The sequence below is a fragment of the Nyctibius grandis genome, chromosome 1 (genome assembly GCF_013368605.1).
Source record: "Nyctibius grandis isolate bNycGra1 chromosome 1, bNycGra1.pri, whole genome shotgun sequence".
Classification (NCBI taxonomy): domain Eukaryota; kingdom Metazoa; phylum Chordata; class Aves; order Nyctibiiformes; family Nyctibiidae; genus Nyctibius; species Nyctibius grandis.
This window is the reverse complement of record NC_090658.1, coordinates 103,760,454-103,903,658: the sequence shown is the minus strand read 5'-3', so window position 1 is coordinate 103,903,658 and position 143,205 is coordinate 103,760,454. Positions and strand designations below refer to the sequence as shown.

Sequence of the window (143,205 nt, the reverse complement as noted above, 5' to 3'; positions counted from 1 at the left end):
AATTGAGGAAGAGCTTTGGAATAAAAGAGCAGGCACTTTGAGTATTAACCAAGCATGACTTCTAATCTATCATCACTCACCTCTGACAGCCAATAAAGACATACGAGTAGGGATAGTTAAGATGCCGCTAGATTACGAAATACTGACCAGAGCTCAAGCCTGGAATTTCCTAGCTGGTATTTCACTTCTGTGCTCTTAGAGTTGACGGGAGAATGTCACCGATAGTAATGCTTTGGGGCAGCACAACTTATTGAAAGATACAAGGTAGCTTATGCCACCTTATAAAAAGAGTAAGATGCCTCCTCTTATAAACTTTCACATCAGGTTATCAGTGGGTTTGTTTGAACAAGTCCAATTTGAAAGTACATTAGTTGCACATGGGAAGTATGTGTGATATTTTTTCAGCCTTTTAGGAAAAGGGTATTTCACTGCTTGGGCTGTTACATAGAGCAAGTGCACAGTTTTTGCACCTGAGCACAGATTTGTATGTGGTCAAACTTTCCCTAATGATGTTGCCTTCCCATAAACGTCTTTAGACAAAATAAGTGAATACGTCACTGGTCTTCAACCTTTTTAATTTGGGAGCTGTTGTGTTGTGTTGAATTACCCAAGCCAGATCAGAATGAGTACGGCCAAGTGTTGAACTCTACAGAGCCATGCTGACTTGTTTCTCCTCCCAGGCTACTTAATGCTTCTAAGAGTTTGGATATATTAACTTGCGTGGAAAGAGCTTTCATGTGACTATTCATATTCCTGCAGCTTAGGTATCTCATCCAGTTCAATAAATAAGCTGATTTTTGTTGGTCTGTATATTAATACATTTTGTTGAGCATGGCATTTGCGAATAAGCAAATCAAAGTGGGTATTAGATTTCCATCTGTCAGCTGTGAAATAGCTATTTAATAAAGATACTAATCTGTGATGTAGAATTAAGATAACTTCCTGCATCTTGTTATTTGGCATCTTGTTATCTTTATGGGGATCTTTCTCTGAGTGTGGGATTAAAATACAATAAATAAATGCATGTGGTTTGTAGGCATGTGAGGTATCTAAGCTCCTGTTTAAACTCAGTTCAAACATTGGGGCCCAGAGAACAATTCGCTTCCCTAAATGTATGTGTTTAGTGCCATTTGAGGTGCCTGGAGTTAGTACCCACCCTCGTGAGCCTGGAAGAGGGTCTAGGCCCTATATGAGATATGTGCCCATCAGAAGAGGCAGTTGGAGGCCGGGTGTAGTAATTTATGGTATCTAAGATTGCACCATGCATTTATTTTTAGGCACCTGAATTGCACCCTAGAGCATTTGAAATAAGCTGAATTGCTCTCCAGGGAGCTTTAATTGTGTTCAATAGGGGCTTGACTCTTACGACTGTTGGAGTTGCTCAAGGCTGAGACATCTCCAAAGGGATGGCAGTTGTGATAAAAGACCTGTGGGGGATTTGCACTTCTGGAGTATCAGCTGAAGGCCAAGCAGAATACCAGAGGACGCTGGTGCTAGACACTTACGTTTAGGAAGCCAAATCGATCCCTAGATGTCCAGTGATTACAGAGGTAACTTAGATACCTGGTGCACCAATGACACCTGAATGTACACATCTAGAATTGAATCCTGTCCTGAAAGCCCAATAATGATACCAGGTTGCTACCTTGAAATTTGTTAAAACGAGGGCCATGTTTCACTGTTAGTTGAATAAATTGTTAGAACAAAATTTTAGTACTTCTAGACATACTAAATATACCTATTTAATAACTTCATCATTCATCCTTTCCTATCACTCATTAGTACAAATAAAATTAATGGTTCGATGCAAAAATCAGAGCTTTTCCAATAAACTTCTTCAAGCTTTTGATTTAAGCCACAGTCCTACAAAGGGCTTTGGCATATTTGGGTATTAATGTTATTCTATAGAACTTCTAGGTTGCTAAAACTCACGGCATGGAGGGCACTACTGTGAAAAATAATAATGGCTTCATTATCCCTTGGGCCGCTCAAATGGATTTTAGCATGTGGGACAAGGTACGGGCCAAATTCTGCATATAATCCTGTGGACTGTAAATGCTGCTGAGGCTTTGAAGTCAACAAGACAATCTGCATAAGTAACGCCAGAAGATGTTCCTTTACCATGAATAGCATCGCTTCTTAGAAAAGTATCTCAAATTATTTCATAGTTAGTCACACCAGGATAGCGATCTACAGTCAGGATGTGAGCTGTTGGATATAAATAATAAAAATAATGTAGTTTTATCCTTCTTGTGGAAGACAAATGGGATTGTTTCTGTGCATTTATAGTCTTGAAAGTTGCAGTAATGTTCTGATAGATGCTCCCCCAGATTTCCATCTGAATTTGGAACACAACGATACTGATGCTTCTGGAAAATCTGTACGCTGTATTTCTCAGCTGAGAGCAGCAGATTTGTGCTTCTAAGTCATATTTTCCCATAAAATGACTAAGATATCACACTGTAAATCTTTTGAGCAGTGCAGCACTTCTGCATTCTTCTGACAGTGCCTAATTCCACTGAAATAATTAGTAAATCTTACACTGGTTTCAGGGGAATAAGATTAGAACCCACAACAAGGCGTGTAACGTATTTAATTATGGTCATGTTTTCCATCATAAATTTGTTACAGAGAACTGGAAATTTCGAGATTTCATTGTAGCCCAAGAGTTTTACACCAACAGTGTATTTAATGTCCTGACGAGTTCAATGTAAAACACCCTAGTCAAAGTATCACAAACCAAATCTGTGACTACCGCTCATTATGCTGATTTGGAAATAAATAGTTTGAGTGAGAGAGATTAATTTGTAGCTCAGTAAAGGTGGGTTTTTTTCCCAAGGAAAACTGGGGTTATTGAAGGCTGAACATAGAGGCTAGACAATATAAAATGTTAGTACTTTATTATAGATCTGTGTTGCACGGTTATAGTACAGTTTCTTGTCTTGCTGAAATCGGTGGCAAAGCCCTATTTTGAGCCACGGCAGAATCAGACCCATTGAGTGGGCCTGCAATTTCATGTTGTAAATTTGTAATACTCTACACTGCGTCTTCGGAAAGGAAAGAAATAATGATCTGAGCATGCCATCTGCCAGCTCTCCTGCTGAATGGAATAGACTATTCAGTCAAAGGGTGAGATATGCTTTAAATGACTTCAGTGTTTTGTGGGGTTTTTTGTTGTTCTGGCTTTTTGAGTTGCCTAGCAACAATACTCTGTGTGCAAATTTGTAGCATCTGTGCAGAATGTGAGGTGTTAACATGTTTGTAAAAATTAAGAGTCCAATTAGTGTTTCCTCTGCAGAGCTTTAAAATTAAATGGCTCCTTTTTTTTTACCCCCTTCTACAGATTATCCACTTTTAGAATCATAGAATCATAGAGTTGTTTTGGTTGGAAAAGACCTTTAAGATCATCAAGTCCAACCGTTAACCTGACAAGTCCACCACTAAACCATGTACCTACGCACCACATCTACACATCTTTTAAATATCTCCAGGGATGGTGACTCCACCACTTCCCTGGGCAGCCTGTTCCAATGCTTGATAACCCTTTTGTGAAGAAATTTTTCCTGATATCCAATCTAAACTTCCCCTGGCACAAATTGAGGCCGTTTCCTCTCGTTCTGTTGCTTGTTACCTGGGAGAAGAGACCAACACTTGCCTTGCTAAAACCTCCTTTCAGGTAGTTGTAGGTCTCCCCTGAGCCTCCTTTTCTCCAGACTAAACAACCCCAGTTCCCTCAGCCGCTCCTCATAACACTTGTGCTCTAGACCCTTCACCAGCTCCGTTGCCCTTCTTTGGACTCGCTCCAGCACCTCAATGTCTTTCTTGTAGCGAGGGGCCCAAAACTGAACACAGTATTTGAGGTGCAGCCTCATCAGGGCCGAGTACAGGGGGGCAATCACTTCCCTAGTCCTGCTGGCCACACTATTTTTGATACAAGCCAGGATGCTGTTGGCCTTCTTGGCCACCTGGGCACACTGCTGGCTCATATTCAGCTGGCTATCCATCAACATCCCCAGGTCTTTTCCACCAGGAAGCTTTCCAGCCACTCTTCCCCAAGCCTGTATTGTTGCATGGAGTTGTTGTGCCCCAAGTGCAGGACCCTTGTTGAACCTCATACAGTTGGCCTCAGCCCATCCATCCAACCTGTCCAGATGCCTCTGCAGAGCCTTCCTACCCTCCAGCAGATCAACACTCCTGCCCAACTTGGTGTCATCTGTGAACTTACTGAGGGTGCACTCGATCCCCTCATCCAAACCGTTGATAAAGACATTAAAGGCCCTAATACTGAGGCCTGGGGAACACCACTTGTGACCGCTGCCAACTGGATTTAACTCCATTCACCACAACTCTTTGGGCTTGGCCATCCAGCCAGTTTTTTACCCAGCAAAGAGTACGCCCATCCAAGCCATGAGCAGTCAGTTTCTCCAGGAGAATGCTGCGGGAAATGGGAAGGGCTTTACTAAAGTCTAGGTAGACAACATCCACAGCCTTTCCCTCATCCAGGAAGAGGGTCATCTTGTCACAGAATCACAGAATGTTAGGGACTGGAAGGGACCTCGAAAGATCATCTAGTCCAATCCCCCTGCCGGAGCAGGATTACCTAGATCATGTCACACAGGAACACGTCCAGGTGGGTTTTGAATGTCTCCAGAGAAGGAGACTCCGCAACCTCTCTGGGCAGCCTATTCCAGTGTTCAGTTACCCTCACTGTAAAGTTTTTCCTCATATTTATGTGGAACCTCCTGTGTTCCAGCTTGCACCCGTTGCCCCTTGTCCTGTCAAGGAATGTCACTGAGAAGAGCCTGGCTCCATCCTCATGACACTTGCCCTTTACATATTTATAAACATTAATGAGGTCACCCCTCAGTCTCCTCTTCTCCAAGCTAAAGAGACCCAGCTCCCTCAGCCTCTCCTCATAAGGGAGATGTTCCACCCCCTTAATCATCTTCGTGGCTCTGCGCTGGACTCTCTCTAGCAGTTCCCTGTCCTTGAACTGAGGGGCCCAGAACTGGACACAATATTCCAGATGCGGCCTCACCAGGGCAGAGTAGAGGGGGAGGAGAACCTCTCTCGACCTGCTGACCACACCCCTTCTAATACACCCCAGGATGCCATTGGCCTTCTTGGCCACAAGGGCACACTGCTGGCTCATGGTCATCCTGCTGTCCACTAGGACCCCCAGGTCCCTTTCCCCTACGTTGGTCTCCAACAGGTCTGTCCCCAACTTGTACTCATACATGGGGTTGTTCTTGCCCAGATGCAGTCCGAAGGACCTCACTAGCACACCGTCCCTCAAACATTGGTATGCTGCCTCCAGGCTTATCTCTAATGAGCCTGGTTTTATCCCTTTCCCCCTTCAAATCTAAAGCTCTTTCGAGCACAAAGATCCTTTCCCCCCTTTGAGACAGGTGTACTCTGTCTGTCGCCAGCAGGCCTGGTGTCGTGTAGGCTGGCCCATGATCAAAAAGCCCTAAATTCTGCCGGTGACACTTTGAGAAAAAGTAAAGACAGATTTGTGTCTTACAACAGTTATAAATCATAAACTTGCATAAGTAGCTAGTGTTCTCCAGTGGAGAACATAGCAGAATTAAGTAACTGGCAAAACATAAGTGGCTTTCAAAGGTCATATAATTCTGTCTCTGTGGTTAGTAGCTGCATACAGTGTAATGTCTGTGAATGATTATATATCTTCCAATTAAACCACTGAACAAAGCACTCAGTGACAGAAATCTTACTTGATGATTTGCAGAGCTGTGTAAGAAAGATTTGAAACAGAGAACCAGATACAGACTTCATGCTCCATCCTCTTGGCTCCCTATAGCAGAAGGTCTATTGGAATCTATCCTACAGCTTCAAGAATAGAAGAAGCTAACATAGGATGGGTTGGACCAAGCCAGCTTCTGTAAGGAGACATACCTACCCCTGTATAGTCACTGAATAGTCCGTAGAGAGAAATAGGCTCTCCCAGACAGTAAGTCATCTGCTCTCTTTTAGGTGCATGTCTTAGCGTGAGATGAATCACCTCTGTCTCTGTGGTGACTGAACCAAACATGGCTAGACAACCTCTCCCTTTTAAGGCAGTAGAAGTTTGGTAAGATTAATCCTACTCCCCAAGATTTTGTTTTTCCTGATGATACAGTATATTTTGCCTTTGATCTATTTTGGCAAATAAAACATTTTAGAGGGAGGCATCTGCAGCAGTCCTGACTCAGTCAAGGTTCACATTGACTCCGGTGGGAGAACAGGGTGAGGAAACACTGCAGGACTTCTCTTCCAGTAAGTGAAGTATTTTACTGTTCCTTTTCCTCATTAGAGACATTTTATTCTACCTTTCCGTTCCCTTTAATCACTGGCTAGAGATGACGCCAGCAGACAGCTGGGTATTATCCCCAGGGCCCATGGCTTGTCACAATGAATTCTGTGAAAAGACGTAGTTTGATGAATGTCTACTGGAGGAGCTGAAGCCATAGCTCCAGAACAGAAAAATACTAACAATCATCTACTGCACTGTGTTCCTTTTATTTGGCAACGTAATAGTTTCATCATTTTATCTGTAATGCAAGCAGTTGAGCTGATGCCCAGCAGAGCCACAGCAGAACAGAAGAGGGGACCTGGCCAGTCTCTGTTGCTGCCCCACAACTGCTTTCCTGCCTTGGTCCCTTCAAAAGGAGCAGGAGCAACAGGACTGAGCACAAGCCTTGGAAAGCTGCCAGGAGGCTTTCAGATCAGCTCCATCCCTCCTCCCATGACTATTTGTGAAATCCATTCCTTATTTCTCTCAGCATCCTATGTAGGTTATGTTTTAACTTGGCAGCTGTTAAGACTCTTGGTGAAATCAGTGTAGCTGTTTACTAGTACACCCTCCCACTGCAGGCAAGAATTTTGACAGCTCAAAAAAGCTTTATAGATAATGTAGACAAACTGCTGAGCTCTGAGTCCTGCCATGACCATGGTAGAAATTGCCCCTAGCTTTGAGTGGCGGGATGGATTTTTGTGGATCCAGGTGTTTGTCTGGTGTAAAGATTCTTTGAGGGATCTTGTTGGCCACGTGCTTCACAGAGTCTACCAGTGGCACCAGGCTGCTGTCGTGGGCTCTGAACATCGAGAAGTCCGCATGTCCATTGACTTCATTAAGCTGTATAACACCTACGCAAGTCTCATACCTTCCAAAAACTGTTGGACTTGCTACTGATGTGCTCGGTCGGCACAGTGTGTATGTGAGTAGCCCCAGTGCCATGGGGAATCACCACTTACCCTCTGTGCTGTGAACAGCCTGTGTATTTGGTGCATTCCGGGAAATCCTGGGCTGGCTTGCTAACCCTGTGCAAGCGCAGACCACAAGCTCAGAGAGTATTATTTGTCTCAATACAAAATGAGAGACAACATATAAACTGTTAGAGGACTACAGGGAAACATTAAAAAAAATACAGAAGTCAGTCAATAAACTGTTAATCTTAGCACACTGGCCATTCCAACTTTGCTGCAATTCTGCTGACCTTATGTGGGCTGTTAGGAGCGTAATGAAGTTGCTCGCAACTGCCAAGGGCCCAGGAGGGGAAAGCTCAAAGTACTTCATTTGAGAATTGAAGAACTCGGTGATGGGGATTGTTGTCCCGGGTTGATCGGGGGTAGAAGTTAACGTCTTCGTGCTGGATGAGAAATGTTAAGCTGACTGGGGTATATGCTCAAAAGCAGTTTGAAAAAGAAGGAAAAACACTGATGATGAATGTGATTGCATGCCTGGGCTGTTTTAAAACGTAGAATGATCCCATCCTGTGGTGTGAGGATCCACTCAGCACGGATCAGCGGCAGAATGAGGCCTCCAGTGATTCATGCCAGGCATAGACATTCAGGCGGCTTCCTCTCCAGAATTTACATGGGATGGATGTTTCCTGGTCTTTCTAACTTGCTTTAAAGATAATTAATGTGAATTCTTGCAAACACAGTCTCCTTTCTTCAGCAGGGCACTACTTAACGAACCTACTGCTATCACACTCAACACATTCTGCATAAAAGCATGATTTAATACGCTTTTTAATGGCGATTTCTTACGCCTCTTGCCTCATTGTATCAGTAAACATGTTGACAAGAGCACAGCTGTCTTTCGCAAATTAACAAGCTCACCCCTGTATGAAAAAACAGCTCTTTTGAGGCATAGCACAGACATGGTGAATAGTGGGGAGCTGGGCTTCTGCAAACGAATTGGCATTGCTTCTTAGAGCACTGCAGCCAGATTTTCTCACTTTGACATAAAAGCTCCACATAATTCTCCTTTCCTAGCTCTGAGTTACCTTTTTGACAGCCTCTGCGTGAGGCACTAGATTTGCTTCTGACTGACTGAGGCCAAGTAAATCACAAATCATGCTGTCACATCTGGGAATTCGTGAGTTTGCAGCTCTGTAAAATTACTTCACATCTATGAACTGACAGGCCAAACCATATGTTTGTTGGAAAGAAGACGAAGGTTTGACAAAATCAGATTTTCTGTGTATTGGTTTTATCTGATTTAATATTTTTAAAGTAGAAAATATCTTCTCTGAGTATAATGGAAGCACTTAAATGAATCAGTTACATTTCCAGTAGAGTTTAATAATGTATGTTACCTTTCATACATTCAGGTAAGGCGTATCAGCTTAATTAGAAAAATAAAGCACAAAGTATGACTTTTTCCCTTCTCCCAGTGGGGAGTGTCAGTGCTTTAAAAAGCCCAGAGATGGTCCTTTGCTTTAAAAATGTTGTTTTATGTAAGCAAAAGATTTAGCTGTATATTTGGGTCTGGGTTCTCCGTGTTGCTGTTATTCTTCATGAAGCAGCCCAGCTCTCTTCCAGTCCTCAGCCTGTCGTTTCTTTTGTACATCAAATTTTCCATTGCCAGAATGTGTCATACCTCATCCAGTCAGTTGTCCTGGGTTGTTCTGGGTTGGTTTTTCGTGGCTGCAATTGTACATCTTGCTGCCCGTGAGATGATTAATACAGCCCTGGAAGTCATACATCCCTTTTAATAGCACGTAGAGCTAGTACCTTCCATCGTTCTAGGGAAAGTTATCACACCTGTATTTTTTCAGTCAGAGGCTGGACTGAAAAGTTTTGTTGGGGCAAATGTAATAGTAATAGAGATCCTGGGCAGGAGATAGATTAGCCATGGTAGTGATATGGAAGCAAGGGCTCTTGTAAGTGAAAGCTGTTTTCTGTGCATGGTTTTGGAGGCAACTGTCTGATGTACATGCATTGAGCAGACCATCTCCCGTCTTTCAGGGGAGTTGTAACATGCTGCTTGGCTAGTTTTCACTTCCTTATCCAGGATATTTTCATACAAGGTAATTCCTAAAATCCAGGAATAGGAGGGTTGTTTGGGGCTTTTTGAAGTATTCTTGTAACATTCCTGTGGCATGACATGGTAACAGCTTCTTTTCCTATTATGTCCTACAGGCAGTGTCTGTGTGACAAGAAAACCACTTAACAATGAAAAAATTCACACTGTTTGATTTTGTAAATAATAATTCACTGCAAATTGGAGAGACTTCATGGATACAGGACCTTCCCACTGATGACAATGAACTAGAAAGGCTTCTGAAACCAAACAAGCACGTGCTAGTAAGCTGGCCTGTGGGAGAAAGAAAGACAGAAAAGCACCTGGTGAAAGTTGTGTACATGAGTGGTGAGTGCAGTTCCAGAGCATTTGTCTGATATGAAATTTTAATCTAGTTGTAAAGTATTGCTACCTGATTTTCTGTGCTTTGTCCTTTTTTCCCATCACTTCAGATGACCCCCAAGAGCTGGTAGAAATGATGCAAAAGATATTACGAGCAGATGAAATTACAAAAATACAAGTCCTTGGAAAAGGCAAGAGGAAGAGGATAGAAATGATATTCTCAGAGAGTGAAGACAGTGACCTGGATAAAGAACAGGTGAGTTTCTGTCTTTATGTACCTGATATTGGTAGGCCCGTAATGGAATGAAATGGACCGTAAGTATTGATTCTTGACAATATAACACACAAAATATGTAAAGATAGGCATGCAGACAATCTTCACATGGTACCGCAGCACAATAACCTGTCAGAGTAATTAGTTAGGCAAATAGATTTTGTCATTTGCTATTTAAAGAGAGAAGTGTTATTCAAGACTTGGATGCTCTGTAGCTCCATTACATTTTGTCCCATAAGACAGAAATCTGACCACTGCATAAGGACGGGAAGGGACCAGGTTTTCTGAGCTTTGCATTTTGCTGAGGTCTGCAGTGAAAAAATGCGGGGAAAGAAAACATAAATCTTAAAAACAAGTTATAAACATATTTTTCAAAAATACTAACCAAGAATGTCAAGTGCAGAGTAATAAAAGTTTATGGTATACCATGAGATACTGTAATGAAAGGCTCTATAGGAATGCAAAGTCACTATTATGCTCTTGTTTACAGGGGAGGATGAGGAAGCATATAAAAAGAAAGAAATCATTACAGGCATCTGCTCCTGCCAACATCCTGAATCAACTTGAAACATCTTTAATTAACAAACAGGTAAACATCTCATCTTCAGCAATTTTAATGCATTAAGCAAAAGCAAACTGAAATATATTTGTTTGGGGGGCTGTAAGACTTTCGTTTTAGTGAAGTTAATGGTTCTAAAAGACACTACCTTAGAAAATTGGTGAATGGAGAACAGAGAGAGAAGTACCTAATGGCTATGTATTACCCTGACATTTCATTTTGAATTTTAATAGGAATGGTAATATCTACTTTCAGTAACAGCTATTATTAAAATGCATCAAGTCTGTTTATACATTCTGTGTACAAAGAGAATATTCCAATTTAGCCAGATATTTTGTTAGTTTTAATGCTTTAATTTTATGTTGTTGTTGCTCTAGATAGCACGTTTTGTTTGTTGGGGGTTTTTTTTTTCCAGAGAGGAACATATTCAGGAAGCAATTTTCTGTACAGTGAAAGTAGCAGTGATGATGAAGAGCCTTTATTTCAACTATCCAAGGTAGAACTGTGTGCCAAAATAAAAAGTCTCAAGAGGAAGTTGACAGACACCACGAGAGAAAACTGCCGCCTAAGGCAGTCCCTGGTGATGCTTCAAGGTAAAGTCAGGGGAGGTATTTTGTTGAAGAGGAAGGCCTGAAGGTCATGAAAAGCTTGATTTATAAGAGGCCATTTGGATGGGAATTATGGATGCTCAAGCACCTGACACGATCAAGGCCTACCATTAGCATCAAAGTCTTTGATACATGGCAACATTTAATTCCAGCAGCACTTAGAAAAAACTGTCTTACATGGAGGCCATGCAATCATAGTGTTAGAAATGGAAAAATCTGTCTAAATCCTGTCAGTTGTTCCCAGGAGAACCTTTCTGCATGCTGTATATAACCATCAGCTAAGCTCAAACACTCCACTGACCAGTCCAGCTAATCTTATTTATTAACAGTTATTCTTGATCTACTGAAATTTTCTTTATTCTGGAATGATCTCCTTTCTAATTACTTTAGTAATTCCTCATTATTGATAATCTGAATTAGTTCCAGGTACAACAAATGTAGCCCTTTCCCAGAGCTGAACCATTTTGTCCTTTTATAAATGAATCCTTCATAATTTAGTGATCATCTCTGAAGCCCTTCTTACTTGTCCCTGTCCCTTACTCTGGGGCAGCCAAGACTGAATCCAAAAATTTCAAAACATTAGTGAATGAATAAGGTTTAAAGAGGATTTGCTACTTCTTGCCAGCTACGTCATACCATGCCTAGACAGCCTAGTATCTCTCTTTTTATTGTCATATGATTTTGCAAGTGCTTATCAGTTTCCTTGCCCACCTGATTCTGTTCCATATATTATTCATCTTGTTTTGACTCATTCATCTCCACTTTTCTGAATATTGTTTTTAAACCTTTTGTTAGTGTCTCACAACTTTTCTTACACATTTAGGTCCACTTGCCTTACATCTTAAGCACTTGTATTAGTCTTCGACAGTATTTTCTGATAATTCAGTGATTCTTTATCTTGCTGATTCTTCAATTTGCTCTGCTGAATTGATTCTTTTTAATGGGCTCAATAAAAGTTTATGTTTGAAAATACATATTACTTGGAGAAAGGGCCATTTAAAAGATATTCTTTATAGAGTAAAAAAGGGAAAAAAGTCTATGCAGTCTATGCAACTTCTTTGAAGGAAAAAAAAATCAGACATAACATTACTCAGCACATATTCAATAGCTTTACAGACTTGTAGAGATCTTGAGATAGCAAAAAGAAAAAAGAGAAATAGCCAATTTAGTGCCATGATGAGCATAAACTAATGGTTCCTCTTAGCCTTGCAGAGATCTCATCTATCCTGTTCTAGAAACAGAGGCCAGATCTTCATGGGTGGGGACAGTAGAACGGCAGGAAAAGCTGAGAGAATAGGAAAAAGTATGTTAAAGCGTTTTTGCTGACTACTTGGACTCTTTGGCAGTACGACGGGAATCTAACTACAAAAATATACATCCTTATGTAATCAGAGTCTGAAAGCTTCAATTACTTTTACCTGTCACTTTCCATTTGATTTCAGTGTTGCCACAGGCAGTCACCCATTTTGAGGAACTGGTAGGGATGGCTGAAGCACTGCTCAAAGGGGGAGTGACATCATCTCCATCCAGTCTGCATTCACATGCTGTTTGGAAGGCATCTAACAATCCATTAGCAGATTCATATGCAGCTATGCATAGTAACTCCAGCTCACCAATAACTCTGAATGTGGAAGACGAGGAGCCACAGACCAAAAAACAGGTCAGTTAAAAGGCAATTTCAGGCATAAAAAGTAAACCTTTATACAGTACAAACTTTGCTGTTATAGAGTAACAAATATAAAAAATGAGCATTAGTAAAAATCATTTTATCATCATTCAATTGATGACGTGACTAATGAGCTTCTTTTGTGCAGAAGGCTCTTTCCATGAGAAACACTAGACTGAATTCAGTGTGCTGGTACGCTCTCAAACTCGCTTTGATTTCGGTGGCTTTGCACAGCTGTGACTAAGGGCACAGTGAGAATGCATGAAGAAAATACTGAGATCCAGGGATAATTTCCAGCCTAATGCTTTAGATGCCAAAGGGGAATGGTAGTGTTTCAGAGATAATGTAAGAAAGATACCAGCAGTCTGTTTAAACTGTTAATGAGTAAATGGAGAATGGTATGTTTCTGCTCTTGTTGCAGACACTGGCCAGCAGTTAAGCAGAAATACATATATATAGATACTGAGTAAAGATGTTCCCCTGTTCTCTGTAATTATAACAGAGAATAATTGAGTAATCTCAGGCACAGATGCTGTATATGAAAAATGTAAAGACCCAACCAAAAGAAAAATTCTGCATTCACAATTTACATAAACATTCTCATGCACCGAGTCATGCCAGTCAATGGAAATCATTCTCATGTGTTGTCGTGGGGTCCTGTCCTGGTTTCATTGGGATTTTGTTACAGTTTGTGGCCAGCCATGGTGATCAAGGCCATTAGCAGTTAAATCCAGGGCAGCTGACCCAGGCTGGCCCACAGATGTATTCTATATCGTTAACATCAGGTTCTAGCATGTCCTGTCCCCCCTGTCCGTGTGTCCGTCCCCGCCCCCCCCCATTGTCAGTGACTGGTATTCCTGGAACCTGCTGCAACTCTGTAGCTAAGTATACTTTTTGTGTGTTTTTGTGCTATTGCTGATACTGATTATTTTATTAAAATCTGTTAAATTTTAACCTATGAGTCTCCCTCTTTTTCCCAGTTTCCTTCCTTGGTTGGGGAAGGAACATGGGGTGAGAAATTTAATGAAATATAACAAGGGCAAGTGTAGAGTCCTGCATCTGGGCAAGAACAACCCCATGTACCAGTACAAGTTGGGGACAGAGCTGTTGGAGACCAGCGTAGGGGAAAGGGACCTGGGGGTCCTAGTGGACAAAAGGATGACCATGAGCCAGCAGTGTGCCCTTGTGGCCAAGAAGGCCAATGGCATCCTGGGGTGTATTAGAAGGGGTGTGGTCAGCAGGTCGAGAGAGGTTCTCCTCCCCCTCTACTCTGCCCTGGTGAGGCCGCATCTGGAATATTGTGTCCAGTTCTGGGCCCCTCAGTTCAAGAAGGACAGGGAACTGCTAGAGAGAGTCCAGCGCAGAGCCACGAAGATGATTAAGGGAGTGGAACATCTCCCTTATGAGGAGAGGCTGAGGGAGCTGGGTCTCTTTAGCTTAGAGAAGAGGAGACTGAGGGGTGACCTCATTAATGTTTATAAATATGTAAAGGGCAAGTGTCATGAGGATGGAGCCAGGCTCTTCTCAGTGACATCCCTTGACAGGACAAGGGGCAATGGGTGCAAGTTGGAACACAGGAGGTTCCACATAAATATGAGGAAAAACTTCTTTACGGTGAGGGTGACCGAACACTGGAACAGGCTGCCCAGAGAGGTTGTGGAGTCTCCTTCTCTGGAGACATTCCAAACCCGCCTGGACGCCTTCCTGTGTGATACGATCTAGGCAATCCTGCTTCGGCAGGGGGATTGGACTAGATGATCTTTCGAGGTCCCTTCCAATCCCTAACATTCTGTGATTCTGTGATTCTGTGAGAGAAAAACTGCTATTGTTTAGCCCTGGGTGTGGGCTAAACGAAGACAGGTCCTAAAACTCAAAGAAATCTATTAAGATTTATCAAGGTATGATGTTTTGACTGAATATTGCAATACACAAATTTGACCTAACATCTCCAGAGAAATAAAAAGACCTAATTTTCTAAGCAACCTAGCCTTACTGAATAGAGGTAGCTCAAAATTGCCCATTAGGAGAGTTCAAATACATAGGGTGCACTACTGCTGTGTGTAGAAGTCCCTCTCAAATCCCAGGACCACATGTCACAGTCCTTAAGGCATGTCTGCTCGGAGGCAGGAATATTACCTTGGGCATAGTGCCATGCTCCCACGGCTGTACAGAGTCCCTGCCAGAACTAGACTGCAGCCAGCCTGCATGGAGTGCAAGCAGAAGGATTTAGATATGTCTGAACATGTCCTGTCTCCACCAGTGAGTAATAAGGATCGCTTGGTGAAGTGTTTGCTAGGATGAATGGGGTCCGTAGTCTGCCCTGCACTTGCTCCTGAAAAAAACTCAGCCTGCATGTACAGTTGCAAATGTTGAGTGGTACACAAGTTTAATGTTGATCTCAAGCACACAGTTTGCAGAGATTAATTTTGAAATTGTGGTTTAAAGAAAAAATTAAAAAAACATATTTCAGAGGTAATACTATGTAATATTTCTAGAGAACTGCAATAGTTATGCCTATGACCAATTTTGTTTTCCAGTTCAAGATCGAAAAGTGGCAGATTGCACTTTGTAACAAGAGCAAACCTCAAAAGTTTATAAATGACTTGATGCAAGCACTTTATACACATGAATACATGGCTACACACAGCCTGACAGGTGCAAAGTCCTCCTCTTCAAAGGATAAAGCAGCGAAGCCAGCTATGAATCAGAATGAAGTTCAGGAAATCATAGGTGATGACTTTTTAACATTACTCAATGTGGCACTGACTTGACAGAGGGCTTTCTCTGAGAGAGGGGCTGTAATGCTTAACAGCTGGTCTACTCAGGTGATGTGCTGTTTCATATTTCCTTCTTCAGCTACATACTTTTTTAACCCATCTGTTAGAAATACTGTCAGTGAAATGCTAAGTGGTAGTATTTCTATTGTGTGACTATTTTGTGGGTTTTACTTAAATGGCTACTCAGCATGGTGATATTATAAATTTTTTTAGCCTTTGAAAGGTGAATCTACAACAGTCAAACTTGGAGCACGACAATTAACAGATAAGGGAAGGGAGAGAAAGGACACAGATAAAATTTAAAATAATATCTCCTGTATTCTGAAGTTAGTGAATGTTATGAATTCTGACATTTTAAATGGTGCTGGAGGCAAAATGAGACAGTAAGTATAGAAGACGGGAACAGTGATCAGAGAAGCAAACAAAATTTGTTTTATGCTGAGGTTTAAGGCAGAAAATGTTTGGTGCATAGGAAAGAGAATAATTTCAGATGGCAGCAGCAGCAGCTTTAAAGAAAACAGTATTTTGTGAGCACATGAAGCCTGATTTTTATTGGATTCGCACCTATAGCTTAATACTTGAACAACATAGCCTAAATTCCTGTACTAGAATCCCTCACCCATTGCCATGCCCTTGGTCTTCCCCAGTTCTCTCTGTTCCCTTCCCAGCTTAGCTCCAGTTCCTGTACCTTGGTCCAGTTTTGTTGCAGTTGGCCAGCACTTTCAAAAGTTATCAGTTGCAGAAACCTCTTTTCCTTAAGAACGTAGCTAGAGAAAAAGACGCAAAGTCAAGAGAGAGAAAAGGAAAGAGTAAGATGGTGAAAATATATTTAGAGGCGATGAGACAATTTCAGAATGATGTATGAGAAAAATTAAGATTTCATGGGATTAGAAGAACAGTTGGACTCAATGATCTTAAGGGTCTTTTCCAACCTAAATGATTCTAGGATTCTAAGAGCAACTAGTGACTTTTCTAGAGGTGGATTCTGGGGAAGGGTCTAGGCAAAACTGAAAAGGGAAGCAGAGAAGATAATCAGGACACTGAATACAGCATGCTATGGAGAATTCAGTGGCAAAGGGGAGCCTATAGAGAAGTCAAAGTAGTTTGTTAAGGGAAATGAGAACACTCCTGAATTCAAATAGAAAAGTGTCAACATTATACAAGAGAAGAAGAAAAATAAGAAGGAAGCCTAGGAGTTCTAGAACTGTAGAAAATGAGTTAGATTATTTGAAGAAGGTGGAAACTATAAGACTTCAAAATGAAATGAAAGAGGAAAAAAATCAAAGGAAGGGAAGATGATGGAGAGGAGGAGAGCAGGAGATGCATTCCTGATGTTGAGTCCTGTTAGGTTTTTTGCATTCAAAGAAAGTTAGCTAGGCAAGACAGAAGGGAAATGTTTAGGGAAGGAGACTTCACTGCAAATGAAAATTAATGAACAAAACCTGTAAGACTCAGAGGCATGAGGACTGATGAGGATAGGAATAGGACTCTCTGATCAAGAACAAAGGAAGAGAGGATGAGCAAACACAAATCACTTACAGGAAGCCCTGGCGACCCTGGAGTTCCCTTTGACTTTGCCAAGAGCAGGCACAGCAATATGGAAGGCACAGAGAAAAGCAAAAGCTGGCACATGCAAAATCTATGAAGTAGTGAGTGAAGACAGCAAAGTAACTAGAGCTGAAGGTGAAGTACCTGGAAATTTCAAAGATGCCATAAATGCATTTTAGATCATACATCCTGTGGCTTCCCTGATTTGGAGACCTCATATATATCATATCTTTATTTTGCAGGAATCACAAAACAGTTGTTTCCAAACACAGATGATGCTTTAATTAGGCGAATGATGGGACAAAAACTGAACAATTGCACCAAGAAGCCAATTTTAAGCAAAGATCTTAACTCAGGTGCTTTTCAGAAGCATAGCTTTTGGTAAGTCTTAAAAAAAATTGTAGCCTGCAATGTGTAATTCCATATATTACCCTGTGGTAACAAAATCTAAAAGCAATCTTAAAATTACCACGAAGAAATGTGTTCATATATGCATTGCCAAGTAGGTACATATTTTCGAACCTCGTACAAAAAGTACGTAATAGAGAAGCAGTCCAGCTTAACATTAACAGCACAAAAAAAAAGTTGTTCGTTCTAGACAAAGCAGCACAAGGCTATTAAATCACAAGAAGAGAAGACAGAAGTAAACACACGGAGTTACTTTGTCTATAGTAGACATATAAAATATGTCTATTTTAGATTTGGCATTATTTACTTCTCTTACTATTTTCAGTAGGCTCTCCAGAGACCAGTCAATTCCATTTTCATGTCACCTGTTGTGCCTCAATTAACCCACAAGTAAAAATGAGGAAAATCACACCTCTTTCATACCTACTGATAAAAGCACTGTAGGAGAACTAAATTAGCATTCTTTTACTGCCAGAAGAGTCTAAATTATTGGGGCAGAGGAATTATTAAATAACATCTTGCTTATTATGGGCATTCTTACCTTGCTAACAAGACTAGTCTAAAATTGCTGAACTCATCCCTATCGTCGGTGAAGTCAGCTATTTGCATAGTCCTGTTTCCATATATACCAAATGTAGGTATCACAGAATAGTTGAGGTTGGGAGGGACCTCTGGAGATTGGCTAGACCAAGCCCTGCTGCTCTAAGCAGGGTCACCTAGACCAGGTTGCTCAGAGCCATGTACAGTTGCGTTGAGTATCTCCAAGGATGGAGACTCCACAACCTCTCTAGACAACCTGTGACAGTGCTCGGTCACCTTCACAGTGGAAAAGGGTTTCCTGATGTTCAGAGGGAACCTCCTGTGTTTCAGTTTCTGCCCGTTGCCTCTGGTCCTGCCACTGGGCACCACTGAGAAGAGGCTCCATCTTCTTTACACCCTCCCATCAGATATTAATACACATAGATAAGATCCCCTTGAGCCTTCTTGAGGCTAAAGAGTCCCAGCTCTCTCAGCCTGTCCTCAGGAACAGGATAAGAGATTAACAAGGAACAGGATAAGAGATTAAAATCAGTGAGACGGGGAGAACAGATTTGTCCTTACTTAGACTTTCCATACTGAAGTAATATTTTACTTCTTCCTAGTTCAGTTATCTTGTCCATGTTTTAAAATCCATATTTGCAACTGTAAGACACTTCATAACAAAAAAAACACCCCAAAAACTAACAAATAAAACCACCCTAAGGTATTTGACTATGTTATGACACAATTGTTTGAAAAGTAGCAGTGCTTTGCTACTAAAATTCCTCTCCAAGCCACCTGGAAGTACTCCGTGGACCACCAGTGGTCTATCAATTACTACTTGAGAAATACTCAGATAATACCCACAGAAGAATCCACATACACAGGTTTTCCCATCTGGAAACAATAAACACATGCACCATCCTGGCTAAAATACAGTTTACTATGTTAATGCTTTTCTCCTAGAGATGAGAAGGCTTCATAAAACAAAGGTCCTCTGTATTTGTAACATAGACTGTGCATTGATTCACTGTAGTATTCTGCCTTGTCCTTGACACAGGTGGTAAAAATAACAGCACAGAAACACAGACTCTGTCTTCTTTGAAAGTATTAAATCTTAAATATTTTGTATTCTAAATTTTTATCTTCATCAGAGGAATCCATAAATTTTGCTAATTCCTGAGTCGTCTTACCTACAGACACGGTATTCCTGAAGCCTTGATGGGAGGATCTTGAGCTAGCACTATAACAATTCTGGGTTGTGTTTTAATGCTGCCTATAGACATTTCAGTTTAAACTTGATATCTTAAAAATGTTTTTATGTCTGTTATTGATAACTGTTTATGTCAAATTTAGTCCAATATCCATTGAAACCAATGCAAATATTGCCTGCATAGTCTCTCTTGAATGGGTGATTATTAGAATACATTTATAATTTGGATTCATTTTACAACTGTTGAGAATTTCCTCACTGTAAAAGCATTTAAGAACCTTGTAAGTAATTGAGAAAATGGTGGTGATTTCTTTAACTCAGATGACAACAAGTTTTCTCAGTAAGAAAACTAGGAGAATTTAAAAGTGCTCATAATCTCACTGCTATTTCTTCAGTTCACCTTCCAGTGATGAAGTACAGAGCGGGGTCAAGAGAAAATCCTGTTGCGTAATACCTTTAGTAACAACTTACACACAAGTCACTAACTTTTAAAACTGGTGATACTGCAGTTTTGATCTCCTCCCTTGCTGCTCCTCCTTCCTTGCCCACCTCCTCCGCCTTTCCCCAGAATACGATTATGATTCAAGAGTAGGAATTTGGAGTCAAATCCAATGAGACAGACAAGTCACCATCTCAGATCCATTAGGCTGAGGTGAAACAGAGAAAAAGGGAATGTGTCAATGAAGAAAACTAGTTAACTGGCTAATAAACTCTGCTGCTCAGAAACTAAGAACAGTAGTAATTGCACATTTAATATTAATATTAATATTAAGCTTAAATTGTCCCAACAGTGGTTCAACAGCTGCTCCTCAGGGCATCATCTCTTCGTCTGTTCCTCCCAGCACACAAGACCAGCAAGATGATGATTCACCAGCTGCTAATGCACAAATTCAGGAAAGTGACAGCCGTCTGACTCCTCCACCTCCCACCACGCAAGGTCAGCAGGAGTGTTTCAAATGCATTTCTTCTAAGGTGGAGTCTCCTCTCGCCAGAAGCTCACCAGCGCCCCCTCCCACCCAGGGTTGCGGACAATATCTCAGGAATTCAGACAAGGAATAACAGAAGGTATTTCATACCAGTTCAAATTCTCCATGGATATTAAGGTGTAGTATAAAATAAAAAAGAAGTAATATCTAAATGGGTCTAGCAACAGTGGACAGATACTGCAAGCAGAATAGAAGCCTGAAAACCATTTTCTCAAACAAATGAAAATCCCACAGCCTAGAAAAAAATGAAGGCATATTAATATCTTCGGCTTTAAGATATTATTAAATATATGCATGTTATGCGGTAATTCAAAAAACATAAACTTGTTCTGAAGAATATAAGAAGAGTTCCCCTTAGTTAGAAAAAACCCATTATTTAAAGTAATACCAAAAGAATGTGTAAGAGGAACCTTAATCCCCTTGCTTTCACCTTGACAGCTGATGGAAACCGCTTTACCGATCAGAGAAAGCTACTGCATATTAATACAAAAAAGATATAGAGGTATGAAAAGAGAATAGAAAAATTTCCTAGTGAAATGAAGAGTATGGCCAGCACAGGGTTAGAAAGCACAGGGCCACATGAGCAGAGAAGAAGAAATAAAACAGACATTTAAGGGTCCTGTTAACTTGGAAAGAAGAAAACATTCTTAGGGCAATGAAACTGCAGCTCTTAAGATGTCTGCAGGAAAGAAGCAGCTCATTTTTAGCCTCTGAAAGTTGGAGAGACAATGAAAGAAGCCATGTTCCCTCCTAGCTCAGGGAAGAGTCCTCCAGGATAGCCTGTTTGGTTGTGGAGGCCATGGCTTCTCTCACAGGCCTTCTCCAGCTGGTGGTCTGCTGGTTTGGCAGCTCTCACTCTCCGTTCTTCCTTGAACATCAGGTCCATAGGGTAAGGGTGCCTGATCCCTCCAGATGGGAAATGGAGGACAATCTCTTGGAAGCGACTAGTAAAGGGCAGAGTTGCCAGCCTGTACTCCCTGTGTTTCGATTTTGGTATGCTACCCCTTGCTTAGAGAGAGAGTGGACAGGTAGAGCATTCCTCATGGGACTGGGACCAGAAAAATCCCAGTAAGTGGACAGTTCCTCTTGAGATCTGACACCACTTGTCCCAGGGAGCTGCTGGCAGTCACACACCCTGTAATTGCCTGAGGAGGAGGGAAGGTACATTTTTTTCCTTGCTGACTGATTCCAGGTTTACAGTGTGCTGGTAGCATGGGAAGGAGAGAACCCTCGGATTATAGTTTTTGTGCTTGAGTGTACTTCTTCCAGAACAGAGAGTACTAATAGTTAAATCTATTTCATACGTGGCGAACAAGCAACTAAGGAATCAAGATGAAAAAAAAACAACATAAAGCTGACGAAATCTAGCTTGATTTGAGGAGGATTTCTATAACTCAGGAGATCTGAGATATACAAATAAATTAGAAATAGTATTAGGGTGAATGCCGGGAAAAAAATCTGAAGATTAGCAGCCAAATAATACCTCTAAAGGGAAGTGCTGCAAACCTTACTGTACTAGAACAACACACTAATAAAATGCACTGTGGAGAAGACTTTTGTGTGGGCTGGGGTATGAATTAAGTGATCCGCTAGCCTTTTTCATCTCTCATGTCTATCGATTCCTTGTAGATAGGATCAGGATGAAAGCAGGTATGACAGACTATGTAAGTTCTCTCTCATGTTATTAACTACCATCCATAAAATGTAACAGAAAGCTGTTTGCTATTATGTACATTTTGTATATGTAATTTATGTACAGCATATAAGAATGTATATAGTTAATCATATTTTTGAAGCAACTTTCTATCAAATAAAATGAAACATTACTATCTCTTAGTTCTATTTTATTGCCCTTACTGTCTTCTGGGCATTTTCTTCCATCAGCCTCTGCTGTACACTCTAACATGTAAGGTTGGCGTTTTTTTCTCTCACTTGCTTTTTTTTCTCTTTCATAACTATTCTGAAGCCAGCTTCTGTAAAGCTCATAAGTTTTAGCTGGGGAAGGGGTTGGCCCACCTTACAAGGGCTCTCTAACCTTAAAGTTGTCACAGCTGATACTGCACAGCTGCAGCTGTTCTGCGGTTCGGGAGGTGTAGAAGCACCCGGGCAGGTACACGGAGCCAAACGCGAGCGGCTGCTCTCCCTGTCCCTGGTGCAGCGCTGCAGATCACGCTGTGCTATGTGCTTTTCTATTCGCCTGACTTGGGAAGCTGTCAAAGGAAAGACAGTGGGGCTGGCAGCTCACCACAGAGAGCGAAGGAGGATTTTCATGGCAGGGTGAAGGGCTTACTGCCAGGCAGGGGCCAGGGAGAGAGATGGGTGTTCTGGGCAAAAAGAACAACATAAGGAAGGAGACATTTTAATGTTTTACCAAAGGGTGAAGAGGGAGCAAGCTGCAAAGAGCCAGTTCCTTCCTCTCTCCTGAAGTGTAGGACTGATGTTATCCCACTGGATAAAAGAAGATAAATAGCTTTTACACAACTACACAGTTAACAGAAAAGCCATACTCCTTGCAGTATGACCAAAAAGGAAGAAAATACAACTGGTTTTCCAAAGCGACCCTGACAAGAGGAGAACACAAAATTGAAAACTAGATAATCACAGATTAGAAACTTCAGAAGTACCAGAAAGGGAGAGGAGGGTGGAACAGTCTAGTGCTGCTTCTCCCAAAATTTGCACTAAAATCAAAATTAATTGGTGATGTGTAAATGTGTGGTGTCACGAAATGTAAAATTCTTCTGATGTGAGTGACAGAGGACACATTATTTGCATTACTCAGAACTGGAGAAGGCTGACGGCTACTGCAGAAAACCCTCACAGCTATATGCCTGTACAGCATTTAGTAACTGGAGATTTAGTACTGAAAAGGTAAGCAATATTAAAACTAATAATTTGAACTGCTTGTTTCTATTACTGCATTTTAGATTGAATTTGAAGATTACCAAGGAAAATATTTTGGTCATTGTTTATTATGAACTGCTCAGTCCCTAATAAACACTCGCTTTCTAAGGAGGGAAGAATATTGAGATATGTGAAGAAAGGAATAAAAAAAGTTCCTGAAAAAGTATGCTGTTGAATAAATCAGGGTTTTTAATGCATGTCAAGTTCATGTCCTCTCTTATTATGGCATATAGATAGGAGTCAAAATAACCCAAACGACAACACATCTAAATTTTCTAGATCAAGAGTAAGTGGCAGTACGCAATGTTGACACGAGGGAAAACAATGGTTAAAAAGGCAACGTTTCACTCACTTTAAGGAGCCAGGAGAGAAACAAGGATGTTGAAATATGTTTAAATTCTATAAAATAAAATAATTAAAGGCACATAATGAATATGTGCAATTAGTTGCTAGAGAGTGTTACTGAGTTTAGAAAGACTGTCTACTCAGAAACAGCTCCCACATCCTATGTGATACCCAGACTTCGTTTGGAGTTGGAGATCTCAGCTCCTGAAGAGCAGACCATGAGTACCCCTGGCTCTCCTGGGTGTGTCTGCTCCTACCTTCAGCAATCTACTCTCTGTGTTTAAAAAAAAATTGCCTGCTCTTTTACCGAGTTAGACAGTGAACGTGCCTTGCAGGCGGCTAACCAGCCAAGAAGTCCAGCAGGCTACATCTTTTCTCTTCTCTATGAAACAAACTCTGCATAAGAACTTTCCTAAGCTGACCCAAACCGCGAAGTCTGTGCTTCCCAGGAATTAGCTGAAATACACAAATTTTGGAATTCTGAGTTTTGTTAGCATATTGGAAATGCTGACGTGAGTGCATGGCAATTCCTGTACTATTTTTTTTCCTTAACTGTATTGTTTAAATATGAGGAGGATGTTTGGATGGGTCATTGCAAGAGTAAACATTTACATGAGTTACTGCTGAAAAGTTCATATTCAAATGAGTGTCATTTTCATAGGGTATCAGAGTTTGGAAAAATAATCCCACCTTGCTGTTCTAGTAACTTGTTACTATTGCATCTCATCTGTTCTCAAGAATCAAAAGTAATTAAGTGCAAATGCAAGCTGCAACTAGAACGGCCGCTATCAACGTTCTGTTAGCAAATTTAAGTTATAAGTGCAAAATATGAAAGTTTAGGCAGCAACAATGACTTTCATTTTCCAAGTGGTAGTCAGGTTTCTGTTATTTTAATAATGAAAATAAAACTGCTCAAATCAGTGTTGTTTATACAGTCCAACAATAGTGATGAAGTTGTACAAATTTGTTAACGAGTATATTATTAGTACATATAACTAGCATCTCAGTATGTCTGTCTTCTATCATAAAGCTATTTTTTCATTCATATATGGAAGGAGGCTTAAAACTAACATTAGTAATAGTAACTGTGTTTACAAGAAAAATAAGTGCACTAAATCAATGCTGACATTAAATACCACATGATATGTTATTTCTCATAGCTGTTTATTCACAAAGCTCCCATAACATCAAAATTTAACACGCAACCCTGAATTCTTTCTCTCCAGCGTATATAGGATTTGATCAGCACACACCAGTGTTGTGCTTTGTGTGCAAGCAGCTCTTTTGTATAGAGACACAACTCAAAGGTGACATTTACACTGTTTACCCCACTCAAAGCCAATGCATTGAGTAAAGATGATTCATACCAACTTTTCCTTTGGGTGGCTCAAAGTAACTATATGATGAAACAGGAGAGCAGAAGCAGATAAATAGCAAGAATCATGGGCATGGGGGCCCAAGTGAGGTTTCCTCAATCCTGCCAGTGAGGGGAAATGAGGAGAAGGGCACTAATAGGACAAGTCAATAATTGGTTGCAGAACTGGTGTTGGTGACAAGGTTTTGAGCTGTATGACCGTGAGACCCTGCTTGCAGATCACTGTCTGCTTGAGAGAGATGAGATCCACCTCACTAAGCATGGCAAAGCTATTTTTGCCAGTAGGATGGCTGACCACATGAGGAGGGCTCTAAACTAAGAATGGAGAGAGAGAGAGAGTAGCCAGCAGCCCTGTGAGAGTAATGGACGTGGTCTAAGAGCAAAGGGCATGGAGTGATGTGACAGGAACGGAACACAAAATCAATAAGATAGGGCTTAAGCAGGGTCACCTCCAGCACTTGCATGTAAGCAAGAAAATGCCTACAAGGCACCATGATGGAGAAATCCCCCACTCCCTTTCTAGGCAGCCAATATGCTGGGGTGCCTCTCTGAAGTGCCTGTATACTAATGCACGCAGTATGGGGAATAAACATGATGAGTTTGTCCGTGTGCAGTTGCAGGGCTACGATCTTGCTGGGATGACAGAGATGTGGTGGGATGGCACCCATGACTGGACTGTTACAATGAAGGGAGACCAGCTCTTTAGGAAGGACAGGCAAGGGAAAACAAGGAGGGGAAATTGCCCTTTATGTGAAAGAGCAGTTGGAGTGCATCAAGCTCTGCCTGGGGATGGATGAGGATCCAAATGAGAGTTTATGGGGGATGATTAAAGAGAGGACAGGTAAAGGTGACATTATAGTGGGTGCCTGCTATAGGCCGCCTGACAGAAAGAGCAAGTGGATGAGGTAGACAGATAGCAGCCTCATGTTTGCAAGCCCTGGTCCTCATGGGGGACTTCAACCACCCAGATATTTGCTGGAGGGACAACACAATCCAGGAGGTTCCTGGAGTGCACTGATAATTTCCTCTTCCAAGTCATAAAGGAGCCAACAAGGATCAATGAAGAGCAGTGCTTTGCTGGACCTTATACCAACGAGGGGCTTGTTGGGAACGTGAAGCTCATAAGCAGCCTTGGCTTCAGTGACCATGAGATGGTGGAGCTCAGGATCCTGAGGGGAGGGAGGAGTGTAAAAACCAGGCTCACAACCCTGGCCTCCAGGAGAGTGAACTTTGGCCTCTTCAAAGATTTGCTTGGAAGAGTCCCATGAGATAAGGCCCTGGAGGGAAGAGGGGCCCAAGAAATCTGGTTAATATTTAAGGATCACCTCCTCTAAGCTCAAGAGCAGTTCATTCCAGCGAATAGGAAGTCAGGCAAAAATGCCAGGAGGCCTGTGTAGATGAACAAGGAGCTCCTGGTCAAACTCAAACACAAAAAAGGAAGCATACAAAGGGTGGAAGCAAGGATGGGTAACCTGTGAGGAATACAGAAACATTGTTCAAGGGTATAGGGATGAAGTTAGGAAAGCTAAAGCCCAACTGGAATTGGATCTAGCTAGGGATGTCAAAGACAAGAATGGCTTCTGTAAGTACGTAAGTGACAAAAGGAAGACTAGGAAAAATGTGGGCCCATTGCTAAATGAGATGGGTGACCTGGTGACACAGGACACATAAAAGGCTGAGTTACTGAATGCCTTCTTTGCCTCAGTCTTTACTAGCAAGACCGGCCTTCAGGAATCCCAGGTCCCAGAGATCAGGGGGAAAGGCTGGACCAAGGAAGATGTACCCTTGGTGGCAGAGGATCAGGTCAGGGGATGCTTAAGCAAACCAGTCATGCATGTCCATGGGCCCTGATGGGATGCACCCACGAGTGCTGAGGGAGATGGCAGACGTGGCAAGGCCACTTTTGATAATCTTTGATCAATGATGGTGACTAGGAGAGGTGCCCAAGGACTGGAAGAAAGCAAATGTCACCTCTGTCTTCAAGAAGGAGGACACACGTAACTACAGGCCGGTCAGCCTCACCCCGATCCCTGGGGAGGTGATGATGGGTCTGCTAATCCTGGAAACCATTTCCAGGCACTTCAGTGACAAGAAAATCATCAGGAGTCATCAGTACGGCGGTACCAAGGGGAAGCCACGCTTCACCAACTTGATAAACTCCTACGATAAAAGTGATTGGCCTGGCGGATGAGGGGAGAGCAGTGGCCATTGTCTATCCGGACGTCACTAAGGCCTTTGGTGCCGTCTCCCATAAGATCCTCACAGACAAGCTGTCGATGTCTGGGCAGGATGAGCAGCCAGTGAGGTGGCCTGAAATCCGGCTCCCTGAGAACGCACAGGGACACGGGGCACCACCCAGCCGGAGCCGCTCCCCGGCCGCGGCCGCCCCGCCGCCTCAGCGCGGCGCTGCCGGCCCCTCGCGCCCGCCTCCCGCAGCAGCTTTCCCGCCTTCCCTCCGCCAGCCCCAATGGCCGCCCCCCTCCTCCGCCCCCGGAAGCGGCGTGTGCGTTTTCCTCCCGCGAGCGGGGACTCTGTGCAACCCAACTGACGGCGGAAGAGGGGAAGCAGGAAGCTATTGAAGGAAGAAGCCCCGAAACGCCGCCGCGGGGGGGTTGCGCCATGGCGTTGTCGCGGTAGCGCCGTCACCTGCCATGGGGGAAGAAGGCGAGGGAGCGAGGCGAAGCAGGTGGCAACTACAAATCCCGGCAAGCCGTGCCGCGCTCCCGCCCCCCCCTCCCCTCCCCGCCGCCCCCGGGGTGAAGAGGAAGCGGAGGCGCGCGGGCTCCGGGCGTTGGTGTGCCCTCGGGTGCTGGCGGCGCGGTGAGCGGGGCCGGGGCCAGGGCGTTGTGAGGGGCGCGGGGCCGTCGCTGTCGCTTAGCAGCCCAAGCCCCGCGGGGCGGCCGGGCGAGGAACGGGCGCCGGGCTGAGGCCGCCGCTTCCTTACCCGCCGCCCGCCCCGAGCTGTGCGGCGGCGGGGCGGCCCGGCGGCGGTGTGTGGTGGGCCGGGGGTGTCGGTGCAGATGAAGAAACGTGAGTCAGCAAAGCCGCCCGCCGCCTCCGTGCTGCCGGGCCGGCCTCGGGCGGGCCGCGGTGCCGCGCCGCGCACGGAGACCTGCCGTTGGGCAGGGCGGCGCTTGTTTTGCAGGAAGCAGCTCAGCCTTCTGGCTCCGCTGTGCTCCTCAAGTGGCCAAAGGCATCAAAAATACCCGTAGCTGCTAATGACGCCTGAACTCGCCCCGCGTCTGTTACTAAACCGTCCCCTGTGTGTGGCTGTGTGTGTTTCAGGCGTAGTGCAGCGCCGTGAGGCTGGAGCTGCGGCCTGTCTCTGGCGAAGGTTTTCAGGCTTAAGCATGTTATTGGACTCTGGCGGTACACTATAGCTGTGGCTGCTGGAGGATTGTAAGTGTTGGGATGCTTTGTAGATTAGGCCACGTTTTGTGTATTTGAAAAAACGTAGTAACGCGATTCGAGTCAAAATTGTTACCACTTATTCTGTTCTTGCTGATAATTGCCAGTGAATGATATAGAGAGTCTTGTTAGAATCATAGCATTGTTTTGGTTGGAAAGGACCTTTAAGATCATCGAGTCCAACTGTTAACTTAGCACTACCAAGTCCACCATTAAACCGTATCCCTAAATTGTTGAGCACACAGGCTGTAAAATTTCCTATTTATAGACATAAAATGGAAAATGCTGTGTAGTTAAAGAAAATTACAAAATAAAATGATGAAGCATGTTTTGGTTTGTTTCTGTTTAGATAATGGAGTCTCGTAGCTCTGCCAACGCCCACGAGAGTAAATCACCAGCTTCTGAAAGTGAAGATGAGATTGACTTTGTTGGAGTAAGTAGATCTTGAACTGGAAACATACTGCTTGTAAATATGCTCTCCGTAGCCTGATGAAGTAGGAGGAGGTCTTTGTGTACTGTGTTGATGATCTCGATTCTGTTTCGATGGAAAGCATTACTTTTAGATTTAAATTAAAGGTTTATCTGCCCTTTCTTTGGAAAGATATAAGATTATGTCAGTTGGTCCTACAGAGAGAATATAGACTTGAGTGTATATTCTCAGCAGGTGAGTGGGCGATGAGAGTGATCGATGAGGCACGTGAGAAGTCACTGTAGATAACTTTTCTGGTAGTCATATTGCATAGCATTTTGCTTCCTGAATAGTCCCACTGAAGTTAATGGAATAAAGCACTGTTCACTCTGCAAAACAGTGTGAAAATTACTATACTTTGTTTAGAACAAGAGGAAGGAAATAAAGTCCTAGAGGCCTTAAACAGTCTTCTCAAATTGTGAAGCACTGTATAATAGCTACAGTACAACACCTAGTTTAATGCTGACATGTGGCTTGCGTGAATATAACTTTAAGACACTTAGATCTGTTGAATATCCAAGGAAAGCAGACTGTGTTCCTGCCTCAATCTGTCATCAGTGAAGTGGTGCTGGATGGCAGGGATACATTCGAGAACAGAACAATGATTTTCCTTAAGGAACAAGTAGTGCGAATAAGATGAAGTGGTTAATTGATGCCAGGACTAATAATGACTGGTTTCCTATGGATTTGTCTCATTTTTAATGCTGAACAATAGCTAGATGTTTGTTTGTTTGTTTTTCTGTTTTGTGTGGTGTTTGATTAAAGCCTAAGTTCAATGTACAGACTTTTTCTGCAGGGCTATTTAGGAGCTCAAGTATGAGGGTATGTATATTTTTGCGAAAATTATAAGGAGTTGATTATCTCTGAGACTTCTTGATCTTTTAGTTGATTTGGTCAAAGTTCATTATATACACACACAAGCATTCGTGTGTAGCATGATTGTATAAGCTTCTTTTTATTGAAACACTGTGCAAAGAATGAGGAAGCTAGTGTAGCTTTGAATGTGTAATGATTGAAGGGCTGCTAGAGCACCAGGACCTACTCCCATAGGCCCTGGCCTATTCAATAATGAGCTCTAAATTGATTTCAATTTGAGATCCAGGAAAACCAAACGTACTCCATATACTTTGCAGCTTTTCCTTTTTACGGTGTTTTGGCTGCACGTCATCACAAAAGGTACAGCCCCTTTCTGCCCTGGAAGAGTTGGAGCAACCACTTACTTTCTTGCAAATTAATGTTTGTTTTGGTTTCAAACCTGAAGAGGACTTCTGGCCCATTTTGGGAACCAATGGTATTAGAAAAGTTGATTCATCAAAAACAATTGCAGTTCTTTGAGTTCCTACAGAGGTCTTAAGGAACGGGTAAAGTTTTTTGTTTTCCTTGTAATTGTTTTCCAATAAAAATGATATCTGAAGAACACTTGGACCTGGGATATACCAAAATCAAGTGATTTGCTGAAACATGGTAGTTACGATTTAAATGTTTTGTTTCCTTTCCCCCTGAAGTGTTAAATATTAGATACACAAACTCTCTGGCTTTCAGTTGCATCAGAGCAGGAACAGAATAAAATTGTAGAGGTGTTATGAAGCATCGCTGAAGCAGGACTTTTATTTTTTGCTCCCAACCCAAGTCAGACAAGGACTTGGATTTTTTATTTGCTAGGTTACAGAAATCAAAACTTTCTAAGTGCATGTTGGTTCACAGCATTGGTCAGTTACTCTGCAGTCTCAAAGTTGGAAATGTGCTGGGACAAAGATTTAGAGCACAAATAGAGCACTTGTGTCAGATTTTAAAATTTATTTTAATGTAAGCTTGTTCCATGATAATTAGTGTGTTTACATGTGTATACACAATTATACTTGCATAATTATTTTGTCAAAGATATGTTAAGTCTGTGGTCACATATATTGAAAGCTAGTTTCCTGCTTTCTGTATGCTAGCGTGTGTATAATTATGCAAGTTTAGTTGTGATTTTAAGTAACCTGTGTATTTGGTCTGAATGCACGTAAAGCTAAGAACTGAACAAACAGACAGAAAACCTTACATGATATATCAGTGGACTAGGTGTCGTTGGCTAGGCCTGATAACGCAAAGATTGATGGAAATGAGGGAGTGGAAGAAAGTGAGACCACAGTTTAGGACTTTTTGAGAGAACTTCAGGAGGCAGTAAAAATGAGCTTCAGAGAAATCCTTGAGAAGGAACTGTCCTTGGAGATGAACATGAGGCTTCATCTTTAGCAGCCACCAGTAAAACAGACTTGATTTTATGAACTGTTACAACTGGTATTTTGCATACCATAATGAAATGATAGTTTTGTTGATTTAATGCTAATGCTTCCAACCAAAGCTATGAATAACAGCAGAGACACCACAGCTGCCTGGAGACTCAGAAGATAATTTTCTATCAACTAAAACCTAGAAATTCTGCAAACCAAAATAGCTGTGATTTAGCCATTGGTTTATTGCTCAGTGGCATGGCTGTTGGTTGGTGAGAAGAGTGGCTTTCGAAGACTGTTTAGAGAAGTAATTGAGAAGTGGGGCATGGGCGGGGTGGTTGTTTGGGTTTCTGAGGCTTTTTGAATGTGAAGGATCTGCTTATAAGATGTGAAGACTGTGAGCATATCTTAGTACTGAGCATGGATGGCTTTCTGGGTGCCAAGTTTGCCAGTATAGTCGGCTAGAGAGGCCACAGCTTTCAGCTGTTAATTGAGTGCTTGTCCGTGTTGTTTCTTCTGTAATTTCAGGCTGTTGTGTGCCAAGATAGTTTTTAGCTGGTGGTGCTCATCTTGTGGGAGATAAGAGTTGGATGAAGCTAACTGATCCTCGGCTTCTCTCTCCTACAGTGATGGAATCCTCAGGGTTGGCAGTGTCTTTGCATTATGCTACTATTTAGTTTAACCAGTTGGAAAAAATGAAGTAATTGAACTTCTCTTAACTTTCAGTTTGAGGCTCACCCTGTGCGGAGGTGAGCCAACAGAGAAAGCTAAATTCCTGCTGTTGAGAACTTTCCCTCCATGTGGTACTGGAGTATTGATTGGAAATGTTTACTAGCAATACTTGCTCTCTCTTCCTGGGAAAAGGATCTGTTTCAACTGGCGCCACTTCTCCAATCAAGATTAAAAATATAGGAAGTCCATCTGAAGCTATGGCTTGTGTGAAATTCTCAGAAGGCCTTTGTGAACGTTTAAAGGGGAGGGTAGTCCTAGACTCAGTCTGCCTCCATGAGGATGATTTCTATCCTGGGCCACTGAATAAAGAGGCTTTGAACTTCAGCTTTCATTTTCGTATCAACACCTTTTGGCACAGAGGAGCACTGCTGTTGGGATGAGCCCAGGTTGAAGTCACTGTCTCTTTAGAAGTAGTAGTTTGAGTCTTTTCTATGTAATGGCACTCAGCTGGGATGGATCTAAACCAGTGTAGTGATGTTTAATGATGGCTTTCAAGCAAGGTTTCTCATATATTGAGTTAAGCAGTTGCTGAGTGGATATACTTGGGACAGGTTTATACTGTTTTCCCCAATTCTTGTACTTTCTCAAAATAATCTTTTGTAGCCAAGTTCTTGATCGGACCCAGGATTGTAGTTCTTACACTCTTCAGTAATTTTTTAAAATCTTCATCTAAAGATTAAACTACTGACCAGTGAAACACAAACTATCAAACGTTTCATGTATGCAAAAAAAAACATTTAAATGAGTGTAATATTACTGGTGTTAAATTGAATTTACTGTTCTGGTCACTAGAACTTCCTAGGCTAGAAAGCAAGTTACTCTGGTTTTCAGCTGTCGGTTTCCTAACTTTTAATTAGTTGCTGAACCCGGGGAGTAAGTAAGCAAAAATAAGGAAAATCTCTGCCTTTGAAGAAGCTACAGCTGTTAGGATCAGAGTTGAACATTTCAAAACACATTATTGAACTGATTGGACAGTCAGGTGGTCTGAGTGTGTCTTTGAACTGGTACTTGCTAACACCTGTTGTTTAATAAAGATTTAATTTCTTGTAACATAATAGAGGTTGTCAGTTTCTACAAAAGCAAATTTGTCATGGATTTTTTTTTTAGGTTTAATTTGGAAAACCATGTTGTCTTCATTTATTTAATCACAAAAAGTTAAGCACTCTTTTGGGCTAATTTGAGGCCTGCAGCTTGATTCATATAAGCTTTTGTCATCTGTCCAAGATCTCATCCCCTTTCCTCCCCAGTGAGACAATGTTTGTGCCTGGCCAGCTGAACAGCTTTACAGCCTTGAAAGGTGGAAGAATGTAAAGAATGAGATGCAGTAAGGACAGCAGAGAGGATTGTATGCTGCTGCTCTCTATGCTACTTCTCATGAGGCAATAAATCTTCCTAGCTGCCCTGGCTGGTTGATTTTTAAGATGTTAAGGACATGGCCAAATATATGGCAGAGATGGTGGATACAGTACTACGCTTCTTCAAGAAGTCAGTCTGCTGCCTATTGTGAGTCCTTCTTCTGCCTGGAAAACTTAACTTTCTAACAAATAAAGAATACCTTTGGGCTATAGAACAGCTCTGTGGTATCTGCCAGTAATATTGCCAGACAAATGGCAAATATTTCAGTTTAGTCAAAAATATATATGAGGTAGATGGCATTGCATGTACAGACTTTTACAAAAAACCACCACCACCCCCCCTCACTACCAAAAACTTAAAACTATCTTTGGTTTTGGTTTGTTTACTTTGAGGTTAGATAATAACTTTCAGAATTTGGATGGGAAACCTTTTATGGCATGTGGAGATTTTAGTTAACTTTGCCTCTCACTGAAGATGTGTACACATGTCACCATGGGTGTGAGTTGGGGTCACCAGGAATGTTTTTGTTTGGTGTATGTAGACTTACTCATCCTGTTTCATGTTCATTTTTCTGCTTCGTTAGTTGGCATGTGATAATGTGGTAGCATGATCCAGTTTGTTTTTTTTTTTCATTAAATCAGATTATGTGGGCATAGTGCTTCTTTTTTTGCCTTTAAAAACTGAAGACACTTATTGCCGTGAGTGAGGATGGACCTCCAGACGTTATTTTGTACATCTTCTTTAAAAAAATTATCACCTATGTGCTTAGTTTGGGTTGCTGTTCTTAATTTTTCTTCTCCGTTTGCTTTTGCATGTTTGTGCCAACATTCTGCTATCTACCAGAAGCTTGTAGTAGAAATGCTAAAATTGGTATGAATGGAGAGTGAATGGGAATACACACACAGGCGTGCACACATGTGGAAGCACCAGCCAGGATGAAAAAAAGGAGGCGTGTGAAGGTGTGTAAATCAACTGGTGTTGATACTGCCTAGGCTAGCAGGCCATGGAGGTCAGAGACCATCTACAAGAGGTTTTAGAAGACACTCAGATCAGGAAAGCAAGGGACAGCATTCACACAAATTAAAACCAAGGCTTAAACCATTAAGATGATTGCAGAAGACAAAGGCAGCTAAGCCTTAGACATCCTAAGGAGGAAACAAAAAGCAATCAATAACCTTTAGTGACTCACAGAGGAGGGGCAGACAAAAGATCGGAAAAGGGGTACATGGCTGCCAGGCTAGGAAGAATAGAGAAGACCTAAGGACTTGTTGATAGCTGGGGTCCCTCGTCCTCCATGTGCTGCATGGAGTCCTGACCAGGCTTCCTGGATGCGCATCTTTGCAACTGAATGCTGTTCAGACTATTTGGACCTGTGTCTGTGTGCTTTTGAGCGTGTGGTGTGAATGGGTGAAATGTGTTTTCTTTTAAAACAAAATGACCTTCCCTTCACTGTGATTCCATATACAGAGAAGACACTTGTCACCTGTTTATGGAATATCTGCTCATAAAGGAGTGGCCTTCAGGGCTTAAAGGTGTATCAAACTGTTTCCCACTTAATGTTTGAAATGCCTAAAGAGTTTAATTTCTTTTGGAGTTGGAATTTAATTTGTGTCTTTTAAAAACAAACCCAAAGCAAATCCTGAAAAAACATTTAGCATTGCTTAGGGAAATCTAAGACTGTTCCTGTCTTGGTAACAGCCTGCTACCCTATTACCAGTGAATTAAAGGCACAAGTTGAGCATCTTTAAAAATGTAGATCTAAGTTGACTGAGAAGGTGAAGAATATGAGGTTATTAAGCAAGCCAAGACTGTTAATTTGATTTTTTGTTTTCCTAGTTGATATCTATGTGTTAAGTTGGTATTTTAATTATTTGTGAATACTTTTGTTTGTATGTTTTACCAATTTTGTGGATTAGCCTGTTAAATGGAAAAGTTGCCATGCAGGGATTTCATTACTGCACTCTCTTGAAACCTTGGTGAAACTCTCCTTCAGGTATCGCTGATGCCGACAATGTGCTGTAATACATGCAACGCTTTATCTCTGAGGAAGACGATTTAGTGTTTGTGTGTGTTTTTGACACTCTTTTTCAGGAAGGACCTTTAAGACCTGTACTTGAATGCATTGATCTTGTCAGTAGTGAGGATGAAGAACCTGACAGCAGTTCTTATGTTAACGTGAGTATGTTGTAAGGTATTTTGGGACTTCTCGGTTAATAAAATAATTAGTCTCCTGTATTTTTATCCCCATCAGTTACTCTTCACGAAAAACCTTGTTGGAGGTATTTTTAACAAGTAATAAATAAACCAACATTAAAGTGTTTTGATTTTTACCTACTGTTGAGTGGAAGGCAAGAATGCCAACACTTCATTTTTTCCAGAGCCATTTTTTGCCTTCTTGAAATGGACTTGGAAATTTTATTTTTCTTTCAGTGGTTTTAGCAAGTGTGTCGAAGGAAAATGTCACTTTACAAGTGACCTCAGAAGTCAGTGTGTCCAGTCTCTAGCCTGCAAAAATATCTGGCCTACTCCCAGGCCTTTTCCTTCTAAAATAACTTTTTAGGAGCAGTTTATGGGTTGGACGACCTTATTCTGATGACAACCTGGTCTTAACTCAGCCTCATTCTTCATAATCCCTCCTAAGAATGTATGAGTTAGAAGCAGGCTGGTCCGTTCATGTATCCGCCAAGCTTATTGTGCCTACTCTGCAGGGCCTTTGAGAGGGACAGTGACTGAGTGACTCCAGTAGAATTGGTTTTGGCAGCAGTGTCCATTTCTTGACTTCTGTTTTCCAATGTTGCAATAGAGGATGTGTGTAATAATCCTGGTTCTTGAGGAAAGGTGGGTCTTCTGTACATGCACAGGCTCACTCCACAGTGGTGGTTGCTAGAGCTAATCGTGTAGCAGGAGCAAACTACAGTGTATGGCTTATCCCTTATACTAGAAAAAGCGAATGAGCTGCCTTTCTGAAGATACTGGGCAATGTTGTCTTAGAGCAAGAGTGAGATCGGTTCTCGGTTTTTCAGGTGGGCTGCATGTTGGATTTGAAATCTTCGGGAATTTTGTTTACCTACTTACAAGAATTTACTTAATTTTTGATTTGTTGGAGACTTCTAGAACACCCAGCACAATGGTCCATGTTCCTTCTAGTGCTTTGGTGAGGCTAATGTTGATGTTGAATTGCCTTGAATATGTAGGGAGTGGGGGTTGGTTTGTTTGTTTTTTAACAGAAGTTACAGATGCTGGTAAATAGGAACAGAAAACCAGCAAGGGAGGTCATGGACCTTAGGATTGGAGTATCTGTTCTGAATTATGTCCTGATGCTTGGGCATCACTTTTCACTGTATTAGTGCCTGTTACTTAACAAGTACCAAATAAAAGTTTAACTTTTCAATTGTAGAGAAATACTAAGCATAAAGATCACATTGACTATCAGAAAGAACGAGTTGCGTCAACCTTAGATCGTCTGGCACGCCACGTTGAAGTAGAGAAACGGCAAAAAGAAGAGAAAAACAAAGCCTTTAAGGTATTGGACTTCTTTTGTTTCACTATATGTGCATACTATAGGCCTTGTAGTCATGAATGTGTTTGTTTTCACTACTCAGTAAATAAAAAGAGATTTTTGCTTCTGGGGCATCGTTTGAAACACAATACAGACTTTATCTCTTCAGTGGCTTTTAACTGATCCATTTGGTAGTCTTATTGCAGTTCATAAGGGGGAAAAAAACCTAAATTCATGCAAGGCAACGGCAAAAACTTGTTCTCTTGTTTGTATATATAGCAGAGGGACCATAGCATCAATTATTCTGGTCAAATAATTGAAAAATAACAGTTATCACAAACCACCATGCAGCAAACCTGGTTATCTACCTGCTTTTGTCTGAGATTTTTGGGAAGCCGTTTGCCGCATTAAATCTCTGTGTGAGATAATATTTTATAATGGGATAATGTTTTCTATGTGTAAGGCATAATTTTAAAGTTGAATCCTATTAATGCCGCGGAAGCATGCAGAGGTGCAGGTGTCAGGCTGCAGGGAGTGCCAGAGCTTGGCCCTGACACTCAAGGGTAATGGAGACCTCACCTGTGTGAGGTGCGAACAGGTCGATGACCTGATCTCCTTGGTGGCCCAACTCAAGGAGGAGGTGGAAAGGTTAAGGAGCATCCGAGGAAGAGGTTGGCGGGCAGTGCTGTTCCCTGCCTGTCCTGGGGAAAATGGACAGGCCTAATGCTCCCCGGGTAGTGGAGGATCCTCTTCCTCCTCCACAAGGAGCAGAAGGAGACCTAGGGGATGGGGGGGAATGGAGGCAGGTCCCTGTTCGGGGTGGCAGGCGAATCCCATCCCGACCTTCCTCCCCTCCCCATCTCCCCCTGAAAAATAGGTATGAGGTGCTGGAGCCTGAGCGTCTTCCTGAGTGTCAAGAAGACACGAATCTAGGTGAAAGACCTTCTGCGGGGCTACGTGAACAGAAGCAACCGAGTATGAGGGTTGCAACCAGCTCCAAAAAGGAGAAAAGAAAAGTAATTGTTATAGGCGACTCCCTGCTAAGGGGAACGGAGGGCCCCATATGCAGACCAGACCCGACTCACAGGGAAGTCTGCTGCCTCCCTGGGGCTCGGGTAAGGGATGTTGCCAGGAGGCTTCCTGATCTGGTGAGGCCCTCTGACTACTACCCACTATTAGTATTCCAGGTGGGTAGGGATGAGATTGAAGAGAGAAGTGCCAGGGCAATCAAAAGGGACTTCAGGGCCCTGGGGCGTTTGGTAAAGGGGGTAGGTGCGCAGGTTATATTCTCTGCAATTCCTTCGGTGTTTGGTGAAAATAGGGAAAAGACTATGAAAGTACAACAGATTAATATGTGGCTAAGAGACTGGTGCCGTAGGTGGGATTTTGGGTTTGTTGGCCACGGGGCAGCTTTCATGGCACCAGGCCTGCTTATGCTGGATGGGGAACAGCTGAAATCAGAAGGGGAAAAGGGTTATGGCCCAGAAGCTGGCAGGGCTGGTTAAAAGGTCTTTAAACTAGGTTTGATGGGGGAGGGGGATAAGACCGGGGCAGCCACAAATGAACCTAGGGGTGACAGGCCTGCGTTGGGGGCAAGACCGCTAGCCCAGCTGAAGTGTGTTTACACCAATGCACACAGTATGGGCAACAAACAGGAAGAGCTAGAAGCCACTGTAGAGCAGGAAGGTTATGATGTGGTTGCCATCACAGAAACGTGGTGGGATGACTCTCATGACTGGAGTGCTGCTATGGATGGCTATAAGCTCTTTAAGAGGGACAGGCGAAGCAGGAGAGGCGGTGGGGTAGCGCTGTATGTTAGGGAGTGCTTGGACTGTGTCGAAATTGAGGAAGATGGTGAGGATGACAAGGTTGAATGTTTATGGGTGAAGATCAGGGGGAAGGTCGGCAGGGCGGACTTTACGGTGGGAGTCTGTTATAGACCACGCAACCAGGATGAGCAGGAGGATGAGGTATTTTACAAGCGGCTGTCAGAAGCCGCCTGGTCGCCGGCCGTTGTACTCGTGGGCGACTTCAACTTGCCGGATGTCTGCTGGAAATACAACATGGCAGAGAGGAAGCAATCTAGGAGGTTCCTCGAATGTGTGGAGGGCAACTTCCTCATGCAAGTGGTAAATGAGCCCACTAGAGGAGGGGCCCTGCTTGACCTGTTGTTTGTGAACAGAGAAGGACTAGTGGGAGATGTGAGGGTCGGTGGCCGTCTTGGGAGTAGCGACCATGAAATGTTAGAGTTTTCGATAGTGGGGGAAGTAAGGAGAGGCAAGAGCAGAACCTTTGCCTTAGATTTCCGGCGGGCTGACTTTAGCCTGTTTAAGAGGCTGGTGGACCGAGTCCCTTGGGAGTCGGTCCTGAAGGGCAAAGGAGTCCAGGAAGGCTGGACATGCTTCAAAAGGGAATTGCTAAATATTCAGGAGCAGGCTGTCCCGGTGTGTAGGAAGAGAAGCCGTCGGGGAAAAAGACCGGCTTGGTTAAACAGAGAACTTAGGCTAGAACTTAAGGAAAAAAAGAGAGCCTATTTGCTCTGGTTGCTCTGGAAGAAGGGTCAGGTAACTCGGGAGGTCTAGAGGGACGTGGCCCGGTCATGTAGGGAGAAGATTAGAAGGGCCAAAGCTCAATTAGAGCTTGATTTGGCTGCTACAGTCAAAGACAACAAAAAAAGCTTTTACAAATACATCAACAGCAAAAGGAGGGTCAAGGAGAGCCTCCACCACTTGCTGAATGAGGAGGGTAGTGTAGTGTCAGGGGATGAGGAAAAGGCAGAGGTGCTCAATGCCTTCTTTGCCTCGGTCTTTAATGTTAAGACCGGTTGTCCTCAGGAGACTCGGCCCCCAGAGCCTGAAGTTAGGGACGGGGGGCTGTGTGAACCTCCCGTAATCCAGGAGGAGACGGTTAGTGACCTGCTGTGCCAGTTGGACACCCACAAGGCTATGGGCCCGGATGGGATTCACCCCAGAGTAATGAAGGAACTGGCAAATGAACTTGCCAAACCACTCTCTATTATCTACCAGCAGTCCTGGTTAACTGGAGAAGTTCCAGCTGACTGGAAATTAGCAAACATAACACCCATCTACAAGAAGGGCTGGAAGGATGATCCAGGGAACTATAGGCCTGTCAGCCTGACCTCGGTGCCAGGCAAGGTGATGGAACAGATCATCCTGAGTGCCATTACATGGCACATGCAGGACAATCGGGGCATCGGGGCCAGCCAACAGGGATTCATGAAAGGCAGGTCCTGCTCGACCAACCTGGTCTCCTTCTATGACCAAGTGACCCGCTTAGTAGATGAGGGCAGGGCTGTGGATGTAGTCTATCTAGACTTCAGTAAGGCATTCGACACTGTCTCCCACAGCATCCTCCTAGACAAACTGGCTGCTTGGGGCTTTGTTGAGAGGGCACGGAGTAAATGCACGCAGACCAATATGATCGTTAAGCAGATCTCGTTTATTTACGTATCTGAGGGTACATTTATACTATTCTATTTTTGTACACACTCTGTGTACATTTCATTTCTATTATGATTGGTTAGTATGCTTTGTTCACACGCCTCTATATTAGTTCTGATTGGCTTATGCTAAAAAGTTATATCTTGCAGGTGCAGCATTCTTTCTTATTTTTCAACTTCCCCATATCTTATTTTTCTCATAGCCAAGGTCCTCAACTTCCCCCATATCTTGTTGGTCTCACAGCTAAGGCCCTTGTTCTGTATTATGATTGGCTAGTTCATCACCACCCCATTACCACCCCCTGGACATGCCTGGACATAGCTCGTTCAGTACCTCGTTCCCACCATTGTCCCGTGGGAACCCCACAGGGCTTGGATGGGTGGACTCTTCAATGGGTTAAAAACTGTCTGGATGGCCAAGCCCAGAGAGTGGTGGTGAATGGGGCAAAGTCCAACTGGCGGCCGGACACTAGCGGTGTTCCCCAGGGCTCAGTTCTGGGGCCGGTGCTGTTCAATATCTTTATCGATGATCTAGACGTAGGGATTGAGTGCACCCTCAGCAAATTTGCAGATGACACCAAGCTGGGTGGCAGTGTCGATCTGCTGGAGGGTAGGAAGGCCCTACAGAGGGATCTGGACAGGTTAGATAGATGGGCCGAGACCAACGGCATGAGGTTCAACAGGAACAAGTGCCGGGTCTTACACTTCAGCCACAACAACCCCATGCAGCGCTACAGTCTGGGGGAAGAGTGGTTAGAAAGCGGCCCGGTGGAAAGAGACCTGGGGGTGCTGATCGACAGCCGGCTAAACATGAGGCAGCAGTGTGCCCAGGTGGCCAAGAAGGCCAATGGCATCCTGGCCTCTATTAGGAAGAGTGTAGCCAGCCGGTCTAGGGAAGTGATCGTCCCTCTGTACTCGGCACTGGTGAGGCTGCATCTTGAGTACTGTGCTCAGTTCTGGGCCCCGCACTTCAAGAAAGATGTTGAGGTGTTGGAGCGAGTCCAGACGAGGGCGACCAAGCTGGTGAAGGGTCTGGAGGGTCTGACCTATGAGGAATGGCTGAGGGAGCTGGGGTTGTTTAGCCTGGAGAAGAGGAGGCTCAGAGGTGACCCTTATTGCAGTCTACAACTACCTGAAGGGAGGTTGTAGTGAAGTGGGAGTCGGCCTCTTCTCCCGGGCAACTAGCGATAGGACAAGAGGACACAGCCTCAAGCTTTGCCAGGGGAGGTTCAGGTTGGACATTAGGAAGAATTTCTTTTCAGAAAGGGTCATTAGACATTGGAATGGGCTGCCCAGGGAGGTGGTGGAGTCACCATCTCTGGATGTGTTTAAGAAAAGACTGGACATGGCACTTAGTGCCATGGTCTAGTCGACAGGGTGGTGTCAGGGCAACGGTTGGACTTGATGATCCCTGAGGTCTCTTCCAACCTGGTTGATTCTGTGATTCTGTGCTTCTGTGAATTGTATTGTGCAGCCATTTGAAAAACATGGATTTTTTAATTTTTATTAGAAACTGGGAGGTGCAGTCAATAGGCTTAAGGGTAGGGCTGCTATCAGCGGGACTTGGGCAGGTTGAAGGAATGGGCTTATAAGAACATCATGAAATTCAACAGGGACAAATGTAAATCCAGTATTTGTGGAACATGATGACTTTCGAGCCTGATTTTCTGAACACTGTTAATGGCTTTTAAAGTCACATAATTGTACTATAGTTACAGCTTGTTGTAGTCTGCAGTAGACTATGCAGCTGTAATACAACAGAGTAAAACGCTGTTAGATACAGTCCAAGGTAGCTTTGAAGTCCAGAGGCCTACATCCCTCTCCTGTCTCCTCCACTTAGAATCTGGCAATCTGTTAATGTTTCCACATAGAGTTTTTCAACTGTAAAGAGTCAGAGATAGCTATGTAGCTTTTAAAGTAGTCTGAGAATGAAGGCTAAAAAATCCTTTTGTTAATGATGAATATTTTCATTCTGGGCGGCTCCTCACTCCTCATCAGGTAATGCAATCTGCAGAATTAAAATTACTCTTTAAAGTGAAACTGCCATATATTTTTTTGCCTCAGCAGTAGAACAAATTGACTCCTTGGTTTCAATAACCATATTGTGTTGCCTTTTTCTACAAAAAAATTTCATTATTATTTGCTTCTTTTTATAATCTTAAGAATCTTCTTGGTTATGTACATGCTTCAGAAAGTTCAGTAGGTGCAGTAAAAGTAAATTGATCTAAGCTGTGGCTTTTCTTTTGGGCACAAAAATGAGTATTTTTGTTTTGTTTTGTTTTGCTGTTACGTTGCATCTTTATTGTGTTATATAGAAGTCAGTCAAGTTGTAAGATTTCCGCCCACCCTCTTAAGCTTTTGGGTTTTTTTTCCTTAGATTTTGAGAGACCCACATGTAAGTTTTGGTATACATACTTAATCTTGAATTACTTCCCCACCCCGACCCCCACCCCCAATTTGATCGCCACCTTGCCTGTTGTTTTCCATTTCAGGAGAAAGTGGATTCCCAATGTGCTCACGGGTTGCAAGAACTAGAATTTATTCGGGAACACAGTGACACAGAAGCTGCAAGATTATGTGTGGACCAGTGGTTAAAAATGCCAGGTAAGAAGAGGAAACTAAGTTTCAGTGATACGTTTTCCAAGTCCTGCATTGCAGAATAGGACCTCTGCTAATTGAGCAGTACTGACATTGAGCTTGCAGGTGCCTCTTCTGCATAACTAGATCTTACAATATTAACTTTGCTAGAGTGTGGCATTTGAAAGTTCTTATACACTCATTTCCATAAAAGCTATTATTCTAAAGTTTTGCTGCTTAGAAAATTTAATATAGAAAGTCTAAAAACCACTAAGGCAGTGTTAACTACTTTTATAAGCAAAGTTTCTGGAAGGAAAAATATTACTGTTGAACTGTGGTTCAGGAAAATGTCTACATAAGTAAGTATAACTTCAGGAAGTTCAATCAATGTAAAATATTGCCCAGAGGACCTGGAGGAAAGCTGTCAAAGTGTTTGAAAAGTAATCCTACTGAGGATCAAAGAGAGAGATTCTTCAACTGGAAGAGCAGACTTACTGTAGTAGGATTGCATTACAGTGCATTGTTAGCATGCTTTTAAGAATCAATATAACTTGATTTTTTTTAAATGCTCTAGGGCTTCTGTGTTATTTTGTTATCTTAAGCCTCTATAATTCAGATTCTTGTTAAGTGCTTTGTTTTATAACACAGGTCTCAAACCAGACACCGTTAACAGTGGAAGAAGGGGTATTTATAAGAGGGCAGGTCAGACGCGAGCAATGGGACAGAGCAATCCCATGCCCTGTCCTGTGATGCATTGCAACAGAGAGTTTGACAATGGACATCTTCTCATAGGTCACCTTCAAAGGTAAGGACATAGTGCAAGAGCTCAGTGCAAGAAATCACAATGAAAGAATATGCTCGAACTTAGGACATCAGCGTCAAGTCTACAGAATTCCATTTGGAGAGCAGATTAGTATGTTATGGATTTTATATGGATGATGTGATGAACTTTCTGGTTGGTCTTTTTTTTGGGGGTGTTGTTTGGGGAATTTTTCCTTCGGAATTGATTTCTTCCTTTTGTTGAGTATTTTTTAATATCTGTTTTTCTGCGAAACAAGATTTCTGTTCTCCAGTTCTGTTATTTCTTCATTCAAACTTGAAAAAGAGCGAAAGGCTCATGTATACAACTTGATGGCAAGATAAGAATTGCCCCTAATGAACGGAAAGAGGAACAAGAGCCATAGGCCAGACATCTGTTCATAGGTGATTATTGTCAGTCAGCATTTACTGTGTCTGGGGTCGGTTCCAGCCTATACTGCCTTTTGACTAGTGAATGTGTCATGGGGAAGATGGTAAGGAGAGAAGCTGAGGGGAGCATTGTGGCTTAACCCCAGGAGGCATCTCAGCCCCACACAGCTGCTCACTCACTCACACCTGTGGGATGAGGAAGAGAAGTGAGAAAACTCTGGGCTGAGATAAAAAAAGTTTAATAAGGAAAGCAAAAGCTGTGCACTCAAGCAAAGCAAAGTAAGGAATTCCCATCGGTGGGCAGGGTTTTATCACACAGAACGGTTACTTGGGAAGACAAATGCCATCACTCTGAATATCCCCTCCTCCTCCTCCTTCACCCAGCTTTTATTGCTGAGCATGGTGTCATGTGCTATGGGGTATCCCTCTGGTCAGTTAGGGTCAGCTGTCCCAGCTCTGTCCCCTCCTAGCCTCTTGCCTACCGCCAGGCTACTCGCTGGTGGGGCAGTCTGAAAAACAGAGAAGGCCTTGACACTGTGAAAGCACTGCTCAGCAACAGCTAAAACATCCCAGTGCTATCAACACTGTTGTTCATAAATCCAAAACAAAGCACGGTACAAGCTGCTACGAAGAAAATTAACTCCATCTCAGCCAGAACTAGTGCAGGGAGGTAAAAATAAATAAATTTTTAAAATCCCTCTGTAGGAAATGGAGGCTTTATTCCTCTGCAAAGTGGTCATTATAACACGTAAGCTGCAGGGAGAATCCTCTGTACAGGATACTTCAACTGATACAGTTAATGATAAGTGAAGTGAGGAATTTTTTTTTGTCCAACAGGTTCAAAGACATAATTTTTCCCATTGAAAAAAACATTTTGACTATTCAGAGAAGAGTAGTTTGTTAATTATTTCTTCCTCTCCAGGTTTGATCATTCTCCTTGTGACCCAACAGTCACATTACATGGACCCCCAAATAATGCTGTTGCCTGTGTGATATGCTGCAAAAGATTTTCAACCTCTCAGCAGTACAGTGACCATCTTTTATCTAAGGCAAGATCATAAGGATAAGTAACTCGCCTGACTGAACGTAGTAGAGGGTTTTCAAGACGTATAATTACGCACTGATTTTTTTTTTCCTTTTAACCTTCTTTATCTCCCCTCCCTTCTTTTAGTCTTTCAAAATAGTTTTTCTTATTCTGCTGGGTTTCAAACACCTGGTATATACTGACAGTACTCCCATTAGATCTGACCATTAGGTTGTACTTTTGAGAGGACTGTAGCTCTGTCTTCAATGTCTTGTCCCTCTATTGGTGCTGTCAAAAGATATTCCCTTTTTCTGCATCTCCGAAACTATGAAAGATAAAGGCAAGAAGTTAGGCTGAAATAAGTGACAGTGAAGAGAAGCAGCAGAAAGGAGATGGGGAAAAAGAGGCAACAGAATGAGATAAGAAACATGGGTGATTCAGATGCAACTGTTTCTACTCTGTTTCCAGTCTCTGTTGATAGACGTATTTGCCGCTGCTCGTTAGTTAACTTACAGAAGGGAAAAGGATAATCTAGCATTTGAGTTTTGATCTGAATATAAGTTAATCATATTTGCTTTTTTGGTTGTTGTTCCTCCCTACCTTCACTCTTTTAACTTCTTTTTTTTTTGGTAATGCTCTGTCTCTTTCCCTTTTGTTCGTAACTTACCACTGTAAAACCTCAGTTCACTGAGAGATGCTGAGGTGTTATCTTCAGGGTGCGTGGTTTTATTTAAAGAGTCTGGTGCTGAATTGGGTAATGGATAGCAGTTTCAAAGTTTAGTGTTTTAGTAACAAATATTGTTATGTACCTACCTAGTCTCCAGAAGCTGTGTTAAATTCAGGGGAAGTTTTAGATACTCTGAAAATCGGACTACTTTTAGCTAGTAGTAGTAACTCCTGATGCATAGTCATATCTGACAAGCTTCAAAGATTGCATCATAGTTTGTCCCTGCTCTATTTTTCCATTGCTTCCAAGTTGTGTGCCTGTGGTGTGCCCAGGGGTATTAGCAGGAGATACAGACAAGTTTGATGAAAGGGAGTGACTCTTGCAGCAGGCAAGAAGATGGGATTATTTTGATGTAGAAGGATGGGGAGATAGTCCTAAACAAAGCTGTGGAAGAAAGCATATTCTCGTGGGCGCTGGCCATCCCTGGGACTGACACTCTTAATGGAGATCTGTTTTCCCTGAGTGGCCTCGCTTAATGTGCAGCCACTCAGCCAGCCCACTCCAATCTTCCTTGTTGCTATCAACTACCTTAATTTGGGCCAGGTGATCTACCCATTGATTCCATTTCATGATGTGGGTCTCATTCCTTCCATGGCCCTTTACCCAACCCACCTATCATGTTTATAGTCTTTCTCGATGGTTTAATTCCTAACTCATCAGCTTGTTGCTTATTTAAAACACTAATCTGGGCTCCCATATCAATTAAAACTCTAAACTTACTCGCTTTGGGCCCACAGGGATATGTGTATAAGGTTCCTTGTCAGCAGACAAAGCAGAAGCATGTCATGAAGATTCTTTGAGTGACCTAAGAAAGGAGTAAGCAAGAATGTCAGAAGCAAAATCAAAGGATTTTTGCCCTGAAGGCAGAGATCTGAAGTTAATGTAGAAGGCAAAGGGGGTAGAAGGAGTTGACTTTGATAAAAGTCACGGGCCTGCTCTGAGGAGCAGCGTTTTGAGAAGCTGGAGATCAGCAAGATGAGGGAAGAACTGACATGAGGAAAAACAGCTGCTTTAGTGACAGAAGGAGCTTTTTCTGAGAGCCTGGGTAAAGGGACTAGCTAAGAATTGATGGAGCCTGTAGTTCCTGAGGAAGGTGGTTGCTTCCAGTGGTGCAAGGGAATGGAAAAGTTGCCGGTGTAATAAGGGAGAGTAGCTGAGTTTGACAGTGGCAGTTTGGCCAGTCCCTTGTGTCTGATGAGCTGAAGTGCACAGGGGTAGGCTGTAGATAAACATAGATGTGGTAGCTGAAAACCTAAAAGTGAAAATATTACCACGGAAGGGAGAGAGGAATGGAAGGCCATGAGGAGAACTGGGACTGGTTTCTTGACTTAATATTTTTCCTAACTAGATAATTTTCTCCTCCAGCTAAATGAAAATGACGGACATAAAAAGGATCTCCCTCCACAGCATATTCCATGTTTTGCATGCCCGAACTGCTTCCTCCTTTTCACCAAAAGAGATGAATGCTTGCAGCATATGTCAAGAAAAAACCACTTCCTCCAGGTTTCTAAACTGAATGGTATGTTGCTACTAGGTGTACTGCTTTTTCATTCCTTCTGGTAATTGATCCTTATGATATGAAGCGACTTACATTTTTCTGCTGTGTGAAAAAGCTAAGGTTTTTAAGTTTGTTTTTAAGGAATTGTTATTTTTCTTTTAAGGTCTTAAATGTGATACAGTTCTGTAAGAGGAGATGCTTTGAAATTCGTATTTATGTAGAAACGATTCCTCCATTGCAGCTGCTGTAATGAGAAGCAGACTTTCCTTTATCTCCATGCTGTCAGGTCTCTCATATAAGCTTCTCATCCTCCGGTGACTCTGTGCAACCACTGTCCTAAATGAGTTTACATTTAGCATGTTGATGGGAACTTGGACCAAAACACATAAATTTCTTTTTCAATTCAAGTCAGACTGTCTGTAATGTTCCTTCCCCTTACTGTACTGTCTGAGTCTGCTGGGGCTATTTTTCTTGTTGGTGTCCTTGGCATTCCTTGTGGAAAAGACCTGAGAAAATTTCTTCTCCTTATAATTGCAAATTTAGCCTGCTTAGCTGGAACAGTGCTGCTGGTCTGATGCCTTGCGCTGGCTGCATTGCTACTGAAGGCTAAAATACTGGTTATGTTGTGAGCTGGTAACATCTTGAGCCATACTTACTAGATTCAACAGAAGATACCTGATAGTGGTCTTGAAAACGGGGTTAATGACCGTCATAGCTGTACTGACTTTTTAGCTTTGACAAGCAATGGGCGTTAAAGCATTTACTTTAACGCTAGGTAAATGGCTGAGACAGATGAGATGGAATTGTCTTCTTATTCAAGAAGCTGCCATATTTTAGATAGCATAGCTTTCAGGATAAGCCTACATGGTCAAAAGGATTGGTATAGTTATTTCTCATCTTTATAACTATACCTTCTACTTCTGCCCCTCCCCAGGGCGGCTGCAGGAAGTGTACAGTAAAGACAGGCTTTGAAGGAATCTTCCTGCAGGTTGAGTCAGCACTGTGGTCTTCATGGAAGTGACGTATCAGCCGCACAGTTCTGAGTTCTTTTATGTATTGTAAATCTAATGTACTTTTAGTCTCAAATAGGTGATTAATTCTGAATGTGCTGACTGTAGTTGCCTTTAAAATCATGCCATAGGTTTTAAAAAAAGATTACTGGTGAGCTATTGCTTTGAAAAGATTAAAAGCACAAAACAGTGTTTTCTTCTTTAGAGATGGATAGCGCTTAGCTCAGAACAAAAAAAGGAAGTGCTCCATTTTTTCCTTTACATTGGTAGGTCTTCATGATTAATATTATCAGCATGGTCTGTAAGAACTGTCAGTGAAGTTAGTTGAAAGGTATAACCTGAAATTACTGCTTGCTGGTCATCACATCTTACTAAACAGAAAATTAAAAGAGAATTTGCCTCCGAAGATTAACAGCGATATACGGTTCATAAGCCATTTCCCACTCTCTTTTCAACAGAAAATTTTTTTATCCTGCTGGTATCTGGAGTTAGACATGGAGTATGTACTCGGAACAACAGAAAGTCCTGCACCTAGTAATTTAAGGAGAATTAACATTGAGGATAGGGAAAGAGAGAGAGATGGTCAGCATATGTGGGAACTTGTTAAATGAATTGCATACTTCTTTCTTTTTTAAACACACTATGGCTTTAAACAAAAGTATATGTAGTGAAGACTAGACAGATGGTCATAGATGGAGGGGAAGAAGGTTAATAAGAACCTTTCTAAGAGAGGTATCTGACCTGACCTTGTAGAAGGAGGAAAAGGGAAGTAGAGTCAGTCACCGAGTATGAGAAAGCAAGATGCAAACAGATTCACATACGAGATTGTTACAGAAGTTTAAAAAATTAATGCAATTTTACTTAAAGTTTCCATTGCACAATTACTGTGACTCAGCTGACACATGGTAACTTGCTTTCTGAACCCTGTGACAAACAAGTACAATTGTAACTGTGTCATCTGAGAGCTGAAATATTATGAAAGAACTCTTTAACGTGCGGTTGCGCTTTCTGCCATTCCATATTATAGATGAAATGAAGGCTGACCTTCCTCTACCTTTCCCATCCTATGCAAAGAACCTTCTGATATCTCTGTGCAAAGAGGTCCCCTTCCAGGTGAAGTGTGTATCCTGCTACCAGATACTGCGCTCGCATATGGAATTAACGGCTCATTTCAGGTTTGTGAGAGACAGCTGTCTTCATAATGTGAATATCCATAGATCAATAACAAGTAGGCAGATGTGTTCTTAGAGGTGCTAGTGGATTTCAGGGCATCTAGGACCATCTGAATGTTAACTTCCTGAGTAAACTATCAAAAAACGGCCCACTTTCCATGTCTCTTACCCTGCCTTACCCCACACAATCCACTGCAGAATGCTGATGGATGTCTGTATCCTTTCTGTTATTTTCTATAACAGAACAACAGAACTTAGTCACTGTTCCACTGTTTCTAAGTTGGCAGCGTTTGATTTCTAAAGTGTACTGAGTCAGCAACATAAGCATCAATGTAAGTGCTAGTTTTGGAAATTAGCACCTAATTCTCTTTAAAGTGCAGAGACTAGGTAGGCATTGCATGTTTTTGCTGACAAGCTAATAGGTGAGTTAAAGTATACAGAGGACACTATTGCCACGCACTAATTGCTGTAGCTGCTAGGTAATATTTCAAAGGACATCTGAAAGTTTAAAAATGTTTCAGGTTATATCATAACCTCCTTATTTTTTAATCCATTCTAGAACACGTTGTCATAACTCTGGGCCCGTGGCACTGTCAAAGAAGAGCATCTCCCAAGTTGCAGAGATATTTAAAACAAAAGGTCACTGTGAGAACTGCGATAAACTGTTTGCTGATAAGAATCAGATCATCCAGCATAAGCAAACCACTCAACATAAAATTAAAGTTCTTACTACAATGGAAGAGTCCATCTTGATGTTCTGTCATATCAACGGAAAAAATAAAAATCAGTCTCATTTGTGCCATATTGTGGATCGGTCAAGACCACTGCTTAAAAGACATTTGACTTCGAATGAGTCTACCAGTGAAAGGGAGTCTACTCCTTCAAAATGGAAGAGTGATTTAAAAGATATAAATGAAGATGATGGAGCAAACCAAAGTCAACGTAGTGCTTGCAAAGTAAAAGCCTGGTTTTGTGAATGCCTTCAAAAGTTTTTTACAGAAGAGTCAGTAGAAAAGCACATTTTATCAGCAAATAGGATCTGTCACAAGTGTGCTGTGTGTGGAAAGCTTGCTGAAAATTCAAGCATTATCCGCCTGCATATGAGTCGATTCCATGGGGGAGCACACTTGACTGATTTTCTTCTCTGGTGCAGAGCGTGCTCTGTAGATCTCAGGGAAGAGGATATTATGGGGCACGTGACTGAATTTCATGGTGGACATAGTTACTATTATGAGCAAGAAGCTCTAGAAGATGAACCTATGCCATCCGCTTCTGATGCAGCGTACGTTTCTGCAGGTGAAAGGAAAGACTGCATTCCTAGTCCTATGGAACTGTCCCCTGAAAAAAGTCCTGTTCTGGGAAAATGGCAATGCCGCATTTGTGAGGAGATGTTTGAATCTGAAGAGAGTGTTAAACAACATTGCATGTCCTTAGAAAGCCATGCATTTCACAGATACTGCTGTGGCGTATGCAGAAATCACTTTCGGAAAGTAGGAACGCTCCAGCGACACTTCCAAGAGCATCATAACCAGGAGGTACAGACTAAATACTTCTGTGGCCTTTGTGGTAATCTCTTCTTTGACACAGAAGGAGAATTTCTAATGCATTATAAGGAGATTCATAGCATGGACTATGCATTTGTGCCTGAGCAGATGGAAGTATCAATAAAAAAAGAAGAGGATTTCCTCCCAGTAGAAAAAGGAGACCGTTTAACCTGTGGTTGCCGGACAACTTATGTCTCCAGAATAAACAGGAGGAATGATTATGTGAATTGTCAGAAAGCCATGCTGCAGAAAGGAAACCTACGGTTTCGATGCTGCGTCTGTTCTGCAACTGCACAGAATTTTGACGATTTGAACAGTCATCTCAGCAGTCACACGTCAGTGAAACATAAGCATGAAATATATGTTGTTAGATGTGCTGCGTGCAACAGAAACTTCGACGATCTTCAGAGCGCACATCAGCACTATCACGTGAAACACTGCTTCTTGCAGAAACCTGATCTATCAAGTCTTGCATCAGAATCAGAAAATACAGTATTCAAGTTCACAGCAAGCGGGGCTTGTGTGGACAAAAAACGTCACAAGCCAAAATTTCAAGCATCTCCATCCAAGACTCAGAAAAGACCACAGTCGTCTCTGCTGGAGGGACCAATACAAGCAAAGAAAGCAAAAAAGGAGAACTCAGCACTGTCTGAAGAACCTGGTGAAGGTTTGTAGAATTTTTTTTTAACATTAGAAAAATATTGTTGTCTTAAACACACTCTGTTTCAATGTCAGTACAAGTATGTAGCGTACCATTTGCCTACATCCAGTCTATAAATCAGCTCAGAATGTTATTTCTCAAAGCTGCATTTTGAATTCTCGGTATTTGAGTTTCCAGAACTCGGACTCAATTTATTGCTACATGCCGTATACATGAAGCCTTCAAAAAACAAAAGGTAGGCAGATGTGAGAACCCTGGGACAGAAACATTTAATTTTCAAATTAGTTGGAAGCATAATTTGGTGTTAGAAGGAAGAGGACAATCAAGGACCCCAAATGGCAATCTAACTCCTAGATATGTAAAAGTGGTCTATGACACACATACATTCAAGAGAAACTGGCTTTCTTTGTATGTATAAATATCTATGAACCTGGTAGTGCTTTCTGTGTAGACAGTCCTATTATAACACCATCTTCTCAGTTTCCTTTAGCTTGCCAAAAAATAATTTCAGCTGAGAATTTATATTCTCAGTATGTATTAGGGTTTTTTTGCCTTGAGCATGCACATATTTTTTTTTTAAGTTCATGTCACTTCTAAGAATGACATCAAGAATGCTGAAGATGTACCTTGAGTTCAAAAGTTGGGAGTGTTTTTAATTATGGTGTCATCGTGCTTTTTATTAAAAGGTTGATGTTTATGTTAGATATACAGTAAAAAGTATGTGTCTAAACATTTTAAGTGCTTTTATGCATGTAAGCAATTAATTGTCACAGAGACTTGCCATAGTAGGGGGTGCACAGCTGAATATTAAATGGACTATTAAAACATCTCAGTGGAGGACAACAGCTTTCTGTGCCTACCACAAAACTCTCCAGCTCTACACCACTGTATAGCTAGATTCTAATTTCTTCTGTCTGATTTGTGCGTTACTAAATGCTACTTCAGTTGATTTAAAAACAATGCAGTCGCCAAATAGGGTCATGTATTGTAACTTTTAGCTTATAGAACAGTTGAATATGTGAACTTTCAAAAGCATATCTAAGTTGATGTATGTTGGTTGACCAGAAAGGCAGGTGAATTTTAAATGCGTCCTTTTTATCCCACTGAAGATGGTGAACTTCCTGATCTTGACTACCTGAGTACCATGACTCACATTGTGCTGGTGGATCTGGACAACTGGGGAAGCTTGTTCATGCAGCTGCCAGCTAACCTGAACCAAGGGACATTTATCTGGGGCTTTCAAGGTAAAAAGTAGTTGAAGGAAATAGGAAGATAACAAGTGTGCACAAATATTGAGCAGAGATTCTTTGAATCGGAGAGAATGAAGAACAGGAGCAAGCAGCCACTAGGGCTTCTTAAGTCACAGCGTCAGGCACCATGTAACAGAAATGTTCTTGACCTTTTCTCACGCAGTCTTAACCTCCTCTGTTCTTATTATTCCTTGTAAAATATTGTTCCAGAATTGCTAAACGGTTTAGGAGTCTTTCGGGCTTTCCTGCTGAACTTACTTAGGCTGTATCATACTAGGTTTTCATAATTATCAGGACAGCTATAATACGCAGAGATTGTTTTCTTTCTAACTCCCACGTCCATGTCATAATGTTATTTTTCTTTTTAGTTCCAAAAGGCATGATTTTACCTTCTTGTACTTGAATTTTGTTCTGTCTCTGGCTTGCTCCTTAAGGATGTCTCTGGTCATCCTGTACATCAATAGGTGTATCTCACATCTGGAAGATACCAGTAGTGGTACAAGGTGTTTGATGGAACTCACATTGTTATGGGTTTGTAAGAAAACTTTTTGTGAAGTCTACCAATAGCATCCCTTTAACTTGATACTTTTCCTTACCTGACTATTCTTGAACCAGCTTCTTGTCCACCTCATGCTTTTCCTACGGGTTTTCTTTGTATCTGCCTTTATCATTATTTTGCCTGTGGTACACTGACTACTTCAGTAAAGTCTAAATAACAGATAGTTTCAAAATATTTATTGCCTAAAATATAGGCATCATCTTAACAGACTTGCAGGCATTGTCAGGTGTGTTTTACACTTCGTAAACACCATTGCAGTGATAGAGGAGCTGATGAGGAGAGGTGCCATGCTGGACCTTGTTCTCACCAACAGGGAGGGGCTGGTGGGGGACGTGAAGCTCAGGGGCAGCCTTGGCTGCAGCGACCATGAAATGGTAGAGTTCAAGATCCATAGGGCAGCAAGGAGGGCATGCAGCCAGCTCACCACCCTGGATTTCAGGAGAGCAGACTTTGACCTCTTCAGGGACCTGCCTGGGAAAGTCCCTTGGGATAAAGCCCTGGAGGGAAGAGGGGCCCAAGAAAGCTGGTTAGTATTCAAGGACCACCTCCTCCAGGCTCAGGAGCGATGCATCCCAACAAAGAGGAAGGCAGGCAAAAAAGCCAGCAGACCTGCATGGATGAACAAGGAGCTTCTCAGACACAAGAAGGAAACCTACAGAGGGTGGAAGCAAGGGCAGGTAGCCTGGGAGGAATACAGGGAAATTGTCTGAGAAGCCAGGGACCAGGTTAGGAAAGCTAAAGCCCTGATAGAATTAAATCTGGCCAGGGATGTCAAGGACAGCAAGAAATGCTTCTATAGGTGTGTCAGTGATAAAAGGAAGACTAGGGAAAATGTGGGCCCTCTCCGGAAGGAAACGGGAGACCTGGTTACCCAAGATATGGAGAAAGCTGAGGTACTCAACGACTTTTTTGCCTCAGTCTTCACCAGCAGGAGCTCTAGCCTCACCACCGAAGTCGCAGAAGGCAGAGGCAGGGACTGGAAGGATGAAGAACTGCCCACTGTAGGAGAAGATCAGCTTCGAGACCATCTAAGGAACCTGAAGGTGCACAAGTCCATGGGTCCTGAGGGAACTGGCGGATGAAGTTGCTAAGCCGCTATCCATCATTTTTGAGAAGTCGTGGCAGTCTGGTGAAGTTCCCACCGACTGGAAAAGGGGAAACATAACCCCCATCTTCAAGAAGGGGAAAAAGGAAGACCTGGGGAACTACAGGCCAGTCAGTCTCACCTCCGTGCCTGGCAAGATCATGGAGCAGATCCTCCTGGAAACTATACTGAGGCACATGGAAATCAAGGAGGTGATTGGTGACAGTCAACATGGCTTCACCAAGGGCAAATCATGTCTGACAAATTTGGTGGCCTTCTACGACGGGGTTACAGCACTGGTGGATAGGGGAAGAGCAACTGATGTCATCTACCTGGACTTGTGCAAAGCATTTGATGCTGTCCCGCATGACATCCTTGTCTCTAAATTGGAGAGACATGGACTTGACTGATGGACCACTCGGTGGATAAAGAACTGGCTGGATGGTCACACTCAGAGTTATGGTCAACGGCTCGATGTCCAAGTGGACACCAGTGATGAGTGGCGTTCCTCAGGGGTCGGTGTTGGGACCGGTCCTGTTTAACATCTTTGTCAGTGACATGGACAGTGGGATTGAGTGCACCCTCAGCAAGTTTGCCGATGACACCAAGCTGTGCGGTGTGGTCGACACGCTGGAGGGAAGTAATACCATCCAGAGGGACCTTGACAGGCTTGAGAGCTGGGCCTTTGCAAACCGCGTGAAGTTCAACAAGGCCAAGTGCAAGGTCCTGCGTGTGGGTTGGGGCAATCCCAAGCACAAACACAGGCTGGGCGGAGAATGGATCGAGAGCAGCCCTGAGGAGAAGGTCTTGGGGGTGATGGTTGATGAGAAGCTCAACATGAGCCAGCAATGTGCGCTTGCAGCCCAGAAGGCCAGTCGTATCCTGGGCTGCATCAAAAGAAGCGTGGCCAGCAGGTCGAGGGAGGTGATTCTGCCCCTTTACTCCGCTCTCGTGAGACGCCACCTGGAGTACTGCATTCAGCTCTGGGGCCCCCAACATAGGAAGGACATGGAGATGTTGGAGCGAGTCCAGAGGAGGGCCACGAAGATGATCAGAGGTCTGGAGCACCTCTCCTATGAAGACAGGCTGCGAGTTGGGGCTGTTCAGCCTGGAGAAGAGAAGGCTCCGGGGAGACCTCATAGCAGCTTTCCAGTACCTGAAGGGGGCCTACAGGAAAGCGGGAGAGGGGCTTTTTACAAGGGCATGTAGTGACAGGACGAGGGGGAATGGTTTTAAACTGAAAGAGGGTAGATTTAGATTAGATATTAGGAAGAAATTCTTGACTGTGAGGGTGGTGAGACACTGGAACAGGTTGCCCAGAGAAGTTGTGGCTGCCCCCTCGCTGGCAGTGTTCAAGGCCAGGTTGGATGAGGCTTTGAGCAACCTGGTCTAGAGGAAAGGTGTTCCTGCCTGTGGCAGAGGGGTTGGAACTAGATGATCTTTAAGGTCCCTTCCAACCCAAACCACTCTTATGATTCTATGATTGCACTGCAATACATCTTCACTTAATGTTCTTGATTATCTTTTCCTTTAAAAGATAATCAAGAACATCCTGAAAGCTGAGAGTTTTCATGCTGCTGAGGTTGGACAGAGAGGCCTGCTGATGCTTGAGTCACTTTTTTTTTTCCTCTTAGAAACAGGTATTCCAGTTAGCTGATGAAGGCAGAGCAAGTATTTCTGTTAGTGTAAAGTGTAAGTTCTTCAAACAGTTAGCTGTGCTCCTGGACTTGTAGTGTGATGTCTGGTTGTCGGGAGTTCTGGGGACCAATCCTCTGGTCTTCTCTGTTAAAGCAGGTTATGCTCCTGAGTTTTGTGTTCTGCTCCAGCATTACTCCTGTATCCTTACCTGTATTGTCATTAACTAGCCTTTGGCCTCTCCATACAGTAACAGTATTCTTGCGCACACACACAAAGCCACAGAAAATACAGATTTTTGAGGATTTAGATTATACCTAATCATCCTGGATTTCTGTTTCATCTTTGCTGCCTGACTGCTCCGTTTATTTATATTCTCTTTTCTGTATGTCTGAACAACCTGTTTGTTCTTACTATCTTCTGTGAGGCTTTGCCCAGCTTGACTTCTGGTCAAATTTCACTTCACCTCTGCACTCCTTGACTTCTAAGGCTATTGTGATTCGGGGTTTGGTCATGGCTTTTAATTGCTGAAGGTTTGTTGTTTATTTCTATAGTTATTTTTTCTTTTTTCTACAGATAAAAATAAGAAACTATTAGGAGTCTGACTTGAAGAAATGTCAGGCCTGTTTGGCATCTAAAGTCCAGAGCTACTCTGTCTGGGTTTTATAAAGAATTATTTAAGAAAACATAATTTTTCACAGTTATGTCAAACTTTCCCCACTTGAATTCAGACACTTGCTTTCAGTCGTACTTTGTTATTCTATTTAATTTAATCAAAACTGGTTTGTAATTAATTGACCCACGCTTGTTTGTTACGACAAGGTCTTCTGTGCTGTTACTATTATTTTCCAAGGTTAAGTGCCCTGTTTTGATTCAGTAAGAAAAAACTGATTGAGCCCAGGAATGTATGAACTGTATTATTGTCAGAAATGTCTCTTCTCTGACATACCTAAGAAAGAGAAATAATCCACAGTACAGTCTTAGTGTTACTAATCTGTTGTTAGGAACCTCTGTTAATATGATAATCTTACCCAAAGGTACCTGTGTGCTAGTTAAGACGCCGTGCTCAGGGATGTTCCAAACATGGGTGCCTGATGGTGCGGCGCAGCCCAGCCCACGTCAGTGTCACTCAATTTCTGGCTTCCCACACGGGGCTGCTGCATGCAGGCTGCCTCGTGGGAACGGCCCCTGGAGCACTCGAACTGAAAAACCCACGGCAAGGAGTTAATGGTGATTAAAATCGGCCGTATTCACATCAGAGAACACTTTAGCAGTTTCGTAGTGTCAACTGTCTTGTTACAGAGCCTGGAACACTAAGATTCCCAGGCACATCTGGATTTATTGTTGTGGGTGCCCTCTCAGACTAATGGTTTACGGAGTTATTTGATGCATGCTATTCTTGTTGGTTTAGCCTGTGAAAATAGAGCGACATCCCTGTCGCTTCAGATTTTTTTTCTACATTTCCCAAACAACATTTCTGATTTTCTTGTATTACTTTCCTGTGACACTTTTGCATTATTTCTGTTACTCCCATTGCTAATAGAGCCTTAGCTTTGCTTTGAGTTCCTCCATTGTATTGCCCAGCCTCTGTATTGTTTCTGTTTTCAGATACTCAGTTGTCCTTGACCCATTTGTGGTCTAGCTTCACCAGAGTAAATCCAGTTCTGTCATTGTTTTCGCCTGTCCTGGTCAAATATTTATGTTGTACATTTATGCAGCCAAAAGCCAGGGTTGGTGGTTACAAGTCTTTCCCAAATAGCAGTGACCAAGGCTGTCACAACAGATGAGATCAACTTGCCAATACCATTTTTCTCATGGACAGATACCCCTAAATTGTTTCTGTGTAGTCTGTTACTAAATCTTTGAGCTTTGAGATCATTTTTGATATCCTCTTATAGCCATCAGGCTGAAATGGGGGGAAAAAAAAGCCAAGAATCCCCAGGAGAAATCTACTGAAGATTGCTTCTACTTCTTTGTCAGACTGGGAGTAGGCAAGTTGGAATAAACAACCCTCTGTAGCCTGTTTATTTGAGCCTTAGTTTCACATGTCCTCACATGAAGTGCTCTTGGTGATTGCTGTCACTTTCCATTCAAAATCCTTTCTTACATCCAGCCACTCTGTCATGTGGCAGATAAAGCAACATTTTTTCATCCCCATTGCAGACCCATTCTTTCTTAGCAATTGGGAATGTCATTAAACTCTTATTCACTCCCTTCAAATTGTCCTTCCATTTGCTTTTCTTTTTATGTTGTTGTAGTAACTGCATGCTTCCTGTTTTTCCCTCTCTTCCTGAGAGACTTGCTGCTCCTTTCCTTTCCCTTGCAACCTGTTTCAGACTGGTACTCTTTTTATCTGTAGCAGGCCTGTTACTCAGCTCGTCTCTATTATCCCAACTATTTTCTCAGCTGGTAACTATATGTTTTAAAATACTGTAGAGAAAATTCCTGCACTTCTTTTTTCCCCAGTTGTACCCTCGTTTTGCTTATCCCTGACTGCATCCAAATGTTTGTCAGGACTCTGGCGTTGGTTTCAGCTGTTGCTTTAGTTCGTGGATCTTCTTTTTAAAGAGTTCTGACATTGGATGTGTCAGGCAGTTATAGAGTGTGTTGGAAATAATCTTGGGCATTACATTAGTACAGGATTCCCTAAGAGAAGCATTTCTGTTACTTGTACTGCGTTCCCAGAGCTCCTCTTCTTCTGCCCATTAACCCTAACTGTGCTTAAAACTGGAAAAAAATACTTGTGTCTAAACGCACATGATTTCTAGAAGATAAGTTTTTCAGGATTAGAAGAAAAATTCATACAAAATTGAATGAAAGGGTTTGTGTAGGATCAGGCTAGCTACTTTTTCCTTTTTTGCTTTCTAGCCCAAGAACAAGGGTTCTTTCAAGATTTTGGTTATATATTCATTTTAGCTTTCATGTTGATCAAAATAAATTTTGTCTTTAAAGCCAGATTTATCTTTGCTTTTGCCTTCTTGTGTTCTTAGTTCATGGTGGCATTTCTGTTTTGTTTGTTTTGGTTTGGTTTTTGTTTGTTTTTCTTCACTCTTTAGGAGGATACAGCACCTGGAAGCCTCCAGTGCAGTGCAAAATTTACAATTATCTTAAGAGGATTGGATGTTTCTTTCTTCATCCATGTTGCAGTACCAGAAGAGAAGCAGCAGACCTTGCTCTCTGTGTTCATGTAAGTTAGTGCATGCTTTGTTTATTGTTGTGTTTCTGTACCCAGAGAAGAGTGGCAGATGATATCTGCCATTGATGTTAAGTACCAATTACAGATGAGATTCTTAGATTCTCTTCACGTGACTTGTGCGTCCACTAAAAAGAATGATAAACCTGTCACTGAACTGAGTGGAGGCAGCCTGTTGAGAAGTGATTTATGTTTGTTTCTTTTTCTTTCTGTGGGAAAAAAAAAGTTAGCCAAAATAGGACATCAGTCTGTTGTGGAGGGCAAGGGGGCTGGTTAAGGAATAAAGAATAAAACATTACAGTTCTTACAGTTTCTGTTTCAGAGAGGAAGGTAACTCCTGCTTTTCTCTCCAAGTAGCCCAAATCTAGAGCCATCTTTAAGCTGGAGTTGTATGGGTCCCAGTTTCAGAGACCCTGTTGGGCTGACAAAGAGCAGTGTCTCTGTTCAATAGACCTAGGGCTTTGGCTGGGTTGGGAGAGGTGCAAGTGAAGGACAGGAATCTGGGATGCCACGGGGATTCATGTTCTTAATATAGTGCTTCATCAGTTAGAGAAAACTACTTGAGAATGTAATTATCTAATCTAAGCCTGTCTTGCAACAGTGTTTGTATGTTACATTACACTTTAAATTATTCTTAAAATGTTCTGCACAGGTGACTTGTTTTATGTGGAGATGGTTCTGGAATGCTGCTTTTTAGGAATTCATTCCACGTTCCATCTGTACTGTTCTGGTAGCCATTTTCTGTATCTATTGTCATATGTATAGAATAAATGAAGTGTCAGACTGTCAAAATAATACCTTTCACAGTGGTATAATCTGCATCGAACCATAAAAGCAGAAGTAAGTTGCTGTAGAAGACTTTCCTGTGAAGACCTGACTTACAAAAAGCCAGCCAAACCCCACGAGATAAAAACATGATCTCAGTTCAACACTTGTCGTTTGTTTCCATACAGGCTGGTCGTCTGGATGAGCACCTGCCCAAGCAAATTCCTTTCACTGTACTTTCTGGAGACAAAAGCTTCCTGGAACTGCAAACTCAATTTAGGATGACCCAGCGGTCAGTCTGCATCCTAAATCCTCACCACATTGAAGGAGACATGATGTGTGCCTTGCTAAACAGCATTTCAGATACCACAAAAGGTAGAAAGTAAATATTAAACATAATCTTTCCAGTAAACAGACAGTTCTTTCCAATAAAAGAATTGAAACACTTGTGCTGGTAACACAAGCTCTTGCTTGATGTTTCTTGTATTGTACTGGTATTTCAATGAAATATAGATCAGAAAATCAATTTGCTTGGGGCGAGATTTGAAACTAGACTTAATTAAGCATTTTTATTTAACATAACAAACTCTGTCCTCCCTGTATTCTTTGTTACAGCAGGGGACAAACTATTGTTTTGGTCTGTTTAGAGCACTCTCGTGCATATTGGTCAATTTGTACTCAAATTTGCTTTGCTTGATTTGTTCTGGGTCTAAAACAAATACATGACCCTGCTAAAGCATCATTATTTCCCAAAATATCTCTGCCTGTTTTAACTCTGATTATCCTCCTCGCCACTTCCACTTGGTATTTGTCTTCATTGCCACATGGCTCTCACATCTGCTTGGAGGAAAAATATCAATGAAAGCTTTTAAGTTCTCTAGAATGCCGTATTCTAATTAATGACACACTACAATGATCACACTGTTTTTATATAGGATAATCAAAGAGGTTTGAGCCAGCTCATTTTCATGCAAAGTATATGGGAGCTGGGATGAGTTTTAATACTTCTCAGTATTTTAAAATATCTTGAAGTAGAGTTTTCCTAGAAGACCTGACATTTCTCTGTAGACACGTAATTGCCTTTCTTGGCTTCCTGCTGTGGTTTTGGGGGCTTGCAAATTGAGTGCACGTTACAGAAAGTTGTTTCTGAACTAGCCCTAAACTGTGTTCAGGAAAACACAGTATTAGTCTGGATGCAGGTGTATGAGAGCTATCACATGGTGCTGCTGTTCTACCAAGAAGATTAAGCGGAGTGCTAGCACTGAATGGTGAGTTGGCATCGATCTATTAAAGGGAAAAAGAAAGATAGGATAATTAAATGGTTTCCTGAAAAAAATTATCTGTGGTGAGCTGGAATTGTTTTCTGTGCTTCTGATACAGAAAAGGTGCTTGTAGAGTTTTCTGGCCACCGCAGGCATTTGCTGGTCTAGATTTTTCAGCTGGATTATGGAGATGTGATTCCCAGTCAGAAGCAGCCATACCAGCAAAATTTCTTGGCGTAGTTAATTACAGAACTGTCATTTTCACTAGTGCAGTTCATTTTGCATAAGGGGGAAGATGACTTTTCTCCACAGCTATCCATAAAGCTACATATTGAATCATTGCATTCCTACTACAAATGTTTTCTTTGTAGAGCGTATTGAAAACCCTATATTGATAGATCTCTTCTAATGTAATTGTAGCTGTATATTAATGTGGGATGTTGTTTTTGCTTTGGGAGCTTTGCGTATTTTTGGGAGGAAGAGCTGGAAGAGAGCTGTAGCTTGCAAGCAGTCAATTTAAGTCAATTTAGCTGTAGGGTCTTCCTTTCTTGTACAGTTTGTTGTGTGGCTTAATGATACGAGATGAGGAGAGGAGAATGACTGTTCTGCTACGTAAGGGTATTCTAGCTCCCTGCCTGGGTAGTTTTGCTAGTATAGCTTTATTCACCGGGGTGTACTGGCTCAGAGGTGGTGACTTTGATCTAACCATTTTCTGTGTATGAATTATACTCCAGTGTTTTTTTATATCGGTCTTGCTTTCAGAGGTTTCCTAATTAACCCTTCTTTCAATGTCCTTTAGTATGTTAATATTTAATTTCCTATTATGATGATGGACACTATTGAGAGGCCCCAAACCTTAACTTGCTGGTTGGCTGGTCGTTGTGCATCCCGCTTAAGTTATGCATGTGGTCGTTATGAAAAAAAAACAAAACAAAAAACAAAACAAAAAAAACCCACCAAAAAACAAAACCCCTTTGAGCAGGAAAGTGATGGAATTGTGCATGAGTCCTCTGGCTGTCGGCATTCCCTGACAAACTTGTAAGGAGCAGAATTGTCTTGAGCCATCCTTGTCCCTTTCTCCAGTCAGTGTCAGCAGGGGGAGACCCAGAGAGTGAGAGGTGCCTTTGTCTACTGTTACTGTTTCCTGTATTAAAACAAGACATTAGAGAATTCAGTTTTCATAATAGGCCTATGTTCGCCGCATAGTGAGATGATGTCATTACCAAGAATATATGAAGTTTTTTTAGAAAAGATAAGGCCATCGCAGAATACACACTTTGCTGTGTGGCTCAGCAGCATCAGCAAGCATTTGCAAGTCATAGTGTGGCAAGACCAGTATCGGAGGGCTGAGATGGAAAGTCGTGCAATGCATCATAGGCTGGTACAACCTGTTGTCTTGTTACAGAAATGCAGCTGAATATAAGGAAATATAAACAAGAATTGCTTGCTTTGACTTTCTCAAGCATAGGGCTATTGTTCTGGAGGGAGAAGTAAGTGAGAAACAGTTACCACAGAGAATGGTGTTGAAAAATAAAAGACAGTTGTTGGTATTGGATGAGCTTCAGAATGAAAAAGCTGTTTCCCCGAATCACCTTCACAGAGCTATCATTAGCTTGTGAGCAGCTGGATTGTGTTTGGGCGGTGGCAATCTGACAGTTGCACCTTGTGACCATTTTACCATGTCAGCAGAACTGCTGTGGGAACTGTGGTACATGCATTCATTTTAGAAATAGATAAATAAAAAGTTCCTGCATGTGTTGCAATAGGATGTCAACTGTATGTTACCTTAGGAGACCATTGGTTGTAGTGGATGCATGAATTTCCTTTGAGGTATGAAAAGACTAGGCAAGACATTTATTCTTACTTGTTCTCTTCTGCTGCTAAACCTGAGTTCATAAATACAGAAGGATTTTTTTTCTTCTATGCCGAAGGTACAACACATGATGGGAGATTGATGCATGTTAATGGAGTGGTTTGAGAAGGGTAGAAGAGAAGAGTTTTCAATGTCTCCCTTTGTAATTCCTTTGCAAAGAAAAGTTTGAGGCACGCAGAAAAACACCATCGTTCCCTTGTCTGTGTTTTGACACTTGATATGTAGTCATGACAGTACTGCTACAGCTTATACTTTTAATGAGTGCTGGACAATGTTGAGGGCAAAGCTAATGGTAGATTAGGGGTCATCATACCCACCCTGACAATGACAGGAATGACACAACTTCTTGGTTGACAAAAGTGGGTTTTGTGTAAGCTGATGGCTTTAGCTTAACTGTATTTCTCACAGTCATAGTCAAATGACATCCTTTATTGACTGAGCTCTTAAGTAAACCAGACTTTTTTTAATAATAAGAGGACCAAATTTTTGGAGTATTTCTTCACCTTTCCTTTAAAAAGCCAGGCTGTCTCATGAGACTGTCAAAATCAATGGCGTAGTGATGTACTACATTATCTGCCAAATAGCCACTCACCTCTTTCACTGACCCATAAGGTTCATTTCCACTGTGTTCAAGTGGAGTTGTCAGCCTGCATCTCCAATCTGCTGCTATTGCCTGAAGTGTTTAAATACTTCTGAATGCAGCTTCTATGAGAGTTTCTATTTGGAAGAGCAGGATTTCAGTTCATTTTGATGAATGCTGCTAAGCTTCCTAGCTCCCACGATCCCAAAGAGCTTTTGGTTTACATACAGCCAACAAAAGTATTTAAGAGGAGTTAATAGTTAATTTACAGACAACATTGAGAACAATTGCTTGCCTTCTCAGTAGTCAAGTTTTTGTGGGTGTTGAGGTCCAGTACGAATACCACATCTGACCCCAGTCTCTGCTTTTTCCAAACCTTAAGTTAACACAGACTGCAAGTGACTAAAGATAGGCCACAGCCTCCAGCCCCCACCATCCAAAGAGACTGAATGTGAAGGGCATGAGCATCTGCAGTGTGATGCACCATGAACAAATGATAGTTACTCTAGTAAGCATCTGTTCCTGTATTTACACTGTTATCACAGTGGCCACAGCCTGGTGCAGTAGGGAGTGATAAGAAAGTCACCCTTGATTTGTAACCTCGTGTTTAGCTACAACAGGAAGTTGTTATTGGCTTTGGTATGTCAGTGGCATCTCTTGTGTGCATCTTTGAATATATGTATATGCCCTAGGGAGAAAGCAATATATTAAGACCTAAGATAAGGAGTCTGAACAAGAATTGTAGCCAAGTGGATGAACTGGGAAGACCTCACCACTCAGATCATACAGAAAAATCCTCAAAGATTAATCTGGTTGTGAATTTTAGAGAGGTATCTAAGATGAAGGTTAAATGAAAGTCTGAGTGGCCATCATGGTACTGGCCATAGTTTCAAAAAAAATGCAATTGGAGGAGGGTGGGGGATTGAGAGCTTTATTTTTTTGTCATGCTACGCTTGAATGAACAGATGAATGAGAGAGGGAGACATATATAGAGTGAAGCTTTAGTTTGCATGGAGGAAGTGTCTTGTGTATTTGTGAACCCTCAGCAGGGAGTAGCTGTACTTGCATTTATAGATGATGTAACCTTAATGAAGAAACGGTGAAAAGAGCAGTGAGTATTGGGAAGTAGTATGTGGGGAGGATCTGCCAGGGACATATTGAAGAAGGAATAAAGGAAAGGGTTCTGGAAGCCAAGGAACAGTATTTTAAAGACAGCATGATCACACATACTGAACATGATTGCTAACAAAGGTAAGGATGGGGTGCTGATCTTAAGTTTTTGGCTAAGTAGTTACTAGGCTCTTGAATGAGGTAACTTTCATGATATCCTTAAGACAAGGTAGCAATAAAACTTCAGACACCAACTGTAAAAGGAAAAGGGTCAGTGGATGGAGAGACAATGAGTTAAGTGTGATATTAATGTCACCATCCATTGGGATGGGAAAGAGACAGATAAGATTGGGAGTTACTGAAAAGACTAAGAGAAGGAGCATTGTAGGAGAGAGAAGTGGAGGTAAGGTGAGAAACTGCGTGATAGTGAAGTAGTCAGGAGGTCCGTTAAGAAGTTGTGCAGCAAGGGAGGAAGACTAAGACCGGGGAAGGGAAACTGAGTCTCTGATGAGACAGAGGAACTGGTAAACCTGATGGAAATTATTAAGGGGATGCTGGTAACTAGGCAGGTTGCAAGAGAAGAGGGTCAGATATAGGGGGGAATTCTGCTGAGCCATGTGGGCACATGATCCAAATTTAAGCTGTGGTGCTTTGGTGTCAGGACAGTGGGTGGCGCCTGCATTCTGTGACAGTTTACCAGTCTCTTCCCAGAATAGGTTTCTGTGAGAGACTCATGAAATGTCAAAAAATCACTGTATCTGCTCCCATCCGTAGGGTTAATCTTTCTGATCTCTGAGCTCTATATTCATCCAGAATTTGCTTTCCTGTTTTTTTGTTCTTCCAGCAGAAATTTGGCAATACGTAAAGACAATTGTGAGCAGTAGGATTTCTTTGAGAGACTAGGTAATGATCAGATTTTCTTAGCTGTTGTTTATTTAACAAAATGTACTAGAGAAGAGGTCATATCTTAAGGTCTTTTGGCTGAGAAACTGGACAATTGTTTTTCCTCTGACCCCAGAGGAGTTAGGAGCTACAGAATGTGCTAAGCATTTTAACAAGAGACAAGACATGCTTAATTTCTCCAAATTAAACTTTCTCATTTACTCTTCATCATCATAAGATGCCAGCAGTACCAGGAGTATATGCTGGTGAAGTGTAGGCTGGATGAACAAGCTGTGAGGTGGATTGAAAACTGGCTGAATGGCCAGACCCAGAACATGGTGATCAGTGGCATGAAGTCCAGCTGGAGCCCAGTAACCAGCATATACCCCAGGGGGTCAATACTGGGTCCGGTCCTGTTTAACATCTTCATTAATGACCTATACGGTGGTGCACAGTGTACCCTCAGCAGGTTTGCTGATGACACAAAACTGGGAGTGGCAGCTGATACACCAGAGGGTTGTGCTGCCATCCAGAGGAACCTTGACAGGGGAGAAATAGGCTGACAGGAACCTCATGAAGTTCAAAAAGGAGGAGTGCAAAGTCCTGCACCTGGAGAGGAAGAATCCCAAGCATCAATTTTTAAACCCTGTGCAGCGCAGTGTAACCACCATTTCGGCGAAGCCACTGAGGTGAAGGGCTCTGGAGCAGAGGAGAGCGACGGGGGACCCTTCCTAAAGCGGCAAGGGAAAGAGCGGCTGCCCCAGACCCTCCCCCCCCGACAAGCGAGCAGCGTTGAGCCCCTGACAGGCGTTGGCTCTGACTCAGCATGGGCGGGGGCAAGAGTGACAGCGGCCGAGCCCTGTGCGGACATAAGCAGCCCCCTAGGGAGCGCGGCCACCAGAGCGGGCAAACAGAGCGTGGCAGTTTGCGTGGCAGTTTGCGCAGGCAGGGCGCTAAAGCTCCGCCAGCTCACGAGGTAAGGTCAACTGGTGCTCATTGCCTGCCCAGCAGGAGGAGACCTAACTATGGTTTCCACTCGGCAGAAAACTGTCACCAGAAGGAATGTGGCGACCCAGATGGAGCTGCCATGTAAACATGAAACTGTTCAGGTCCCCAGCTGCAGGGAGTGCCTGACCCTGCCACTGGTACTGGAGGGCAGCATGTGCGGTGCGAACAGGTGGAAGATCTGCTCAGCCTGGTGGCAGAGCTGAAAGAAGAAGTAGAAAGGTTAAGGAGTATCAGGGAGTGCGAGAGGGAAATAGACTGGTGGAGCCATGCCCTACCACCCCTGAGGGAGATACAGCAGACGGATGCTCCACAAGAAGCAGAGGATCCCATATCCTCGTGCAACCAGGCAAAAGGAGGGGACCTAAGAGACGAGGGGGAATGGAAACGTGTCCCTGCTTGGAGAGGCAGGCGAATCCCCTACCGGCCTCCCTCGCCTTCCCAGGTGCCCATGCACAGTAGGTATGAGGCTCTGGAACTTGAGGGCCACGCAACTGAGGACATAGATGAAGGCCCATCCAGGGGGTTGCCTGGGGCAAGTCAGTCTACCCCACGCATTAGGACTACTTCTGAGAAAAGGAAAAGAAGGGTAACGGTCATAGGCAATTCCCTTCTGAGGGGAACAGAGGGCCCGCTATGCCGGCTGGACCCATCCCACAGGGAAGTTTGCTGCCTCCCTGAGGCCCGGGTAAGAGATGTCACCAGGAAACTCCCTGGTCTGGTACGGCCCTCTGACTCCTACCCGCTGTTGGTCTTTCAGGTTGGCAGCGATGAGGTGGCGGAGAGAAGTCCGAGGGCGATCAAAAGGGACTTCGGGGCGCTGAGGCGATTGGTCGCAGGGTCAGGAGCAGAGGTAGTGATTGATTCCTCAATCACTTCAGTATTGGGGATGAATACTGAAAGGAACAGGAAAACCCATTTGATTAACACATGGCTCAGGGGCTGGTGCCATTGGTCTGACTTAGGTTTTTTCGATCATGGGGCGGTCTACACGGCACCAGGCCTGCTGGCGACAGATGGAGTTCACCTCTCTCAAAGGGGGAAAAGGATTCTAGCCCATGAGTTAGCAGGGCTGATTGAGAGGGCTTTAAACTACTTTTGAAGGGGGAAGGGGACAAAACCAGGTGCTCTAGAGATGAGCCTAGGGGCGGGAGGCCAGTGTTAGAGATGAGATTGGTAACCCAGCTGAAGTGCATCTACAGCAATGCACACAGCATGGGCAACAAAAAGAAAGAGCTGGAAGCCATGGTGCAGCAGAAAAGCTATGACATAGTCACCATCACGGAAACATGGTGGGACGAGTCTCATGACTGGAGTGCTACCATGAATGGCTATAAGCTCTTCAGAAGGGATAGGCAGGGAAGGAGAGGCGGTGGGGTGGCCCTATATGTTAGGGAGTGCTTCGATTGTGTAGAGCTCAGTGATGGGGATGATAACGGCGAGTGCTTATGGGTAAAGATCAGGGAGAAGCTAACAAGGGAGATATCCTGGTGGGAGTCTGTTATAGACCACCCAACCAGGAGGAAGAGGCAGATGAACCATTCTGTAAGCGGCTGGGAGAAGTTTCGTGATCGCTAGCACTTGTCCTTGTGGGCGACTTCAACTTACCAGATGTCTGCTGGGAATACAACAGAGCAGAGAGAAAACAGTCCAGGAGGTTCCTGGAGTGCGCGGAAGATAACTTCCTGATGCAGCTGGTAAGTGAGCCTACCAGGGAAGGTGCCCTGCTGGACCTGCTGTTTACAAACAGAGAAGGACTGGTGGGAGATGTGGAGGTCGGAGGCCATCTTGGGCATAGCGATCACGAAATGATAAAAGTTTTTGATTCTTGGTGAGGTAAGGAAAGGGGTCAGCAAAACCGCTACCTTGGATTTCTGGAGGGTGGACTTTGGCCTGTTCAGGATGCTGGTTGAGAGAGTCCCTTGGGAGACAGTCCTGAAGGGCAAAGGGGTCCAGGAAGACTGGACGTTCTTCAAGGAGGTAATCTTAAAGGCACAGGAGCAGGCTGTCCCAATGTGCTGTAAGACGAGCCAGTGGGGAAGAAGACCGGCCTGGCTGAACAGAGAGCTTTGGCTAGAACTCGGGAATAAGAAGAGAGTTTACCACCTTTGGAAGAAGGGACAGGCAGCTCGGGAAGAGTACAAGGATGCTGTCAGGGCGTGCAGAGAGAAAATTAGAAAGGCGAAAGCCCAGCTAGAACTCACTCTGGCCACTGTCGTAAAAGATAACAAAAAATGTTTTTACAAATACATTGACAACAAAAGGAGGACCAAGGAGAATCTCCACCCTTTACTGGATGTGGGGGGAAACATTGTCACCAAGGATGAGGAAAAGGCAGAGATACTTAATGCTGCCTTTGCCTCAGTCTTTAACAGTCAGACCAGTTATCCCTAGGTCACCCAGCCCCCTGAGCTGGATGACAGGAATGGGGAACAGAATAATCCCGCCATCATCCAGGAGGAAGCGGTTGGCGACCTGCTGCTCCACCTAGACATGGACAAGTCTATGGGGCTGGATGGGATCCACCTGAGAAGGGCCGGAAGGAGGATCCCGGGAGCTGCAGGCCTGTCAGTCTGACCTCGGTGCCAGGGAAGGTGATGGAGCAGATCATCCTGAGCGCAATCACATGGCATGTCCAGGACAACCACGGGATCGGGCCCAGGCAGCATGGGTTCATGAAGAGCATGAACCTGCCTGAGCAACCTGATCTCCTTCTATGACCAGGTGACCTGCCTAGTGGATGAGGGAAAGGCTGTGGATGTGGTCTACTTAGACTTCAGTAAAGCCTTTGACACAGTCTCCCACAGTATTCTCCTGGAGAAGCTGGCAGCTCGTGGCTTGGACAAGAGTACTGTTCGCTGGGTAAAAAACTGGCTGGACAGCCAAGCCCAGAGAGTAGTAGTGAATGAAGTTAAATCCAGTTGGCGGCCAGTGACCAGTGGTGTCCCCCAGGGCTCAGTCTTGGGGCCAGTACTGTTTAATATCTTTATTGATGATCTGGACGAGGGGATTGAGTGCACCCTCAGTAAGTTTGCAGATGACACCAAGGTGGGTGGGAGTGTTGATCTGCCTGAGAGTAGGAAGGCTCTACAGAGAGATCTGGACAGGCTGGATCGATGGGCCGAAGCTAACCATATGAAGTTCAACAAGGCCAAGTGCCGGGTCCTGCACTTTGGTCACAACAACCCCATGCAATGCTACAAGCTTGGGGCAGAGTGGCTGGAAAGCTGCCTGGCAGAAAAAGACCTGGGGGAGTTGGTCCATAGCCGGCTGAACATGAGCCAGCAGTGTGCCCAGGTGGCCTAGAAGGTCAACGGCATCCTGGCCTGTATCAGAAATAGCATGGCCAGGAGGATGAGGGAAGTGATTGTTCCCCTCTACTCAGCACTGGTGAGGCTGCACTTTGAATACTGTGTTCAGTTCTGCGCTCCTCACTACAAGAAGGACATTGAGCTGCTGGAGCATGTCCAAAGAAGGGCAACAAAGCTGGTGAAGGGTCTGGAACACAAGTCTTATGAGGAGCAGCGGAGGGAACTGGGGTTGTTTAGCCCGGAGAAAAGGAGGATGAGGGGAGACCTTATCGCCCTCTACAACTACCTGATAGGAGGTTGTGGTGACGTGGGGGTTGGCCTATTCTCCCAGGTAACCAGCGACAGGACAAGAGGAAATGGCCTCAAGTTATGCCAGGGGAGGTTCGGGCTGGATCTTAGGAAGAATTTCTTCACTGAAAGACTCATTAGGCATTGGAGCAGGCTGCCCAGGGAGGTGGTGGGGTCACCATCCCTGGAGGTGTCCAAAAAATGTCTAGGTGTGATGCTTCAGGACATGGTTTAGCGGGCATGGTGGCATTGGGTTGATGGTTGGACTCGATGATCTTTTAGGTCTTTTCCAACCTTAACAATTCTGTGATTCTATGATAATATATACTGAGCAGGGGGTCAAACAGCTGGAAAACAGCTTTGCAGAAAAGGACCTGGGGGTCCTGGTGCACACCAAGTTGACCATGAGCCAGCAATATGCTCTCATGGCTAGGAAGGCCAATGGTACCCTGGACTACCTTAGGAGTACTGTTGCCGTCAGGTTGAGGGAGGTGGTCCTTTCCCTTTTCTCAGCGCTGCTAAGGCTGTAACTGTCAAGTTCTGAGCTCCCCAGAATACTCAGAAGCTGTCTGGACATAGTCTTGAGCAGCTGGCTCTAGGTGATTCTGCTTGAGCAGGGGGGCTGGACAAGATGACCTCCAGCAGTCCCTTCCAACCTCAGCCATTCAGTGATATTTGCATGGAGTATATTGTTAACTGGAATCCAAGATCTCCTTGAGAGCAGAGTTCAGTCACAGGGTACAGACACAGTATGAGGAACATAAGATCGAGCACAAGATCAAGCACAATGACCTGTCCCACGTGGAAAAGCAGGCTGGTCTCTTCTGACTTGAAAATGCAGGTGTTCAGTCAGTTGGCCTTTTCTTCTCTTCAGTTGGCAAATGATGAGTTCCACACTAATAGTTCTTGCTGTCTAGCCCCTAAAGGAAGCTGAATTCCTGCCCCCCACCCCTTTATTTGTGGGAGCATTTCTGCCTAGGATTTTTGCCTGCAGATGGCTTTTCTGCTGACTGTTCCAGTCTAATTCCTGATTCCCATAAAGCCATATCAGAACATCCTAAAATCCTCATCTTTGCTCTGTGTAGGTTTCGGGAGGGTGAGGGCAGGGGGGAACACTGAGGACAAGCATAACCATGTTCTTGGTTTTGGATAAGGAAAGTCTCAGTATAATTTCAGATACTGACAAGCCTTTGCATGAAAAGCTCCTAAATAAGATTTGGCTCTTCGTTAGCCTCTTAACAGGTTGGGAAGTTGAATGTACATTAATACAGTTAGAGGGGAGAGAAGTCTTGCAAATAATGACCAGTGAAGGCAGAGTGTAGCTCGTGAGCCTTCACCAGATGAGTGAAGGCAGAGTGTAGCTCGTGAGACTTATAACATGCTTCATAAGTGCATTTGACTCTGAGCTGATTTTTTTTTTCCCCCTCAAACTAACAGAAGATCATCAGTACTAATTGTTTTCAAGTTTTACAGTTTCTGGCAGTGGAATGGTGTTTCTTCAACTTCGCTTTAAGCAAACCTGTTCCCTGTGATGTTGTAACTATCAAGTGGTATTTAGTTATTGTGTATCAGGTGCAGTGATAAATCATGGGGCAGGCAGCTTGTTCTAAAATGTTTAAACGCTTTGCATGCCAGTTTGCATATACCGCTGTTCCAGTATGAATGTGTACCCCATGTTATTACAGTGGTGTAATTAAGGTGGTGTGATTAACAAAACATTTCAGCAAGATGAGGCCTGCATTAATACAAAAGATGAATCCTAAACTTTTTCTTAATGACCTAAAATAATAATTCTATGTACAAATCCTGTTTTAGCATTCATAACTGTCCTAGTTGACAGTAAAGTCAACTTAGCTGCTGATCTGCTGCATTCTGAAAGATGAGTGTCAAGTTAGCCTGGTGCCTGGGTCGAGGCAGCCAGGAGTAAGCAGGAAAGTGGTGTCCTCTAACGGTGTCAGTGGGTTGCCATCATGGCTTCTTCTGTGGGGAAGGCTAACTGACTCTATAACCAGTTCCAGGAAAGTTGACTTCTTTAGATCATATCTGAAAGAAACTGCTGAATTTCTGAATACTCCGATCCTCTGCTGTTTAACCATCTATGCAAGATGCCAATCAGAAGAATATTGCCTTGCCCGTTTGCCAGCATCTTCTGTCAAGTTGCTTAAAAAAAACCCACAAACCTCCAGGAAAGTGCTCTTAATGCGTTTTTATTTGAAATGGAAGCAAACCAGAGACTCCCTGGTACTATGCCTTATTACTTCTCTCAAGATGTCAATTCTTCCATTATACTTATGATAACAAATTAGTTAGGGAGTGATTGCTTCAACTGTTACACCTCTAACAGGTACAGAACTTCTTAGAGCAGTCTGAGATGTCTTCTGGGCTGGAAGATTAAAAGGATGATTAATAAGGGAGAAGCCACTTGTGCAAAGCCTTTTCTTTGCACTTTTTCCTCCCTTCCATAAGTGATTGTAATGACATTTGTTTGGGTTGCGTGGATTTTTCTTTCTTTTGCTTTGTTTGCTTTGGAAGATGTAAAAAATAGTATCTCTCTGCCCAGAGTAGTAGGCAGCTCCAAAAAGGATTCACAATCAGTCTGCCAAGTGACTGAAGAAAGACCATTTTAACTGCAATGTATATCCAACTATTTCTGGCATCTTTGTGGGCTCCTGATCTCTGTTTGATACCAGCTGTTGGAGTTTGTATTCCTGGAATTAAGAAAGTGAGCAACGTTGCTGTTCAAACAAGGTATAGGTGTCAGAGGTTTGAAAACAAATTTTAGAAAGTGTACCTGTCTCTTTGAATACCTAACTTGGGTCATTTAAAATGCCAGAAGTCACACAGTCAGTAAATCAGGTGTCCATATCAGAATGTTCTTTGCCAGTAAACATAATCGGAAGTACATTCGTTTACTGACAAATGCGATGACTTTAAGGGAAGTGCTTCTGTTGATATGACTGTAGGAGACCTAGTTGATTGCAGATACTAGAAGGCCTCACTACAGAGACCATCTCCCAAAATAGCAATAGCCTGTAGCAGGAGGATGAATACATGATGTGACTCATCGACTTGTTTATTTTTTAACCTGTAGTTTACTGAGACTGTTTAAAACAAATGAAAAAAAAAAAAAGCCTTAGGTACATTAGTCCCTACTAGACACTTCAAAATAGAGCTGTCATCCTGGAGCTGAAAACCAGCCTCATGAAGAGTGTTATTTAGAAAGGGAAAGGTGATGGAGTTTTGGGTGGGCTTGGCTAGGATGAGTTAGCAGATTAAACTAAGCATGTTGACTTTTTCCTTCTGTGAGACTTGAACATCTGCTGAATTGCCCTGCTCGATTGAGTTGTTGCACTCCATTGTTCAAAGGGAGCATTTAGGCAACAAAATACAGCTAAGGTCATGTGTAGGCAAGACACGCTATAGCACTTCCTCCCATTAATAAATTCTTGATAGATTTTGTAGGAAGTGAGTAATATCTTTTTTTTTTTAATAACTATTACAAAAAAGCAAATGCAGTAGACACTAACAGCAGCATCTGCACCTATTGTTTCTTGTTACCACTTTAAGATAATATAAAATTGAAGCAGTCTGCCTCCAGATTTTGGGGAGAAAGGAAAGGAGGTAGCTGAAAAATAACTCTCCCTTGAGTTAGTGTCTTAAACTACCACTATAATGTATTTTTATCTTGATTTTCAGGTTATAACAACTGTATTTCTTCAAATCCAACCTACAATGTTGTTACAGTAAGAGAAATGCAAGAGGGGACTGTTAACTTTTTTTTATTAGAAGCAATGTGTAATTTATGTTTCTTTTGTGCATTTAAGGTTCAGATAGTGAAGAGGGTGAAGATCTCAAACTAACAGTGAAGAGGAGCTTAGAAGAAACAAAGAAACAGGAAGGTCTGTTAATTTTTACTTACCTGTGTTCAGGAGTGCTATTAATTATGGAAGATACAGAAACTAGACTTACAGTCAGTTGCATGGCAAGTGACCTCTTGGGAATAATCTCTAAAATATGCTGGGGAATCTTGAGTAGTTAAGAACATTGTGCTAAGTTATAAAGAAAAAATAATTTCCTAACCTGAAAAGTATGCCAGCAGACTCAAATCTGCTTTGTTGGTGCACCACAGGGTATTGTGCAATTAAAGGCTTGACTGAGCTCATGTTGTAGCAGTTTAATATGACTGTGTTGACTGAGAGTAGAACTACTGACTAAATAGTTGAACTTCTGAATAAATAGTTCAAAACTGGGTATTATATCTTGACAAAGCACTCTGGTCTCCTAAAAGAGCTGTAGATTTATGCACAAGTTTGAATCAGCAGTACAGCTGTCTGCTCACATCGTATCTTACCTTATTTGAAATTGGTTTCATCATTGCGCTGTTGTGCTTCGTGGTGGTGGTAATACAACGTAGTCATTAATTGCTGGTGACAGACTACAGTGCACTTGGAACATAATTTATTGTTTAAAGGCTTGACTCTGCCCTTCCACCTGATGGAAATAAAATGAACTAAAAAAAAAAAAAAAAATCAATAAATATCTTGTACAAGGTCAGTGATAAAACTGATAACTGAATCTTATATTCCCAGAATTTACTCATTTATAAATTTACCAACTGTTACTAAATATTGTTATTAAATGTCCAGCATATTAATCTCCAGTACTGCAGGTTTGCAGTGCTCAGGTCCCCCTAGCACTGGCTATTGCCATCAGGGATAGCCGTGGTATTTGGTGCGTGCAGGAGGTTCCCAGTTCTGATGCTGCAGTGCTTAAGTCATCTGACCTTATGGAGCAGCCTGGCTTCAGCTGTGTTCGCTGGCTGCCTGCATGGTTACTGGCAGCCCTGGCGTGGGGCAAGAGGGAGGGAGGAGGCAAGATCAACCCCAGAAGGGGGTAAAAAGGAAAAAGCACTAGCAACTGCTGGAAGAGGAGAAAGCAAAAAGCAAGTGTAGGAGGCAGAAAAACCTGCTTCAGGAGCTCCAGGGAATAGAGGACAATCCAGGTATCACTGTGGAGCAAACTGCATGCCATTAGCAGCAGAGTCACAGTTTGGACCTTATTTGATTCTTGCACATGCTTAGTAGCTAACGGACAACACATTTTAATGCAAGCAGTTGTCTGCAAGTGGCTTTCTGCTTTATTTTGGTTTCAAAATGTTTTTGTTTCTGTGACCGCATAATGTTTTCTTTTCAGAAACTAACTTATCTCTTTATCAGTGGTATCGGATGTTGCAAGAAAGTTCAGGTGAATGAATATGGCTCTGCTGACATAAGAGTGCATTCATTAATGCTTTTTCTGTTCCAAATCTAGGCCTTGCATTAAACAGCGCAACAATAATTAGTTTTAAAATCCGTTATGTTAACATATATAATTATTCTGTTTCCTTTGTCATAAGGACAGCTTTTCTTATAGGATGTGCTTGAGTCCTCCTAAAGCAGATGACGAATAATTCAAGAATGACAGTGTGTCTGAAAGCTGCTTTAATTTTTCCAACTATACCATTAGTATTAATATTTACTGTACATATAAACCTTGTCTTACTTATGATATCTAATTCACTAACACCAGAACAAGTGCCTTAACAACCTCAATGTAATGCAGAAACGGGGTTTCTATTCTGAGTATTATAAAAGGTGTTTAAGAGAGGTTGTTACCAAGTCAGATGAGTGCAATGCAGGCTTCTTGCCCACCATAAAAATGTTCCAGCCCTGATCTAGAGTGTTCTTACTGTTGATACGACTTTTTCTCTACTTCTGTCTGGCCTTCCTAGTAAGAGTGACAACAGTAGTGCCAAGTTAGAATGTAGTTATGGGAATATCTATTGATAAGGAACTGGAATGAAAATACTGAAACCTCTCTGCTTGTTTTATGTGGCTGTCTTTTTTGGTTTAATACTTTATTTCTTTTTCTTGGTACATACAGATGGGTTCTAATCTTCCTATTATTTTGACCAGTAAATATGTAGTTACGTTACACTCTTTAGTCATTGGGCTGTCCCTAGTTAATACAGTGGAAGGTTGTAGAGGTTGTTCCTATGTTTTGAAGTGTTGAAAAGATAACATAAGACAGCAGGAGGGAAAATATTTTCGTTCTGTTTCTCTGCCATTTTTGCAGTCTATTGACATTGCCCACAGAAGTAACTTGTTGCTTTATGTAGTAATATTAATGTAGCTGTATTTATGACTAGTTATCAACAATGGTTTGCGATTATAATCAGGTTTTTTGTATTTATACAGAGCAAGATGCAGAATTGGAAGAAGCTATCAAGAGAAGCCTTGAGGAAATGTAAATGATGATCCTTCAGTACACTAACACCATGTCGTCAGAGCTGCTCACAAAAATGGAAGCTGCTTCATCTATTTACAAAGGTTCAGAAATACCACTTCAAAAACACATCTGTATCTTGAATTGTTAGATTTATAATCTGATGTCCTCTGTCATGCTGATGAACAGCTGGAGTTTATGGATATCTGCTGCAATATATTGTGTATGATAAAAGTAAATTTTTAAGCCTTTGCGTATTCTGTTTCTAATGGGTGATGACTAAGTCTCTCTGGTCTAGCTGTGTAAGTTGTTCCCTAATTAGTAGGCTGGTCTTACTAGGTATTTGGGGGTTTTTAGTTGTTAATTTTTTTTTTTTTAAATGGTTCTTGTATTTAATTTTTCTGTCACAAAATGTCATTGTCTTTCTTTACTTTTTCACGTGGTCTTTGCAACAGTTAAAAATAGTAAACTCCAATAATCTCAGATTTGCCTAGCTAATCTTGTTAAAAGGAGAAGCTTAGATCCCAGGTTTGTAAACTGAACATATGGCCTAACTCTTGCCTGTGGCCAGTCTCACCTCATAGACCATAATTTTGTCTATATCCTGTTTGTTATAAATGTCAGAATCAGGACCACAGGCTGTACAGTTCCTTAGCTTTATTTTTATAAATGTGTATGTTTTTTCAATAGTAGCATGGTAGAGTGTTGGATTTGATGGCTTAAAGTTTGACGGGTTCGGTTCCTCTCCCTGATCTGAGGCTGGAAAGACTTTAAGCGAACAGAAGCTAAATAAACTTTCTAGTTCCTGTTTGGAATAGGTGTGAGAGAATTTAAGCTGTATTATTCCTGTATACTATTGTCTCTGCTTCCTTCTGTTCATGAAGAGGTGGCCTTGGATAAATGAATGTAAATGTGTTTAATTATTTTTGTACTGTCCTTATTTTAAGGTGAAAATTATTTGTGTGTTTAAAATTGTTATCTATCCTACCTTTCTTAGTTCCTTCGTTTACAAATACCTATGCAAGCTGTCCAGCTTTACCAGCCTATTATACTTCAGTTAATGATTGCTGTCAATCAGTAAGAAATGTCATTGTAATAAAATGCCAGCTTGATTTTTTAATTATCATTCATTAGCCTGTGAGTTTGCTTCTAACTGCTGTAAATCTAAATATTTATTATGCAAAAAAATACTTTTTGTGGCGAGTAAGACAAGGAGAAGGCTAGATTTTTCTCACTCTCCATTTCAAAGAGTCAGAATAGCTACAGCTGTGTGTCATCATGGTGAGAACAGCTGGGAAACCAGCACTGGTTTATTTCCAGTCATGATTCTGATATAATTGCCATCTCTGAAACAAAATGGAATTAATGAAGAATCTATTGAGTTATCTCAGCACTCATTAGCAATCATAGAACTTGAAGAAACTGTTCAAACACCAGAACATAGTTTGAATGCTTCCAGTGCATTTGACTGTGATGCCCAAGTGTTCCAGAGCAAACAGGACCTCTTAATGTTTTTCCCTTGTGCCTGCTGCTTGCTCTCCCACTGCAAATCTCAGATCAGTCGCACTCCTGTTCAAATCTGGGGATGTATTTCATACTGCTGCTGAGAAAGCCCTATTCTGTAAGATTTTGAGTTGCCTTTAGCTACTGACTCAAGCTAAATCAGTTCCAGAATTTGTCACACCAGGTTCTTCTAATAAAGGGTGGAATGAGACAGAAAACAATTTCGATCCTCAAAAACGTCTCCGTCCAAGTTATAGAGGCTTTTGGGCAGTTGTTTTTTTTCCAGTGCAGACCCTAAAGTTGCAAATTCCTTTCACATGAAAAGATGTTTCAGCTTGAGAAAGTTCTTTGCTTGGCTCAACAAATGTTTAAACTTGGGTAGATGGTCTTCTCCAGACTGCTATGTTAGCTTTTGATCATGTGCTTTATTCCTCATAACCCTTTATTCTGTCATAAATGTAAAGTTTGCTTGTACCTGATGGGCCATGATTGGTTGCATTAAAAAAAAATTGGTTGCATTAAAAAAAAAAAAAAAAAGCCACGTGTGTGCACACATTCTCTGTACTTGGAGCTCCAGTTACCAAACATGTGGTATTGGCTGCCTCACCTGCTTACCAGAACAAGTAGCAAATCCCAACCACTTCTGCTGTGGCTTTTATAAAACAGCTAAATAGAGTTATAGTCTCTGTATTCTTTTTATGTTAAAAGTAGCCTCCAGAATTATCGACATCTTGAAATTTGTCCTAATTTTCTTTGGTCTCTTTGAGGTTCTCTTAACTCTCTGAAATTTTTCTTTGTGAAGCTTTCTGCCATCACAGGCTTGTGATACTTCTCTTTCCAGAAGAGCAGAGAAAATTAGATTCTTAAAACACTGCGTGTACAGACATGTGACTTGTTACTCACCAGCGTCTTGTGGTACTGCACCTTGTTCTTCAGCTGGAAAAGGTGTCTTGTAAATGGTTGTGTTTCAGAATTTAATGTTGCTCGCTGGGGAGTCTTGTTTAACTGGCTGAAATTTTTGAGGTTTGCCCTGCATATACTGAGAGGTTCTTCTGTGTTTATGAGCACAACTCATCTGTTAGAAGGAGCTTGCCCAGCATCCTGTACGTTTGTACTAGAAGTGATTTGTCCTGCCCTTTTTAAGATAATTTGCTTTTGTGGTGATGTTTGAGTTCACCCTTCATTAGTCTAAAGTAATCCTGTGGTGCTTTTTCTTACTTATCTTTAATGAGGAAAAAGTCTAATCTCCACCTCGCTACCACGAGCTGTTCGTTTTTATGCTCTTAATTTCTTTATGGTGCATGTGTAAGTTTTACAAAATTGAAATCATGATAAGTTGAGATTGGTACAAGGCAAGGTTCTTACCTCTTTGGTGCTTTGTGTGTCGTATTCTTTCATATCAAACAAAATCCCTCTTTTGGTCATATTCAGAGACAATATGAGATGCCAAATAAGTCAGTGCAACTGTTACGAGAGTTGATGGAGCACTAAAACATCACGCCTGCCTGGTTGTTTCTGTAGTTTAATAATATTTAAAAAAAAGAAAAATTAGATTAGCTTAAGGAGATTAAGCTCCTTGCTTTGTAGATGTACAGAAATGACCGCTACTGTTCCTATAGTGGTCACGGAATGCAAATCTTTACTGAATCTTTACCAAATATGGTGAAGTTTACAGAGGTATGAAGTTACGCCGTCTTCTTTCTTAAAAGGAAAGTGTCCTGTCATCTGCTTGTGCTGTCCTAGCGATGTTTACAATGACTGCTGTAAATTGGAAGGAGGTGAGGAGGTTGGATGACAAATTGTTTCAAAATTAATTTAGAAAAATTGGCTGACATTAGCACAAAGATACTTTCTGGTAATTCTTTCCAGCTAAGTAGCTTTACTAAAGTCTGCACCTGCATATTTCTTTGACACTTCTAAACCTTCTCAAGTTTCCTGTAGAAATTCTTAATTCAAGTGGTTTAGAGATCAGTTATAACAATCTGGGTCAAATAATATGGTCTGAGATATTATAAAAGTGGATGTAAACAAGTCTGAAAACTTATGGCAAGTGGCAAGTACACGCAAAGTGTGCACTCGGACAGAAAATCTCTGCGTGCGTGGAAACTGAATATAAACTTTGTAAATCTGTGCAAGTTCACTTTCATTCCAGTATCCTCATTTCTGGGAGTCCCTCTGTTTCTCTTTTTTTCCTCAGAGCTCCATCAACAATCGGTGGAGTACCTGCAGCTGTACAGAATTCACTGGCTCATTTACTAGGCAGTTTTCCTCTCTGTGAGAATGAACTGCTGCATGCCCCGAAATGGTCATACCGGCTTTCAGATTGCTTCTGAGATAGAGGACTTCATTCAGACTTCTGACAGGCTTGGGACCTCGGGGCTTGCCTACACAGTAAAATGGCTGTGACATGTATAGGCAAACCAAGGGCTAGCTTTAATTAGCATGGGTAACAATAGCAGTCAAGACATGGTAGCACAGGTTCAGCAGGTGCTAAGTGAGGGGGCAGCCTCCTGTGAGAGCAGGTATGTATTTTGATTGAAGAAATGTCCTAGAAACTCATGTTGGCTCATCTTTACTGCTGTTGTTACGGTGCTGCACACTGGCTTTGGTTGGCTCGCCCAAGCAATGGCTGCATCCTTCTGGTATGTATAGGATCTGTTGTGTTTCTGTCACACCTGCATATAAAGAAGGTTCTTCAGATGAAGTTCCTGTAGGTGAAGGGAGGAAAATAATCTGGCATGGCATTTGTTGGGTGTGGACTTTCTCTTTGATCCTATTCCGTGACAGCTCATGTATAAGTGTTGGGGTATGTGACAAGGTATATATCAGGGTTTGGAATAAGGCAAAGTTGGAACTAAAGTGCTGTTTAGCAATGTGACAATTTGTAGTGCTTTTGGTGTAGATCATCTCCCTGGCTCCGGGACTTCTACAGATACATCAGATGTCCAAGACCTGGGAAAGTTGCTCTTTCTGCTATTTCAGGAGACCTTGTGTGCATGAATGAGACTCTTCTGTACGTTGTTCTGTTTTGGAAGTGGCACCTATTTTTTACGATGCTGTAGAGACAGCCAGTGGCTTTATTGCTGAGGCAGGAGCGCAGAAACCATGAGACACACATCCTCTCCTCATGTTCTCTTCATTGGTGCCCATAGCCAGAGCAGGGCTGTGCAGCCCCTCACATGAACACAGATGTGGAGAAGATGAGGAGAGGGGGATGTCCAATTAGCAGCACCAGCGGTCCTCACCCAGCCATCACTGTTCTTCACCACAGACCACAAGGAGGAGGATGAAATCTGTGCTTTGTTTCAGAGGTGGGGGCCCTTCTTCCTCCCATTGCCTTGTGGCCCTGAAGGACCTAACTCCTGCCTTTTGTGTCCCAAAACATCTCCCAATTCAGCTGTGAGTCACTTCCTCCAGAGCTGGACTCCTATCTTTCCAGCCCAGCATCTTATTATTTTGGAAAAGTGGTGACAATTGCTGCTTTACATACCTCAGCAAGAAAGAGAGGGGACGGGGCAATCTACCCCTCTAGAGAGCAGGAAAAGCAGTTTTCGTGGTCCTATCAAGTTTCTAAATGGGAAAATGTCCTGGCTTGCAGAGGCAGTAATGTCAGGGCTTGTCCCAGAAGACCATTTTTGCTTTTAAACCTGCGTTTTAGTTCCATGGTTTGTGCTATTCTCACTTCTGGGGTGAAATGCCATTTTGCTGTTGAAGAGGCCATTTGGACACGACTATGGCTGTTCCGTGCCTGTGTTTCATTTCAGCTTTCACCCGTGTGGAATTAAACGCCTGTGCAAGGAGAAAAATGTGCATAGCTGTTCAGCTATTTTGATTTCTGCTTCTTAAACTCAATCTAATTGATACTTAATAAATTGGCATGGGAAGAACAGAAGGATCCTAGGAAAAAAATGGCTGCAAAGTGTGTGTCATGGCTACGAATGGTTTCTGTTTGGGGTGGGAAGCGGTTTTTAATTATCTTTTACAAAGACTGTAGAGAGATGGATGGAACAAAAGTTCCAATGAAGTTATTTCCATGAGCTCACAGGCAATGAGCCTTACTTAGCCAACTATGTAAAACAAAGAAAACTCAGGCAATTAATTAATGAGAGCGCTTGGGACATGATATCATTCTGAATGGACAAGCCTGAGAAAACAGCTATTTTGAATCACACAGCGGGATAAGCATACGGAACAGTATCCCTGTGCAACACCACCTCTCCTAGCTGGGTGCCAAAAATCGGTCTGTTAGAGCCAGGGGGTATTTGCCCAAACCTGGACTTTTGGGATAAGCAAATTCCTTTTTAAATACTCACAGCAGTGGCAAGTACAGCCTATGTGTGACTTGAATTGCTGGAACGAACACTCTCAGCAGGAACCTGAAGTACAAGAGATTTCTGTGCAAGTCGTTTGCTAAGTTGGTATGGTGGGCACTTGCGAGAGAGAAGTTACCGTTTTGTACAGCCAAGTTAAATATGATCTCTGAACAAGCCATTACCAGATGTAGATCCACTACCTTGGCTGCCATGAGATAGATAGACATATGTTTTTAATTTTGTCATAGAAAGAGAACATTAAACAATTTTATTTCCAGTAACCTTTTTTCTATTATCTTGGACAATTAGGGGTGGTAGAATGGTTTCTCTTCTGCAGGTAGTCAGGGGGCTCTTGCAGTTGGCATCAGTAAGACATGCTGGCGGTATTTCAAGTATCTTGTTTTTATAGGACTGCTGTTCAGGTTCTGCTTACAGTAAGGGCTGTCTCTGGTTTACTCTTCTCCAACTTTTCTCTCCCCTCAAACAGGCTTCTGGATTTTTAAAAGCGTTTATTGTTTTCCTCCCCCCATTTCTTGCAGTTTTAGAAGTTTCAGCTGTGTAGCTCACTTGTTTGATAACTTTTACGTAAAAGTGGTGGTGTTTCTAGCTTTTCTTAATGAAAGAGCAAACCAATGAACTAACCAGGTAGAACAGTTCTGGAAGGCAAATCCTCACACTAACAGCTACCCTCTCCAACGAGTCTAATACAGATACTGAAAACCTCCTTACTCTTCCCTTAGCTTCTGGTTTAGCAAGAGACAGAGTCCATGCGGCTTGTGCCTGGTCCAGCTTTTGCTGCTTTTGTCAGGAAGGGGGCAGGGGCAGCTCGGGGTGTCTCTGTGCCCCAGAAAGCTCTCCGGGAGAAGGAGAGCACCGCACGGCCGCCCTGCCTCGGCGGCTGGGCACCCCGGTACGGACAGGGCACAGGGTGACACTGGCGTGTGGGTAACAACAGCGAACAGCTGTGCCCCGGCGGGTTTAGTCCCCGCGTGCCACCCGTACCCCGGCTGGCTGATGAATCCAGCCTGCCATAATCAGTGTCCCTGCTGCCAGGGAAGCGCTGCGTGGTCCCGCCGGCGGGCTTGTCCCGCTGAGCCGCCCCGCAGCCGGCCGGGGGCAGCGGCGCGGCCACCCGGGGCGGCCGGTGAGGCGAGGCCAAGCCAGGCCAGGCCAGGCGGCCCGGCCCGGCCCGGCCCGGCATGCTGCGTGAGGCGGCGCCCGCGGGGCCCGGCGCGGAGGCGGGGTGGCCGCGGGGGCAGGCGGCGGGGCGGGCTCCTTCTTTGGCCATGAGCGAGGTGCCGGCATTCGGCCGCCGCCGCCGCCTGCGGGACGCGGGGAGGGAGCGGCGGCAGCGCGGATCCGCCGGCGGCAGCGGGCGGGTGCTATGGCTCAGGCGAAGATCAGCGCCAAGGCCAGCGAGGGGGCGCAGCAGCAGCAGTCCGGCGGGCAGCTCCGAGGACGCTTCTACCGCTCCACCTCCATGGCGGACCGCTCGAGCCGCCTGCTCGAGAACCTGGACCAGCTGGAGCTCAGGTGGGGCCCCGGCGGGCGGCGGCACCGCGCACCGCTGCGGCCGCGCAGGGCCGGGCCCGGGCGGGTGGAGGGGAGGGGGCCGCGGCCGGGGCCCGGGGAGCCGCCTCACCCCCCGCCGATGGCTCCTCACAGCGGCCCGGCGGCGGGCGCGGGGCCTTCGCGGCGGGAGGGGAGGGAGGGGAGCGGCGCTGGCGTGAGGCTTCCTGAGGTGGAGGAGGGAAAAAGGATCCCCCTTCGTCGGGGGCGGCGGGGGGACAAGTTTAAAAATGGCAGCTGCTGCTCCAAGGTGAAATAGCGTGGCATGGAAATACATAAAAACAGGGATATGTATGTGAAGGTATGAAAATAGACGTTTTTCAGAGAGCGCAAAAGGCTGTTTTGGATTTGTTACCGCTTACGGTTTGAAGGGTCTTTAGCAAACGGGGGAGAGTGGGTTGCTCACGGTGCCAGGGCAGCAGCTTAAGACGCCATGTACAAGCGCCATGGTGCATTGTGTCCGTCGTCCCGCTCTGTAGCCCCTGTCCCGCATCTGTCAGGCAGGTGTTTTATAAGAAGATGCAGGAAAGCCGAGGACAGAATGTGTCATTAGGGCGCTCGGAGGCTCTTGCAAGCCTTTAAGCCACAGTGCTGAATTGCCGGCGCAGGAGGCTTCGTGTCTCCCAGAAACTCACTGGTTCAGCTGTGGATGTTCTCGCTACCCGTGGTTATGCCCACCTCCTCTCTGAAGTGTAATAAATCGTGTAACTATAACGTGAACAGCATTGCGTTCTGTAGCTTAGGTGTATTTTTCCAAAGGAGTTGCGAATACAATGCGTATTTCATCGTTGTGCCAAGATGCGCCCTGTCTCCTCCTGCTACCTGACATTCCCCAAATCATCCCATTTGATTTTTTTCCCAGTTCAGCCGCGTGAGAGGTGATTCCTTGCCTTTAATCATCTTCCTCGTCCTCTCAGCTCTGCCTAATTACATGGTGTCCTTTCTGAGGTGGATGGATGTGCAGGGTGCCGCGGGTGCACCACTGATTCACCTCCTGCCAGTACTGTTTCAACACGCCCTTTCCTTCATTACAGCTGCATATTGATCAGCCGCTTTCACAGAACCACCCAGAATGTTTCTAGGACTTTCCTGTAATTAAAAGAGCTCTGTGGGATACAGGAGTTGCGTTTTCCCCTTTCTGCCTGCATTACTTTGCATTATTCAGGAGTGGACTCTATAGGCTATTATATTAGCCTTTCACTTAGCTTCATTAAATCTCCTTGAAGTCCTTCACAGACTTCTCTGAATTTGTCTAAACAAAATCACTGTCTGCAAACAAGTCTTGCTGCTCACATCCAGGTCTAGCGCGTCAATACGTAATTACAAAACGAGCAGCAGAATATGCAAAAATGTGTTTTAAATTTGATGAGCGACTCCGAAACAAAGCAGACAGTTTGGTTAACCAGACGTTAAACCTCAAATTAAACTTCCCAGTTTGCTGTGGGTCTTTCAGACAGGCATAGCTCTAAATGCGGAACAGTTATGAAAAAAGAGTCAAAATACTTTGATTAAAGTCACTCAAGTCTTATTTTTTTTCCAGGCGTAACTAATCAACATGCCTCATTTCAGAGTTATTTGAATGACAGGAGGAAGAGCTTCCACGCTTCCTCCTTCTCCAGCCTGTTTAGTTTAGCTATAGACCCTCAAGATGTTGCTTGGAAATATAATAAGCGAAAATTTGTCCAAATGAACTACAGCCTTTAAACCCCTCGACAATCCTCAGTTCTCAAGTTGCTTAAGGTCGGCCAAACCCCGCGGTAACCCTCAACCCATCGGAAGTGCTCTGCTTAGAACAGCCTTCCCTTTTCTCCCTTCCCTTCCGCGAGAGCTGCTTTTCCGACAGTGACGGGGTATTTTTGTACCTCCCTGCTCGGTGTTTGCGGAGGGAGTTTCTTCTGTAGGGAGAGGGAGCGGGAAAGGGGGATTAATTTGGGTGCCGGGGAGCGAGCCCCTGGCAGGGGCGGCAAGGGGGCAGGTGGCACATGTGTCCCTTGTAAGGGCTTGGACCTTCACATTGCCCTGACTGCTGGCGAGTGCCAAGACATCTCGGGAGCAGCTGGAAGCGGGACCGGAGTCTCTGTTTATGAGTCACCGTGTTCTGGTGGTTGTGTTAAGCGAACATGCAGTCCTAGGTGTAATGATACATGAGATAAGCCAGACTCTTGTTTATTTTTTTCTTTAATCTTTATTTTTTATACTTTCCCCCCCGTTCTCTTTCGGAACAACCATTTTCCCCCACCATTCGTTTGTATGTTCATGGGACCGCTCACCTGAGAACAGAAACTCCGTTTCAGCAGCTGAGGCTGCCGGGGTGAAACCTCTTGCTCTGTCTCCGTCCAGCTGCACCATCTTCAGATGTTTCCTACTTCCTTTGAGAACTTATCATCTGCACCTCCAGCACGCCAGCTTTAATAGCGAGCTATTTAAGTCAGTCAGTAAAGGCCGGAGTTATTGCAGCTGTCACAAGAAAGCAGGTATCGAGTTTCTCATCTGGAAACAAAAGCGCAGGCTGGCAGGTCCACCTGTTCCTGGGGGAATGCTCTGCTCATGGAAATGGTATGTAGGAAAGAAAGGCGCTGCGTGGCTGATCGCCCTCCAACCGGGGAAAATCAGGAGAAAGGAATGTTTTTTTAGGCTTAGGTAATGGATGGAGTATTTAGTTGGTGTTTGAAGTGACAAATACACTCCAAGTGAAAACATGATTGGATGTTTTCATCTGTTAGAAAAAGACCGTACTGCTGCATCAAGATAATTGATAATTGGGCACAAATATGAGTATTTTCTGTTCTCTTTGCCTTCTGTTCTTTGGGTGGTTGGATTTTTGAGACTTGGACTATTTCCACCCTATTCCACGGCAGTCACCTCTGCTAGACGTTTATCTTTTCCAATCTTTTTTTTTTTTTGGTCCCCCACCCCCAGAAAGTAAAGATTTACACAAACCTATGAAGTTAAAGCACATTTTAGGAAGGAAGTTGTGAGAGCTGACCATGAGGTGTGGACCTGACACTCTTGCAGCGCTAAGGAGGGGAAGGTGTGCAGTCCCTGCTGCGGACGGGGTCTCTCCCGGACTGTGGCCTGGGGGCCAGGAAGAGTCGGTGGGACCCACCCCAGCATGGGGACAGGTGGGTGGAGGCCTTGGTACAAGCTGGGGCACCAAAACAGAGTGAGGCAGTGAGGAGTATCTCACCTTGATAGAGCCCCCCAGCATCTTCTCTGGAGCACTAACTGTTTTCCTGAGGCTGGTGTGAGTGGTTTCCTTGGTTTTGTTTTTTTTCCCCCCTGGAGCGCTGTTCTGAAATGATCCTATCCCCTTTTTCTGACCTCCATGTGATGCAGGTCCCTAGCCGCGGGCCATTTCCTCCGCTCCACTGTCTTGCCTTTCTCAGGCCATTTCTCTCCTCCTTCTGTTCAAGCATGTAACTCCTGCTCGACGCCTGGCTGGCTGCTGAGGTGCTGCCGTTGCTGCTGATACCTGCCCTTGAGAGGTCTCTGAAATCCGACTTGTTTATTTTTTAGGGTTATTTAGTCCCGTCACACTGCTCATAGTTGGTCAAGTTGGAAATTTTTAGAAGGAAGAGGGCAGGGGAGTCCTGACGTGCTGGTTCCCTGTGCCTGTGCCCCGGCGGCAGGAGCCAGCGCGCCTCCTTCACGAGCCGTTAGCTGTGCCGTGGTAGGCACTCATTTTGACGGTGGTTTATGGAAGCAAATACACTCCAGAAATTAAAATCCCAGTGGATTTTACTTGTGTGGCACTCTGTATTGCAGTTGACAAAGGCTTTAAAATAACTCCCAAGAAGCAATTATAGCAAATAAAATAGTTCTCAAGATCCGGTTATATGACTTTCTGTAAAAGAATGTCAATCGAAGCTCTAATTGGTAAATGATGGGGGGTTTTTTTTGCAGTATACGATCATTAATTCTAACAATTTGGCTTTCAGGTCCTATCTCACATGCTAGTAGCTGGCATTTGGAGGCAGTGATGTTTTAGGCACTCTTTTTAGAATTGCACCAATTCAGGCTGCATCTCTGCAATGCAGTTCTTCCACGTTCTTCACAGGACCCATCAAAGCCAGTGGAAATCACAGATTGATCCATCCACTGAAGGAAGACCTGTAGTTTTTAAGTCAGTACAATGATATACCGAATCTGATTTTAAAACACTATTAAAATGGAAATTCTACACTTCCAAATTTTAATTTGAAGCTTTCCCGCGGCCACAATGCATTTTTGAAATTGTGAGAAGACTAGTTTTTTAAAAAGGCATGGCGAGGCATTTATGAAAATATTGCTAGACCTCCTAAATTATAAAGCACAGACATCTGAAGTATGAAATGACTCCACCTGCCTCATTGCTCTTACTAACCAGTCCAAAATAATAATTAAAAGTATTTGCTCTTGGCAAGAATTTGCATTGCATTAACTTTTCCCACTCCTCCTCAGAATGAACATTAAAGGCAAGGCCTGAAGCTTGTGCTTTCACTGACTAAATTAGGCTAAATATTTTGTAAAACAGAACCATTTCGTGAGCAGGCTGCATGTGAAGTGGGACTATATCCTCAGATGCTCCCGTTCTTCTGCCTTCTTTTGCCCTCCTTTCTCTTCCTGCTGTTTTCTTGAAGTTACCTGCCCTCAGCCAGCCTTTGAGGAAGGAGCAGCAGCTCCACACCTATCTCCAGAGACAAGCTCTTATCTATAGAAGCAGTGATGAGCCACCACTGTCTCGGGGCTGCATCCAGTAATGTCGAAGAGCATCTGACTTCACAATATTTTGGTTTGTTTCCCCTTTTCTGGCCAGGTTTAATAAACATTTCAGGATAGATGGGTTCCCGTGCTCCTTATCCCAGCTAGACCTCCCGACCTCCCAAGCATCTGAAACTGTCAGCCAGGTTCACGTGATGTTCTGCTTTTCTGTGGGATCTGGGAATGCAGAGGTGACATTTTTTGGCACAACTCTTGCAGCCAATTGCAGCTTGGCAAGTCCTCTGCCAGCCCCGACCCTCAAGCCTCCAGGGCAAAGCCAAGGGAGGGGGACGATTCCCTCTTGTCCCCAGTCTCCGATGTAGACAGTTCCCTGATGTGCTTTTCCAGGTGACTCGGCTGAATGCAAAAGCCCTCTCCCTAAAACCGTCGTGGGGAATAAGACGTGAATTAAGGAACTAGACTCAAGTTTCTAGTATGGCATTTTCACATCGCCCTTGGCCAGATGGGCCTGTACCTCATGCCACGAGGAGGAGGGCAGACTATGGGCATGCAACCATGTGGTTTACCGAGACCGAATCGTTATCAGGGAGAGCAGTTTCTGACGGGTTTTCCCCTCACCCCCACTGCATCACGAGTGAGTTTCAGCACAGAGGACAGGACTGGAGTAGGGGTCCTGTTTGGAGAGGAACCGAGTTGCATGCTTCCCTGCAAGCCCAGAAATAGGAGCTGCTCCCACAGAAGCTTCCTCCCCCTGTGAATCACAGTGAGCGTTGCTCCACAGAAAACACCAGACACCGTGGGGGCAGGAGGTCCAGCATCTTCTCCCAGCGACCAAGGCACGCTGCTCGGCAGGGGAGCCCTTGTCACGTTAATAAAAGTGTGTGAGCTTTGTCCCTCTCGCCTGCTTTTCTCCCTCGTGGAAGGGGCTGTTCGGCTGCAAGGCGGCGTTTGAGTCTTCCGATTGTTGCTTTGGCATTTGTTGCTTTGTAGGTGTGTTGCAGGGGTGCTGTGCTGCTGGCCTGGGGTCACCGGGGGAGCCAGGCCCCCTTGCTGCCTCCATCCCTGCAGCTGCAACCTGCACCCCCAAGATCCCTGATGGGGACTTGGTCCGTTTCTGTTCTAGTTAAGCAGCTGGTAATAATTGCCAATTAGCTACAGCACTGCTGCTAGGAGGCTGCAGTACTGTCAGGCTCTGGGTATCCAGACTAACCGCAGGGTGGGATAGAACAGCACTGTCAATACAATAAAAGATTTAAGTCTGATGAAATTACTGTTGTTTTTTTTCCTCCATTTGTTTGCTTTTTAATATATTGAGTTTTGAAAAATGAAGTTAAGATACAGAAGGTCATGAAATCAGAGTCTGGCTCATCAATAATTAAGAACTGACTGTACTTCGTAAGCTGAAGTTTAAAAAACCAGTTCTTGGCAGCTATATAAGTGAACGGCTATTTTATTATTTAAACATTTTGTTTGGTTCAACCATGTTCAGGGTAGAGGCCTTCCGTGACGCAGCATCTGCTATGGAACAAGAGAAAGAAATCCTTCTAGAAATGATCCACAATATCCAGAACAGCCAGGACATGAGGCACATCAGCGAAGGTGAGAAGCTGCTTTGCCACACCCTCACAACTGGTCTACAGTCAGATCAGCCCACGCCTTCGGGAGCAGCTCCGTGCAATTCCTTGCTGCTGGCAAAGCGACGGGCGTTGGAGCCAGCTGTGGTTGCTGACAGGCCACCCATTACCCTGGGACCCCCTTTTTCTGGACTGTGTACATTCATGAACTGTTCAGCTGGATGGTCTACCGTGAATGTCACGACTGCGTGTGTGAACGCCCGTGCCCAGTTCACAGATTTATTTTCAAAGTCAGGATTAATATAGCTCAGCTGAGGGAGAGGAGGTGATGATAATGATGATGTTAAATATAGTTGAAAAACCAGCATTTTAATAGCTTTGACTACTGGACAGGCACGAGTGCTACAAAGTGTGTGGCCTGCGAGAACCTGATGATTAAGATTGTTGTCGTGGTTGTGTGATAGATGGCTTTAAATATATTCCCTAAATCTCTCTGTTTTAAATTAGGTGCTTTAAATTGCTGGTTTATTGGCTCTTCAAGAGCCTAAATGTCAAATTTATGTTGTGTCCATATTTTAGGAAAAGCCTATGTTTTCAGAAAATAGCCATTTTTTTCATGGCCCCTAATTGCATCTGGTAGTCAGGAATCAGTTCTCTTTATGGCCTTCTGGGGCACTGTCTGAATCTCTCCCTCACAGTGGCACAGAAGTTCCATAACGTGCCTGTTCTGTTAATGAATAACGTTTCCTGATAATATTGTACGCTTAGGTTTTATGTGACACAGCCAGCATTGTGTCAGCAGTGGAAAAGCTACATTTTTAAGTAGAGCTTAATGCTGCATTTCAAATCAGAAGACGCTGGCTTCTGTGAAATCGGCAGGACTCACGCAAATGCAAAAAAACTTATTTCTGGCCCCTGGAAATCTTGTTGATTGTCACTTACTTAAAAAACAACCTTGTTTATTGCAGAGTTGTAGCAGTTTGATTGTCTTGATGATGTTATTCACACGGGAAGGGATTCGCCTGAAACGAATACGTTCTTGTTTTCGATTTAGGTGAGAGAGAAGAACTTAATTTGACTGCTAATCGTCTGATGGGCCGAACCCTCACCGTGGAGGTTTCTGTAGAGACCATCCGAAATGCCCAGCAGCAGGAATCCCTACTGCATGCCACGAAGATGATCGACGAAATTGTCAATAAACTTCTAGATGATTTGGAAGACGCCAAAATCCGCTTAATGTCGCTTTATGGTGCGTGCACATCTGACGTGCCAGCAGGACCCATCGATCAGAAATTTCAGTCTGTGGTCATCGGATGTGCCATTGAGGATCAGAAGAAAATCAAAAGGCGGCTAGAGACTCTGCTCAGAAACTTAGAAAATTCTGAAAAGTCAATCACATTGTTGGAGCACCAGAAATCATCCGTTCGACAGTCCTGCAACAGCAAACAGGATTAAACTATCCTCCTGGCTACTTCTGGCAATCGCAGGATGAGCGAATCTCCATGAAAAGCACAGAGAAGCTAAGAAAAAAAAAATCTCTGTACAAGCACACGCGTATATACGCATGCACACGCACCGAAGTATCTTTGATTGGTGCCGTTAAAATGGATTTTAGTAGCATTGGCATTTTCTTTCAGCAATAAAGAATGCTATTGGGAGCTCTCCTGTAGAGTCGATACCGCTCTATTGCGAGTTGTAATTGTGCTTCTGCTGAACTGTCAGAAACTGTCAAAATCTAGCCTGTCCTCCGTTCTCCTGGGTTTTTTTTAAACTAAAGTTGTTTTGTCCTATAGTGAGATTTCAGCTTTTCTCTGCTCTATACATAGTGTGTGAACCAGACTTTTAGGGAAAAACAGACAACTCATGGCAATAAATCGAAAACATTAATAAAATGTATATGGTATTTTCATAAACAACACACTGTCCTACTCATTACCATTTGTCATTTTAATAATTTGGCACTATTCCTAAGCAGATCACAGTACTTCCCAGAGACAGACAGATACCTCCAATTTGTAACCAAGTGTAAAGCAGCACATCCATCCCGAGGTCACAACCAAGGCTAGCAACAAGCTCCACCTCCTGCCATATGTCCTTCCACGCCTGCCCGGTGAACCATCCTGCCTCCCGCCATCCAGCTGTAGTTTGAGGTTGCTGTGTATTTTTTTTTAACGATACTAAAGAGGGGAATGGTACTTTTCAGCTACTATACTGCAAATTGGTTTTGCATTATTATCTGTGACTCAACAGAGCAAAATGGCTGAATTCTCAGCTAGCAGGTACTTTGTTTGTTTCTTGTGTAGGACAGTACTACACTTTTTAAATTTAACATTACTTAACTCTCTGGGGGTGGTTTTTGTTTTGTTCTTTCCTTCCACCCTCTCACCCTCCGTAATTTCTGCTCATCATTGCCACACTCTAATTCACCAGCTGTGGGTCAAAAGTTGCAGATTTTGGGGTGAGCCTGGAATTCTGCACCCCCTCCATTGCCTGTCCATCTTGCAGTATTCCACCAAAGGGCAGCTGCCTCCTTGGAGCCATGTGGGGCTCAGCACTGCCCTCGGGCTTCTGAGCTGCTGCTCAGGGACCTGAGCTTCGCTCCTATTGAAGCTCAGCTGTGAGCACAGCAGCTGTGTGACCTGGAAGGGACATACCGATGGCAGCTTCCTAGGTAGCAGTGCGCTGCCTTCAGCGTTACAGCCTGAGCATGGCACCTGGATGCTCGCAGAGCACCAGCCCCAGGTGGGAGCTCCTCGTGCACAACTGGAGCTCCATGGCTTTCAACTCCTTCCATGTGTGCAAGCCCACTGCAGGGTGAACCGGAACTTCTCAGCAACCTCGGCAGCTACCAGGTTACAGTCACTGCATTTTTATTCACAGAAATGGCACATCAGGTAGGTGCTTCCAAAACAAATCTTCAGCCTTGAGAGTGTGAAAAGTTCCTAAGAACCTGGTGAGATTAATTCTAGAATTCCACTTGAAAAATAACTGGTTTATTTTCAGATGTTTTAGATCCTTGTGAACTTAACAAAGTAAACCTTCTGGCTATTTAACAGCATTAAACCCCTTGACAATAATACACGGCGCGGATTGTTCTCAGAAATCATGCTGTGAAATAGCTAGGTTGAACACAGCTTATGGATGCTTAGAATATTCCTTCAATATTTGGGGTTTTTTAAAGGCCACTGTAAGGTTATCCAGGCCACAACTGTTAATGTTTTTTTGTTTTCTTTTTTAGATCCTCTTCATTGTACCAATGGCTAAAAGTATTTTTCTTTTTTTTTATAGCACTTGTACAAGTGTGTTTGTTCCCAAGGACAAAATGAAGTGGTCACAGCCTGCATACCAACAGATCAGTTAATAGTGTAGATTTGACTTATTTTGACCTAAGTAAGTTACTGGTTTATTTTTAAAATTCTTTCTTCGTTTGCCTTCCGCTTTCCCAAATCCGGTGTTACCTATCTGACCCACGAGGAGGTCTGCCATACAGCCATCACAACCCCCGCCTGTGCTTTCAGATTGCTCACTGACATGCTGCACCCATTAAAGATCCCATAGATTTGAACAATCTAATTTAAAAACCAGTGCTACTGTCCTTAAAGTTTCTTTCACGCAGCCGTACCTGTAAGACACAGCAAAAGACACCTTTTTTATTTTTACTGTAGTTTCACACTGGCTATCTTAAGCATATATTACCCTTCAAGAAACTCAAAATAGCTAAACATAGCCTGGCATCATAGGCATGATGGATGAAGTTTTTCTAAGCACTTTTTTTAAGTGCTCTGTTGTCAAAAATGACAGCACAGCAGGCAAGGCTCAGCAGGCACAACACAGCTGGGACAAAGAAGATGTAAGAAAAACCAGTGAACTTTTGGTCCGGTTGTTATCTCCTGAGCAATACAATACGGCTGTGCTCCCCTCCTCAGCGTAAGCCAGTCTTGGAAACAGGACATTGCGAGTACGAAACGTTTTCTCAGGGCTGCCAGGAAGCACCCAGGCGTTTGCAGTGGCTACCTCGGGGCTGGCAGCAGAAGCCACATTGAAGGGCCACCCAGTTTCCCACAGCTGAACATGATCCCGCTGCACAGTACGCAGAAACCCCCACCTAGAGTGTGGCACACCTTCTGTTTTCTCAAGGTCTTCACTTAATTGTACTTAAGCACAATGTGAGTTTTCTCACATTTCAAGGTTTTTTTTTTCTTGCCTAAACCATTGCTAATTCATCCTCATTGGGGGGTGTTAAGCACGCGGATTGGTTTTGTGTGCAAAACTGTGTGCAAGAGGAACCAGTATATTACTTCCCAGATGCCCGAGATAGATACCTGGGTAAAGAGGCAGACCCAGATGCTGTGAGCTCTGTTTTACTAAATAAGTAACTCACTCGGTGACTCTTTACCCGTTTCTTTTCAGAAAATGCATCAGGCCTCTTTGATATATTAGTAATATTTCAATGACACTTGCACTGTCTACAAACACTCACGTAAACCTTGTCACTGCATTAGCCACGCCAATCACGAAAAATAAAATGACCAGAAAGAGGCAGACAGAATCCGTATCTTGTATTTGAACTGTGTGGTGGAGAAAGCAGAGGCAAGAGCTCCGAAAGAGCGTTTCTACTCGACTGTGGTGCCCACCCTTGTTCCTTGGAGAGTATCTATGCATGCTGCCATGGATCCCAGCTGCTCGTAACACATGGACTAGAATCGGGCACACGAGTTTCTTGAGCAGATTCAGGCTGCACAGCTACAGGGTTATAGCAATTTTTTTGTGATTTAATACACTGACAATTCCATATAACGACAAAAGTAGTGACCTATATCAGATCAAACAGTAATCAAATAAACAGGTTTAAGTTGCATGATACAACTCATGTCACTTACAAGAGAACAGAAATAACTCATAGGGATTTTACAGTAATGGCATACACAGAATATTCAAATATTTATTTTTACCCTTGAGGATTTACTCTAAGTTATGTTGCCATTTTTTTTTCTAAAAATATATTACATTTACTTGAGATCATGACGGTGATAAAACCAGTTATGTACATTATCTGTTTTAACCATTCAGATCCAGGTGAACTTGCAAATAAGAGTAAGTAATTTATTAGTAACGATGCATCTTTATCCTAGCAACGAGAGCGGTATTTCTCCTGGGCCAGATTAATTTTTACTTTTTTTGACCAACTTCAGTCGATTCTGCTGAACCACGTTTATCTCAGTAAGAGAATAAAGAACATTCACTCCACAAATTATTTATCAGTATTATCCTACTACTAGGAACCTGAGAATGAGTCTAGTTCAGTACTAGGACGCACCTGGCTTTGAGATGACTCATATAGAGCACTTCTTCGACACGCAACTGTTTGAAAGTTTCTCTTATTCTGTTATAGCACCTTTCATCTTAAATCTAAACATTGCTGCATTTTTTCTTCTATAATTTTGATTGCCTGTTTCGACGCCGTATTTAACAGAAGTATTTCCTTCTGTCAATACTATTTGAGCATTAAAAAAGATGATACTCACAACTATTGCTTCCTACAAAAAGATGGTACGGTAGTTTTGATGAAATCAAGCTTGTTGGATCACACTTGCTCTCTGGCTTGTGTACAATTACTGCTCAGGTTCTGCAACTTCAGCCAAAGGTCTATGATTACATTTAGAAAAGCAGTAGGGGCGTGGGTACAGTCACTGGAGCCCAAAAAGCACGTTTGTTAGCTTGCTGTATGACTGACCTCCCACAAGAGGGTTCTGCAGTGCAAATAATTAATTGTAGTATTAACTGATAGCTATCAACTTGAATAGATGAATTAACAGGTTCAAAGTGCACGCTCACTGAGTATTATGCACGTACCCCTGCACAACCTCCAGGCAGTACCACGTGTTCAGCTGCTCAGTTCCCTTTAGTATAATGTACATCTACAGAAGTGATGCAAAGGAAAACTACCTGGTCAGATATGCTGTAGCCAAATAATGGGGGGGGGGGCGGGGAGAGACAAATTTTACTGATGCATAAAAAAATTAAACAGGAAATCAGACTGACAGTATGGTAATTCAGGCATTTTGACTTAAAAAGTTAAGTATTGCCTTAAGAAACACTGAAAATAAGGAAGCTCCAAAATTGTCTTAAGTGGAATATTTAATTTTTTTTAAAATTAACCACACACACACAAGCACAAAAATCTTAGTGTGATCAGTCTTAAAACTTTGAGATTTGTTCTTTCCAGTTGGAAATACATCCCTAGTGTTACCACTTTGCATCAAACGATGCCCCACTTACTGGGAGAACACCCATTCACTGAATGGATACCAACCGGAGTGGCAGATGCTTTAGTGTCGTACTCTTTAGCGAATGCTTATTTCACTAAGGCATTAACAATTGCTGAAGTTTTCTACTAGTGGTAGCGTTATCAGCTGAAAGCAAAGAATTTTGGCAAGATTCAGTTAATACATCCAATGAGCTACTCAAGAGATATGAACAGAAGAGGAGTGCAATTAGTTTAGTCTCACAGAACAAAGCTTCATGGTCTGTGGAAGGAACATCTTTTGCTCCCAATCCAGGATGCTGATCTGCCACGGGTGTAACAGAGCTACATCCTCCTCCACCAGAGAGTCACACAGATGCACAGAGAAGGGCATTTTTATTACCAGCCCCACACCTGTAGGTTTTGGTAACTAAAGCATATGATATTTTAATGAGAATGTTTTTAGTGGAGAATGGGGCAATGTTTATAATAAAAATTATTCACAAGGGACAATGCAAGCGCTGAACATTTAGGCATGTCTCTTCATCCAAAAGGTGAAAGCCACTCCCACTGAATAGTGATGTGAATACCTAAGGATTCCTGCTATATGCAAGTCATCTGGTTTATATCTACACACCAACCACAGCAGGATAAAAACTAAATTTGCAAGCAGCATACATGCAGAGCACTCTCCAGAAAAATGCTAATTTGGACAGTCTCCATCTCAGTCATACTGGAGAACAAGCACTGCAAAGTCACAACAAAGAGAGAGACACTTTAGGTTTAAGATGGGAATGACTCACTGTTACCCCATGCTGCAAAAATATATTCCTACGTTAAAAGTACATGTGTACTAAATTTCAACATATCCTAAATTTAGCAAGTCTGTCAAGTCTCCACCTATGAAAATCTCTACTGAGTTTTCAGTCCTTAAAAGAGCAGTTTATAATGACAGACCTTAAATACAAATGGGTTATGTAAAAGTACAAGGTCTACAGTGTAACATGTAATAGTACGAATGGTCATTATACGTAACAAGGACTTATTTTTCAGTACTCTCTACAAAGTCAAACAAGGAAAAAAAATGTTTCAGACACTTGGTGGTTTTGTTTCTTTTTCAAGAAAAATGAATAAAAAATTTACATTTCGTTGTCTGTCTGCTGGTTTCAAAAGTTTCCATATTAAAAACAGTTGTCGAAATTCTTCATGCATATGCTCTATCTTACATCCTGTTGTAAGGTGGCCCATGATGTACAACCATAAGTCTTATTCTAAGTACTTTACTTCTTAAATTGCTAAGACAGATAGGACTTGACCCCATTTATACATACATACAGTGATTAAATGCACTTGTTAAAAAATAAAGGCCTTCATCCAAGAGAAAATACAGGAAACATTAAGGTGAAGAACACAGTTTTGCTGCAAGAGAAAGGGGATCAAGCGCCTTGGAGGCAGCCTTCTTGCCAGCAACAGGAGATGCTCTAACAGCTTGTCAAAGAAACAGCGGTACTCGGTAAAAAGTCTAATATAGTCAACATAAAATACAGAGTTTCAGTTTGCGCATAACTTGCCACCCACTGCTCTCCCTACAGAGTGTAGAAAAAAGTACATTTCAGTTTTCATACTCGCTGACTTAGAAACAAAGTAAGTCAAGCTTCCTACATGAATTCACACAGCGAAAAGTCCTTCCTCCAAAAATATACAGGATCACTCAACTAATTTTCATTCTCATACACCATTTAAAAAACTATTAAAACTCTGAATTTTTTCAAGCAGCATATTTTGCATTTGTCACCGGCAGGTCTGTTGTAGAAATCCTAGAAAGTTAAAATTATATCCTACTATACAAAAACATGTAAACAAAATGGATTATTTTTTAAAAGGCATGCATGCTCTTAGTGAGGATTAAAAAAGTGTTTATTTTTGGTAAATAAAAGATATCTTGCTTAGCATTTTTAAAAGCACCTTAGTGATTTTAGGAGCCTAAGCCCAAATAACTTTAATTTAGATTTGGGCTCCTAAACATCTAAATCAGTTCTGTAAAATTACTTAAGCACTTTGAAAAATTTTTGCCATGTCTCTGATCTTGCAGAATGAGATTTTCTGTAACCGGCAGCTAATTTTGAATCTGAGACAATATTCAAGGTCTCGTTAATGTAATTCAGTCATTAGCTGCAATTTTTTGGATCCTCCATAACTTAGCTTATGGTATCTATGAAAAATTTATCCAAAGATTATAAATATTTTTGTGACACCACTTTGCAAGTTCCTTCTTCATAGATGACACAGGATACAACGATCAAATTTGAACAGAAATATGATTACATTATATGTTCCTTCTGAATAGCTATTAGTGTTGAAGACTCTTATTTGTTCAACCTGGTAAGACTGAGAAAAACAAACTTACAAAAACATGTGTAGCACAGCATTAGGCTAAAAGAAGAAGCATTTTTGGCACTGTACATTTTTGAATCTAAGCTTTTAGGCCCAAAGTATAGCAAGTTAAACATACACAGTGGCAGCTGGGAAAGCCTCATCTGAAATGCAACATTTTTAAAGGAAAATTTTTTTTGGAAGATGCTATTTTATGATCATTAGCTGATCTCCAAGTAACGTATCCACTGGAATTCAGCCTAAATATTCATACCAAACGTTTACATATATACCTTAGCACTCATATATATAATACAAGGATATTGCACCTACAGAACTGCCAGAATCCATATGAATATAGTCAGGCATAAAATGTAGTGTCTTCTTTTTGCTCTTCATTTATCTTCTTAGTGTCCTGACTAACAAATTCTAATACTTTCTTTCAAATTTAGTTGCAAGGTTGCTGCTTTACCTTGGGCCATAGCATTATGGTCTGTACCTATACTTGTAAGTATTATCCTTACACCAAATGTGCTTTGCCATTCAGCAATACCTAGTTCATAGCTCTGTAAAGAATCCCTTGAAGGAGAAGCTTGCCTGGTTTTTACAAAGTGCACGGGTCAGCCGCGGTTCTGTGTTTTGCCACCGGGTGTCTCCCTCTACACACCAAAAAACACTGCACAGGCAAGTTTATACGAATCCACCCTCTATCAAGGATCCCACAGGCACAAGATTTGCTAAAGCACTGGTAAAAATACCTCTACAGCTGGCTTTATTCTGTACTCAATTGCACAACTTCATCCAATTCACTGGGTTGCGGTTTTTTCCTCCAAAAGTGGTCTAAGGTATGCTGCAGTTGCTAAAAAGACTTCTGTTTTTCTTGGTCCTCTGTTTGTTTGGTCTAAGGTTGATGACATCTCCACCATTAAGAGTGCTAGAATTTTGGTTGGAGTGACTTCCACCAGCTGTATTAAAAATACCTACAGAAATTAAAGACAAGAAAAGTATATGTATTTCTTTACTTCCTGCAGCACAATACGTTAACACTTAAGATGCAACACTTACTAAGGCATAGTAGTGCACCTCAAATGCATACTCTAGTTTTTAAAGGCTTTATCTATTTCTGTGTCAATTTTGCAGCTAAATTTGAAGTAGAGTCAGTTGGAATTACTAGCCAGGCAGTATTTAAAGCTGGTATACATCTATGTAATTGAAGAGCAGCATATACACTCATCTGCGTTATGTGTATGCTACTAATTGCATGGTAACGAAGTTATGGTTAGTTGAGTAATATAATAAAAGAAAAACATGACAATTTTAAAGTTAGAAACTTTGCTGAGATAAAGGTAAGGAAAAAGCCTGAATAAGAAGGGAGTGCTTTAAGGAAAATAAATGACCTGACTCAGAAATGCTTTAAAGAAGGGCTACAGAAGCTCAGTGTTCCCTTACAAAAGCCAGTTTACAAAGACCTTCCGATTACACGCCAGATTCTTTCACTGTGAGTCTCCTGTAAATCTGCACCAAGATGAGTAACACTAACACTAATTACATTAAAAAATCCAACAAGCATCCTTTCTCAAGTCCTTACACAATGTTTGTTTAAACAAATTTAATAAAAGGGCACTTGCCAAACATTAGCTAGAAACTTTAGTACAATCAGTTTGACAGTCTTTAGAGAGTCACAAAGTTATTTTACAGAAGGAAAGGAGACAATATCCTAAGATAGGAAGGTAATAATTAGACCCTGATTCACCTTGTATTAACTCCATAAAGAAACAGATGAGACCATAAGCTTTGATGGCACAAAATACTGTTTCAGGTTTTTTATTACAGTATACATACCAATCTTGTTACTGCTTGTATGTACTAGTTCTGGATCTTCAGCTGTTTGTTGCTTGAGCCTTTGAAGATATTTATCAGCCAAATACTTAAAAACTGGAATGTCAAAAAAAAGGTACATCAGAGTATGCTTAAAAATAATCTTCATATCAATAATAATACCTCCATATCAAAATTCTGAGTGGTGACAAAAGTGCATTCGACACCACAGGTTTAGCACGATCTGGTAAGTGATTCTGTCTCAGCAAGTTCATGTACCTGAGCAGAATCCAGATTAGTCCAATGTCTACCCAGGTCTTACAGTTTGCAGTACTAGAGTCTTGCACAGCAGACAGAAACATCTTAATATTCCTGTAATGAAGCTGACACGTACATATTGCCAAATGTTCCAATTCATGCAACTTGGAACTTTTTAAAATTATGTAGGAATTTAATTCATCCATTTTTTGCAAGAAGCCTTAGAATAATAGCAGTCATGTAAAGTAAGGCTATTAATAAAACTTGGCAGCAACTTTTATCTAATTAACTAATGCTACGTTCATTTGTATTGGGGTATAGAAAGTCTACCTGGGATTCTGAAAAAATCTACAACTATAGGAGAATTTTCAGAACCTATATATCTTACAATTATTTACATTTGAAATTAATAACTCATGTAAAGATGATACAGAAACATTTTACGTTTTCTCTTGTAAATGTTTTTTTACTATTAAGTTTGCCTGATTAAACAAAAGTTATCAGAGACTATAATTCATGATTATTCAAACCTACCCCACAAAAGATAGTGACTGAATTTTATAACAGTACTCTCGTAAAATTAAACACATACATTAAAAAGCGACACTTGGGAACTAGTAAAGTATCATCAGTAGACAAAAGGTTGCAAGAGATCCAATCTTTTAATGTAATTTTTTAAAATACAACTAAACTATGAAGTAATTGTTTATATCAATTATTTATTAGCAATTACAAAATAATCTGTTCAACAATTTGTATATTGTAATAACTGAACTTCTACATATCATTTTTTTAAAAGCTCAGTGCTTACTGACAGTCATTGGAACTAAGCAGCCTTAACACATTGGCACTTCTAAATACTGAAGCTATGCACTGTTTGTAGAAGGGAAAGGAAAGATGTACACAAAGAAACGGGCCTAACATGCCAATATCAAGTAATTCTAGCTATGTTTAAAGTGCACTGCTAAGAAATATAAAAAGGATTGCCAACAGCATGCAACAACGTGGGAAGTAACAGATCAGCTCCAAACTAGAGATGCACAATGCTACACAGCAGCTGGCAGGACAGACACCTACTCTGCTGTATCTCGTACCTTCAGTTACGTTTAGGTCTTCCTTCACAGATGCTCGGTAGAACCTTAATTTTAGCTTCTTTGCCAGTGCTTCTGCCTCTTCACTTCACAACAGAAGAAGACTTTGTAAATACTAATTTGTATTATTTGTCACCATTTATTCTTACAGACAAAATGCTTCGTGGTAAGTTAAACATAGACACACAAACAACACCTGATCCTTCATTTCTTTACAATATCGCCACTACAAAAAGAAGGTATTTTACATGCAGTTTCTTTATGACCAAAAGTAATTGCTTTTCAATATTTATTGACTTCATTAACTAAAATTTCCCAAGGGTTTGAAGGCAGGTATCAGTGAAACCAAAAGGAAGGAGGCTGTAATTAACAGCACTAGAATCAGAACAACTACCACTGCAAGTCAAAACAACAACAACAAAGTAATCCTTAAGTATATTTTAACGAAGCAGTAGACTATGCAGTCACGTGAGTGCAGAGGAATTACTTTTTTCTGTGATGTGAAAGAGAACTTGTGCTAAATTTTAAGGAAAAGCTGCGGAAACTTATGAAAATTTCTCCAAGGCAAATCGGGTCATCAGAAAAGATGATGTTACTGAGGCAGACTGAGAACAAAACCTAAGTGACATACCATGAATAAAGGAGGAGTTCAAATGCAATTTTGCTTTTCCTTTGAAAAATCCTCAGTATTCTTTGCAGAGGGAGTAGAAGCTGATTTATGCCCTCAATGACAGCAAACAGAGAACAAAGAAAGCCAGTGCAGGGAACAACAAAAAAGAAGAAATAATTTAAATCTCTCAGGAAGATGGCAGAAATAAAGAAGTGGCGAATGATCAACTTCATCATGCAGTATTTTCTATATGATATGCTGTGGTAAATGAAAGTGAGCATTCGTTAAGCTGATTTTACGTCAAGAACGAAATTGGTCATCTATACAAAGGCAGAATGAACTGACAGTAAAATCTGTAAAGAAAAACATAGCGAGGAAGAATTAGCACCATGCAGTTTGAGAATATTAACAGATATGTATTTCTATAGAAGTATAATGTTTTGATAAAAATGAGCAATAAAAACAAATTAAAGCAAAGCAAAGCAAAGCAAAGAATATTAAGGTATTTTTTCAAACAATCTGTTTAATACTACTTCATCATTTCAGCAAGCATTCACTAGCCAAACTAGACAGTGTAACTTCACTGTTGCACAGCACGGTTTAACAGCAACCATAAATTTAAACAGGAGAGAAATTTCTGATTAAAAAAAAAAAGAGAGAATTATATCATGGTACAACCAAACTCTTCATGCTATTCCTCTATTTTTTTGTCTGACACTTCAGAAGGCAGCGTGAAGCAAACAAAGCTCCTAGCTTAACAAGCACGTCTGCCCAAGTAACTACACTAATGCAGCAAAAACTGTCACCTGTGCTTCTAGGGCACGTTTTGATGCAAGGCATAGGTTTGACAACCTAGATATCACAAGTCTTCACCAGAAACTCCCACAGATTTTTTTTTAAAATGTGTGTATACAGGAGACATATATTGTTCTTTAAAAAATATAAGATAAAACTCCTACTTCTTTATACAGGAGTCATCAAGAAGGTCAATCTTATTCTGCACAAGAACTGTGGGAATGTCTCCAACTTCGGTCACAACTTTCTCCTTCCAGGTAGGGATTGCTTTGAAGGACTCTCTGTCAGTTGTAGAAAACACAAGAACACAAGCCTGGGCTCCTAAAAATATACAAATCAATTACAAATACATACAAATCAACCAACAAACACAAGAATCATGTATAAAGTATTTCAAGTATGAGGGATTTTTCAAGTTTCTCCCATAGAAGTGCACTTTTACCTCCAGCTTGTGTTAAACCAATGGTCGTAAATTCCCCAAATGAAAACAGATTGCCATATTATTTTGTTCATTACGCCCATTCTTCACAACGGCTATAGGTCTGTTACCTTTCAAGCTATTTCCAGCATGGTACATGCACGCAGCAGAAAGGAATAGAATGGGGTGATACTGAGAAGGTACTTCCACACTTGAAGTATCAGTGAGTGGCCTTTTGACTGTCCAGTAGCCCTTTTGCTATCCTCAAGAAACTCCTTTTCTTTGCACACAAACACGTGGAGAAACACTTTATTATTTATATGCCTTTAATATGCTTGGTATTTAGTATCAGAGTGTAAAAGGAAAAGATAGCTTATGTCTTTGAGACTCTAGCGTTATCTTGTGGCGAATATCCCAATCTAATTACATATAGCATGAAAAATTATTTCATCAGTATGAATTGTCTCTTTTCTAAGAGTATCACCACGTAACCCCCATTCCTGTATTCTGTTTGTCTTTGTATTTCTTTGACACAAAGCACTCGAGTTTTTTTATTAGGCTTCCTTTTATTTATCTTTTCAAAGCCAAGTTCAGTCTATCTTTATGAAAGTTTTCCTATGCTCTTTAACATCCTTTCACATGCCATTAAGACCCTTCTGGTATGGTTTTATACAGAATAGTAAGAACTGACCCCAGAATTTCAAATCAAGCTCTACCAATAAAACAGTAGCAATATAGTCTTCCACAATTTTCCCTGTTACTTGCATTGTAGTATTTTGTTTTCCCTAATGTCCACACCATATTCTAATGTATGCAATTCTTCTGATGCAATTCCACTTAGAATGGTGTGACATAGGTGTAAAATTAATTATTCTTTCCAAAGCAGGTTAATTTGCATTTGTCAATGCTGAATTTAACCTACTGTCTCGCAGTCTAGCTTAATAAAGCCTCTCAAGTTCTTTGCTCTACTGGAGATGAGAATATTTGTTAAAAGACTCTCACCATCTCTAAACATAATCTTGTTCAGTTTTAAGACTAAGAAATCCATTGTGAAGTTTCCACTCTAAGGCACTTTCACTTCATCTCTCTCGTTCCACTTATTCCTTCTAAATGCTAAAACACGGAGATAAGTCCTAGCATGTGGTAGGTAAAAGGGGGGTGACTTACAACATCAGACCTCCCTGTTCAGTTTAGATATAATACATGTAGAATGCAGTGGTCAGGGACAGGAAAAATAACTCAGCTTTGCCATATTTCTTTTTAAAGAGAATTATACGATAGGCTCTAATTAAGAATCAAACTAAAATATTTTTTGAGGACCTTCAAAATTCTGACATTTAAAGGTTCTCACCAGGAAGTTAACAAACAACAGAAAACAAAAGTGTCTTTCCTCATCAAGAAATATACCTGCTATCAACAATGACAAATTCTATATATGATATACTCTATATGTAATTGTGTATTTCCAAACATCTGCTGAAGGTTTTGATCACTGAATTGTACGAAGTATCTGAATTTACTAATCCAACAACCCTGCAAAGTGCTTATTTAAGAAGAGAAGAACAAAAAGACTATTCTTATGCTCAATTCAAAACAATATCAAATATGATCCTTCTGAAAGTATGCTTCAGTATAGTGCAGAAGTTAGTATGGCAACAGAGTTCACCACAAGATGCTGCAGGGCAGAGATCTTACTAGGTAAATTCTTTTTATCTTCTAAAAATATTACAAAATACTCAATATTTTTATTGAGAACATAAACAAGTTTAAGAAATTATAATGTTCATGCAAGAGCTCTAAGGAGAAAAAAAGAAAGAAAACAGACAAAAAACAGGCATTGAAACACCCTTCTGTATGCAGTGACTGTCAGTATTCAAGAGAGTCAATATCATCATTATCTTACCAGCAGCAATGGCACAGGATAGTGTCAGACAGGAGCATAACAGCTAAAACCAGGATGTTCTCGATTAATATTTTAAATCAAAGTTCTTTTCTAAGAAGCTGTTTCATAAAGCTACTTTAAAGTACTGAAGAAAAGGATATTGGATTTTTTGTGTGCAATTACTGCTTTGATAACCCTTACATCTTCATTTTAAAAAGGTTCCAACTGGCTGCAGAATCATTGATATGATATTCATACCTAGACTAATTCAGAAAAAAATAGAGACGCTACCATCTCTACGTGATTCAATTAAAGCATGAGCTTGTCAGCTGAGGTCTCAAAGATCCTCAGCAGACTATCCCATCCTCATAGACTCCGTAACCATATTTTCTCCTTTCATAATGGTACAAAGCCTATGTACTAGAAAACATGTAAAGAAATTCCTTGCCATGGGTGGACTCACACAGGGCTTTATACTTGGCACCTATTTGTTTCACTCTTCTGTTCTTTGCCTCAGCTTTTTCAGGCTATGACAGAAACCACACGTTCACTATAAAACTTATGGTGGTTCCTTCGACCTTAAACTGAGATAAAATGCAAGGTCAAATGATATCATCATCCAGAAGTTCTTGTTTACTGTTGACGTTCTAACTGCTGTGGATCCTTGTAGTCTTCAACAGGCTTAGCAGGGTTTAAGGTCTCAAGAACAGTATTCAACAGAGGGCTGCCTTGCTCCAAATTGGACCAGGCATTGCATCCTTCCCATTATTATAGTTACTACAGCTGAAAGTGGTTGACAAGTGCAAGCTAGAGCAACGCTATGAAGCCTTGAGAAATATGAAGTCTAACTACTGTGCAACAAAATGAGGAGCCTGATAACCTGACTAATCAGCAACTGAATTATAGATTAATGAGCAAGATGTCCGTTTTCCATCAAAAACCTAACAAGGGTCTACTCAAGATACCAGTGGTAGCAGATGGAAAAGGATGCATGGATGAAGAAGTGATCAAATACTGCTTTGAGAAACATCTGTAACATGGACAGAACACCTGGTGCTGCAAACGACAGCCACTTGTGTATGTGCTTAGCATATAAATGAAGTACGTAGCCAATTAGAAAATGTGTGACTTCCATCGGATAGAAACTGGTAAGATGCACAATACAATATAAAAAAGAAATGTTTAAATACATACAGAGCTTCCTTCAACTGTTTGAATTCAGGCTGCTGGACTCCTTGCGTTGCATGATCACGGGCATGCAGCTACACTGGCTGCACATACTCGCCTGTACGTAGGAAACTACATGACATATCCACTGTCAGCAACACTGTTGTTTCTCTGCGAGGCTGAATGAATTTGGTCCCTGCACAAGAAGGGCTCAGAAACAAACTCTGAAGCCTTCACTGTGTGACCATAGATGAGCAGCTGATCCCTGAAGAACTGACAATACACAAAATTCCAGGAGAGTACGTAAGCCCTAGTGTAATGATAGTGGGACAGTGACCTGTGGGAGAGGCAGACCTTGAAGTAACAGCCATCATCTATCTTACCTTCCTCAGAGGTGTCCTCCCCTTATCAGCAATAATTGGCAATGAAATCTTTGCATTTCCCAAGTAAGCTTGACCTTTTGCTTCTATAATATTGTGCTTGCAGACCTGATGCTAAACCAAAATTGCATTCCAGGCTTTTATAATTTCCTTTGTCCTTCATGAGTCAAAGGCTAGTGCGGAACAGTCACTGTATCTAATACCTTGCACTGTTAATATATCCATCATGCAATCTACCATGTGTATCCATAGGATGACTATGACTATTTCACAGCAGCCTCTTCAGTATAAAGGTCCTGAAGGTAAAGATCTAACTGCACTATGCTGGGCATCAGTAACGAGCAAGATTTCAAGACACTCAAGATAAGTAGTGCGGCCAGTAAGTGTAAAGTTCTTCTGAACACTCCATATTTAGCATTACTCCCACTAATTAGGAGAAAAAGACTTTGGCTTGGAACAACTGAGGAGAGCAAAGCACACAAGAGAACTGAAGGCCAGGACAGTAAAAAGGAAGCTCCAAGAGAATCAAGTACTACCTTCTAAAATTCATAAGCTCAACTTGTCAGCTGTAAAATAACAGAATGATCTATTTCCACATGAGGATAAAAAGAAACAGGAAAAGAAACATCTTTCTCTGAAGAAATGGTAATTATCAATTACAAGTGACAACCAGAAATATTATGGAAAAAAAACCCTCTATTAGTTGCTGCCCTGGTTTCACTGGGATTTTGTTTCAGTTTGTGACCAGCCATGGTGATCAAGGCCATTAGCAGTTAAATGCAGGGCAGCTGACCCAGGCTGGCCCACAGGTGTATTCTACATCATTAACATCAAGCTCACTATAAAAGGGAGGGCTTGGTGAGGAGGAGTGGGGCTCATTTTGTTCTCTTCTTTTCTAGTTTCCCCTCTTTCTTATTCCCAACAATTGCTATTCTTGGAACAACTTGGTGCAACTTTGTAGCTAAGTATAATTTTGTGTGTTCTATATTATCATTTATATTGGTTTCTTTATTTTTATTAAATCTGTTTAATTTTAACCCACGAGTCTCCCTCCTTTTCCTAATTCCCTTCCTCAGTCAGGGAAGGGACACTGGGTGAGAGAAAAACTGTCATTGTTTAGCCCTGGGTGCGGGCTAAACGTAGACAGTTACCAAAACCAATCATGAAATATAAAAAGATCAGAGGACTATACCATCCTAAAACAGCACGGCATAACTATTTTATCTCCAAATGAGGTAATTTTTCTAAGATTTTTATACCATAGTGATATATTTCCCCAGCCATCGGGTAATTAGTTTGACGAGAACTGAATGATGGAATCTTTGCCAAGTCATTCATATCTCTCATGTTAAAAAACAAAACTGAAAGACTTTCACAACCATTGTTAAATTATATGCAAAGAGAGCCTAAGTATGCAATTCGTAACTGGTTAATTAGATAATTTACCTGTATATGACTGAATAATATAGTTTCTATTTTAGGAAGTGAATACACTTGCCTTATTACTCCATTGTGTTAATGTGTTCAAGGCAGTCTGTACTAGCAAGAGAACTGCTGTGCCTAGCAAACTATCTTTCTAGGATGACTGGCGGATTTTTTTCCCCCTTCGATTAATTTCTAAGTGCATCAGCCACAGTTTTTGGAACATTTACAAATATGTGTCTTATAAAAGGAAGAAAACACTTTTAGAGGGAAAAAATATAATTTTGCCTTTGATTGTCTGAATGGCTACATTCTGTGCAGTTTCTGTGCAGATATTTCTCTTATTTTGTTCTATGTTTTTTAAAGGGCACTACTGAGCATCCTACATAAAGTGACACTTAATTAAGGCAAGGATCTTACATGAAGGGAAAAAACATTTAAGAACTGAAGAAGGTGAATTAAAAATGCTTTGTACACACATGAAATAACTAAAATTCTTAATACAGAGAGAGGAAAATATCTTGGAGATGTGCAGACCAAAAAAAAAAAGAAAACCTGCCAAATAACAAATATGGTATTATCACCTCTGTAGTAGGCCTTAGTTATTGCATCAAATTCTTCTTGACCTGCAGTGTCCCATAACATTAGCCTGACATCTTCATCATTAACTCTGAAATAAATGACACAGTTTTGTAATCAATACAACAAACAAGCAACTCAAAACAACTGACATGGAAATATTTCTATGTCTACAATATAAGAGTAATTCAGTTCAAATTTAACTTCATTTAAATATAATGTAACTTAATATGGGTAACGGTTTGCTCTGTAACACACTACAGCAGTAGTCCCTCAGTTACATGACGTGTTCTTTCCTGACAATCCATATTACATTTTCCTCTTCCTGTTCTCCTCTTCTATATTTCTTCTATGAGGAAAGATCATACAAACTTCAAAACAAAACTCAGGTGCCTAAATAATGGTCCTTTTGTCTTTTTAATCAGCTTACAAAATTTGTAGAATTTTCTTACTTCTCATTACCATAGTCTTTTCCATTTTATCAAACATAATTGGGTATTATCTGCTTATATTACATAAAGAGACTAAACCTGTAGAATATTAATTATTTTTCCCACAGCTGTTTTAATCTACATTGGCTTATAAAGTTGCGTAATCATTTTATCGTAAGCACTTCCACTTCTTCCTCAAGTTTAATTTCCTCAAGAAATTAAAAAAAAAATTCAACAGGTGGTAGAATATAAAAGAAACTTGTCAAAAAGCTTAGTATGACAGGGGTTCCAAATTTTATTTTGCTTTTGATTTATAATTCTAAATCTTGTCTGGAATATAGAGTGATATAATTTTAGCCCACTGTGCAAGAGGGAAAACAACTCCCTTTACTGTGCTTTGGAGACAGCAGGCCTTGTTTCAAGCCTTTGTAAATTGTAGGATTACAAGAGAACAAAAAAATAGAGGGGAAGGTAAAAATCAATAGTATGGCATCTGTTTAATACATACTGGATTTGTCTTTCCAGGAAATCTACACCAATAGTTTTCTTGTAGTCTTTTGTAAAAATCCCCTTGCAATATCGCTGAATCATACTGGACTTCCCAACAGCTCCATTTCCTACTACCACCACCTTGATGGCCACCTCCATATCTTCTTCCAACATCTTTGCAGCCCAAGGGACTCTCTAGCTGATTCAGGAAACTATCGATTCTGTAAACAAAGTAAACAGCTATGTTCATAAAATTGCTGTGGATAGAAAGCAAGAGGAAATATGATCACCCATTAGGATTCACAAAGATTGCACAGTTTATTTTCATCTCTGACACAGGTTGCTTAAGTGACCTCGGGCAAGTTATTTAGCCAGTCTGTACTTTGATTTGGCACTTATTAATTGGAAATTAATATAGCTGTTCATAAAAAATATCCTTCCACTGTATGAATGTATCGTCATATGTTGATTATGTTCCTGACGCTCCACTGCTAACACATATAAGACACTCAACTGATCAATCCAGCACGCAGCAAGAGTCTGAAGTACAGCAACTTCTAACTTCAGCCACTGCTCTACACCCAGTTCAGACAGCGTCACCTAACACAAACACTGATGCTTTGAAGACACGAACCTGTATCGTTCTGTGATTATATCCCTCACTCCAGTTCTTATGAACTTGTCTAAATTTGCCTTTCTGAGGAAGCTGATAAAAATCACAATCAAATAAATTGGTGCACTCTTACTCATTTTATTTTTGGCATGTGAATCAAAACACTAAACATATAAATATTACTGGGTAATTCTGAAGAGAATGCATTTTCCAGAAGTCTTTTTTTTAAAAGAAAAAATTGAATAATCCAACTGTCTTAAAACATTTTTTAAGTGTTTAAACTTTTAAATAATGTTATCAATACTCAATACACAAGTTATTTACATATTAAAAGGCTACATCATCTTAGGTGTGACCACAACCTCACACCACAGGGTCACTGCAGCGGAGCCACCTAATTTCTCTCTGATTTAATTTTGCCCGCGTACACCGGACATTAACTAGAGACAAAGCCCAGCTGCTCAAGTACACGGGCAAAGTTCACAGCGCAAGCGGTTATAGCGGACACGGCAGTTTTTGTATAAACTAAAATTCCAATGTGCAAAAATGGAAAATAATTTATTGGGCTTAGCGTAAAGATATTTCATTTAAGTTTTGGTGAGGTTTGAGGGTTTTTTATGAGGAAGAAACGGAGGCTCACACCCCGCGGAGCAGCAGCTGGTAGCAACCCTGCTCTCACGGGAAGGGAAAATACCCCTGTTTTAAAGCCTTCGCCCACCGCCACACCCGCACCCCGCGCTGGAAGAGCTGCGCTACCCTCGCTCCCCCTCAGCCAGGCAGATCATGTTTCTGGATCGCCTTTGGCTGCAGTGGGCATTAGCACCCGTACGTTTGTATCGGGTATTCGGCAAACGCCGCTACAACTGCCGCCAGCTCGGCCCCCAGCACTCCCCATGGCCATTTTAAGCGACCGCTGCGCTCGGCGGAGACACCCGCTCGGCGGTCCCCGCGCAAGGGGCTGCCCGCGGCCGCCTCCCCGCCCTGCCCCGGGGGCGCCGCGGCCACGCTGAGGGCGGAGGCTTGGCCGGCCGCCCCAGCCCCCCTCTGGCGCCCGCCCCGCCGTCTCCCCGGCCCCGCTCCCCGCCAGCCCGCCCGGCCCGGCAGCCGCCTCCCGCCTCGGGGCGCCCCCAGCCGCCACGGCCCCGATTCCCGCCCGCAGCCCCTCTCACCAACCCCTCGCAGGAGCGGGGCGGGCGGCGCTCCCTCAGAGGGCACGGCGGCGGCTCCACCTCTGCGACGGCGAGGGAGGGCGGCAGCGAAGGGGAGAAGGAGGGAAGGCGAGAGGAAACCGCTCGCTACAGCCGACCCAACCCGGACGCACATCCCGGCTCCCCCACCCGGAAACGCCGTCAGGACTGGGGGCGCCGCTCGGGGAGGTGCCCGCCCGCCCGCTGCCTCCGCCCCCGCGGCGACGGCCACCGGCTGGGGCGGCCCCCGGCCCGCAGGCACCCGCGGGGAGGCGGGAGGCGGCCGGGGCGCTCGTCGGGGACCGGGCGGGGGCGGGGAAGCGCAGGGGTGGGGGCCGGCCGGGAGCCCCTTCCGTGGGGTTTGGCGTCGGGGCCATTGGCCGCCCGATTCGGGGGAGAAGCGGGGGAGAGGCGGCGGCTGGGATCTGCCTGCCTGGTTGTGAGAGGGTTTCGTCTGGGTTCCTGGGGAAAGAGCCGGGCAAGGCTGATCTCCCCCAGGTACATTCATCCCTGCTTCGCTCCCTACCCGGCGGCGTTTCTTCCTCACCTCATCTCCCATGGGAAACAAAAGCGTGTGTGACCATCCATGGGCTTTCCTCAGGTTATCGCTGAAGGCAGCTGCCGTTCCTGTGGACAGGACCCATTTTTTTTTGACCAAGGTGTGACCATGCCAGGTCTCAGCCCATCACCGTGGCACATGGTCTCCCAGCTCCTGCACTTTATATGTAGGTTTTAGCATAATTATAGACATGATAGTCTTTAAGATCTGAAGATGTTGTGTTGTTTTGGGGTTTTTTTTGTTTGTTTTTTTGTGGTTTTTTTTTTTTAAGTTAAACTGATAAAAGGATGTCCCCTGCCTTAAAATCCCTTTCTCTTTTCATATTGCAGAGCACATCTCACTGACTGGGGTGGCCGCTCTCAATGCCCCCCCAGCACTCCTGCTACTCAAGTATGGCCAAGTAACACTCAGCTATTACCAAGTTCGGGTTGCTGAAAACTGCCTCACACAACTGAGGCCTCTTTATCCCTGTCCCATCCTTCCCAAGGGTACGTTTTCACTCTAGAGTCAATGGGTGCTGCCTGTGCCTAAATAAATACCTTTTGGATTAGTGCATTTTGTGGCTACACCTCTAAAGAACAGTTAAATTTCATGCATGGTTTTTATTCTGAAATTTATGCTTTCATTTTGCTAATGCTGACCCCAGTTGCTAGTCTCAGAGTCCGTCTGATGGCAGGGCTTGTGTGTGCCGAAAGGCCTTGAATTAGAGCACGCTCCCATTAACACTAGGAGAAATTTGTTACCTGCCTAATACCAAAGTAGTTATGTCAGAAATGCTCCTCATTGTACTTCCCAGGTTTCATCATGGGAGATGTGAGGTGCATGGCTGGGATTTATCTCACCCAATACCTGTATTGTAAACACTTGTATGGTATGGTTCCCTTTCAGATGGCTGTCAAGTAGCCCAGGTGAACCGCTCCCTCCGTTCCTTCCATTGACTGGAAAGGGAGCCTGTGGCCACAGCTGTATAAGATTAGAGGAGACATATCCTATTCTAACTGCCCTAATTTAGGCAGTAAGTTAGTGACTGCTGTAAATAATTCTAGTTTTTAATTTTCTGTTCTTTAAATTCCATGCATTGGGTAATGCATGTACTATGACCTGTCTGTCATATTGGCAATGCGCAGGTATTTCCTTGCGAAACCCCAACAATTCAGTGAGGCTAAACCGTTCCAGCATGTCTTATGGGTATATTGAGAGCGATTCAGGAAACTTTTCTTATCATGTCCCATGAAGGAAAGAGAAGACTGGAGGAACTCATAGATTCACAGATTTCAAGGCTTTAGCATATATGTGATTTGATGACACGTGATGAGATCAGCCAGCAGTGTGACTTGTTTGCAACTAAGAAATTGTATCTCTTTTCAATTTGTCTAAATTAAAATTCCAGTCACTGGATCTTACTACATCTTTTCATGGAGACTGACTAGCACCTACTCTTGGATATCTTTTCCATTTGCAGGTACCAGGATGCACTAATGAAATCAGCTGTGAAACTTCTCTTCAACAAACTGGACATCCCAAGCCTTGTAAGACACCTATCGCAATGCTAACTTTTCAGCATCTAGATCACTTTCTGTGACACTCCTTTGAATACCTTCAAGTATTTTGATGTTGTAAGAAAATATACCAAACTAGGAAGCAAATTATACCAAATTAGTGTTACAGTAGTAGATGTACAGAGGTGAGGCAACTTCCTACCTTCTACTTTGTATTCCCCTTTACAGACTCCCAAAAGGTCATGCTAATCCCTTTCGCCATACCCTTTCACCAAGGTCTCCTATTCAGACAGTTTTCTGTAGGTTCTCCTGTGATTACTGCTTTCCAAGGCATTTTTTTAACATGAGCATATAGCCCATATTCTTTTTTTTCCCAGATGTGTTATGGTGCAGTTAGCTACAATGAAATTATTTTGTTTGGCTGCAAGGCAAATCAAATCAATCTATAACAGGAAAGTAATGCCGTCCTTTATTAAAGTCATCTGTTAACGGCAAGATTTACATGAATATCATTGTCTGATTAATCAATAAAAATGTTAAATAATCTTTCACCAAGAGTCCTTTGGAGTCCCATTAGAGTCACTCTAGTTGCTGATATCTCCATAATCACAACTATGTTTTGAAATCTGTCAGTGAGACCGTTTAGTGCACCTGCTGCATGCCCTGTTTTTTCCACACAATGTATGCATTTCTGAAAAAACCCAAAAGAGATAGCAACTTCTTGATATAATTTGTTTTCTGTGTAAATATGCTGCATGCTGGACTTCTAGTCACTATATTTTTGTTAATGTGATGAAAATATTTCCATTTATATATGTTTATATTTTACTATCTTAAATCCTTTTAAAGTTGGATTTGAATGTAGCTGCTCATGTAGAATACCTGGGAGCTGAACTGCATGCTAACAAGTCATTAAGAGTAAGGTCATACAGCTGAAGTAGAACATACAGGACCAGAGACACAAGTGAATGGTGATGTGCTCCTTTGAGTGGATGACTAAGATCACCAGTTCCCACAAGCTCCTGAACTTGCAGGAGCGACAGTGGACCTTGCCATAGTGAGGCATGCCATGAGCCTCCCCATCTCAGGCTTTCTCTCTTCTGTACTCCACTACTTGGCAAAGAGATCAGGTTCTCCATAATTCAGCAACTCAGACTTATAGACACAAACCATCTGGAATTTTTGAAAGGTTTGAGTTGGAAGCAAAGGTTTGCCTCTCACATCTGCTGCCACTGATATTCTTCATTATTTCTTTTTTTCACTCTCTCTCCCATTACTAAGAGCCTTGCAAATTTGCAGTTCTGACCTAGCATTTTCTTCCAACCTACTATTCCTGTTACCACTTATTTTTGTAGATTTTATGTATTGTCCCCTCTATGATATCAGAAGAACTAATTTTCCAAACAATGCCTGTAAGGAATCAACTGAGTAGCCTAAAATAAAAATGATCCCAAGCTTTTTATTAGATTCCAGGCTTACACGTACACCCAATACAGTGTCCTCTCAAAGCAGGTTTATGTTTTCTTTCCTTCATTAAACAGAACCTCTGCTGAAAGTTGGAGAAAAAAATATGCAACCCAATCACAGGAATATCTAGGTATGAAAAAAACATTCACTTGACTGCCACTGTGTAAAAGTGTCAGTAGCTATGTGCTATTTTTTTACGTGAAGCCTATCTGTGAAATATAAAGTCCCATATTTTAATTATTATTTGCTTTCATTTTTGACACTAAGAATATATTCTACAAATAATCCAGTTTTGCTTGGCCTTTAAAAGAAAAAACAGGCAAAAATAAGTTCTTAGAAGCCATACTATTTTTCATTGCCATTTATTTGTAAATTTCATACTTTTTGTTTATATATCCAATTTTAATTTTCATGTATTTCACAAACATATATAAATTTTGAGTATCTTCTTTTTGTATTTTTTGAAACTGATGATCGTATGATACAGTCTGACATTGTCGTTTTGTAATCCCAGGGTTGGGGCTACGTCACCAAGGTTAGAGAAAGCAAGTTGTGCTGCACTGAAGTATTTTTATGGCTATTTTTGCAATTCTGAGCATACTAATGTTTAAGACTGCAGTTATTAATGCATTGTTAATGTAAATCTTAAATATGCCCAAACCAAATGTGATCTATGAGTAGAAGTTAATGAGCCTTGAGATGTCAACAGTTCTGAAGACGTTTCTCATGCTGAAGGCAACAGTTTCTATGCTTAGGTGTAAATAAAGCAAATAAAACAAGACAAGTTGCTGGCAGCAGTGCTTTCAGCTCATTTCAACCAATATATTCAGCAATGCTGTTGAATTATCAGGTAGCAGCAGTGCGTCATACAATGACAAAGTAGAATTTCTAAATACAGTTATTTCTATTAACTCTGGAGAGACTGATAAAAAATCAAAATAGTTGATCTCTGTGCTGTATGTTTTTTGAGTAACAAAAATGTAAAGAGAAGAGAAATGGAAATACTTGAGGATAACATCTGGATTGAAAACACTAAATATTAGATAAGTCAGTTATATGTATTGAAGACTCACACGTAGTTTTAGTATTTGCTATAGCTTACTTCATCTGGAAATGCATTTGCCCAAAGAAAATGCTAAAAGTGTTTAAAGCTGTGTACATTCAGAGTTACTGATAAATCAATATTAGCTGAGTTGTTTGTAGTAATGAACTTATTTCTCTTTTCCTGCTCTTGCTACTTTAAACATGTATCCAGTGAATGAAATGTAATGGCTGCTTGAGAAAGAGGGATCTGCCACCAAACAAGAAGGAAATGAAGATATTAACCTTAATTGGGTAATCATTTGAAAGTATTTCCTGGTGGCACAGAAAATGCATATTTAACAGCTGACAGACAGCAAAGGTATGAAGACATCAATAGCAAAGCAGGGAGGAACTGAGTCAAAATTAGAAATAAAAAGCTTGATATTAAATATTTGCTATGGCGTTAGCACCGTATTCCCCTGGAAAACAGGTTCTGAATACTGCTAATCCATCTGTCATGTGATGGGTCTCCAAAATCAAAATTTCAATGACCAGGGGGCAAAATGAGCAGCGCTAGAAGTAGAAACTATTTGAAGATAAGAAAAAAACCCAAACACTCATCTGATTAAAATTTGCTGCTGAATGTAGCCGAAGGGAACAGTTTCAATGATGATCAGAAAGCATAGGCAGTCAGATTTTTTAATGAGTAATTCATTCCTTTATTTAAATTTGGCAGGATACAGAGACCTTTCTGAAGTATTTTGGAGAACACAGTGCTTACTATAGCCCAGCAAACTGTCAGCTTAATTTTACTTTATTTTCAGGGAATGTTGTTGATTGGAGCATTACGTGTGAATTTCCAGAATTTTGAGTGATAGAAATACGTTTGAAGTTCACAGTGTTACATTTCGGCACCTGAGTTCATCTAAAACCGTGTTAACAGAGGCTGTATGAGTTTTGGATATACTGAGGACTTAGAGCTTGCCTGGAAATCGGTGGAGCTGAAGAATCTAAGTAACCTAGAAAACTGTTACCTGCATATGTACATACATGAGTACATATATACATGTACCTTACAGCACATGTGCATATGTTGACTGAAATATCTTGTCAAAACGCATTTTTTTACTTCTGTGTATTTTGTGAATAAACGTTTTGACAGCATTTCTGGGAAGAATTAAGCAGATAGAATACAAATGGGATACAAGGAAGGTGACAATAATCCTGTGAAATTAAGAAGATTCCAATTAACTGGTTTCTTAAAACTGTGACATGTCTAATAGAAAGAGTATGGACAGCAATCATTGCTGTGGGGAAATTAGCTCGCTATTCAACAGGATAAAGTCAAAAGGTCTAAGAAGGTCAGAGGAAAGCAGACACTTCCATTGCTTTAGTCTTGAGAACTTGTTATGAAAATCCATACAATTAATTAAAACAAAGCTACCCAGAGACGTAAGTTGTGAAGAGTTTTTCTTGCTACCTGCTGTCATTTGTAAGTGCTGTTCAGACTTTCCGCAGAGCTGTATTTTAATCCTCATGTGAAATTAGAGGGAAATGTTCCTATGAAGTGCAAAACCTTCCTAATGATAAACTAATGCTGTTCAGGAACTGGAATCACCACAATGCAATAAGTTATAGTTAAGTGAAGTTGTTCTCAGAGGCAAGGATGGGTTTTACAAAGATAGTAATTTGCTTCTTTTCTTCATAGATACATTGTCATTCATCAGCATTTAGTTTCCCCCCCATTTTTCAAGTTCTTTTTTGAGTCACTGAAGGCTTTATAGGAGATAGACGATTTGAGAAATACCTTGTGCGACCTTATCTATTTTGTGGCCCAATCCTGGCACTCAGTAAGATGTACATACCAGTGTAATGGCATTTGAAACTCGTAGTGGCAGGAATTAGAGAAAAAAAAAATACACATGTGGATCCCTGTAGCTAGGCATGTAATGCATTTGCCTAGTTGCCAGATTTTTATTATTTGAGAAATTTTTCAGGGACTGGAATAATTCATAACTGTCACATTAGTAGAAGTGGAAAAAATCAGCTTTGTGTACAATGAGTCATATGTGTGAAAACTATTTTTGAAGTAAGTTAACGACTTATGTGAGACTGATGTAACCTTATTTTAAACCTGCTCTGTTAGATAGAAGGTGTTAATTTCCTGTATTGAGTAGTCAGCATCTTTGTATCCTTATTTTTGGAAGCATTAGTTCTCCACATTACAAATTCTGCATGGTGACGGCTGTCTTTGCAGACACTTCTTGCTAGAAAGCAGTTTAAATGTGGATTGCTGCATTATGTGCTGTTATTCCAGTTCAGTCTGTGAAGTTTAGCCCATTTCAGACAAAAAATACCAAGAAACAAGCTAAATGTTTGCGATTATCATAAACCAATTTTGTTTCAGGACATATATTTCTGAAATCAAGACACTGATAATCACCATCTGAATTAAGCTTTGAAATATTGCACTACTACAAAACACCACAACTATTTGGGGAAAACATTGCTATGATCTACCACAGTCAGGAAGAGAGTTGTATTTACCATATGCTACAAATTTGTCTATGTGATATCTCATCTGGTTTCTACTGTGAAATGCCATCTGTCTTGTACTCAAAATCTATGGAAAAGTAACTGTAACAACGAGATTGTGGATAAATATTTTGAGATTAGTGCAGATCTGTAGGTATTTTATATTATTAACTTTATATATTTATGTAGACATACATCTTTTAGCAGAACATGTAACAAAATGAAAGTATACAATTATTAAGGTGTTACCCTTTTGACATTTGCAGTTAAAGGAGACCTGTAAGATACTCGTGATGCTGTGATCAGCCACTGGTAGATCATATGGCAGACGGTATCTAATAAAGTATTCCACCTGCAGTTACATCTTAAACTTTATAGCACTGTGAGATGGAGGTGTCCTAATACACAAGTTTATAGATGAAAACGTTTTACATATCAAATAAGATGCTTTTGGCAGAGATGAAAATACTCTACTTAAGATTCTTAGAGAAATGTGGATTTGCTTTTCCCCATGGTTAAGCCAGAGACATTGTCTGCAGTTGTGTAATGGTTTTGGTAATGTGGGATTTTAGAAAGTTTCCTGAAATATGTCAGGACTGAGCTTAGATTGATTTTTAGATGCTTTTGTAAGTATATTTACAAAATTTAACAGAATCAGTTTAAAAAAAAATGAACTCCACTTACCATCCTTTTCTTTACATAAACACAAATTAAACTGTTAAATATAAATGAAGATGCCAAAAAGGACACTTTGCAAGAGTGAAGCAGTATATTTTGCATTAGAGCAATCAGAAAACTCTCAGGCAGAATTGTCTAGAAAACTGGTGCAAGGATAATAGGTCAATTTGCTATGAAATCTCTACAATTTTACTTCAATTCACACTGAATTGAACTGAATAAATCTGCTGCAAATGAAATGAAACCTTGTATTTGATGAAGTGTACAGACAAATAAGTACCAAATGTTTTGACTTTACTCAGTAAAAAACAATGGTAAAATAAACTTGGTATTTTTATATAAGGCTACAGTACCCTTCCTCCTTCCTTCCAGCTTCACTTGTGGCTGACAGTATAAAAGCCCTTTCTAGGGTCTGCCTCAGCGCTCTCTAATGAAGATCTAATTTTCTCTGAAGCTCCCTTGGACTCTTATGGTTTAAACAGTGAAGCCTGAAGCTGAAGTGTGTTAATTCCTATGGGGACAACAACTTTAAGTCACAATTAAACCGTTCTTCACCCAGATTTGTATGGCCTGACCAAAGCACACCCTGTGCAGTGTTACTTCTGAGCCTCTAACGCGGGGTGAGGATGAAGTGGCCTCTCTGGATTATGTTCCCTTGTTGGAGCCACTGGAGCAGGGACTCGGAAGCCGCAGGGGGAACTTGTGGCATTGATCCTTTGCCTGAAAAACTGAGGCACAGATTTGTTTGGGGAGCAGAGCAGAGGGAGGAGAGCTAGAAAGCGTATCTTGGCTGCACGTAATTTTATCGAAAGCTTTGTCAGATAGTTGGGGGTATGTATTTACTAAGCCTTCAATTAATTAAGACTAACTTATTTGGGACTAAAAGTGCAGATTTTAACAACTGAAAAAATGCAAAAATATGCAAAGTCATTAATTGTACTATAAAAGTAACATAACAACTAGTTTTCTGAGATTTTATTTAGTATTTTAATCAAGAATGGCTAAAATTCGCTTATTCCCTGTGAAGGAGTGAGATATTAATAGAAAATTATTAAATTAATAATAAATTAAGAAATATGCCGTCCTGAGAGTAGTTATGATTCTTTCCATGCCTACATAGTTATTTCTATTGTTCTCAACATATTGTATATTATACCTTAAAATACTATAGGCTTGTTTTAAATAACTGCTGAAAAGAGCAACAAATACAAGTTATTTGATAAAAAAATTGATCCATACATCCCAGTAGCTGACCTGTCTTTTGTGCCTTCTCCATAGTGCTGGGGTTTTGTACATTTGCCATCAAGGAACTGTAGATTTCTTAGGATTTTTTGTGCTTACAATTATACAACATCACGAGTTTGAAGGGAAATTTACGTATATTGAAGTCGCTGTACATATTTCATCAAAAATGAATTTTTGTAAGGAAATAATTTGCTGTGGGAATGCATTAATTGAGGTAAAATGTCATTTGGTCAAACCTTCTCTCGCTGCCCAAGTAACTCAAATCATGTTTTTACCTGTATGCTGCAAGGACACACTGGAGGGATAGAAGATTTGAGTTCAATCAGGCAGAAGAGGAATATGAACTAGATTTCAGTTTTCCAAATTATAACTCTAACCACTGGGCAAGTAAGCATAAAGAACTGCCAAGATGCTGTCTCAGGCTTTCTGTGAGCTTGGAAGCTCACCAGACGATGACTCCTAGGGCAAATGGTGCATACTGTTTGTGTCTCACCGGCCTTGGGGGCAGACAGCTCATGTAACATGATGGCAAGAGTGGTCTGTGATACGAGCTTAACTCTTCACCCTTTTCACCCTTGTACTATATGGGTTTTTAGCACACTTTCTGTTTCTTTATCACCTGGTTGGCATATGCCTTCTGACTGTATCACCATGTTCTGTACAAGGGGCCATGCCCATCACTGCCCCTTGGCTTCTAATTTGCCCTTGCTGTGTCCACTGCCAGTGAAGCTGGCAAAGTTTCAGCTGTGCAGGGCTAGTTGAGGACCATCAACATCCTACAGGCTAGGGCAGACGGGTAGAGCTTGGCATCACAGACCTCATCTTCACCCAAAACACTGAGCGTAGCCGGTGCTGCTTCGGATGGGACAGTACCCTTTATGTCCTCCACTGGATATTGGCCAGGGCCAGTGTCCCCTGTGGCCAGGTGACAACTGCATCCCAGCCCAGTCTTTCTATTATCCAAAAGAGATTTTGGATGAGGGATCCAGCAGCCATTTGTGGGACCATATTGTCTTCCATTTTGGGGATTACTAGTGCTGAGCTTAGGAAAAGAAAGGCCATATCCAGAATGCTGTACCTACTGCCCTGCAGCAACAGCATGCGTCTGTCAGAGCTGCTCTCACATTGCCATGAGAACAGGACCGAAGCCATTGTTCCCTATGGAGCCTAGCCAGTCCAAATGTCTGCAGTTTAGCTCGGGGCCAGTTTGGTGGCAGCGATTCCATTGCTGCTTTATAGCCTTTGAGATCATTTTATGGCCCTCCAAGGACACACATCACCTCAGAAATGAAAGAAAATATATAGGTAGATAGGTAATAAGAAGACAAGGTCTATGCTACGAAATAGGCACGTCACTATGGAAATATCTTCTTTTTTTTTTTTGTCTGCTCCCTTCCTGTCCCCTTCTTGGTAGTGGATATTCAAAAGGGGATATAAAAGGCCTCATAAACATGTTAAGAGAGTTAAGATGTTGTGAGTTCAAGCCCTGTCCAGCTGCAATATGACTGGAACCCAGGGTTTCCCAGGTCCTGGGGGAGAGCTCAAAAATTTGACCTTTATGTGAAAGACCTTTTTCTCCAAAGGCAGCTGATTTTTTGAATCCTGAGTAAATGAAAACACTTTAAAATAGGAATTAGTTTCAGTGTCAAAGCCATTAAAACAGACCCACACAGGAGAAAATGTTTTAGGTGCACATCTTTCTTTGGCATTTGTGATTGCCTGGAAGGCATTTTTTTTTTGAATCCCAGACTTTTATCCTTTTTTTACCTGTATTATTTGTTGTTTTTTTTTCTGGACTGTTTTGATGCATCTAGATTTTATATTGGACTAGGACTGAGAATGTATCTATCCAGCTGATTTTAGAAAAATAATCAAAATAATTCATAAAGTAGAATTATATAGAATATTTGTGGTCTATGAGTAAAGTAGTTCTTTTAGTGCTTTTGGAAATATCTGTTCAAGAAATCAGAAATCACAGTGGAGGGAAAAAAAAGCCTGAAACCCATGAAACTGTAAGTCACTCCTGAACATCAGCTCAAAGACGTACTTTTCCCATTTTCTCTTTCACATTCATACATTGCTTATTTATATTGCATGGCCACTTACAGCTGAGATGGGGTTAGAGATCCTACCTCAGTACTCATTTCAGATGTTCATGTGCGTTGCCAGATTGCTACAGATCTCAGGTAAAGCTCACAAGTTGTTTTCCCAGAATGCCTGTTGGAGTCAGCTATATAACTTAAACCTTTCAATGGAAAATATACATTGATAAAATTGATGTAAACTAAAACGTCACTGAAAAGAGGAGGAAATTCCTGCATAGCTTTCACTGCGAGGCGTGGTAACCTGGTAGAGCACTGCAGCTTGCCTTACACAAGTGGGTTGTCTATAGCTCCTGTCAACAGAGGGATTGACTTTCTCTGCCAGCGGCTCTGTTGAAATGAATACAGCTCACGCTTAACATGCTAGTGGCATGATGAGTCGCCGAACTTCTGCTAAATGAGCAGACCATAGCTTCAGAGAAAGCTGTAGGTAACTAATATGTGGAAATCCACCATTGACTGACATGTCAAAATAATTTGGGCTGAAAAAAATAATCCTTCCTCTGATATCAGTTGAGTTAGTTAGGAACTGTATTTAGCCAAGTATAACTAATTGGTTATTTTGATAGATTAGAGATGAAAATGTGAGGGTTTGTAGATGAGGGTATCACCAGATCCAAATTCCAAGTCTCCCTCCCAAGTTCTGTTCATTTGGGGATGCATTGCACTTCCTAAGTCCACAGCAACACAGCACCCAGATGATACTTCTTATCTCCGCTATTAACAAATTCACCTTTGTAAATTCTGCTGTCAGAAAATTGAAAGAACCTGTTCTTTGAGCCCAAGTTGTATTTTGAGACCCCACTATTATGCTAAACTTTCTTCTGATACGGCATCCTTTACATGAGGTGTCTGTCCCATATGAGCCCAGCGATAAAATAAAAGCCCTGTATTTTTTTCCCACTCCGTTTCATATACTCTTGCTCCCAGAGTGTACTGAGGGTTTTGGGTTTATTACTGGATTACTTTTCAAGCTTTCCTCCCCCTAGAAAGGCTAATGAAACTCAGTAAGTGCCAATGTGGGTCTGGAGAGACTGAACAGTTGGCATAACTAATTACTTTCAGGTTTGTCTTTTAGAGCTTTGCTGCAGTACAGCCTTCAGCAATAAAAGCAAAGACATATTAAGCTCCATAAATAAAATCTTCTCAAAAACCAGTAAAATGTTCTTCAGGAAAAGACTTTTAAATGGGCAACTCTAACAATGTTATACTGAATATCTCCACCCCCCTCAAAGGAAGAATAAAAGCAAAATGTACTAGCCAAATGGCAAGGGTCAAGAGCCCAATATATCTCTTTCTCATTATATGAGGTTTTTAAAAGGTGACTGGGAGACTAGGGACTGCATTTTTATTGTAGAGTGGCAGGAGAAAATTAAAAAATGGCTCTATTAAATGTTCTTGCTACCTTAATTAAGAGACTTATAACGAAGCACTTCATCTCTCCCACAGCATCCTCGCAGCTAAACTGGGGAAGTGTGGTCTGGATGATCGGGTAGTGAGGTGGATTGTAAACTGGCTGAAGGAAAGAAGCCAGAGAGTAGTGGTCAGCGGGACAGAGTCCAGTTGGAGGTCTGTGTCTAGCGGAGTTCCGCAAGGGTCGGTTCTGGGACCAGTACTATTCAATATATTCATTAATGACTTGGATGAGGGATTAGAGTGCGCTGTCAGCAAGTTCGCTGATGACACAAAACTGGGAGGAGTGGCTGATGTGCCGGAAGGCTGCGCAGCCATTCAGAGAGACCTGGACAGGCTGGAGAGTTGGGCGGGGAGAAATTTAATGAAATATAACAAGGGCAAGTGTAGAGTCCTGCATCTGGGCAAGAACAACCCCATGTACCAGTACAAGTTGGGGACAGAGCTGTTGGAGAGCAGCGTAGGGGAAAGGGACCTGGGGGTCCTAGTGGACAACAGGATGACCATGAGCCAGCAGTGTGCCCTTGTGGCCAAGAAGGCCAATGGCATCCTGGGGTGTATTAGAAGGGGTGTGGTCAGCAGGTCGAGAGAGGTTCTCCTCCCCCTCTACTCTGCTCTGGTGAGGCCGCATCTGGAGTATTGTGTCCAGTTCTGGGCCCCTCAGTTCAAGAAGGACAGGGAACTGCTAGAGAGAGTCCAGCGCAGAGCCACGAAGATGATTAAGGGAGTGGAACATCTCCCTTATGAGGAGAGGTTGAGGGAGCTGGGTCTCTTTAGCTTAGAGAAGAGGAGACTGAGGGGTGACCTCATTAATGTTTATAAATATGTAAAGGGCAAGTGTTGTGAGGATGGAGCCAGGCTCTTGTCAGTGACATCCCTTGACAGGACAAGGGGCAATGGGTGCAAGCTGGAGCACAGGAGGTTCCACTTAAATTTGAGGAAAAACTTCTTTACTGTAAGGGTGACCGAACACTGGAACAGGCTGCCCAGAGAGGTTGTGGAGTCTCCTTCTCTGGAGACATTCAAAACCCGCCTGGACGCGTTCCTGTGTGATATGGTCTAGGCAATCCTGCCCCGTCAGGGGGATTGGACTAGATGATCTTTCGAGGTCCCTTCCAATCCCTAACATTCTGTGATTCTGTGATTCTGTGTGATTCTGTGATTCTGTGATCTGACTGGCTTTTATAGCCAATGGCAATTGTAAGTCTTTTAAAAAGAGAATAAAAGAGAAAAAAGGAAATATTGCATCTACATGTTGTGTGGGGAGAAGCTGTGGCATAAAAAGGATCGATTCTCTTGAAATTTCATGTGTAGAAAACGGAAAAGATTATTTTTGGTGGCCACTTTAGACTTAGAACTTTGCTATTTTATCTTGCAATCACAATAATTTTTGTGCTGCTTATTTTCATGCCTATTTACTGATACTTGATACCTTCAGGTAAATATCAATCTTCCTTGGTAACCTCCTTGTGCTTCCAGAGTGCATATTCTTGCTCATCACTTAGACACCAGCCACTAAACATACTCAGTAACAGTATTGACTGTCTGTTCACAATGATTATATGTAAAGAAGAATCTTTGACAACTGAAACAAAATATTTACATCACTTCAAAGACCAGTAAATGCATTAGAAATAATTCAAGGAAGTTAGGGCAGGTTGTGGCATGCCTGGAAAGAAAGAAATCAATGAGTTGCATTTATATGATAGATTAAAACGAAGGCATTATTCTGCAGGAGGTGGAATTAGGAAGGTGGTGTAGGTAAGCTTAACTTGGATGGGAAGGTTCAAACCAGTTAGGAAAGTTTGGTTTTCAGTATCACAAGGCAGAAGGGAAAGTATGGAATTTGAAAATCTTTTTTTCAACACTGACTCTTTCTCCTGACAAAAGGTTTAAAACAGAGTTTATGTATTTAGGTAAAGTAGATTCAGATTGTCAAATATAATTATCAATTGGAAAAAGACCCAATTAAAAAAAAAGAAAATACAAAAAGATTACAGAGACACAAAAAGGTATTACAAACATGCTAATAAAGTTATTTCCTTGGCAAACCCCTTTTTGTTATGTTTCATTGTGTCAGTGAACGAAGATTTTGTTATATTCTCCCTAATGTTTAAGTAAACTGAGGACTGGTAAAAATGAAGCATATGTGAGACAGAAAGTCTTTGCTTTACTTAAACATTATGAGGATTATAACAAAATTTCAGTCATTTACTTTAGGATTTTGTTCTCTGACATACTCTAGAGAAATAAAGACCATAATTTTGGCAATCTGACAGGCTATGTTTTAACCCACATTAAGCAGAAGCTTAAATTCTGTCAGGAAAAAAAAAGCAACCTTTATTCAGTGGGCTGATAAACACCATTAACTCCTAGGGAGGTCAGTGGAAGCTGAGCAGGGACTCTGCCTCTGAGGAGCTGTCTGCTACCTGTGTTCTTCAGCCCTTGGCCCAGATTCATCCCCTCTTGCCCATAAACATGGACACCTAAACGGGGAACTCTGTGCAGGTGTCAGGAAAAGGCAGACATACAGGGAAACAGCAATTCCAGTAACATTCAAAACTGTTTACTCCCCCATTGATTACCGAAACACAGAACGGTTGAGGTTGGAAGGGACCTCCAGAGGTCATCTGGTCCAACCCCTCTGCTCAAGCAGGGCCACCTAGAGCCAGTTGCCCAGGACCATGTCCAGCTGGTTTTTGAATATCTCCAAGGATGGAGACTCCACAACCTCCCTGGGGAACCTGTGCTGGTGCTCAGTCACCCTCACAGTGAAAAAGTGTTTCCTGATGTTCAGAACCTCCTGTGTTTCAGTTTGTGCCCACATTTTCTCTGGTCCTGTCGCTGGTCACCACCGAAAAGAGCCTGGTTCTGTCCTCTTTGCACCCTCCCTCCAGGTATTTATATACATTGATAAGATCTCCCCTGAGCCTTCTCTTCTCCAGGGTGAACAGTACCAGCTCTCTCAGCCTTTCCTCATATGAGAGATGCTCCAGGCCCTTAATCATCTTTGTGGCCCTGTGTTGGTTTCTCTCCAGTATGTCCATCTCTCTCTCTTGTACCGGGGAGCCCAGAACTGGACACAGCACTCCAGGTGTGGCCCCACCAGTGCTGAGTAGAGGGGAAGGATCACCTCCCTCTACCTACTGGCAGCACTCCTCCTCATGCAGCCCAGGATAACGTTAGCCACCTTTGTGGCATGGGCACACTGTTGGCTCATGATCAACTTTGTGTCCACCAGGACACCCAGGTCCTTTTCTGCAAAGCTGCTTTCCAGCTGGGTGGCCTCGTCATGTCCTGGTGCCTGGTGGTGTTCTTCTCCAGGCACAGGAGTTTGTACTTACCTTTTTTGAACTTCATGAGGTTTCTTATTTATAAGAAATTTATAAGAAACAGAATAATAAGAAATAAATTTCTTATAAATATGAAATTAGTTAATGAAAGATTATAAAGCAAGGATGTATTTGTTCTATTTCTGCTAGGGCAGAGCACCTACGCCTAAGTCATTCCTCATAGACATTTGTCTTGCTTAGTTTTAACAAGCTCCATTAATGAAAACTTGGGAAGTCACCCCAGGCATTTCTTTACTATGAGAAGGTTTTTCCCGATGTCTACCCTGAAATTTTCCTTGCTGTGATCATTGCTTTTCCTCCGTGATGGGCTTTGAAAATCATCAGGTTCCCACTTTTCCCTATCAGTCTTCTCTTTATTAAGCTAAACAACCCCACTTTATTATAGCTTCGTGATTTTAGATCTTTGATTATACTTGTTGTTGGACTCTCCAGTTTTTGTGTATCCTCCTTGAAATATGATGACCAGCTGCAAAACCATATTCATTGCTTCACTTGTGGACCTGTTGTCTGGACTTTTGGTAATGGCTCCTACTGAAATGCCGCCACCCCCCACTCCCCCAGAAAAACCCACAAAAGAAGCTGAAGTACCTTGAACTGAACAGCCATGCAAAAGACTCGTGCTCACCAAATTCAGTGAAGCTTCATCCAACTTTCATCATAACAATGCAAAAGACAGAGACCTGGGGTTTTGTTTCATTTGGAGTAGAAAATCTCAAGCTTCCTTGCTATATCTCTAAAATAATATGTATCATCTAACTGTGATTTCAAGCTGTGTCTATGTAACGTCGTTTCTTTGCAGTCCATCTGCAGAGAGCCTGCAGAGAACTTCATATTTACACTGCACAAAAGCAAGGGTGGGCATCCAGTTTAAATTTATCACTTTTACTACCTCTGTACTCAGTAAAAAGAGGGAGGACTCCTGAAGGGTGATTCATCTTGGGATAAAATAAGTATCAAAAATACACTGGAGATCTTTTGCTCTCTGAGTTCTTTCTCTCTTTTCAGTAATCACTGAGGCAGCCAAGTCAATTAGCTTAAATTAGACACAACCTTAAGATGGCTAAATTAGGTGAGTGAAAGTAATTAGCAACAATATTCTGTTCCAGAAATTCTCATTACTGCTGCAAAAAAAATTACTGCTGCAAAAAAATTACTACTGCAAAAGATGACCTCATGAAATATCCTGCTGACTGCTTTCTCCAGTGTAACTGAACAAAAATGCTTGTAAAACCAAATTAGGCACAGTTGTGGGGTATCTGCTCAATAAACTGTACGCACACATTGCAACTAAAGACCTGTGGTGAATCTGCTAAAAATGCCAAGGGTTGAATCACTGCAGTATAAGCAAACTGGTGGCAGGAATTGGCTGGTTTTGCAGAGATTAAAAAATAATATAAAACATCATGTTGAGAAGGATTTGCTTCCATCAGGCATCTGCAGCAAAGGCTCAGAAATACACAATTTCTCTCAGTTTACACAATCATCACCGGTGTTTTATACAACACATAATCCATGGATTTGATTGTTCAATAAATTACTGAGGTTGAGAGTCCTCTAGATTTCAGAAATAAGTGCACATCAGTTGTTATGGTCCCTATTTTGAGTTGGTTTGTTTGGGCACGTGTAGCCATACCCTGTGATCTTCTGCAAGCAGGATATGCACAACTTACAAGTACTAAGCAAGTACTTATTGACTCACACAAAAAATAGCTTGGATTTAATGACCTCTTACGTTAAGGATTAATACGGTCACTGCTCCAGATATGGCACCCAGGGTCTTTGCTGCCCAGCCAGGCATCAGTCATGATGAGGAGGGCAGGCTGGTCCCACACCTCCCTGCAACCAATGCACCGGGCTGCTGATCTGCCACCTACCACCAGCTCCACCAACACTCATGACACTGGTGACTTGACCCAGTAGCTTCCAACTAGTCCCTGGGCCAGGCCTCCCTCTCTTTTTTAATTTAGGATTATACACCTTTCGATGCTGGTGTTTTCCCTCTTGAATCCTTGAGCTGCTAACAATCCTGTCAGTCCAGTACCTGTAATTTTTATTTTTCTTGTCTCTGTACAGACTCACAGCTCATTTTTGGCAGTCTGAGCAGAGGTGGTACAGCTGTGGTGTCAGAGCTGGCCCGGGGATCCTTGGTGCACAGAACTGCTAAAGCCCTGGTGATGGGGGAAGCTTGCAGCAGCGTACAGAAAGAAAGAGACGGGGTTCACTGAACAGGATATGCATTATTAAGGTGATGGGAGAGAGTGAATTTGTAAAGGGTGCAAGATGCCGTTCTTCAGGGCATGCACCAGCTAAACAGAAAAGTTAGGAAGAATCTGTCCTCATACATCAGTTCTTCCATGACTGCTTACCTCATGGATTCTGTGGAAATTCCCTTTGCAGCATCTGGTACTGATCACTGTCAGAAACAGATCGCATTAAGTAGATGCTGCTCCTGTATTTGCAGCTCCTGCACTTTGTATCGATGCGTGTATATGTGTAAAAAGACCTACAACCAGCCTAGGTTCTGCATTGCCCTGATGTTACTGAGTAGACAGGTGTAGAAAGTGACTGTAAAATATGTATCAATGGCTACTGATGTTTTTCACCAAATAGTTCAAGATTTCATTTGTCAACATTACAAATGGAAAACAACCCACTTTTACTTCAGTGGTAGAAGGATATCTATCTGTTCACATTTTTATATCATATTTTTATATAACAGATGTCCTTGGTGATGGTTGCTATGAAAGAATATTGGCACTTTAATCCAATGCCCGCTTACGGGGCTAGTGCACAGTGGTCCTCTTGCTTTAGATTTATATTTTCTACTTTAGTAGCTTTAGATTTCTTTCAGTACCAAGAGTCTTTGCCTAGTGACTGGTTATCAGTCACCTTACCATTGGCGGGAGTTAATTTTTATCTTTCCTATTTATTATGTTGACTTTCCCTTTAGAGCTTGTCTCTCTTGCATTTGAAAAATATATGAAACTGATTTATCTCCTAAAACATCACATAGCTCCAACTTTATTTGAAAGAAAAATGTCAAGAGAACATGTTTTTGTCACTTAGAAAAAGGACTCAATCATTACATGTTTCTTTTGTGTGTGAATTTGTAATAGTTAAAGCTAATGCTACCTTCAAGGCAGAATAACTATGGTGATGCAAAAATGATGCCTATGAGAAGCCCACTGACTGGATCAAGTTAACCCTGGCTCTCATCAAGGGAACTCCCTTGTTGCTCAGTAAGAGGGTTTCAGAAGTACCATTTGATCCTCTTTATTTGTATGTGACTTTTCACTTTCCTCTTTGCCTCCCTACAAACAGGAGATATTATTTTTTTCAGATCAATATAACAGTAATGAAGGAAATACCTTCATGCAAATCAGGGTAGATTTTTGCTGTGAACCCTGGAAAATTCCAGGCTACAACAAGCCTCACACAACATTGCTGAGTGTGATTAGGAAGGCATGGTTTAGATCTGTATATCATACAGGTGATGCTAAGGACTAAAAATCCTGTGGACTTTTCTATTTCCTTGAGCACTGCCTTCAGATCAGCAGTCTCTGCACTACTGCAAGGTGGCTGGGACATCTGGATATCTTGGATGAAACTGCTAAATAGAGGTGGTTAGGCACATCGAGGAAATTAAGAGGATAAGCTGTTTGGCAGCTAGGACAAATGGGTATGATCTGGTAACTAGAACTGAACATTGTTTGAAGGTGGTATTTTGGGGCAAGGACTGAGTAGACATGGAGGTTCAGGTTGCTGAGGGTCCTTAATGTGAACTGAAAGTCCAAGGGCAGGTGGGGTTCAATTACAGGAGGAGTCTGAAACTTCAAGCTTACATTGTGTCTTTGTTTAGTCCACACCCAGGGCTAAACAATAGCAGTTTTTCTCTCACCCAATGTCCCTTCCCCAAATGAGGAAGGGAATTGGGAAGAGGAGGGAGACTTGTAGGTTGAAGTTAACCCGATTTAATGAAATGAAGAAATCAATATAAATGACAACACAAAACAGACAAAGGTATACTTATCCACAGATCACTAGCAAGCTGCTCCAGGAACCACAACAAGAAGGAGAGCAAGAAAAGCCCCACCTTTTTCCCTGCAAGCCCTCTCTTTTATAGTGAGCTTGATGTTAATGATGTAGAATACACCTGTGGGCCAGCCTGGGTCAGCTGCCCTGTATTTAACTGCTAAGGGCCTTGATTACCATGGCTGGCCACAAACTGAAACCAAATCCCAAAGAAACTAGGACACATTGCTGCTCCATCTTTTCTTCTTACAACTTCATGGTAGGGATCCAGCATGAGAAGCAAGGAAACAGAAAGTATGTATCCATTTATAGCAGCTCCACATACCTTGAAAACCAGTAAGTATATGTAGGAGCTTAACATTTGAAGGAAATAACTCAAAATACTGCTATCCCTGTGTTGTGCCTCTCCCTCAGTTGCACTGGAACAACAGTTTGTGTGCTCACAATGTAAACTGGATTATGAACTGAACTAGTGTTCAGAAAACACTAAGTTTTTTTCCTTAAAGTCAAATCAGTTCCCTGATCTGCTTCACAGCATTGCATATGATCACCCAGGAGTAAGAGAAAATGCCTATGCTAGCACCACTGCTGAATTTATCATAATGTGAAACTATGGTGTGAGAAACCATGTGAGATATGGAATATTCTATAGAACTGAATTCTGGTAGTCATAATTCTTAAGGACCTTACAATAAAATACCTTCTTCTGTAAGTCATACAAGAGATCTGAGAAAGCAATATTGTGACAAAATTCTTGTTTTTTCCTCATCAGAAACAGTGTGCTATAAGTTTGCCAGCTGGGCATCATATCACATACCAGCATTGTCCCCATTCATGCGAGATTTTGTGGTGAAGACAGGGACTCACTAGCTGAGTAACAAATACTGTCCACACAGCTGATCTCTGCTGACTGCAGACTGAATGCAATTGCAGAAGAAGAATTGTCTATTTGAGTTGGCAGCTGGTAATGGTGGTGAATGATTCCTCCTAATAAAAGTAGCTTCCAAATAATTTAGATAGAAACCAAATAATATAGATAGATAAATATCTCAAAGATGGTAAACATTCACATGTCTGAAAATCAGCAACTAAGTAGATGAAAGAGACCTAGATAAATGAGAGTACTCACCAGAGGCAAGATAGCAGAAATCATCTGTCCCTTTTGATAGCCACTACTTAGCTAATCAGCGTCCAGGCTATTCTTAGCACATGTACTATCTTCTTCTGGCAGTGAGGAAGAAAAGAAGGACCTAGGAAACAAGTATGGGGAAGAGGGTGAGGTTTCGCATGTGAAATGGAGCAGAGCGTTGCAGGCATGCTAGGGGAAAGAAAAGATGGTGATCCACAAAAAGCCAAATTGTATGCGTTCTCCTCATCATAGAATAAGTGCTGTACTTCGAATGCCACAGAGAGTTCAGGAATTACACCAGGTCCCAGATGCTTCAGGGAGATCTTTATTCAATGACCTGTTCCCACAGCCGGTGTGGGTCACTCTCCATTCCCAGCTGGAACAAAGCTGCTGAGAAATCCAGCTCTCTACACCACAGCAGGCACTGCTAGCTTTATAGCTACACAGAGCTGGAATTAATAGTTTTGAAACATCTGTGTGGAGTAATGGGGATGGAGAGGAATGGATAACATGGCTTGTTATCTTTTCCCTTCTGTTTTTAGTTTTTTAAATTCTCAGGTGGATCTAAACTTCCAGAAATAGTGTTATTAATGCTTGTAACAAATACAAGATATGCTATCTTCTCAGGTTTGCTCTCCTGAGCTTTTGGTCTGCTTATCTACAATTATAATTGCAATGAATAAGCCAAAAACTGAGATGAGAAACTGGGCAACTGTGTCACACTTCAATGAGCTGAAACTGTTTTAGATATCATATCACCAGCAAAACTTCAGCCTGAATATGTGAGTGTTGCCACAAAATGTTCCTCCAGCTGACCGCCAAAGGCTTTTGCTGTATTAAATGAGACTCCCAGCGCTTGATCAATTTTTTCATAAATTTCAATCCTGACTTTTTCGTGGCTCATATAGTACTGCTGTTACATCCTAGCCTCTGTGTCTGTAGTCCAAAGTTCAAAAAAGTCGTAGCTTGTCTGTACTATTTATTTTGTTTTAAATGTTTGTTTACATGAATCTTAGATGTAAAAAAAGAAAATTCCTTAATTATATTTCTAAACTTTCAGGAATTATTAAAATGCAAAGAAATGGAAAAAATGTAGATTATTCACAATTAATTTATTATTTGTTTTTCTTTCAGTCTTGACAACAAAATTAGGGAACATACATCCACTGTAACACTTTGAGAGTCTTGCTGTAATCTGCGAGGAATGTTTCACTTAGAAGTAACTGTTTTTATTAGTATGGCAAAAGAGATTAAAATGATGGATTTGTAAGAGCTTTGTTTTATAAAATTTGCTTCAAATTCAGTATTTAATTTGACAATATTCTCTAAAGACATTTAAATGCCTTTTTGCTTAAAATAATGTATTGTTCAAAGGTTAGAACTTCAATTTTTGGGATGTTGCTGAAGCAAGCCTCGTAATTCAACTCGCTAGTTAAAATAATACCAAGCAGGAATTGATGCTGTGCTTCTTAAGCTTCTATCACTAAATGTGTGCAATAAGAAACAGCAATGCTTTGCCTCCCAAGGTCAGGATGTAGGTGTTGTTACAATATTAGTCACAGAACTTATTGCATGTCAAACTGTTACTGGTGCATTTTGAGATGTTGATGCCACGACATCTTTCAGACATGCTGGTTTGTGCATGTATAATGAATTGCTTCTCCAAGAGCATGGCTCCTACACTCCACTGTAATACTAACAACAATAAGAAGGAAGAAAGATAATTTGCTGCCTTTATACAAATGTTCTCAGCTAAAATATATCCAGCATCCATAAAGCCTCTTCCTTTTTTTTAAAAAAAAGCCAGTTTCAGATAGTTGAAGAAATCTGAGTAACTCGGCTCTAGTCAGGCTTGTGTAGCAAGCACAGCTGGACTCCAGACACTGACTCATTCTCCAATTACCACTACCCAGCTTTTTTTTTCCAACAGGCTCTCTTCTGCCAATACATCTTCCAGCTTCCCATAATGTACTGTCAGGCTGAGATCATGTCCATGTAGACATAAAAACTAAATCTACGTCCACGCCCATAAGGAGGAAAATAAGGCAAGAAATTTGGAACTGGCACCAATAAAAGCAAAAAAACAACTGGGAAACATACAGACAGCTTTAGAACTTCTTTGTGGAGATCACAGTGGAAATATTCTGTATCTGTGTTTACCAGGCCACCCTCTGTAAGTATTCTGTATTTGTGTTGCAAGCAGGAGAGGACAGCAATTTATACTTAAGAAAGCCTACCCCTCCTTAAAAGCAACAAGACAACAAAATTTGACTTTGTAAGATGTTACAGCCAAACTATAGGGAAAAAACCCCTATGTCCTGGTAAATATAAGAAAATAAACAGTGCTCTCTACCAGCTTCAGTCTTGCTGTCATATGTGAAGAAATAATTATGGATCTGAAGGACTGTTTGCAATGTCTTCCTGCAAATTTCAGATATGTAATATGTTCCACGTTCTTGTGACCACAGCGTGTGGGCTTACTAAGTTTTGGCACAACCAGATCTCCCTTTTACTTTAACTTTACTCCAGAAAATTTGGATTTGAGTTTAACTGAAAGATCCTAAGATCCACTCTTTCCTAAACCAGGTCTCTTAGACCAATTTTAGTTGTATGGATCCATACAGTGGATGAAATTTTATGGCCTGTCATATGTAGGCAGTTTAAATGTATTTCCTTCTGGCTCTAAAATCTATTAAAAAACAAAGCAGAAAAAGTAAATCATAGAGCATATTCTAGTTTTTTTAATTGTGTGACCAGTCTCTTTCTGTAGGCCACCAGCAAGCACCTTACAGTCAACCCATCATCAGTAGACCACAATCTAAAATAGAAAATTGTCACTGATGGAAAATGATCTGTCAATCACAAAACCAATATAGAAATTGTACTGTTGAATTTCCAGAGCTATCTCACTTTTAAGGAGTTTTTACAGATATCCAAAGAGTCTAGCCAACTGACTTCTTAGTCCTACGCAGCATGGGAAACATAATATCCCAAAGTAAAAATGTGGCTGACAAACAGGTTAGTAGAGAGTCCCAACAGGAAGAACAAATTGATATAAAAATTTGGTTGGTTTTGCAAAATCTCAGCCAGGCACTTTTTTCAGTCTTTTCGAAGTTTAAAAATGTCAGGGAGAATGAGTTTCTGACATTTTCTTTGGCTGCTACTGAAAACTCATCTATATTCAGGCTATTGCACTTGAACTTTGAAGAGTCTGTCACAGCAACCTTAAAAAAAAAGTTAATGAGTGCAACTTCAGCTTACTGAAGGAGACAGGAACCTTATAAGTGAATGGAGGTATTTTTATACCAGGCTCTGAGGAAAATGCTCAATAAAAATCATAGAAGTAAAACACTATGAAGAAGGATAAATGAAATGGGAAGTTATGCTAGGCTTTTGCCTCTGAAGCCAATAATCTGTAAGAGCAAATGTATTTGTAATTATCTAAAATGTCATTACCTCCCCCCTCTTCTTTTTATATGTCATATCACTAAATTTTCAGAAAAGCCCTTTGTCCGATGTGTTCCTTTGAATTTTGGTGCTGTCAGGTGACTGCACCAGGAAGGTGCAGCTGTGCCGCTGTTGCCTACTTGGCCTATGCCTACGTTTGGAGGGGCAGAGGGCTGGGAGGTGGGAGCTCTGCTCCTCTTCCCTGGACAGTCTGAGCTCCTTGGATGGCAAGGCTGAGATGGAGCCAGAAAGAAGAACAGGGTCTAGATAGCTTCAGCTGCGACTGCTGAACAGGGAGTGCCTGGAGATGCAGAGTAAGTAGGTGAGTAAGGCTGATGCTGGTGAAAAGTAGCGTGGGAAGAAATAGGGCTGGCTATGGGGCTGCGAGTGAGGGAAAGAAGGGAACTATGGTGGCATTATCCAGGACACCAGGCTAGCTGAGGATGGGGTTACTACAATTACTCCAACTACTGAACTACTGCTGCCTACAAGTGAGGGATGTCCACATATTTGGAGCTGGAGTATCTGTGCAGGCAGTAACACAAGTGCTGCCTGTGCAGGAGAAAGAGCAGGGGAAGGAAATACTGGGGGGGGATGGGGAAAATAAGCATCACAAGTCCCTGGGGCCCAGAAACTGTCAGAGTGGACTGAGATGTTGTAAGTGAAGTGGGATGGCAGATGAGGAGACTGAGGTAGGGATGGCAGCCTGACCAGCATACTGCTGAGGACACCTGGGACTGTCCCCCCTTTTTGAGACTGCCTGCTGGGTACTCCTCTCCTACAGTTTTGGCTTTCTCAGTGCCCTATGTAGAATTTGCTGGCTGCCGCGCACATGCAAAGCAAAACCAAGATGTTCCCAGGCCTGCAGATAAATTAACGCTCTTGGCTCTGTTCCCTGAGGGTATCACCTGCTCCCTCCTGCAAGGCAATGAGATGGGTTACTGTTGGATGAGGAGGTGTAACACAGAGGCTCTGCTGCCTGCTCACCACTTGCCACCAAAGGGCTACTGGCAGCTCTGTCACTGCTGTAAAACTGCATTTTGTTGTAGGATATTCTCAGTTCACCTCTGTGCAAGAGGTCCCTGGGAGATGATACAGTGGACTTTTAAACCCTAAGCGTGAGTTACTGTCGCAGAAGAGCACATTTCCACTTATCGCACGGTCCTTCTCATTCCATTAAATCTTCAACTAATTGGACTTTTTAATCAGAACCAAATGTAGTTTTTCTTTTATTACTCTTCTGGTAGATTTAGTTTTTTCTACTAACAAATACATTATTGCTATGTAGTACCCATTTATATACCATATAGGGTTTTGTCCTATGTAGGTTTTTGGACTAGCCTGATCTCTCTACTGTGTGGACAACTTCTAGGGGTACATGCAATATTATGAATTTGTCCCATGTGTTTGGTACTTTCTCTCATACTCTTACCAGAGGGAGAACTGTATGTGAAGTTTAGTGCTTTGCTGCTGCATGTTATTGTTTTATTTTTAAAAGCATTTCTATTTATTTAACAATTAGTATTTATGATAGGGAAAGGAAGGCAAAGACATTCTTGCACTTGAAGTGAAAGCATGGAAAACCACCTCCCCAAGCCCCTGTCATGTTTTACCTTGTTAGAAAGACGTTTTATTCCCAAGGAAAATAATTATTAACCTTAATCTTAGGTGATACTTTGGCCATGGACATTTGTTTACCCTCAAGAGTAAGAGAAAGTCTTTGCGTTCAATAGAAAACAAAGTACAGGGAACAAAGAAAAGACAGAAACTTCTTAATCAATAAAATACCAAACAAATTTGTTGGAATACAACAAACAGTTCAAACTAAAGCACACAACCTAAACCACTCTGAGAGCTCTTTGTGCTATGTGACCCCCCAGCTGTGGACTTTGTGGAAAAAAATGTCCTGTGTTGACTTGATACTTCCAGAATTCAGAATTGTTGAAAATATCTCTGAAATAGCAGGTGATTGTAAACTACACCAGCTCTAACACATGTGAACTTTATGTTATTCTAAAACAAGACTTGTCTGACTCTCTGAAATAGAAAATTCAGTATTTTTACTGCGCAACTGACCATTTTGCTGCAGCTAAACTATGCTCAGTTTGTTTTATTTCGCTGCCCTCTTAGAATCTGCTGATAGGTGCCCATTACTTGGTAGCTTTCCTCACAAGGTGAAGGCGGACAAGTGTGCACACTCTGTACTATGCAATTGAGAGAGGGAGGTATCAGGAGAGTATTCAGGCTGCCAGAGAACAGCAAGAAGAGCAAGGAGAAACGCCAACAGTGATTTTTAGCCATGATGACTGCCTTTGTAACCATTGTATCTGCTTGACCGATCTTTGCTTTGTTCTACTTTCAAAGTCTACTTTTGCCTAAAGTCTGGTCTAGAAGACCTTGGAAGAACTTTCTCCCACTAGCATGGAGTACCAAGTTATTGCAGAGATCATCAGACTCGTCATTAATTGGTGAGGCACTCAACACTCAATGTATAATTACATACCTGGCATCATTTGTACCGATATTTAACTGCATACAGTTCATTGAGAAGACAAAACTGCAGGCCCTGAAGTAATATGATGCAGATACCTACGTAAGTAATGGGTCCATAAAAACTAAATACGTATAAAGAGAACACAGTCACTTTTTAAAGCATTTGGGACACTATATGCTAGGAAAAAAAAAGCTGCTTTTTTTTTTGCAATGCATCAATACCGCCTAAAATATGACAGTAAGGTATACCAGCTGGATTCATTTAGATTCCTTGTGATCCACCCTTGCTGTTTAACTGTTACCAGATTTGTTATAAAAATGTTAGGTCTTCAATATGTCTAACAACCTTGTGGTTTTGAAAGCAATATGTTAATAGCTGTGCAACTGATAAACTTGGTTTCCTAACTGGAAGTATAAACATAGTAATCTCTTCTACTTAGTGTGGCTATATTGTAGGCAGTTTTAATGGTTATTTAAAAGTTATTAGGATGAGTCTCAGCTTCTGAAATTTGTTATGCAAAGGTACCGTGTAGTTTTCAAAACAATATTGTGTGTACCAGATTTCTACATATTCATGTAGATGATCGGAAGAAAGATTGCCAAGATGTGGGTGCCAATAGTTATTCTAGCTCTGTAGTCTGAAAATAAATCAACAGTTTTATCAGCAAGCCCTGAATTTTAAGGACTGTTATAGTAGGAACTGATGTCCACAGTACTGGAGGATGGGGTTGGGGTTTTACATTCTGCTTCCAGTGAAACCAATGCAGTTTTAGACAAGACTTAATGGGGAGAGGAGCCTTAATTTGAACTTTTCACTGTTACTTTTTGACGAACTAGTCGGTGTTGCTTCTTTAGCTCAACTTCCACAAAGCCTCAGCCAAAGGAAATGCTAGAACAAGACAAAAGTAATATAAAGACAAAATACTAAGACAAAGTAATATATTTAGTTTCTGTTAGGAAGCTGGCTCAAGAATTAGCTAGTATGTTAATCATCTTCATCTCATATGTCTTGCTTAGGCAACTTCCAATTAATTTGGAATTTAGCTTGCGTAAGGAATGTATGAGTTACCTCTAACTCCTATGCTGGTATCAATTCATAACAGGGAACAGAACCTAGTATTACATACAAGGGAAACTCTTTTCCGCTAACTTGCAAAAATACTTGTTTCCACTCCTGTGTATCACTTACATTTGAAAAAGACCACAAAACCCACACCCAGAAACAACAACAACAACCACCACCCCAAACAAACTTGAGGTAAACAACTGGAAAATAAATCAGCTATCCAAGCACATAAATTTAGGCAGGCTGGATGTCCTTTTGGAGGCCAGCAGCATACCTACCTCTTACCAAGTATTCCATGGGAAACTATTCCCTTTAAAAGAAGAGCTTAAAAGGTAGGTACAGGTTTAGTGGCTAGATTAGGCAGACCAGATTCCACCCTGATGTTTATTTTGGGGGTTTAATTTGTAACGGTGGAAGTGCTCTGACTAACTCTAACATCAAGATTTATTATCAATTGAAAGGCAGCTGGCCACTTACGTTTAGGTTGGAATTTTGCAGACTGTTTTACACAGCCAGTGGGTATGTGAAAACTCAGTGTGTGTCGGTACCACACAGGACATTTTTTCACGATCAAGTCATAGGCTTAAAATGAGAAGTCTGCCTGGCCAAGTCTGTGTTATTCAATAGCCCTAAATAAACACCAAAAACAGTGAAGAAAATCCTTAAACTGCAGTGGGTTTCTTTAATGGAGACAGGAAAGTATTTTAAAATTTTCAGACAATAAGAGTTTCTCCTTGTAAAAAAATATTTTAAACCTTTTTTGCATTATTCTGAATCCTTACAATTAATTCTTTATATGATTTAAAAAAAAGCTAAAAATCCTAGACACATAGCTATGTCTAGTTTTTATGTTGGATAGCAATACTTTTGGGGTTAAAGAAATTACCTACAGGTTACTTGATAAGAAAGGATCTTATTCTTTACTGCTATACAGGTAGAAATTCGATTAATCTCAAGAGAGTATTAGAAATGCAGCAAATGTTAAATGTTATGTGTAACAAAAGCATTTTCTTCTTGTAAATTAGTTTAGTGGTAATAATTTCCAAGAAAAGAAAACATCAGTATCTATACAGATAGACAGACTGAAAACTTCTTTGCATGATTCAGAAGCTCACAATTTAAATATGATAAAGATAGACATAGCAGGAAAAAGAATGGAGAGATCCTTGTGTGGCAGAATGCATTAATTATCCTTTCTTAGTCCTGATGCTCAATAGTTCAAACCTTCCCCTGTCTGTTTGTTCGGAGACGCTGGAGCAGTGGCTGAGCTCAAGATGTATCGACCCTGATTGATTGGCCAGGATGTTTGTGTTAACTGGCTGGTTGCTGCTGCTCCACACACAAAAGAGGCTGATTCCGCTTTTCTTTCCCATGGTAGAATTTTGATTCTCCTTTTGATTCTCTCTCCTCTCCTTTACCCAGGCTCTAATTTCTCAAATTTGTGAGTACTACTTATCTTTGATGCTTCAACCCCTCTAACATTGATCGAATGCTTGAAAGTTATCAGAGGAAGATTAACAAGAGAAAAAAAAAAACAGGTCAAAAAACCCCCCAAGCCCCAGCATGGCAGACAAAATTATTTAAAGCACATGGAACGTCTTGTAATGGAGTACAAGAGTGGCATCCTTTTGGACAAGCCTAGCACAGGAACAGAGCAGATTCTTCCTTGATACATAGCCTGAATAATGATGCTAAGGGATTGAAAATATGATATATAACAAAAGAAGGATGCAGTGAGCAGCCTAAACATACTGAAGAAGATGCATGCAGTGAGAGGCAGAGGTGGATGGCAGACCTACCTGTCAGGATAAATTTTAGAAGATTGTGAAGATGTATCTAGATTTCCTCCGCCTGTGTCCTAGAGTCTTGGACAGGGGACTTGGGGAATAAATTCAGGATCTGAAAGCTCTGTACGAGTGGAGCCAGAGAGGCTTGAGTGTCACAAGGGATGTGACCATCATCAATCCCCACTTAAATAAATTAACACTGAGAGTCTGAGATCGTATTCTGACTAAAATAGCCCCCCAAACCTCTCTTCACTGCATGATTCATGCTTTACTCACTTTGGAGCCTGCAGGTATTTAAAGGCCAGCTCAGAACATTTACCCTGCTATTTATAGCAAGTACAGAGGTATCTGTGCATCATGGTCAGAAAAAAAAATCTCAGTATAACCTGGATGGCAAACATTTAAAGAAGTAATAAAAAGCATGGAGCAGAGAACTGCAAAACAGACATCCAAAGAGAAGTTGGGCTAGCAATGACACAAATACACTACAAGAAAAGTATAAATTTTATCAGTGTCAAGACTTCTGACAAAGCCAGATCAGTAAAGGGCTTGAATTAAATGATGGAAAAATCTATAAATAAATATTTTGAAAAAACAAAAGTTAAAATATTATTCTTAAATATTTTTTTTAAGAGGTGAAAACATCAAGAAAGCAAGTAATGAGGATAATATAGGTAAAGACTGCACTACATGATGTCACAGTTTAAAGCTGGGCCAGCTATTAAACCTGTGGCAGATGCTCTCTGTTAACCCTCCCCCCCCACCTGAAGGGAAAGGGAAAAGGGAGAGAGACTTATGGGTTGGAAAGTTAAAACAGTTTTAATAAACTATAGTAATGAAAAAAAAGAGTATAATAAGAATAATATAAATAATCAAAAATATACAAATATATACAAAACCAAGATCAAGAGCTTGGAAATCCTCCTCAGGCAGAGTTGCTCCCCCCAGCACAGGCAGAAGGGAAAATGCAGTAGCTCCCCCTGCTATCACACCTGCAGGCTTTTAACTGGAGAATTGGCAAAGCTGGTACCAATCAGTGGGAGACAGGAGGGCCCCTCCCTCCTGGGCCCCACCTCCAGGAGGCAGTGGGTTAGTGATAAATAGGAAAGTGAGAATGACATGTATGGGATGGAATACCTCGTTGGTCAATCTTGGGTCACCTGCCCTGTCTGCTCCTCCCTGCAGGTGCGAGCCCCCTTCGGCTCTTCACTCATAAGCAGTAAGGAATTTAGCAGTGACCTTGGTTTCTCTAAGACTAATTGGCCTGGTTTGGGCCAAACTAGGACACATGAGAATTCAATCAGGCTGATGATACAGGCAGTAAATAAGATTGTGGGTGAACTAACAATAAGAGCTGAAAGGGAGCTGGAAGCACAGAAGGGACATTTTGTGCTAATCCCTGCTATCCATAGAGATCCAAACATCCCAGACATGTTGGATGAATGAGGCAGCTTGAAGGAATGACTAGATATGGGCATCACCATATTTAGCCTTTTATTACCAGTTGTAGTTATGTAAGTAGAGAAG

General features: G+C 41.9%; 4 protein-coding genes and 2 long non-coding RNA genes across 12 annotated transcripts in view; 4 read left to right on the top strand and 2 right to left on the bottom strand.

Annotated features, from left to right (window-relative positions):
• LOC137667041 (BEN domain-containing protein 6-like) overlaps positions 1 to 20,455 on the top strand; it is a 25,718-nt gene extending 5,263 nt beyond the window's left edge. Inside the window, exons 5-11 of the mRNA XM_068407446.1 lie at positions 9,430 to 9,658; positions 9,763 to 9,908; positions 10,901 to 11,078; positions 12,536 to 12,753; positions 15,297 to 15,489; positions 17,327 to 17,465; positions 20,016 to 20,455. Of these exons, the coding sequence (XP_068263547.1) occupies positions 9,463 to 9,658; positions 9,763 to 9,908; positions 10,901 to 11,078; positions 12,536 to 12,753; positions 15,297 to 15,489; positions 17,327 to 17,465; positions 20,016 to 20,283 (1,338 nt within the window). The 5' untranslated portion in view covers positions 9,430 to 9,462 and the 3' untranslated portion in view covers positions 20,284 to 20,455. The remainder of the gene's footprint in view (positions 1 to 9,429; positions 9,659 to 9,762; positions 9,909 to 10,900; positions 11,079 to 12,535; positions 12,754 to 15,296; positions 15,490 to 17,326; positions 17,466 to 20,015) is intronic.
• A 6,920-nt stretch (positions 20,456 to 27,375) lies between these two features.
• Positions 27,376 to 77,559, top strand: ZNF451 (zinc finger protein 451). 2 transcript variants are annotated; one of them, XM_068410940.1, is made up of 15 exons: positions 27,376 to 27,651; positions 28,589 to 28,672; positions 35,104 to 35,187; positions 36,410 to 36,535; positions 42,464 to 42,575; positions 43,197 to 43,353; positions 44,659 to 44,785; positions 46,853 to 47,006; positions 49,023 to 49,170; positions 49,727 to 51,378; positions 52,482 to 52,616; positions 58,957 to 59,087; positions 60,047 to 60,233; positions 73,994 to 74,068; positions 76,406 to 77,559. In XM_068410940.1, exons 2-15 carry the CDS (start codon positions 28,592 to 28,594, stop codon positions 76,456 to 76,458), a joined length of 3,222 nt encoding a protein of 1,073 aa, XP_068267041.1. In that variant the 5' UTR covers positions 27,376 to 27,651; positions 28,589 to 28,591; the 3' UTR covers positions 76,459 to 77,559. The 2 variants fall into 2 exon arrangements, with proteins under 2 accessions (XP_068267041.1, XP_068267104.1); XM_068411003.1 differs by lacking the exon at positions 73,994 to 74,068.
• Positions 77,560 to 83,523: 5,964 nt separating this feature from the next.
• Positions 83,524 to 92,009, top strand: BAG2 (BAG cochaperone 2). The gene is made up of 3 exons (XM_068398790.1): positions 83,524 to 83,782; positions 90,009 to 90,118; positions 91,148 to 92,009. The coding sequence occupies exons 1-3, from the start codon at positions 83,634 to 83,636 to the stop codon at positions 91,546 to 91,548; spliced, it is 660 nt and encodes a 219-aa protein (XP_068254891.1). The 5' UTR covers positions 83,524 to 83,633; the 3' UTR covers positions 91,549 to 92,009.
• On the bottom strand, positions 89,169 to 112,021 carry RAB23 (RAB23, member RAS oncogene family). 4 transcript variants are annotated; one of them, XM_068398767.1, is made up of 7 exons: positions 111,837 to 112,021; positions 110,070 to 110,307; positions 109,136 to 109,221; positions 103,447 to 103,603; positions 101,881 to 101,963; positions 100,553 to 100,645; positions 89,169 to 99,690 (listed from the first exon to the last, which is right to left on the bottom strand). In XM_068398767.1, the coding sequence occupies exons 2-7, from the start codon at positions 110,222 to 110,224 to the stop codon at positions 99,551 to 99,553; spliced, it is 714 nt and encodes a 237-aa protein (XP_068254868.1). In that variant the 5' UTR covers positions 110,225 to 110,307; positions 111,837 to 112,021; the 3' UTR covers positions 89,169 to 99,550. The 4 variants fall into 4 exon arrangements, with proteins under 4 accessions (XP_068254868.1, XP_068254849.1, XP_068254858.1 ...); XM_068398748.1 differs by having other exon boundaries at positions 110,070 to 110,271; positions 111,833 to 112,020; XM_068398757.1 differs by having other exon boundaries at positions 110,070 to 110,271; positions 111,837 to 112,020.
• Positions 112,022 to 112,200: 179 nt separating this feature from the next.
• On the top strand, positions 112,201 to 119,294 carry LOC137662404 (uncharacterized). 3 transcript variants are annotated; one of them, XR_011047999.1, is made up of 7 exons: positions 112,201 to 112,348; positions 112,452 to 112,575; positions 112,739 to 112,897; positions 113,872 to 113,938; positions 115,450 to 115,505; positions 116,631 to 116,710; positions 117,223 to 119,294. It is a non-coding gene; the product is annotated as an uncharacterized lncRNA (long non-coding RNA). The 3 variants fall into 3 exon arrangements; XR_011047997.1 differs by having other exon boundaries at positions 113,872 to 115,505; XR_011047998.1 differs by lacking the exons at positions 116,631 to 116,710; positions 117,223 to 119,294 and adding an exon at positions 115,890 to 116,620 and having other exon boundaries at positions 113,872 to 115,505.
• On the bottom strand, positions 119,205 to 141,822 carry LOC137662416 (uncharacterized). Its single transcript, XR_011048001.1, has 3 exons — positions 141,691 to 141,822; positions 132,886 to 133,006; positions 119,205 to 120,339 (listed from the first exon to the last, which is right to left on the bottom strand). It is a non-coding gene; the product is annotated as an uncharacterized lncRNA (long non-coding RNA).
• Positions 141,823 to 143,205: the final 1,383 nt, after the last annotated feature.

Bases quoted from the DNA above. Each gene is read 5' to 3' on its own strand.
- ZNF451 (XM_068410940.1), top strand. From the start codon at position 28,592: ATGGAGTCTCGTAGCTCTGCCAACGCCCACGAGAGTAAATCACCAGCT. The intron at 51,379-52,481 runs GTTTGTAGAATT...ATCCCACTGAAG, and splicing joins GTCTGAAGAACCTGGTGAAG to ATGGTGAACTTCCTGATCTT. The intron at 60,234-73,993 runs GTAGAAAGTAAA...TGTGCATTTAAG, and splicing joins CATTTCAGATACCACAAAAG to GTTCAGATAGTGAAGAGGGT.
- BAG2 (XM_068398790.1), top strand. From the start codon at position 83,634: ATGGCTCAGGCGAAGATCAGCGCCAAGGCCAGCGAGGGGGCGCAGCAG. The intron at 83,783-90,008 runs GTGGGGCCCCGG...AACCATGTTCAG, and splicing joins CTGGACCAGCTGGAGCTCAG to GGTAGAGGCCTTCCGTGACG. The intron at 90,119-91,147 runs GTGAGAAGCTGC...TTTTCGATTTAG, and splicing joins CATGAGGCACATCAGCGAAG to GTGAGAGAGAAGAACTTAAT.
- RAB23 (XM_068398767.1), bottom strand. From the start codon at position 110,224: ATGTTGGAAGAAGATATGGAGGTGGCCATCAAGGTGGTGGTAGTAGGA. The intron at 103,604-109,135 runs GTGATAATACCA...GTATATTTTTAG, and splicing joins AACTAAGGCCTACTACAGAG to GAGCCCAGGCTTGTGTTCTT. The intron at 101,964-103,446 runs GTAGGAGTTTTA...TCTGTTGTGAAG, and splicing joins GATGACTCCTGTATAAAGAA to TGAAGAGGCAGAAGCACTGG.